General features: G+C 42.8%; 4 protein-coding genes and 1 non-coding gene across 9 annotated transcripts; 3 read left to right on the top strand and 2 right to left on the bottom strand.

Moving 5' to 3' along the window:
• Positions 1 to 23,452: 23,452 nt before the first annotated feature.
• Positions 23,453 to 74,074, bottom strand: CHEK2 (checkpoint kinase 2). Of its 2 annotated transcripts, none has more exons than XM_028124749.1 (15): positions 73,993 to 74,074; positions 71,073 to 71,397; positions 50,628 to 50,752; positions 50,361 to 50,508; positions 47,724 to 47,814; positions 41,848 to 41,956; positions 39,696 to 39,749; positions 35,972 to 36,033; positions 34,185 to 34,284; positions 32,090 to 32,176; positions 30,938 to 31,101; positions 30,628 to 30,743; positions 29,536 to 29,621; positions 25,132 to 25,212; positions 23,453 to 24,318 (listed from the first exon to the last, which is right to left on the bottom strand). In XM_028124749.1, the coding sequence occupies exons 2-15, from the start codon at positions 71,389 to 71,391 to the stop codon at positions 24,229 to 24,231; spliced, it is 1,632 nt and encodes a 543-aa protein (XP_027980550.1). In that variant the 5' UTR covers positions 71,392 to 71,397; positions 73,993 to 74,074; the 3' UTR covers positions 23,453 to 24,228. The 2 variants fall into 2 exon arrangements, with proteins under 2 accessions (XP_027980550.1, XP_027980551.1); XM_028124750.2 differs by having other exon boundaries at positions 74,006 to 74,027.
• A 185-nt stretch (positions 74,075 to 74,259) lies between these two features.
• On the top strand, positions 74,260 to 86,242 carry HSCB (HscB mitochondrial iron-sulfur cluster cochaperone). 4 transcript variants are annotated; one of them, XM_088019748.1, is made up of 7 exons: positions 74,260 to 74,547; positions 75,814 to 75,910; positions 76,259 to 76,348; positions 76,954 to 77,098; positions 80,607 to 80,654; positions 83,461 to 83,535; positions 86,089 to 86,242. In XM_088019748.1, the coding sequence occupies exons 1-7, from the start codon at positions 74,312 to 74,314 to the stop codon at positions 86,178 to 86,180; spliced, it is 783 nt and encodes a 260-aa protein (XP_087875874.1). In that variant the 5' UTR covers positions 74,260 to 74,311; the 3' UTR covers positions 86,181 to 86,242. The 4 variants fall into 4 exon arrangements, with proteins under 4 accessions (XP_087875874.1, XP_027980371.1, XP_027980372.1 ...); XM_028124570.2 differs by lacking the exon at positions 83,461 to 83,535; XM_028124571.2 differs by lacking the exons at positions 80,607 to 80,654; positions 83,461 to 83,535.
• A 25,067-nt stretch (positions 86,243 to 111,309) lies between these two features.
• On the top strand, positions 111,310 to 122,823 carry CCDC117 (coiled-coil domain containing 117). The gene is made up of 5 exons (XM_028124758.2): positions 111,310 to 111,604; positions 112,256 to 112,306; positions 116,682 to 116,906; positions 117,345 to 117,482; positions 119,861 to 122,823. Exons 1-5 carry the CDS (start codon positions 111,423 to 111,425, stop codon positions 120,096 to 120,098), a joined length of 834 nt encoding a protein of 277 aa, XP_027980559.2. The 5' UTR covers positions 111,310 to 111,422; the 3' UTR covers positions 120,099 to 122,823.
• LOC114225251 (U6 spliceosomal RNA) lies at positions 115,074 to 115,179 on the top strand. Its single transcript, XR_003612523.1, has one exon. It is a non-coding gene; the product is annotated as a U6 spliceosomal RNA (small nuclear RNA).
• A 3,942-nt stretch (positions 122,824 to 126,765) lies between the features above and the next one.
• On the bottom strand, positions 126,766 to 132,751 carry XBP1 (X-box binding protein 1). Its single transcript, XM_028124748.2, is given in 6 exon segments — positions 126,766 to 127,912; positions 128,220 to 128,327; positions 128,330 to 128,365; positions 130,231 to 130,365; positions 131,427 to 131,523; positions 132,453 to 132,751. Coding segments are annotated over 6 exon segments (1,173 nt in total). The 5' UTR covers positions 132,692 to 132,751; the 3' UTR covers positions 126,766 to 127,354.
• Positions 132,752 to 133,671: the final 920 nt, after the last annotated feature.

Here is a 133,671-nt window from a genome sequence, read left to right as displayed (position 1 = left end):
TGCTTCTCCCTCTGCCTGCCACTTGTGCTCTCTTGCTTGTGCTCTCTTCTCTCTCTCTCTGACAAATAAATGAATAAAATCTTTAAAAAAATTTTTTTAATCTCTAAATTTTTATGTCTCTTAGTTAATGTGAGAGTCTGATCAAAAGGAATGAAATGTTAAAAAAAAAAAAAAAGGAACAAGAGACCCAAAGTGGAGTTCACTTGCCCTATGACAGCAAACCAAAAATTAATATCTAACCTAATTGCAGTTTCAGCCTCTCTCAGGGATGTAACCTTTACAACTCAATCTGGAATTACCTGATCAGCACTAGTGAGGTAATTTGCATGACAGGCTCCCACCCTTCCCCCAAAGGAAGGTGACCTTGCCTGAAACAATCCACTCTGTTAGAAACTTCCTTTTTCTGCCCCCCTTCTGCCTACAGAAGCACTCCATTCTGTACAGCTCTCCAGAACTCTTAACTACTTGCTAGAGGGAATGCTACTCCATTCAAGAATCATTAAGTAAAGCCAATTACATCTTCACATCTACTCAGTTGAATTTTAACAAATATAAATCTGATATTAATAACTGTGTTTCTAGGGCGCCTGGGTGGCTCAGTTGGTTAAGCGACTGCCTTCGGCTCGGGTCATGATCCCGGAGTCCCGGGATCGAGTCCCACATCGGGCTCCCTGCTCAGTAAGGGAGCCTGCTTCTCCCTCTGACCCTCCCCCCTCTCATGTACTCTCTCTCTCTCATTCTCTCTCTCTCAAATAAATAAATCTTTAAAAAAAAAATAACTGTGTTTCTATACTGTTCTATTCACTTAAGATTATAAATAAGTCAATACCATTTTATTAGGTTAACAGCCAACTCACTTCTTTTTAAGACTAATGTGAAAAATAGTTTGGCTTGTTTACTCATAACAACAGATAATCAAAATACACAGGTCAAAATTAATTATTAAAATTTCAAATTCAACCAAGTCACAAATACATGCAACTTAAACATTTAACATGTAAGCATAAATAATTTGTCATGCCATTAAATTTTAAGGGCATTTTTCAGCAATTATGACAATAAAAATTCCTGAGGTTATCACTTATTTCTGAAATTACTGGTACTTTCATGCTCTTCTTTTTTGATAGGCATTTTGTGAGAGGTGAAGTAATGCATAAGAACCGCTAAACGACCTTGTTCCTGTTACAATATCCATTTTTGTAAAGGTAAAATCATGACTCTCATACAAATATGAAATGAACACACATCAAAGACTACTTAACTCATTAATTAATGAGTAATCCCGTAAAATATTACAATCAATTCAGAGGAGAATTCAAAATATCCCACATGTATTGGCAATCAGAAATGCTGAAATGAATTTCTAAATAGATACAAACTGGCCTTTTAAGGGGAGGAAGAAGTGAAATCAATTGTCCCTCCACCTGGAAATAATCATTGGCATATCTATGAAAAAGAATAATTTGGATTTCCAGCAGTGAACAGAGCTATAAAGTACTTCAAAGACAATGAAAGGTGCAAACTTCATAGAATCAGATAACCCAGAAGGATACAACACATTCCAGACAATCTAGTTTTCCATTGAAGGCACCCACTGTTTTTCCAAATCCATTTCAAGTCTTTCACATTTTTCCAGACAGTCCCAAAGTGAAGTACACTAGAATCAAGGAAAAGAAACAATCTTTTATTGAAATAAGTAAGATCAAAAGAAGACTGCCATGAGATAATTTGAAGGAAGGGGTGCTAACAAACACTCCAGAACTAGAATTCATAATTAATGAAAATATAATTCTCCATGTATTCAGCATCAATCAGAGAAAGAAACCTAGCTCAAAGAACAGAAGGACAGGACTCTAGACTTCAGTCACCAGTACTCTCACAAAGCCATGTATCTTAAACCAATATAAGCGTCATGGTTGGCAGGAAAGGTACTTGATCACTTTGATGGGATGTGGGCCAGGAGTGAACGGCCAAGAAAGAATTCTTGAGACAAGGTGGGCGGCGGGGGGGGGCACACACCTGAATGGCTCAGTCTTGGCTCGGTTCATTATCCCAGGGCCCTGGAATCGAGCCCCACATCAGGCTCCTCCCTCAGTGGGGAGCCTGCTTCTCCCTCTCCCTCCGCCTGCCACTTCCCTTGCTTATTCTATCAAATAAATAAATAAAATCTCTAAAAAAAAAAGGCACGGGGATAGGACCCATGGGCAGAAAGAGCTGCACTGTGATTGTGAGGAGTGATATTTATATTTATATTTATATTTTTTTAAGCAGGCTCCATGCCCAGGGCAGAGCCCAACACGGAGCTCAAACTCAGGACCCTGAGATCAAAACCTGAGCTGAGATCAAGAGTTAGACTCTCAACCGACTGAGCCATCCAGGTGCCCCAATTATATACTTTAAAAGTGGGGTTGGTAGGGCGCCTGGGTGGCTCAGTTGGTTAAGCGACTGCCTTCGGCTCAGGTCATGATCCTGGAGTCCCGGGATCGAGTCCCACATCGGGCTCCCTGCTCAGCGGGGAGTCTGCTTCTCCCTCTGACCCTCTTCCCTCTCATGCTATCTCTCATTCTCTCTCTCTCAAATAAATAAATAAAATCTTTAAAAAAAAAATAAAAGCGGGGTTGGGTAGGCATAAAGGAAATTTCTAAAGGGATGTTCATAGGTTAAAGAAGGCTTACAGGATCCTGCAGGTCTGCCTATTGTCAAGCTAGGGTTGTTTTTTGCCTCCAGCAAAGCATTAATATTAAAGCTGTTGTGAATTCTTTGAGGAATGTCATACTTTACCTGTCTCAGGTATTTGTCAATGGGTTGCAAATTGTAAGGAAATTTAATTTTATCTACATTTCTTTTGAATTTGTTCTCATCAACCTGACTAGTGTTCTGGTTAAGGTGTAACCCCTCTTCTCACCTCCATCTTTTTAAAGTTAATTTCCAGGGGTGCCTGGGTGGCTCAGTCGTTAAGCATCTGCCTTTGGCTCAGGTCACGATCCCAGAGTGCTGGGATCAAGCCCCACACCGGGCTCCCTGCTCTGCGGGAAGCCTGCTTCTCCCTCTCCCACTCCCCCTGCTTTGAGTTCCCTCTCTCGCTGTGTCTCTCTGTGTCAAATAAAATCTTTAAATAAATAAATAAATAGTTAATTTTCAGAATTTGAAATCACTTTAACAAGCTCTAGATCAGGGCTCAGCAAACTTCAGCTGCCTCTCTTTGGAAATAAAGTATTATTGGAACACAGCCACACCCATTTATTTAAACACTGTCTTAAGGCTGTTTTTGTGTTACAGTGGCAAAATTTAGTAGTTAGAACAAAGACTGCACTGCCCATAAAGCCTAAAATATTTACTATCAGGCCCTTTGTAGAAAAAGTTTGCCAACCTCTGATCTAAATCAATCACTGCCAATACTTTCTAATCTCTGGACTCCTTTGAAGCACCAAAACCTTTTTCTGAATTCCTAATTGTACATTTTAAGACAGCTAATTGAGAAAATACAAATAGCAAAGGCTACTCTGAATTCAGTATTGCCTTTAAATACATGTACATTTTATGAATCTAACAGTATCTATACAAATCTGAAAAAAAAAGCATGTATGAACAAGTTATTTTTTTTACTTCGTCTACAGGTGTACATGTGATCTGGACCACGGACCTCCCTTGTATAGCAGAGGTGCAGGGGTACAGGAGCATCTGGCTTCAGGGATCCCAAACAGACCAGGTTTGGCCACTTGCATCTGACAAAATCCAAAGGCAGAGCGATGAGCAGTGGTGAAACAAGAAAAGAATTTATTTCAGTGAGGACAACACCAGCAAAACAGGAGACTAGCGTCTCAAAGACTGTCTCCAAAGTGCCAAAAATACTTCCAGGTTTATATAAGGAAAATGTGGAACAAAGGTTGGTGGGTCTGTGCAGGGAGGCAGTGAAGGTCAAGTCGATCATTGTCATGGAGTCAATCAGGCAGGGTCTTCCTGGCTCAGGGGTAGTTTCCTTTCCCCTCAGGGTCTTTTTCCTGAGTTAAGAGATAAGCTGGAAAGGAGAACTTATCAGTTAGAAAGTTTGAGGTCAAAATGGAGGTAGTTAAAGTCCTCTTCCATTTTGTCCACAAAACAGTAGGAAGCAGTGATCTGGTAGAAGCCACGGGCCTGGGACTCCAGACCCCTAAGGAGGGGCATTAGCTGGCTGGAATTAGTGGTCTCTGAAGAAAGTTTGATGAAACCAGTCCTCAAATGTTAGAAAAACTGCAAACAGAATCCAGCAACTACTGCAGGAAGGTACTACTGCTGCCAGGATGAAGAAGGGTTGTTAGGGTGGTACTCACAGGAACAGCAGAGAGAAAGGCCACAGGAAGCCAAGAAGAAAGAACAAGTCCCTCCCAGTCCCTCCAGCCTTTACTGCCCCCAATCTGCCAGCTACTGGGAGCAGCAGGCAGACAGGTGGCTTGCAGAGTCCCAGCTCCTGGGATCACAAAGCAGAAGAAACAAGATAGATGTGGAGCTAAAAGATAACTGGCAAAATACTTCCTGTTCTAAGGTCACATAAACTGTTTAAAATAATGTACAACTTTGTGCAGGGCATCAAAATCAGTATTAATCTGGAGCGCCTGGGTGGCTCAGTCGTTAAGCATCTGCCTTCAGCTCAGGTCGTGATCCCGGGGTCCTGGGATCAAGCCCCGCATCCGGGTCCCTGCTCAGCGGCAAGTCGGCTTCTCGAACTCTGCCTCTATGATCTCTCTCACCTTTGCTCTCTCTCTCAAATAAATAAAATCTTTAAAAAAAAAAATCAATCTGCATCTTCCACTTAATGATCTCCTACTACCCTGAGGAGTAAAAGTAATGATAGTAATTATCAGTAACTATCAGATAGTAATAACAACAATAACAAAAACCACACCTAACACTGATTTAGCATTTACTATATGTCTGGAACTGTTTTAAATAGCATATATGTATTAATTCATTTAATCCTTACAAAAGCCCCGTGAAGTAAGCAATGGTAATATTCTCACTTTATAGATGCCAGGATAAGGTACAGATCCTATGCTTTTGACCAATACATATGCTACAATGCCATGATACACAACTTTCTCTAAATTTAAGGCAACCTTTGAAGCACAACACTGCTTGAACACAACTTGCTTATATGCTTTTTTAAAGTTCATATCTGGATTTGTAGCTAGATAGAGTATCATTTTCTCATATGTGGAATATTTTTCAAGACTCTCTGCTGAGAACATCCAACCTGGCAACAAACTCCTGGTACCCCAAGCAATGAAGGATAAAATGGGCAGAAAATTAAGCAATGGAATAATCTTACACACTGCAAAATAAAACCACTACCTTCACTATTGTCACACTCAGAAATCAAAAGTAAGTTAATTCATGATAGATATGTATAAATTATTATTTCTATAGACTGAAGCTCAAAAATATCCTGGGGTGAGAATATAAAATAAAGAGTCCCTTATCTTTGAAACTAAATACATGTCAGGCACCTGGGTGGCTCAGCCAGTTAAGCATCCCTCTTCAGCTCAGGTCATGATCCCAGGGGTGCTAGGATCGAGCCCCACACCAGGCTCCCTGCTGAGCAAGGAGTCTGTTTGTCCCTCTGCCCCTCCCTGTCTGTGCTCTCTCTCTCAAATAAATAAGTAAAATTTAAAAAAACTAAATACATATCCTACATACAAACCTTGTACAAATGTAAATTGAATAAAATATTTTTTACTTTCACGGCGTCCAGGTGGCTCAGTCATTAAGCGTCTGCCTTCGGCTCAGGTCATGATCCCAGGGTCGTGGGATCGAGTCCTGCACTGGGCTCCCTGCTCAGTGAGCCTGCTTCTCCCTCTCCCTCTGCCTGCCACTCCCCCTGCTGTGCTCTCTCTCTCTATTAAATAAATAAAATCTTTAAAAATAATAATATATTTTTTTTTACTTTCTTGCAGTACTGTTAAACATAATTATATGTGTTTTTAGTGTCATGACTGAGGATTCAGGATTAGGAAAAGCCAATTTTAAAATACTGCTGCATCTAAAGTCACTATGTACAAAAAGTAATAAAATACTACACAAGAAACAAAATTTGGGGCTCCTGGGAGGCTTAGTAGGTTGGGCGTCCGACTCTTGGTTTCAGCTCAGGTAGTGATCTGTGGGTCCTGGAATTGAGCCCTGTGTTGGGCTCCTCACTCAATGGGAGTCTGCTTGTCTTCCTCTCCCTTTGCCCGTCTTCCTCTCCCTCTGCCTCTCCCCCTGCTCACGCACTCAAGCTCTCTCTCAAATAAATTTTTAAAAAATTTTAGCCAAATCAATACAAACTTCACAACTCCCTCTGTAAAATCAATCAAAATGCTGTGACAATGGTAGGAAAACAAGCACATTTGAAAACATTTTAACTAGGAAACACATGAATTAATTTCAGCTCTTCCAACTTCAACAAGAAATAAATATGTACTCCAGAGTAGAAGAGTAATCATGTGTCTGTATACCCGCTATCTTGTTTACCTACCTCATAAAGGGTAAAAATAAGTCTTTAAATTAAAAATCTTCTCCAAGTAGCCTTGAGTTCACAAATAGACATGACTTAAAACATAGCAGTGTAAAATGTCTCCAGACATTCAACTGTGTCAACTCTATTTCAAGAATAGTAAGCTCAAAATTATTATTTATTTAAAGTAAATACATACATTTTAGCCTCACAGGAAATTCAAGTGAAGAAGACGCCAATGAAGAATTTCTAGAGTCTGTTTTTTAACAACAAAAAAACATTTCAGGAAATTGTTTCACAAACCTAGCCTCAGGCTAAAATTCTGAATCAACAAATGATTTACAGTATTAATATGCTTTGTCTTTATTTAACAACTTTTAATTTGCACTATAAAGACTGATTCCTCCTTAACAGCAAAAAAGGAAGATATAAGCAGTGATTTTCTCCTGGTTGCTTAACACATTATATAGTCTGACCCCTCATTTAGACTTTCCCGCACCACCCCAGGGCTGGGGGAGCATGGGCCCATTCCTGCATGTGGTCATCACCAGTCTGTCTTCTCACGCTTGACTATTGTCTGTTCTCTCCGACTTATTTCCCCCCCACGACTGATGGCCCCTCACCCCACTGAGATGGTCATGTGAGAGGAGGAGTTTTTTTCCCCAGGAAATAGGGGCAATTGCCTTTTCCCCAGGGAATGTGTCCAACAGCTCTTGGTCAAAGCACTGTTTCCATAAACTATCTCTGGGGCACTCTAGGGCCCCCTCCCTCAGCACACTTCTGGGGAAAATGGCACTATAGTAACTCATGAGGATTTTACTTAGCAACAATAAATGGAGACAACCTAATAAAAAAACAAACAACACATCTATATCTTTGGGATAAATGCCTAGTAGCGCAATTGCTGGGTGGTAGTGAAAATAAGGGGCACATGCACCCCAATGTTCATAGCAGCATGTCCACAACAGCCAAACTGTGGAAGGAGCCGAGATGCCCTTCAACAGATGAATGGATAAAGAAGATATGGTCCATATATACAATGGAATATCACTCAGCCATTAGAAAGGATGAATACCCACCATTTGCATCAACATGGATGGAACTGGAGGGGATTATGCTAAGTGAAGTAAGTCAAGTAGCGGAAGGCAATTATCTTACTCATATTTCACTCATTCACTCATATGTGGAACATAAGGAATAGTGTGGAGGACAACAGGGGAGGGGAGGGAAATCTGAAGAGGGAGAAATCAGAGAGGGAGATGAACCATGAGAGACTGTGGACCCCAGAAAATGAACTGAGGGTCTCAGAAGGGAGGGGGGTGGGGGCGTAACACGGTGATGGGTATTAAGGAAGGCATGTGTTGTGACGTGCACTGGGTGTTATACACAACTAATGAATCACTGAACACTCATCAAAAACTAATGATGTACTATACAGTGGCTAAGTGAATAAAAAAAAAAAAAAGAGGGCGCCTGGGTGGCTCAGTCGTTAAGCGTCTGCCTTCAGCTCAGGTCATGATCCCGGGGTCCTGGGATCGAACCCCACTTCGGGCTCCCTGCTCAGTGGGGAGCCTGCTTCTCCATCTCCCTCTGCCTGCTACTCTGCCTGCTTGTACACTCTCTCTGTCAAAATAAATAAAATCTTAAAAAAAAAAAAACTGTAAACCAAAAAACAAGCTGTGATTTTATTTTACAATTCTTATTTCAGAGATATATACAAAATTAGAATCATTCCTTTACTATTCTAAAAATTGTGGTTTTTATATAGCCTCATTTCACTTAATACTTTTCTTCATTATCTGGTTTAATTCCCATGCTTCATTCAAGGAACATTTATGTCAGTTACTATATTATTAGTTTATTTATTTTTTTAAAGATTTTATTTATTTATTTGACAGAGACACAGGGAGAGAGGAAACACAAGCAGGGGGAGTGGGAGAGGGAGAAGCAGGCTTCCCACCAAGCAGGGAGCCTGATGCGGGACTCAATCCCAGGACCCTGAGATCGTGACCTGAGCGAAAGGCAGCACTTAAACATCTGAGCCACCCAGGTGCCCCCCTATATTATTAGTTTAATAACAGTTTTGTAACCTCAAATACTTAAAAAATTAAACCATTTACATTGTAGTTAATTTTAACTTTTGACTGATAAAAAGTTACTAGAAAATAAAATTCAAGAATAAACATAGTATCAAATACTCATCCCTTTGTTCTATCATTATAGACTTAAATTCCAGAATACTGTGCCAACATAACCTTAAACCTCACAGTAAAAACTAGGTTTTAACAAGATGTTCAAGAGAATTGCCTATATTACTGTCTTGCAATAAATCTAACATTCAGTAGCAAAAGATAGTTATAATTGATCACTCTTTGCTTAATGATCTTTCAAATCAAAGACCCAACTAGAACAATGTTTAAGAACATAGACTCTAGAGCAAGAATGCTAACTCACAGTCCAGGATAACTCAACTTCCTAGCCGTGTGATCTTGACCAAATTACTTAATAACCTCACTGTACCTCAGTTTCCTCATGTGTAAAATGGGAATAACAACAGTACCTAATTCATGAGGTAGTTATGAGGACTAAATTAGTTAATATACAAAAAGGACTTAGAACAGTGTCTGACACCTAGTAAGCACAATACATTAGCTATAATAATCTGAAACCAATAGACCCTTATACTATGGAAGGAACACTGCCTCCATACAACTACTCTACAATTTACATGGTTCTTCCAAATATGCCTAATGGAAATTTTATTTTTTTTAAGATTTTTTATTTATTTATTTGAGAGAGAGAGTGCACGAGCAGTGGAGAGGGGCAGAGGGAAAGGGAGAGGCAGATTCCCTGCTAAGCAGGGAGGCCGATGCAGGACTCGATCCCAGGACCCTGGGATCACGACCTGAGCCAAAGGCAGATGCTTAACCGACTGAGCCACCCAGGAGCCCTGGAAATGTTATTTTTTTAATATAATTGGAATTTATGGCCAATTTCCTGAACAATTTTTATAGATGGTTTTCATAAATCTTTGTGGAGATTAGGAAGCTCTTGAATTTAACAAGAGCATTATTTGACAGAACAACTTTCAAAAAATGATGTTAATACATAAGCTAAAACCATAAGGATCCAAGACAGCACTCAGTACAAAAACATTACACGCAGAACAAAAGGAATTGTGGCACTGTTTTTAGTACTGTCTCAGGAAATTGTGCAATCTGCTGTATTACATTTTTCCTACCGATAAGAAACTACACACAAGGCTAAATGTCTAATAAAGGTGCCCGAATTCCAAAATCACTTTAGTAACATGCAAATTCCTGAGAGAACACACCCAGATGTGTAACCAGTTAACTCCAAAATAAAAGGTACTATCCCAACCCAAGTGCTTAGCCTTATTAAATATATATATATACTCCCCAATATCAAATTACACTAACAAAGTATCAGGAAACTAAGCTTCTAGTCTCAGAGGACAGGTCACCAGGAAAGTCTTATGGAGTTGACAGTTTCCTCTGTTCTACAACTTGGCACAGTAATCTTATAAGCACATGAGAGTCAATGTGTTTGCATTAAAAATGCTTACACTTACACTTAAAAATGTCATTTACAGGCCAGATTCTTTCAAAGAAAGTTCAGACATACATCCCAACATGATCATGTGACATTTAATTCACAGAAACTTTCTCATCCCTCTTAATTTCAGAGTGTTTTCTACATAAATGCTTAGTGAACATTTTATTTTAGATAATGTAAAGACAGATTCTACAAATCTCAACTATTTCTCAAAATACATCTAATTATTGCAAAGTGTTAATAATTTAAATCAAAATAATGAGAATAGATGGATTTATTATTAGATTCAACTTTTCCATATGCCTGAAACTATTTATACATATACACTCTATTTTAACTATTACCTTTGGATTTAGTTTGTCACTCCATAAGACAGCTTTAGATGACAAGTATAATCCTGCTCATTTTACCATGTATCAGTGAAAACAAAAATGGGAAAGGGGCAAATAAAGACTATAGGAGAATACCTTTGTTTTTTCTTTAATGGCATTTTAAAAGATTAAACTTTTTTTTTTAAGAAGTCTCCATGCCCAAAATGGGGTCTTAACTCACAACCCCGAGATCAAGAGTTGCATGCTCCACCAACTGAGCAAGCCAGATGCCCCTTTTCTTTTTATTTTCTACTTGATTTTTTTATACCTATAGTGAGATATATTTCACATACCATAAAATTCATCCTTTTAAAGTGTGCAGCTCAGTGGTTTTTTATTTATTCACAGTTTTATAACCATTACCACAATTCTAATATTTCTATCACTCCCAAAAGAAGCCCCATACCCATTAACAGTCATTCCCCACTCCTCCTCCCCAAGTCCCTGGCAAATACTAATCCACTTACTGTCTCTATGGATTTGCCTATCCTGAACATTTCATATAAATGGAATCATACGTGAACTTTTGTGAACTTTTGTGACTGGCTTCTTTCACTCAAAATGCTTTCAAGGTTCATCTGTACCGTATGATGTGTTGATACTTCTTCCTTTCAAATGGCTGAATGATATTCCACTATACGAATACACCACATTTTATCAACAGTTAGTTGATACACTTACGGGTTGTTTCCATGTTGGGGCTATTATGAATAATGCTGCCATGAACATTAATGTACAAGTTTTTGTGTGGACAAATGCTTTCATTTCTCTTGGATATACACGTAGGAGTAGAATTACTGTGCCATATGGCCAGTTCATGTTCAGCATTCTGAAGAAATGTCAAAGTGTTTTCCTAAATGGCTGTACATTTTACATTCTCACCAGCAATGTGTGAGGACTCCAATTTCTCCACATCCTTATCAACACTTATTATCTTTTTTACTTTTAAGCCATCCTAGCAGGTGTCAAGTGGTATCTCATTGTGGTTTTGATTTGCATTTTCCTGAGGACTAATACCTTTTCATGTGTTTATTGGTCATTTGTACATATTCTTTGAGAAATGTCTATTCAAATACTTTGTCCATTTTTTAATTATTTTTTATCGTGAGTTGTTAGAGTTCTTTATATATTCTTGACACAACTCCATTATCAGATCATGATTTTCAAATATTTTCTTCCATTATGTGGTATTTCTTCACTTTTTTTTTTAAACAAGGAAGCCATAAGTGTATAAACCATTTATTAAAAGATAAGGCCTACAGATTTATTTCTTCTTGGACATAGTCACAGTGCAGCCACATTGGCCTGTGGTCTTGGTGTGCTGGCCTGGGACACAAAGTCCCCAGAAGGGACATAGCCCTCCGTGGGCTCAAATCTTCTTCATCCTAAGTCTTCATGAAATTTGTTGTCCAGACCATTGGCCAGGACCTAGCTGTATTTTCTATCCTTCACATTATTTTCTATGTTCCAGAACCAGTCTGGGATCTTATACTGGTGTGGATTCTGCATAATGGTGATCACACATTCCACCTCACCCTCAAGGAGCTCTCCAGACCCCTTGGTGAGGTCGATGTCTGCTTTCCTCAATACCACATATCTTTGCCCCACACCCTTAATTGCAGTGATGGCAAAGGCTATTTTCCACCGCCCATCAATATTGGTGTTGAGTACTGGAATTCTCAGGGATCACTAAAAACATGGCAGTGATTCTAGTGGCAGCATGCAGGCCTCCTTTAGAAGACCTCTTTTCACTTTCTTGATGCTGTCCTTTGACACACAAAAGTGTTTAATTTTAATTAAGTCCAATTTATCTATTTTCTTTTGTTACTTGTGTTTTTGGTATTATATTTAAGAAATCACTACCTATGGGGCACCTGCCTGGCTCATTAGGTAGAACATGCAACTCTTGATCTCTGGGTCATGACCTCAAGCCCCATGTTGGGCATAGAAATTACTTTCAAAGAAATAAAATAGGGCTGCCTGGGTGGCTTAGTTGGTTAAGGGTCTGCCTTCAGCTCAGGTCATGATTTCAGGGTCCTGGGATCAAGCCCCATGTCGAGCTCCCTGCTCAGCGGGGAGTCTGCTTCTGCCCCTCTCCCTGCTCCTTCTCTCTCTCACTCACTCTCTCTCAAACGAATAAAATCTTTAAAGAAATAAATAAAATAAAAATCACTGCCTAATCCAAAGTCACAAAGATTTCCTCCCATGTTTTCTAAAAGTGTTTTATTGCTCTTGCTCTTATGTTTGGGTCTTTGAAGCATTTTGCATTCATTTTTGTGTATGGTGTGAGGTAGGGGTTCAAAATCATTCTTTTGCATGTGGAAATCTAGTTGTCCAGCACCATTTGTTTTTTTGTTTTTGTTTTTGTTTTTGTTGGTTTTTTTTTTAAGATTTTATTTATTTGAGAGAGAGAGCAAGAGAGCACAAGCAGGGGGAACAGTAGAGGGAGAGGGAGAAGCAGGCTCCCCGCCAAGCAGGGAGCCCAATGTGGGGCTCAATCCTAGGACCCTGAGATCATGACCTGAGCCAAAGGCAGACGCTTAACCATCTGAGCGACCCAGGCACCCTGTCCAGCACCATTTGTTGAAAAGACCATTCTTTCGGGGCGCCTGGGTGGCTCAGTTGGTTAAGCAACTGCCTTCGGCTCAGGTCATGATCCTGGAGTCCCAGGATCGAGTCCCACATCAGGCTTCCTGCTCAGCAGGGAGTCTGCTTCTCCCTCTGACCCTCTTCCCTCTCGTGCTTTCTATCTCTCATTCTCTCTCTCAAATAAATAAATAAAATCTTTAAAAAAAAAAAAAGAAAAAAGAAAAGACCATTCTTCCCCCACTGAGTGGTCTTCACACCATTGTTGAGAATCAACTGACCATAAATGTGAGGTTTATTTCTGGACTCTCAATTCCATTGATCTATGTGATTCTTATGCCAGTACCACACTGACTTGAATACTGTAGTTTTATAGATTTTAAAATTGGAAAGTATGGGTGCCGGTGGCACAGTTGGTTGGGCAGCCAACTCTTGGTTTCAGCTCAGGTCGTGTTCTCAGGGTTATGGAATCAAGCCCTGCATTGGGCTCTGCACTCAGCATAGAATCTACATAAGACTCTCCCTCTCCTTTTGCCCCTCTCCCCTGCTCGCATGCACGTGTACACTCTCCCTCTCTCAAATAAATATTTTTTTTTTAATTGGGAAGTGTGAGTCTTCTAAGTTTGTTCTTCTTTGTCAAGATTGTCTTGGCTATTCTGGGTACCCTATACCTCCACATGGATTTTAGGATCACCTTGTAGATTTCTACAAAAAAGGCAGATGGGATTTTTATAGGGAATGCACTTAATCTGTACATCACTTGGGGAAATATTGCCATCTTAATACTGTTAAGTCTTCTGGTCCATGAACATGGGATATCAAAATTAGACTTACTCTTATTTTAAAATTACATTCCTTAAACTGCTCAGTCCAACTGCTAAAACAAAATAACCAAAAAAAAAAAAAAAACCCCAAAAAACAAAAAACAAAAAACCTTCAACCCCAAAGAACAGAATCCATTCCAGCTTTACTCGATGCTGGAGTTCAATCACAAAAGAAAGAAAAGTGATCAGTTACACAGAGATCCCAAAAATATTTTTTAGAATGTTTGCCCTTTAAACCTAACCATTATCCTCTTCTCCCCTCCCATTTTCACTTTCTACTTATTTGGCCTATTACTTTCCAATACATATTTTTCTTTTAGTCTATTCTATCATTACTTTCCCCTCTTCATCTTTCAAAAACTATTTTTTCTTGTGTCTAATCTAAAAATGAGCACTAATGACTTTCTATATGCATGATTTGGCAAATATAACTATCAAGGTTAATTTGACTTTTCCTTTTATGATAACTAACACTAGAGAATAATCTTAGTAATTCTCATCTTCATCAAAGTGATATTCTTTATGCAATTCTACAAGTGCAATGAATATTAATAATAAATTTTCCCTACCAATTGCTGACCCAAGTCTACAGTAAGTTGAACCACTACCATGGCAATTTTTGAACTTCCACTACGGCAAACTTAGCCAGTGATAGCATGGAAATGCCAAATGGATAATCATGGAATGGGAAGCCACATACAATAATATGCCTTCCCTTATTTAACAGTCAGAGCTAACCTATTTTTTACTCTTGCAAAATTACAACACAAAGTCAGGTTTGCTGTGTTATTTGGACCATCTACTATTTCTTAGCAATCCTGTTCTTCATCCACAAAATAGTACCACATCCTCATTACAAATCATCAATTATTTGTCAACTAGAATTTCAACAAATCACATTTCAGATTGCTACAAGTTACTTTTACACTATTAATCATTTAAAATAATGCATGTCAGGGGCACCTGGCTGGCTCAGTCAGTAGAGCATGTGACTCTTGATCTCAGGTCCGTGAGTTCAAGCCCCACACAGGGCACAGAGCTTACTTAATTTAAAAAAAAAAAAAAAAATCCCACTAAAATAATAAATGTTCTTCAGATTGAAATATCCTCTCCTAGAGACGAGAGAGAGAGAGAGAAAGTGGAGGAGGCAACAGAGGGAGAGAGAGAATCTCCAGCAGACTCCACACTAAGTGTGGATCCTGACATGGGGCTCCATTTCAGGACCCTGAGATCATGACTGGAGCCAAAATTAAGAGCCAGACACTTAACTGACTGAGCCATCCAGGCGCCCCACACTTTTATTATTTTTAATAATACTTACAAATGCATTGTCGAATACCTATGTAGTAGCCTAGATTTAGCAGACCTTCACAATTGTGTGGTGTGAGAGACTCTTTCACTATTCCTCAAGCACTCACAGGGATGTCTTAGATCACAGAAAAGTAAGAGAGACAGGAAGAGGTTTGAGGTTTTTGCTTGTGGCTTTTCTTTGTTGGTTTTGGGTTTGGGGGAGGGTGGGTCTGTCTATGCTTTGGGGTTTGTTTGTTTGCAGGGTTTTTTTTATTTTGTTTGTTTGGGTTTGGTGTTTTGTTTGCTTTTTGTTTTTTGGCCTGCTTTTAAATGGAGTTATATAGCAGAAGAAGATAAACAACAAATATCAAATCCCCACCACATGTAAGGCATTGTTCTTAATATCTATCAACATTTTCTTTAACAGTTCTTTGGGATGGGGATTACTCCTCCATTATACATACAGGAACACTGAGATGTATAACAGTGAGGAATTGTCAAAACTCTTACAACAAGTAGAAGAGCCAAAACCTAGAAACTTGAACAGACTACCACTAAATGATGAGATTAAAAAGATTTATCCAAAACTCAACTATATTTCTTCTACAGACTAGCAATGAACCAGTGATAAACAATGACAATATGAAATTAAAAAAAACAGTTCCATGTAGAGTAGCATCACGTAAAATAAAATACTTAGGAATAAATTTTTGAAAGAAGTGCAAGACTTGGACCTGAAAACTACAAAACACCATTGAAAGGACAGATTAAACACAATCTCTATAAAAATCCCAGCTAACTTTTGGCAAAAATTTAAAAACTGATCCTAAAATCCATATGTAAGGGACTGAGAAAAGCCAAAACAGCCTTGAAAAAAAACAAAGTTACAAATACATTTAATTTCAAAACCTATTACAGAGCTACTATAATCAAATAGTTTTGTACTGGCATAAGGACAGACAATAGAATAGAATTGAGAGTCCAAAAGTAAAACCTAACATATAGTCAGCTGGGTTTCAATAGGGTGCAAAGACCATTCAATGGGATAAAAACAATCCATTCAATATATAGTGCTGGGACAAATGGATCACCACATGCAAAAGAATGAATTGGTCACTACCATACACCACACACAAAAATTAACTCAAAATGGATCAAAAACCTAAATATAAGGGCTAAAGACAGAAAATTCTTAGAAGAAAGCATAGGGGTAAATCTTCATGACCTTGAATTTTGCAATGGATTCTTAGCTATGACACCAAAAGCATGAACAACAAAAGATAAAACAGATAAACTGGACTTCATCACAATTAAAACTTTTTTTTTTTTTTGCAACAAAGTACATTATCAAAAAAGTGAAAGACAACATACAGGAGAAAATATTTGTGAATCAAATATCTGACTAGGGTTTAGTATCCAGAATATTTAAATAACTCCTACAACTCAATATAAGACAAATAATTTAAAAATGGACCCAAAAAATGGACAAAGGATTTTAACAGACATTTTCCAAATAGCCAATAAGCACCAAAAAATATCCCCAACATCATTAGTCATCAAGGAAATGTAAGTCAAAATTGCAATGAGATACCATTTTATACCTATTAGGATGGCTAAAGTTAAAAAAAAAAAAAAGACAATAACAAGTATTGGCAAGGATGTAGAGAAACTGGAACCCTCATAATTTGCTGGTGGAAATGTAAAACAATGTAGTACCTTAGGAACAGTCTGTCAGCTCCACAAAAGGTTAGAAAAGAGTTACCATATGACCCAGCAATTAGGATATACCCAAGAGAAATTAAAACATAACATCCACACTAAAACTTATACATAAACATTCACAGCAGCATTATTCATTATAACCAAACAGTGGAAAAAACCTACATGTCTATCAAGGGATAAATAAATAAACAAGTGGCACCTGGGTGGCTCAGTTGGTTAAGCACATGACCGCAGCTCAGGTCATGATCTTAGCTCAGGTCATGATCTTGGGGTCCTAGGGTCAAGCCCTGCATTGGACTCCTCACTCAGGGTGGGGGGCTTCTACTTGTCCCTCTGCCCCTCCTCATGCTCCTATTCCATCTCTCTCTTTCTCTCCCTCTCTCAAATAAATAAAATCTTTTTTAAAAAATGGATAAACAAAATGTAGTATATCCATTCAATGGAATACTACCCAGTAAGAAAAAGGAATGAAGTACTTATACATGCTACAACATGGATGAACCTTTAAAAATCATTGGTCTAAGTGAGAAGCCAGACTACATATTGTAAGATTACATCATGTGAAATGTCCAGAATAGCGAAATTTGTACAGACAGAAAGTAGGTTATTGCCAGCAGGTGGGAGAAAAGTGAACAAGGAATGTTCATGTGTATGGGATTTCTTTGAAATATGATGAGCAGATAATGGTGGTGTTGGACATATAGTGAATATTCACTACAAACCATGAAACCGTACATCGAAACAGTTGATTTTACGGTAGGTGAATTATACCTCAAAAAAGCTGGGTTTGTTTTGTTTTCTTTTTAAGACACTTAAAAAAAAGTGATGGGGAATGTAATATACTACACAGTGACTATGGTTAATAATACTGAATTGTATATTTGAAAGTTGTTAAGAGAGTAGATCTTAAAAGTTTTTATAAGAAAAGAAATTGTAATTATGTGTGATGACGGATGTTAACTAGATTTATTGCTGTGATCATTTTGCAATATATACAAATATTACATCATTATGTCCTAGATCTGAAACTAATGTTATATGTCAATGGTATCTCAATTAAAAAAAAAGAATTTTTAAAAAATCCAAATAAACTGCAAAAATGACACACAGAATAAAACATCTAATTTTTCTATTTTTCTTCAGATGCAATCTCAACTTCTAAAGTCTTGTCTTTCTAAATATTTATATTTTTTCTACTCAAAAAATACAGAAATGAAATCAACTCTTGAAATTCAAAAAACATGAAAAAAACAGCCCCTGAAATATCAAATAACTTTCAAACAATTCTATTTTAGCACTGACTCTGAACTAAACATAAATCTCAATTTCAAAATATTACATAAAAACTACAAATACTCAGGTCTAAGCAAATTGCCAACTTTTCTGAATAAACAGTAATTCAGATTTGCTTTGATAAAATGTAAATATTTACCTGCCTGGAAGGAAAAAAATCCTATAAGCCTAGTGTTCCCAAATGATGAAGAAAAGAAGCATGCATTTTTAATTCAGGTTTTGTTTTAGAATTAATTTTAACCTAGCTAGGGTATACATAGTTGATGGTTTATACTAAGCAATGTATACTCTGATTTTGCCTAGAACATACTGAAAACATGGCAATATAAACACTCACAGAAGTTGGGACCAGAGTAAACAATCACATTTTACAGTCTCACAGAGATATTAATCTCAAAAGCTCCTGAAAATGTCTCAAGAGCTCCTATTTTGGAAACTCTCTAAGTTATTCAGTCTTCTTACAAATACTGAATGACCATCTACCATGTGCCAAGCACTACGCCTGGTACCAGGATGCCATGGTGAACTATAAACAGAACAGGTCCCTGATCGCTGGAAGCTTACTCTAAAATAGTGCCTGCCGAATCCGCCTGATCATAACAACTTGAGAGTTTGTTAAAAATTCAAAATCTGGTCCTCTGCCTTGGAGAGTTTGAGTCTGTGGCCTGGGAAGAGCTGTGACGCCGGCATTTTTATCAAGCTACAGATTATTCCTATGCCTGGGCAGTTTGGGGAGCCAAATCCTCAGGGCCATCCCATCTCATCCTCTGAGAGCCACACCTCCAAAGTCCATTTTGCTCAGCATCCTTCACCCTGACCGATACCCCAAAGACACTACGAAGCTGGGGTGGATGTCAAGCATTCCAAAATCACTGTGCTGAGACACCGCCAGACTTGGTTCCTTCCAGGGACCCACAGCTTACTCCCTGTGATTCCACCTGGGGCTGTCTGCACCTGAGTCTCTCAGGGCGGCACCGACACCTGCCTCCAAGCAGCTGCCATCTACCTCTCCCGTGGGCCCTGGGCCGGGGCAGCCGCCGCCCCGCAAAGGCGAAGGCAACAGTGGAGACCTGGTGCTCATTAGGCGCCGACTGTATACCGCCGCCCCCCCACCCCCCCGCCACCGCGCGCGCGCACACATACTCTATCCGAAACCCAGCCGGGCTGGCGGCGGACCGAATCCCCCCGCAGAGCAGCGCGAGGCAGGACATCTCGAACCCGGACGGTGGGGCGGGTTCCGCCTCGCGGCCGCTCGTCAGCTTCCAAGGCCCGGCCCGGCTCGCACCGACGGAGTTTCACAAAGAAAGTCTCCCGGCCCGCGCCCCTCACGCACTCACCGGCGCCGGCGCCGGCGGCGACTCGGGCTCCCGCCGCCTACGGCTCCGTGCCGGAGTCGGCCCCGGTGCTGGCTCGGGCGCCGGCGGCGGCGACTGCTCCATCCCCGCGGGGCCCGGGCCGCGTCCGCCTCGAGCTAACGGTCCCGCCAGCTAAGCGCGCGCGCCGGATCCGCGCGCCATGTTCCCGCCGTACCGCGCGCCGCCGCGACAACCCACACCACCCCCCCCCACAGCCGCGCACGCGCGCACTCGCCGCACCAGCTCCCCGCGCGCCTCCGCGGGTCCCCCCAACCGCGCAAGCGCGCACTCGCCGCGCCCCTTCCCCGTGCGCCCCGCCTCGCGCCCTCCAGAGCCGGCCGCTGTTCCCGGCGTCGCGCCCACCCCCTCCGCACCCGTCCGGCCTGGCTGGAGCGCTCGCCGTTCTGGACTTGGCGCCGCCGCCTGCCGCACTGCGGACGACCCCCGGGCTGGCCCCTAGGCAACTGCCCCGCGTTGCCCCATATACTTCACAGGTCACGTCGGCCTTGCGGCGAGGGTCTGAGCGAGGAGGGAATTACCCCCAAAAAGTGCCGGGGGAAGAACGCTACTAAGGTGATGAGATCCCCGTCATGGAAGTGTGCAAGCACGTGTGCGAGAGTAAGTGGCACAGTGAATGCCCATGTCCCTGGGACAGCCAGACTCAGTGGAGAACCTGAGGTCGAGTCCCACATCTCCACTAACCTTTGCGTGATTAAGGTCAGGTCTCTGGGGGCCTGTTTCTCCTTAATCAGGAAGGCCGATAACCAAGGCGTGTTGGGAGGACTCAAAACAATCAGGATGGTGTCAGCACAGCTCCTAGTACTTACTGAATGGTTATCAGGTGACAAGACCAAAGTAGTATTGTGTACTCGTTAAAACCAAGGGCTCTAGAGAAGAGAAATCTCAGTTCAAATCTGGCCTCCACCTCTTGCACACTGGGAAACCATTAATAGGTCACTTGACTGAAGCAGAAAGCCTTGATTTCTAAATCAGCAAATGAGAGAGTGGCAGTAATACTTCACAGGGTTGAGGTGAGCTCTCAGATGATGCACGTCCCTCCTTGAGCAAGCCTGGCAGCACACTTTCCAGGCTTCGCTGGTATAATTCTGGCCCTTTCCTTCCAAGACTCCTAAAAGCTTAAAGAAAGGGGCTCTGCTCCCAAACTCTGTGGTATAATTAGCTGGGAGGGGCTCACTCAACCTTGGGGCTGTAGGGACTGTTACTTCCCACATCTTCGCTTTCCATTCTTTGCCCCAAACCTCTCTGAAAACCCTAAAGTTGGCAGAAAAACAACAGCAGCAAATGTTTTTCCCTACTAGAAAAAAAAATCTCCAAGGATCTCTTGGAGTTTGTAAATGGTTGAATTTATTAATTTGGCCTTTTCCAGATACTAGTGACAGTAGTAATAATAATTCAACCAGGAGTAAAAAAGAAACAAATTGCCAAGTCTCGGGGTGGTAGCTCACTTCAGGCATATAGCTGGATCCAGGTGCTCAATGACCCAAATCTTCAATCTCTTTCAGCTCCCTTCTCTCTTCGATGACCTCTCATGCAGGCTCTCCAGTGTCCCAGGCAGCACCTAGCTCATATCTGACCAGGAAAACAGGAGCTGTTTGACAATAATTCCAGCCAGTCTCAGGGCTGACTTTCATTGCAATTTTTTAGGTCCGAAGTCCCTACTTGAGCCAATCACAGCAAGATTGGCCAAACCTGGCTATACTGAGCCCCTCTAGAAAGGAGATGGGGCCAGGGTGAGTGGGAGGAGGGATACCTCCCCCAGAAAAAGTGATGCAGTTATCACAAGAGGCATCAGATGAGGACAGGCACAAATAAAAGGTGTCCACTGCACCTATCTAGGCATGCAGCAGGTCAACCATGGAACAATATGCCTGTTCTACAGAAGGGAGTGGCAGTTACTTCAGGCACTGGGAAATGCCCCTCTACCTCTGCTCCCACCATCCACCTAGTCCTGACATTTCCCAAGTGTTAGGTCAAAGGCATCTCAATTATCTGCCCATCTTGTGTGTGCCCCCGCCACCCCAGAAACTGATTATATTACGTCCCTGCTCAAGAATTTTCCATGGCACCCTCTGGCTACTTATGTGTGATCCTCACGCCTTTAAGGATGGAAGCCAACATTGACAGACCCCTTATCACACACCAAGCACTTTAAATGACCTTCCCCCATTCAATCCTCACAAACACCATATGAGGCTGCTACTCTTACTGCACGCACTTTATAGATAGGGACATAAAAGTTCAGCAATTTCAAAGCCAAAGTCAGGAAGTACAGAGTGCTCAGATTGACACAGTATTGTTTTTACCCCTAATGTTGCCATCCCAGCTCCATTTGCTCATTTTTTCAAAGTCCTGGGCCCACCTCCAGGTAGGAAGCTAGTGGGAGGAGCTCCACCAGGGAAGGAACCCCTTGTACCCCTTCAGCTTCATAGTCAGGGGGCAGGCAGACATTTAGCATTACCAACTCCCCCTTTCCTCCATAACTTCATGGGATAAGGGAAAAGAATTGCCTCAAAAGAAAACTGGAGTGAGGTCAGTAAGAAGTGGATGCTGGGTGGCCCCAAATAAGCAGCTGACATTTTGTATTAGTTTCCTATGGCCTCTATTGCCACAAATTGGGTGGCTTAACACAAACTTGTTCCTATAGTTTTGTAGGTCAGAAGTCTGAAATCATTTCCACTAGTGAAAGTGAAGGAGTAAAGGACTGGTCCCTTCAGGAGAGACTGAGGGGGAGAATCCATTTCCTTGCCTTTTTTCAGCTTCTCATGGCCGCCTGTATCCCTTGGCTTGTGGCCCCTTCTTCCCTCTTCAAAGCGGCTCACTCCATTCTCTTCTAACTGACTGCTTCTGTGTGTGTCCCTCTCAAAGAAACTGTGATGACATGCCTGTCCCAGAACGCCACCCAGAAGAGACAGGATAATCTTCCCATCTCAGGATCCTTAATCATATCTGCAAAGTCTCTTTTGCCATGTAAAGGAACTATTCATATTCTGGGGATGAGGATGAGGTCATCTTTCGGAGCCATTATTCTATCTACTATGGTCGGTATAATCAGAAGGAGCGAATATAAAGTGCTCTGGAAACAGAGAAGGGCTGGCTGGCTCTGCCCCAAGAGGGGAAAAATAGCCTTAAGAAACCACAGCCTTCACATTAAATATTCAAATGAGCTAAAAAACCCATCTAACTTGGCAATCTCCACCTCATTCTTTTAAATATGCAAACCACTTAAATCCCCATCTAGCCCCCCCAAGCCCCTGCACGCGCGCACGTGCGCACACACACACACACGGCCAGCCAAGCTTCAGAATGCTTGCACACCCTTCTAATGGAAATTGCCAACCACCACCCAACTGCCCACGGCAACAGCTGTGTACCCCGACGCCCTGGCTGGCTCATCAGTGGCATCAGAACCAAGGCATTCAGCTCATGGCATGACCAGTAAGCTATAATGTGGCCTACTATCAACCAGCCAAAGATAGAAGCAAAATCAGTGGGTCAGAAAGAGACAAGAGGAACCAAGCATTACAGCTGCCTGGGTTCCTGATGGATCCCAGGCCCAGACATCCATAACCGTGAAACAAATCCCCTTTATCATGAAGTAACCTAAATGAGCTTCTGTTCCTTGCCACCAACGTGTCCCAACTTACACAGATCATGGGGCTGTACCCTCTCACAATAATTGAACACACTGGCATTCAGGATTTAGATTATCAGTCTCTTGTGAGTTTTGTCAGTATGAGTCAGCATTTCCGAGTCTGACTGTATATGAGCCTGAGAAGATGAGGAATATTAGAGTCAGAAAGACCTGGGTTGGTTGGGTCCCACCTCTGCCACTTGCTGTGTGACACTGGACAAGTCAACTTACTCCTTCATCCTGGGTTCCTCACCTACAACATTAGCGCAGTCAGAGGACTTATACCATAGCATCACTGTGAGGACTGGACAAGATCAGCCAAGAGAAGGGCTTTATTCAGGGCTTCCTTGGTTGTCATTGGCTCAACATGAAATGCCCACATGCCTCATTTGCATTTCCAAAATCCAAACAGCTTTAAAACCTGAGAGTCATCCATAACTCCTTTGACAGAAAAGTGACCTGCACTGACAGGCACTTATAGTCTTCTCTAACCCTTTTATTGTGAATATTTGCTGCTAAAGTATTTAAGTGCTTAGTTATAGGACTGTACTAGGTGTTACAAATAATAGAGTTGATGTGCCATGTATCCTTCCCAAAACCAGGAAAATTTCAAATTCCACAACTGTTTTGGTCCCATGGTTTCAGCGACAATGGACCTGTACCTTTACACAGGTGAGGTGAGAATTTAAAACTGGCCTGTGGTATATGGTACCAAGGTACCTCCCATCTCATGAGGACTTTGGTGACTAGCCAGTCTCTATAAACTCCACCCCAATCTCCAACTTTCTCAAGGGTCTTTCAAATTTGTATGCAGCTTGCCCAGGCTGAGACCAGGGATACCCACCTGGTTCCAGCCAATGCAGAGCACCAGACAAAAAGCACAAAACTGCAAATACACAAAAAAGGTGTGCAGCTAAAGAGCTCATCACCAAACAGAAGCCAAAGCCCAGGTTCCACTAGGTTTGGAATTGTGTATTGATGATCGTGAAAAAGCAACTGTCCCCACAATTAAAATAAACTATAAAAAACAGATTTAAAGAAAATGGCAGCAGGTTCAAGAAGGCAGGTTTCTTTCATGTTCAACCAAAGTTCACGACACAGCAGCACACACAGCCAGACGCTTTGTGGTGTCAGCATCCTCTGCTTCCCCTTCAAGAAGCCGCTTTTGACTTGTGGAAGGCTGAAAGTAAAAAGGGAGAAATGTTCAAAGAAAACCACTGGCTTTAAGATTATCAAAGTGTCCCACTACACTTCCAGTACACTTGGAGCATTGATGTGAAACTTCTAGTACCACGAATTAGGAGTCGTCCCCCTTGACATCTGAACCCCCACCACACCTGCCCAGAACTCAGACCTGTTTACTGAATGGACATTTCTCTCCCTTGTGGCTTCTGACCACTTGATGGACACTGAAAGTAAGCAGCATAACCACCCTCCCTCCTCTCTGTACTCTCCTCCTAAATTATGAAGTTTAAAGGGACTACAATACCTCTTGCTGGGAGCCCCAAATCTTGCTCTTTTGTGGGAAGACCATCTTTTTTGTCTTTGTTTTCCCATTCATAAAATTTCGAGGGGACAGTGGGAAGGGGAGTATTATTCATCAAAAGAAGGCAGGATAGGAATGAACAGATATTAACTAATCCTAACAAAGAATCTTGGAGGAATAAAATTATAATCAATAATCAACCACTTGTCCAGATTATATATTTTCAACAAGTTTAAATCTGAAATTCTAATATAGTCTTCCAATTTTGCCTTACAGGAGACCTCTTAAATGACAATCCCTGACTATGCTTCTTTAATGCATTAAACATACTCTTCTTATTAAATCTTCTAAGGGTGCTAGAGCAGATCGAGCTGAAACAAAATATCTACCACATTATTCCAAAAAAATATTAAGCAATTGCTACTAAAGAGACCTTTCAAACTCATTCTCCTTGCTCATGAGCTCTTTAACACTTAGCCTACATTTAACGACCATCATCTGTAATACCTGGGCCGGCACTTGGTGTAGAGCCGTTGACTTATTTTCTTCACAAAGTAAATTCTGAAATTTTCTCTTCATGTCCTCATCCTGTGAAAAAGTGAAAAAAAGAACCTAAGTAGACTGTGTCTGAAGGAAAGAAAGCTCCTAAAAAGACAGGGCTGGGTTGCCCCTGGAAAGACAAAAATGGGTAGGGACACCCAGTCTGTCCACCAAAAGGCAGGGTCTTGCTGAAGCTCCAGGAGGTAATGGGCGATGCGCTCCTCAGCTCTGCCTTAGTCTAATCAGCAGTCAATGCTCAGTTGACACTGGCTAAATCAAACCCACATGCCTTCAGTGGGTCACAGAGAACCACAGACCTTAGCAGTCAAGAGACTTTCAGAACCAGCATCCCAGATCCTGAGAAAGGGTAATCAGGAAGCCAGAGGCTGGGACTGGCTCAGTCCCCTGAGAGCAGACTCCATGAAGCTCCCCAGATCTTTCCAGGAGGTGTCCCCTGCCCATGCCAACACTAAGACCATTTACTAGGGCCACCCTAACAAAGCAACCCAGCACCCCAGAAAATTCTCCCAGCAAGTACTACACAAGTCACCAGAAGGACTTGAAGCCCACAATATCCCAGAGCTAATGAGAAAGGAAGACAGATGAATAGACCACAGCATTACAGGTGTTTTGTGCACAAGACACAAGACACAAGACAAAACTCCCTAGGTGTGCTAGGGAGAAGCACACCTTCTCCCTAGAGGGAGAAGGGTGAGGGGAGGGTGCATGTGCACAGAGAGAACTCCTGCCCAGATGTCTATGAGGGTAATTCCCACCTCTGTGAATGTTACTTCTGCAGGTTCAAGGATTTCCATCTGGGAATCCTGAAAAGTAACCTGGTGCAGCTCTCCCCACCTTCAGAAAGGTGAAACATCCATGACTAGGATGGGACCAGCTGGAAGCCCAGCTCAGCCACTCAAAAGTAGCGTGTGCACAAGACAGACCCACAGCTGCCTGATTCCAAAGCCCCATGTAGCTTTCCACCCAACCTCCTCCCACTCCCCTCCCATTCCTCCCATTAAGCCAAGAGCACCACAGTAGGTGGGGCCAGAGGGCATAGGAGTGAAGGCTGCCAATATTCAGCAGTTTGGTATGTATAGAAAAATTACAGTGCTTGAGAATTAACTCACCTGTTCTATATCTAGTGGCTGAATCACCTGTTTCCAACACAGTTTACTACATCCCTCAGCGTAGCGCCCCACTGCCCATTCTGAGAGCACCACGTTCATCTGGATTCTGCTCCACCATCTCCCTTAGGATCTCACTTCCTACACTATGCCACTCTCAAAATTCCTTCCCCTCTTTCCTCCTATTCCTGCTCACAACCTCCACCGGGAATGCCCTCCTTCCTATCCTGCCCATCCATCTCACCCACCTTTCTCATTCAGTGAACAAATACTTCCTGATCGGCCTTAGGTGCCAGGCATTGTAAAAGGCAAAGGGGCCTCCATATAGAGGGACTCAATCAACAATAAAAATGCGGTCCCCCTTTGGGACTAAACTGTGTCCACCTCCGCCCCAAAATTCAAATGTTGAAATAGTAACCCCCAATGACTATTTGGAGACAGGGCTTTTAAAGAGGCAATTAAGTACAAATGAGACTATTAAGGTGGGGTTCCAATCCAGTATGACTCATGTCCTCAGAAGAAGAGAAAGAGACACCAGGGATGTGAGCACAGAGAAAAGACCATGTGAGGACAGAGAGAAGTCAGCGATCTGGAAGGCAAGGAAAGACACCTCAGGAGAAACCAAATGTGCCAACACCTTGAAATCGGGTCTTCTAGCCTCCCGGACTGTGAGGAAATAAATTTCTGTTGTTTAAGCCAACCCGTCTGGAGTATTTTGTTATAGCAGCTCTAGCAAACTAATACACCCACGTCGTCCCCAGGCCACTCAGCCTTTAGAAGCTCTTCATACTGTGTGAACCCGTGAATACCTGAAGCCCAAGAACCGTGGCCCTATCTCATTCTGAGGATCCCCCCTATACTCTACACCTTCCCCTACTGCCGCATGTATCCCACTGCCCTGTTGTGACTACGGTCGGGGTTGTACCCTCCCGGAATGTCAGCTCCCCAAGGCAAGGACTTATCTTACTCTTCTTCGTAACCCTGGTACCTAAGTGTTGACACATGAGCTCATTAACTGTCCTCTGAAAGAATGAAAGCACAAAGAAATGAAAGCACACAGCAACATGCCATATGGCAGTTCTTTAAGACAGCCACACAGAACTGCCCACAAGCCTATTTAGGCCTATTTAAAACAAGTCATCAGGAAGCCTGGGTGCTGCAGTTGGTAAAGCGTCTGACTCTTTGATTTTGGCTCAGGTCATGATCTCAGGGTCGTAAGATCGAGTGCCGCATCAGGCTCCACGCTCAGCACGGAGTCTGCTTGTCCCTCTCTAGCTGCTCCTGCCCCACTCACGCTCTCTCTCTCTCTCTCAAATAATAAAATATTTTAAAAAAAGATAAATTAAAAAATAAAACAAGTCATCAATTAGCAATAATATGGAAAAAGGAGCTCATTGTATACCACAGGTAGCAATGTGTATCTGCAAACAACCTTCCTCAGAGATGTCTACAGTCTACTCAAATTTTTAAACTGTAAAATGCCTCAAAGGCAAGCAGGAAGGAGTTCTCCGTTTCAGAAAGTGAATATGAGGCCAAAGAGAAGATGTTATAGGAGTGTCAGAGAATGACATAAAGGATGGTCCCCAAACTGAACACTGTTAAGAGCAAAAGAGACTGGAACTCACATTCCAAACACTCAGTCCAGGGCCAGACCCACAAAGCCATTTGGCTTCTTCAAAACACTGAAATCCCCCAAAATAAAACCTAAGCTATCACTAGCAGATGATTAACATGGGCAGTGTCTGCATTCTCATCCTCACGGTGCTCATTCCACCTTTTGCAGCAAAAACAAAATGTGGACAAGAGTATTCCAGTGAGACCCCTGTGGCAGGGCTGAACCTCACCTTTTCCTCAGTTGTAAGTTTTCTTCTGAGACAAACAGAACAAGAAAAATAGGTTACGCATGTTCATAAACTGCAGGCGGCTACAAACCCCGTTCCCTGGCCTAACTGGCAAGCTCCATTTTTCTTTCCCCCAAGACTAGCACAGCTCCTCTACGTCCACATCTGGCCCCAAGAGTTTCCCTATTAGGGCACATAAAAACAGCCAAGAGGCATGTTTTTCTTTTTCATCAAAATTAAATCCCCACATGCAAAGGCACCCTTGTTTCCAAATTCCTTTTCTCCAGGGTCCTGCTGTTTCAAATCCGTGTGGTCTATTAAGTGCTAAATCATCTGACAGATTTCTTTTGGGGGGAGACTGCTGTTTCCAGGGCAATAACCCAAACAAATATATCTACTTTTTTTTTTCTTTTAAGGATTTGTTGTTCTCAACCTGAGCTGGCCTGAGCATAACTGTTAGGTATGGAGGGCTGGAAGACAGAAGAATAGGGACAGTCTTCCCAGAGTCCCAGAAGCACAGTACTGAGACTGGACGGCCCGGATGAGTTTCTGGGCTAGTAATCCCCAGAGTACTTGAGCCTCTGGCTCAAGCTAGTGGGTTAAGTTCCCCATCCCCACAGGAAACAGACCAAATGGAAATTAACAAAAAGGGGTATGGCTGTGCGGAGTGGAACGGCACTTAACAGAAGGCCTGACATCCATCAGAAAACCTGCCCCATGCTGTGGCTAGTTCTAAAACCAAAGATCAGTCCAGCAAAGCCACAAAGGACTTCCAAGTCTGGCAGCTAGAATGAGGTCAGGGTATAATCCAACAATAGCCACAATGCCCTGGCAGGGACACGCAGGCAACAGAGACTTGAAAGGTGCACTAATGGCATCTTTACTCACCAAGAGTAAGTGGGGCCCTGTATGCCCAATCACTTAGGCTTAAGAAATAACCAGATTCTCCCCCAGAGAAGCTGCCCTCCTCCTTCTCCTTCCCCGGCTCCCCTGATTTAAGGCTGAAGACAGCTGGGATGCAGCCCATCCCACCTGGTTGAGGGACGAGGCTAGCACAGGTGGGGGTGGCGGTGGAGGTTCCGAGCTAGAACCACTTCTCAAAGTACCACGGCCGAACTGCAGACTCAGGGAACCCAAGTGGAACTAGGACAGGCCATAAAGTGAGCTGTGTTGGGATCCCAGGAGCCACAAGTTAAGCTGAAAAGGTTGTACCCAAAGACACACCTACACTCATGAACCATATACACACAGAAACATACCCGACACACCTAAGCTCATTCTAAAGCAGGTGCATTAAACAGTCTCAACAAAGCTAACATGTTTCCAACTTCTTCCTTCATCCCTCAGGCACAGCTAAGAGCTGCCTGTATAGTTTATGCCAGCAAGCACTGTCCCATACCCACCTGAAGCCACGGGTGTCTTAAAGCTTCTTCTGTCGTAAAACGCACCTTTGGATCCACTATCAACAACTTCTTGACAAGGTCCAGAGCTAAAACAATGATAATCAAATATCAAATCATAGTGGAAAGGGTGATACATTAAGTCAGCAAAATTAAAGTATGCCAGAATGACAGGCCAACATCCAGAAAGAGAGAGGGGCTAAGGTCATTGCAAGTCAGCAGGTGGGGGGGGGCAAGGACCCCCTCCACCCCAGTCCTTCTCACTCTCTGTCTTCAGAGCTCTCGGAGAACACCAGGAAAGACCACAATGCCCCCCATCTCCTTTTGCTCACACATCACCACCTCTTCAACGCTCCCTGTTCCCCATCTCATTGCTGGACTCAAGTTCAAACTAATTAAATCTGAACTTCTACCTAGTTCTAGGATGCTCAGGATGCTCGGCCAAGGCCCTCGAGACCCACGCATTGACAGAGTTTCCCAGCCAGCAACAGGCTCCTTGGAACTGCAGCCTTGGCAGAAAGAAAGCTTGACAGCAAGCAACAAGTGGAGGCTGGCTTTTATATTGCAACAGTATTATTCCTTCGACATTCTAGGGTTTAACAGAACGGTCTATGTTATATGACCTGACAGTTTTCCTTTTGAGAAGTATCGTTATACTTTTAAACTCTAAAACACAAAGAAATTACTTTAGCTCTTACATGCTCACCCAAAGGAGACTTTGTAACTGAAAAGTTACCTATTATTTTGTATACTTACTAGGTACCGGACACTTGCTTAGATTACAATTACCCTCACAAAAACCCTTTAAGGTAGGGGTCTACTGTACCCCCTTTACATATAAAGGAAAGGGTAACTTAGACAGGTTCAATAACTTGCCTAAGGTCACAAAGCTAGGAGCAGCAGACCCAAAAAATGAGCCTTGGTCAGCCTGGTTCTGGAGCCTATGTTCTTAACTTCCTTTGCCCCTCAAAAGGTGCAAAACAAACAACAGAAAGTAAGAACAGGAGGAATGTAACAGAACGCAAAAAGAAATTTCCACCACAGCATACACACGTTTTAGCAAACCAGAAATTCTTAACCCTTTCATATCCATACCCTTTTCTGAGACCTCTGCCCAGACTTCAGAAATGAAATTGAATTTTCCACTGGTGATCTGATCCTTCAAAGACACTTGAGTCTTATGCTCAGAGAAAGGTGGATACCCACTAAGGCTTAATGTTGGTAGAGAGAGAAAGGAAAAGAAATCAAATTATATTCTCAGTGGCATTCAGACATAACAGATTATTCTTTAAATCAATGATCAAAAAAAGTCACCCAATGTAAACACAAGCTCTCTACCTGGACACATTTCTGACTTCACCTAATTATCTCCAACCAGACTCTGAAGCAATGAAACTTTTCTTACCAGATAAAAAGAATCACTCCTAAACTCCAGCAATCCACAGCTCGGTTATATCCAGCAGTCCCAAAGGAATTAAGAACCTCAGGAGCCAGGTAGGTGGGAGTCCCACATAAGGTTCTCATTAGAGAGGTCTCCCCTAAAATCTTAGACTGCCCAAAATCAGTAATCTAAAATTAAGGACAAAAGGGAATCATTTTTAATGGTATCATAAAATAAAAAGATTAACATAGTCGGGGCGCCTGGGTGGCTCAGTCGTTAAGCGTCTGCCTTCAGCTCAGGTCATGATCCCAACCAGGGTCCTGGGATCGAGCCCCGCATCAGGCTCCCTGCTCCGCCAGAAGCCTGCTTCTCCCTCTGCCACTCCCCTGCTTGTGTTCCCTCTCTTGCTGTGTCTCTCTCTGTCAAATAAATAAAATCTTAAAAAAGAAAAAAAAAAGATTAACATAGTCTTGCGAGTCCTAAAAGGCATGCAGGCTAGATCAGTTCCTATCCTAGATGGTTCATGCCTGCTGTTAATCTGGAATCTATAACTTTAACACTGCAAGTTAAATTTCATTTTGCTTAAATTAAAATTTCCAGGCCAAGGAAGCTCAAGGTTTCCTCTCCAACTTATCTGTGGTTCTCCTTAACCTTACAAAAGGTTTATAACCCTTATCTAACCCAGACTCTATGGTCCTAATTAGTTATCCAGAGTTTTTCTTAGACCCTAGTTTCTCAACCAATCTCAACACTGGAATATTTGAGGAGCTTGGAAAAAATACTCATACCCGAGTGCCACCTTCAGCAAATTCTGAGATGCAGTCTGGGTGTCATGATTTTTTTTTTTTTTTTTTTAAATCAATAGATTCTACAGTGAAGCCAGGCTTGGGAAGCACATTGCCTTAGAAAGCAGGGGAAGAAAGGGGATGGGATTCTCTCATCCATCTAGACCCCTCCTTCCTCTCTGAACAAAAGTGGCTTGTATACAATGAAGCTCAATAAATGCTCATTAGAATCTGGATCAGAGCAATACTGCCTGATCACTAAAATAACTGCTAATAGCAGAAAGGTCAAATTCTCTACCTTTTTATGCTCCCACTTTTTACTTGATGAATTTTATAAGTTTATGAACAGAAATCTACTGGAGTGGCCACATACAGAACATAAATTTCTTACCTTTATAAGACAGTCCTCTTTTTGAGATGAGAGTAGAACATTCTCTGGCTTTAAGTCCCGATGTATAATACCATTTTCGTGAAGGTACTACACAGAAAGGGAGGCACGACCCTTGGATTTATGGAGTAGGTGAGTAAAGACACACACACACACACACACACACACACACACACACACACACACACACACACACACCCCTTATACCTGGGTGAAACCGTAAGCCAGGTTACTCACAACCACATTCCCCCAAATCATATCCCCCAAATCATAGAAAACTACTGGGTAAAGGGCTTAACGTTTACAAATTTTTCTTTCTTTTTTTTTTAAGATTTTATTTATTCATTTGAGAGAGTGAGCAAGTGAGAGAGAGCACAAGCAGGGGGCGGGGAGGAGGGAGAAGGAGCAGAGTCCCTGCTCCCACGCAGACTCCCACGCAGGGCTCAATCCCAGAACCCTGGGACTGTGACCTGAGCTGAAGGCAGGCGCTTAACCAACTGAGCTACCCAGGTGCCCCACAAATTTGTTTTCAGGAAAATCCTTAGGGGCGCCTGGCTGGCTCAGTCAGTAAAGCATTCGACTCTTGATCTCAGGGTTGTGAGTTCGAACCCCACGTTGGTGTGATTACTTAAATCTTGAAAGAAAAAGATTAAAATGCCACTTATGACAATAGACCATTTATTTCACTCTTCAAAATAATAAACACCTTCACACTGCCAAAAATATAAGATGTCAATTTCAATAGTAAATATGTAAATGGGTGGGCACCTGGGTGGCTCAGTCAGTTAAGTGTCTGTCTTCTGCTCGGGTCATGATCCCAGGGTCCTGGGATTGAGTCCTGCATCAGGTTCCTTGCTCAGAGGGGGTCTGCTTCTCCCTCTGACCGCTCCCCCCCTCCACTCATGCTCATGCTCTCTCTCTCCCTCTTTCTCTCTCTCTCTCACAAAATTAAAAAAAAAAAGAAAATGTAAATGGGTGATATAAGTATTCTGAGACCTTATTAAAGTAAACCATAAAAGTTCCATCAAAATAATGTATTTGGTTATTCTTTTCCTGAGAATATTTTTTAAAGGCCTCTGTAAAGTACCTAATTGTAAATTATGTTTAAATACCCAGAGTTCACGTATTCCTCAACACAGAAACTGAGTTCATCTTCACAATCTCTATGTCTGAAATGCAATGTTGATGTCTCTCTGTGTGTTCACCATTTTTATACACCAAGTCATTTCTTTGGGAAAAAAATTCCCACATCCACTGATCTGCACTCAACTCATCAGGAGAGAATAAATCATTAAGAGGGTAAAGCACTGGTTAGGGGCTAATGGACTTCAATTCCTCTGGATGCCCCTCTGGGCTGGGAGCAAAAAATTCCTCCAAAACACTGTCAACAGGAGAAAGACCTGTCAAAGCCCCCAGGGAGGGCAAACCCAGGTGAACCAGCCCCAGGAAAATCTCCCTCAACCCCCACTCAACAGGGGAGCTGCTTCCAAATCACTCAGTTTCCTGCATGGAGTAGGTCTTCAAGGGAAGAAATCTTGGCGGGGATTCGCCACAGCTAAATTTGGTTTGAAAAGGTGATGTTCGGAAGCAGGCAGTGTGCGACCCAACCAGATGCTCCTCGGAAGAGAGAAGGCGGCGCCCACCTGCCGCCGCAGTTCAGAGGATGCTGCACCTAAGGGGCCACCTGTCACTGTGCGGCAGGGGGAGCAATCCGTCTGTCACAACCACCCCGCCTTGCCAGCCTTCCTCTCCCACCTGCCGCAACCCCCAGCCAGTAAGGGGGGGGGGGCTTTCTACAAGGTTCAAGCCCAAGTAGAGATCAGTACCCCTCCAGATAGACCTCCAAGTTAAAGAGAAGACAAGTGGGGCCCTGTTTATTTCTGTAACTCCCCCTCTTACTGTCCCTTAAGCTTCCCGGCAAGAGCTTTCCTGGCTGAGTCAAAGGCGGGAGAGGGGTGTTTTTGCCAAGAACAGAACATCACAAGCACAGACAGACTCTGTGCCCTCCGGGTTTTATGCACCATCCCTCACTTTCTGCCTGACTTCGGGAGTAATTCACCCACAAGCAGGGCGTCAAAGGAACCGAGGGAACCCTTACCTGTACAGCCAGGAGCATCTGGTAAAAATAGAGTTTGCATGTAGCTTCTTTCAGGCGCTTATTCCCCACCACCCTGTCAAAGAGCTCTCCTCCTTCCATCCTGAAAGACACAGGCAAAGCAGGGGGCTTGGACGGAAGACAATAACACCAACAAGACACACTGTTTCAGACAAGCAAAGAGTGGCCTTTTTTATTCACTCTTGAGGACTCCCGTTTCTAAGGGCAGTGAGGTAGAAAGTCTCCTCTTCACAGTTAAGAGGTCCTCACTGGAAACGAAGGAACAGGGAAAAGACGGAAGGAGTGAGCAGTGGGCACCGGACACACTTGGGAGCTTTTACGAATCTGACTCAGTGGACCGGAGGGGTGCCCACAGGGTTACATTTTTATCACACACCCCAGGAGATTCTGTGGCTGGGCAAGAGCAGCAAGCAGAAACCCGCAACCACGCAAGTGGGGTCTGAACCCCAGTTCCCTCACATCCCAGCTGTGGGACTTTGGGCAAGTTATGTCACCTCTTTGAGCTTGTTTCTGCCTCTTAAAAAATTGGGATAACCCCCCCCTCACCTTGATGGCTGTTGTAAAAATTAAGAGATAATTAATGTAGGTAAGGCAGTTGGCACAATGTGGTTGCTTGGCAGGGTTATTCAATCCCTCTGAACTTCAGTTTCCTTTTCTGTAAAGTGGGGCTAAACACAGTAACCCATCAGTAACTTGTAAGTCACCTGGATGACTGTCATGAAGGGTGAAGGAGTCAATCCATGTGAAGTGCTGAGAGCAGGAATTGGCCCATAGTGAGTACTTCATTAGTCTCAGTGACTGTTATTGTATTATTATTGAACTGTTTTAAGTAGCTCCAAACAGCAACAGATAAACCCTTAAGCATCCCAAGGGTCATCCAATCTTTCCTAGTACTATGATTGAGGCTGTTTACTATAAAATCTTAGTGGCCGACCTGCTTAGGCACTGTGTGCCACTCAGGAGCAAAGCCCCGCCTGACAACAGCCGCTCCCAGAAACACTACATGTATGTAGGAATGAGCCTCAAGACAGGCCTCTGCCAGGGATGAGGCAGGAAATTGTTTGGGCCACACCACAGAAGACAGGACTTTGTGGTTACTGAAATAGACCAGCAAGTAAACCAGCAACAAAAAGATAATCAGGCGCCACCCAGGACTGCGATCCAGAGCAGAGAGATCCACCCAGGCACGTTTCAGAATAATTAATATCCACCTGAGTTTGAGCAACACAGTTGCTCAAGCAACAGTTTTTGTTTTTGTTTTTTTTTGTTTTTTTTTTTCCCCATAACGGAGGTGCGGAAGTACACGACTTTAATAACTGACAGATATAATACAGTAAAACAGGGTAAGGTGGGGATGGAAGGGACAGAGGGGCACGGAGTGTGCCGGGGGCTCTGCGGGGCACTCTCCATCCCTCACGGTATTTAATCTTTATGACTCTGCGCATGGGGGTATCATTATTACCACCCCCACAACACAAGGAAAATAAGACTCGGAGACACGAAGTCAACTAACTCACAGGGAGTTACCTGCAGAGCGGGATTCAAACTCAGGCCTCAGACCCAGGGTCTGGAACCTCTAAGCCACGTGCCTTTGGAAACACTCGAGGAATTTTAGGATCGACACTAACCCCACATGCACACTTTGCAAGCCCCACCACCACATACATATGATGAGGGTCCCCAGGATGAGAAAAATGCACGCCAGTCTTAGATTCTTTGGTGGTTTATAAGCAATTAAATAGAGACAAATAGAAAAGTTTACTACTTACAATTCCAAAACAATATAATAATCTTCAGCATCAAAAAAGTCTTTAATCTTGATGATACAAGGCTAAGAGGGAAAAGAAGAAAAGTAGTGAGAGGCTCCCAAGAGGAAAATCAGGAGAACTCGGGCATTTGGTCCCCTGCCTCAAGACACTTTGAAGTTCGTATTGCAGAAAAGGCAGAACAGCACTGAGCTGGCTCCTTAGTAAGAACATGCAAGAAACCCTCCATCCCACCAAGTTGGTGAGGGAGGGTTCATGATTCACACACCAAGGATGGCACCATGGAAGGAAGGCCAGTCTCTTCCCAGCATTCCTCCTTACTGTCCCAGAACACAGGTACTGAAGGACACCTAAGGAACCTGAAGAGCCTAACACTTGTGTGCATCCTCCTCTCTAGACCACAAAACACCCCGCCTGCCCTAGATTCCCTGTGTTCTTTACCAATGTCACACTTGGCTCGCCACCCTCCTGCCTGGTGATCCAGCCTCTGGGCACACCTGTCCTCTAGCATCAGGCCCCCAGTTCAAACGTCACGCTCGGAATGCACCCACAGTCCCCTGCATTGGTTCTCATCTGTGCTGCCTCACGCTACATCTTCAATGCCTGTCTCCCCACAGACTGTGAGCTCCAGGAGGGCAGAAAAAGGAAACTAACACCCACCATGGGTCTCCCTCTATCAGGCACTTCATGGGTCAAGTCTTAGTTATCTTTCTAGAACCAACACTCAGCAGAGAAGCCAGCAAACAGGAGACGTTCATATGCTGCCCAGATTAATACAAACAACAGCAATAATAGAAACACCACCCACTGAGGGTAGACTCTGCCAGCCCCACTTTGTTTTGCTTTTAAAGATTTTATTTATTTATTTGACAGAGAGAGAGAGCATGAGCAAGGGGAGTGGCAGGCAGAGGGAAAGGGAGAGCAGTCTCCTCGCTGAGCAGGGAGCCCGATGTAGGGCTCAATCCCAGAACCTTGGGATCATGACCTGAGCCGAAGGCAGATGCTTAACCGACTGAGCCACCCAGGCAGCCCTGCCAGCCCCATTTTGGTCATGGCATACATAATCATGGGAGTAAGGCTGAGAGCAAACCAGCTCCACCACTCCTTACCTATGATCATAGTATGTACTTGCTCTGCGTGACCATTTGTTATTGTCACAATAATGAAGACACTGGATATGTATAGCAGTGTTATATTAAGAGGAAAAGAGAACTAAAATCCTCATACACTGTAACAGGAGGGCAACGGCTATCTAAAAGTGATAAACCAGGAGACAGCAGTTTATGCATATTATATAGAAACATGGAGATAACATTGGTTTAAAAAAAAAAACAGATGAAAGAGTTCTAAAATGTTTGTGGCGGAGGATTAGGGGGCTGCAGAGTTACAGTCCGTGTATAAACCTTTGAGCAAGATTTGACTCTCTAGCTTCTACACGTGATTAAAGGAGAAGCAGAAGAAAAGACACACACGGAAAAGGAACAGGAGATCAGAGGAACAAATGAGAGCCACTTGGTTCTGCCTGGCTTCATTCGGCAGGGCTGGGCCCACCTGGAAACAGAAAGGTCTGGGAGCTGGTGCAGCATGAGGAGGTGCCCAGCAGTCAAAAGCCTGTAGGCGCCGCTTCCTCTAGGCACCACCACCTCTAGGGTCATTCATTGGCTGCAGCATCGTAGCTGAAGGTGTCTCTCGTGAACCAGAAGCTACTATCCTACACTCTCCACTTAGACCATACAGGGAAGAGTTTAGGGAATGACAGATGACTGTCATTTCCCAAGCATGTTCTCCACACAGAGAGCTTGGTGAGCACATCTCATCGAATTCCTATACTGACCTTTAAGGTAGGTATCCTTATTGTTTCCACTGCACAGATGAGCAAACAAAGGCTCCGAAAAGTAAAATGACCTTCTCAGAGCCAGGAGGTAAGAGAGATGGGACTGGGAACCCAGGTCTGTCTCCCCACTAGGCTGAAACCATAGGAGGGGAGGGACAGCCAATCCATCTGTGCTCACCACCGCCTGGGCCTTAGAAGACAGGCTGGCACAGTAAGTGTCTGACGACTGATTGGATCAATGCCTGGCTCCAAGCACCAGGCTCTGCTGGGCTATCAGGCTCTACTCATTATCCCCCAAATGCACTCATGAGCCCATATTTAATTTCCAAGAGCTTTCCACATGCCCTTGTAAACTGCCAAGAAATCTTGCAATTTCTTTCTAAATTGCCGGAGATCTTTTTGGAGGGTTCTAAATTCCTCTCGACTGCAGTGGACATTGGATTTGTGTAAATGTTATGTTTGGGGATCCTCTGACATCAGGAAAAATTCCCTGAGGATCTGAAGTGTTTATTTTACAAGTACATTTGAAGCAACCCCACCCCAGAAAATTAGAGGGCTCCTCTCTTTAACAAGAGATTCCAGATCCCTTGGGGAAAAAAAGGCTAATTCAGGGAAGAAGAGGAAGTTGCAAGGGAATTAGAAGAACACCAAGCCAGGATGCTGGTTACTCAGATTCTCCTGGGTTCAAGACCCAACCACTGGGTTCTAACTATTGTGTTGATGGCAGTGATCCTGCTCTTAATTTCTATTAGTTGTTTGGAGAATCTGAGGAGGTGAGAGAAGGCAGAAGAAAATCTTTTCATTGCTTGGAGGTTAAGAACCAGAATAAGATCCAGGCGCCTGGGTGGCTCAGCTGGTTAAGCATCCTACTCTTGATTTTGGCCCAGGTCATGATCTCAGGGCTGTGGATCAAATGCCAGCAACAGGCTCCTCAATGGGCATGGAGCCTGCTTAAGATTCTCTCTTACCCTCTCCCCTCTGCCCCTACCCCCTCTCAAAAAAAAAAAAAAAAAAGAACCAGAATAAGATCGTCCTTAGCTAGAGAGACTGGAAGTCTAACTGCAAGTTTCAATTCCAGTGCCAACCTAGCTCATGACTTCAAGGGGGTTCATGAATTAATGAAGAAACAGAAAAAACAATAAAAAGGAAGATGGGATCAGTCCACAACTCTAACTTCTCTTCTCACTTCTTAAAAGACAGACTCGGGGCGCCTGGGTGGCTCAGTCGTTAAGCGTCTGCCTTTGGCTCAGGTCATGATCCCAGGGTCCTGGGATCGAGCCTCGCATCGGGCTCCCTGCTCCTCGGGAGTCTGCTTCTCCCTCTCCCACTCCCCCTGCTGTGTTCCCTCTCTCGCTGTGTGTCTCTTTCTCTGTGTCAAATAAATAAATAAATAATCTTAAACAAAAAAAAGACAGACTCACTTTCCAGTGAGAAAAAGTCATCATTGGACAAAAGACAGGAACTATTTATACCCACTGAGATAAATCGAAATCAGCACCATCAAAAGGTATTGAGGTACTGAAACTTCAGGTATAACTAAACCAAATTAGCATTGTCTTCCCAAACATAAGCAGTTGATCAAATCCCTATAAGATAAAATACTTAGGAAATTTACGTGTTTTGGTCAAAAACTCACTCAGTGGAAATATCACAGTTATTTAAACATGAAATCTTTATACAGTATTGTCCTCTCAAAATTTCACAGTAAAGCTCTTTCCAGCTAAATACATACACCCACGCATGTGTACCCACACATAAACACACACAATACACACACACACAATTAAGGAACCCAAGTTAATACTAGCTTTATTAAACTGAAATACTTTGTACTCCCCCCATATTTTGAGAGAAATGGATTTAAGTAAGGTCATATTTTATAGCAATACTTACATGATTTAGTTTTTTCAAAATATGTATTTCTGTTTTAACATCGGGAACTGGATCCTTTGATAAATAAAAAAAAACATTAAAGTCTGTTAATAACAGTCAATATTTAAAAAATGTTTACTTACAACTTAGTTGAGTAAAAGCTGCATGAGTTCCACACACCCAGCCCAGCCCTACCCATACAGATAATTCAAGGCTTAGAGGTCAAAGAACTAAATCAGTTACCTAAAAATCACCCTGCGAAGTGCTTGGCAAATAGTAAGCATTCAGTAAACGAACAGGCCCTATGCCAACCTCTTTATGTAAAAGAGTCATCTTACAGAAGTCTCATAATCCTGAAGTGAACTGGGTTCTATAATTATCCCCATTTCACAAATGGAGTAACTGAGGCACAGAGAAAGGAAGCCACTTGTTCCAGTTCTCACAGCCAGAAACAAGTGTGCTTCCACCATTCTCACACTTACCTGGTAAGCTCTGTCTCTCTCTTTTTTTTTTAAGTTTTTATTGGAATTCCAGTTAGTTAACATACAATGTAATATTGGTTGTAAGCTCTGTCTGTCTGGCTGTGGAACTGTTTATACTCATAAAAATGATACAATAAACAAACCACAGACAAGAGGTATTCAATTAAATTGTAAAAGGAAAATGTCAAGCCAAATTTCTAATAATGAAGCAGACACAGGTTCCAATTTGCTGCAGGCTGACATATTTACTGAGACACCAAAGAGAGGAAGCATCAGGGGACTGGAACTGCTCTCCGTTGCAATTCCAAAAGGATGAAATCGACTTACTCAGCCTCATGGGCTACACCCTCCAAAGTGAAGAGGATATAGAATTACATATTTATGTAAAATGGACTTCAGCTAAGAAACCCAGATGTTTAATTTTAAAAGCCTGCCTCTTCCTGTAAGCTGTTAAACTCATTACCAAGAAAGGCCGTACTCTGCTGATAGAGAGGTCTTAAAGAGTCCAATCTGATTTGAAAGATGAAATTAAGAAGTACAATTTTGCTCCAAGTCATTAAGAATCTGGTAGGTATTTTCTTCCCCCTCAAAACGGGAAACAAATCCAGAATCACAGGGGAAAAGGATCCACCACAAAGTGAACACAGAAAGGAAACTGCTCTTGCCATGTGAGAATGGCATTGTCCTTGGGGCCCGGGTGGGGGATGGGGAATAGATCTTTAAAGAACGTTAAAGTATAATGGCCAGAAACAGCTGGCCACAAAGGAAAAGGTGATCAGAGACCTCACTTTACATTACTTTGTAGGGTCCTGTGTTGGAAGACCAATACATTTCACCAATGCAGTAAATGTGTATTAGAGAAAATGTGATATAATGAATAGCTACTATACAGAGACTGTTAAATAATTAAGATTTTTAAAAATCTATAGATGCTAAGATATTCACTGTTTCATTATCGGGAAGGGCAAAGAACTAGAAATTATTCCAAATGATCAAAGAGAGGAATGGGTGAATAAATATAAAGTCTTTTTCATGAAAAAGAGGCTCGATCATCACAAAACATCTATTAGGGGAAAGTTTATGCATTAATGCGTATGGGGAAAAGCAGAATACAAAATTGTATATACAATATGATTTCAACCAACTAAAAATGCAAATCTGTATGAACAAGGACCACAAGGAAAAACAAAACTAGAAACAGCTGTGGAGTTACAGTGGTGGGGATATGGCTGGGTTTTTTCTCCCCAATTCCCTTTCACATACTGTAAAAACTAGTAACAACTTGGGGAGGCGAGGAGAAAACACTTCCTGCTAGGTGTATTATTACGTTGGAACCAAGCTATTGATAAGTACATTCTAGGTTAGTTGAATATACTCAAAAAACAGGGGGGTGGGGGTGGCACAGAGGGAGAGAGAGACTCTTAAGCAGGTCCATGACCAGTGCAGACCCAACAAACACAGGTCTTGATCTCATGACCCTGAGATCATGACCTGAGCCAAAATCAAGAGTCAGATGCTTAACTGACTGAGCCACCCAGGAGCCCCAATACTCAAAATTTTTCAATGTTGTTTAATACAAATTCACATATGTGAACAGTGAATTCTCCCTGACACTGAAAATCACCACTCAAATTATCTGGGGACATTAGGAAGTGTTAAAAACAGCTGAGCATCCACAAACAGGTACTTACTGCATCTCTCTCAGAGCCAATAGCAAACTTCCTTTTGCTGATGATTTTTATGGCTACTTTCTTACATGTTTTCCTCTCAAAAGCTAGCTTCACCTCACCACAGGCACCACTGCAGAGAGAAATATAAAATGATCGATTATCAGAATGATTTTAATCATGAGACCCATCACTTCTGAGCTGGCCTCAACTATTACATATTAAACACGATCCACACACTTCTTCCATTGTCCCTGTTTTCAGACAACACAGTGAAACCTCACCAAAGTTAAAATGTCAAGGGCATAAGTGAATGTGGACCACCCAACAGCACTGAGTCAGCTCCAAATTCCACTTTTTGAGCTGAGAGATACAGACTTGTCTTACTGGCACCCCAGAGTGTGAAATTCTCAGAAAGACACTAAGAACAAATAGAGAAATTATTTATCCTAGAGTCAGGGAAACATCAAGTAGAACAAAGCCCTAGACAAAAATGAGTGACTAACACAAGTTATAGTAAATAGCATCTGCAAATGAATTACTTTCATTGATACGGTCTGTCTTATTCAAAAGAACTACAGAAGCAGTTGATGCCATGAATTTCACCCTAAATAAAATCACAATACCTAAAAAAAAAAAAGTATTACGCAACTAACCTGCTTGCAGCAAAACTCTTGAAGATTTGCAGTTAATTGGGACACTCTAAGGAGGAGTAATAATACCCAGTATACCACCCAAAATACAGATAACCTGATGGGCTCTGTTCTCCAAAGCTTGGGTCAACTGAAGGTAAAGGCTACTCAAGTATCAATCACTCATTACATGCCCGAAGTAGACTGTTAACTATTGTGACTTTGGAATGGGATGATGGATTTGCCAAGACATTTTTTTTAATTGCATAATGTGTATCTACATAACAAAATTTACCATTGTAATCATTTTAAAATGTACAATTCAGTGGCATTAAGTACATCCTCAATGTCTGGACCCTTCACCCCTGTCTAGTTGCAGAATTTTTTCATCAGCCCAAATGGAAACCCCATCCCCATTCTATGCTGCAACCAGCCGCTGGCAACCACTCATCCACTTTGTCTCAATGGATTTGCCTATTCTGAATATCTCTTATCAATGAAATCACACAACATGTGGCCCTTTGTGTCTGGCTTCTTTCACTTACCATGTTCTCAAGGTTCAGCCATGCTGTAGCATGGATCAGTATTTCATTCTTTTTTATAGCTAAGTAACATTCCATTGTGGGACACCTGGATGGCTCAGTTGGTTAAGTGTCTGCCTTGGGCTAAGTTCATGATCCCAGGGTCCTAGGATTGAGTCCCACATTGGGCTCCTTACAGAGTGGGGAGTCTGCTTCTCCCTCTGCCTGCTGCTTCCCCCTGCTTATATTCTCTGACAAATAAAATCTTTTTTTTTTTTTTAAGATTTTTATTTATTTATTTAACAGAGATAGAGAGCACAAGTAGGCAGAGCGGCAGACAGAGGGAGAGGGAGAAGCAGGCTCTCCGCCGAGCAGGGAGCCCGATGTGGGGCTCGATCCCAGAACCCTGGGATCATGACCCGAGCCGAAGGCAGCTGCTTAACCGACTGCGCCACCCAGGCACCCTGACAAATAAAATCTTTAGAAAAATAAAAATATAAGTAATATCCCATTATACAGATATATCTGTTTATCTATTTACTTGTTGATGGAAATTTGGGTTGTTTCCGCCTTCTGGTTATTATGAATAGAGCTGAAATGAACATTCATGCATAAGTTTTTATTTGAATATCTGTTTTCAACTTGGGGGGGTTATATACCTACAAGAGGAAATTGCTGGGCCATATGATAATTCTATGCTTAACTTTTTGATAAACCAATCAACTATTTCCCACAGTGGCTACACCATTTTACATTCATTCCCATCAGTAGTACATAGAGTTTCCAATTTCTCTGCATCCTCACGAACACTTGTTACTTTCTATTTCTTTATTATGGCCACCCTAGTGGCTGCAAAGTAGTATCTCATTGTGGTTTTCATTTGCACTTCCCTAATGACTAATGATGCTGAGCATCTTCTCATGTGGTTGTTGGTCATTTGTATATCTTCTTTCAAGAAGTCTATTTAAATCCTTTGCCCAGGGGCGCCTGGGTGGCTCAGATGGTTAAGGGTCTGCCTACAGCTCAGGTCATGATCCCAGGGTCCTGGGATCGGAGCCCTGCATCGGGCTCTCTGCTCAGCGGGGAATCTACTTCTCCCCCTCTCTCTGCTTCTCCCCCTGCTAATGCTCTCTCTCTCTCTCTCTGTGTCTCGAATGAATAAAAAAATAATAAATAAATAAATCCTTCGCCCATTTGTAAATTGGATAGTTTTTCCTTTTGTTGTTCTTTACTCTGAATACTAGATCCTTATCAGATATACTATTTGCAAGTATTTTCTCTCTGTGAGTTGTGTTTCACTCCCTTGATAGTATCTAAATGCACTAAAGTTTTTAAATTTGATGAAGTCTAATTTATCCATTTTTTTCCCTTTTGTTGCTTGTACTTCTGGTACCATATTTAAGAAACCAGTGCCAAATACAAGGTCATGAAGAGTTATCCCTGTTTCCTTCTTACAGTTTAATAGCTTTGTCTCTTAAAATTAGTTTTTTCCCTTTTTTTAAGATTTTATTTATTTATTCGAGAGCGTGAGAGAGAGAGAAAGTACAAGACGGGGAAGGGCCCGAGGGAAAAGCAGACTGCCTGCTCAGCAGGGAGTCTGATGGTGGGGCTCCATCCTGCGACTCTGGGACTCCGGGATCATGACCTGAGCCAAAGGCAGACGCTTAACCGACTGAACCACCCAGGAGCCCCTAGTTTTTTCCTTTTAATTTTTGTATATAGTGTGAGATAACAGTCCATATAACTATTATTTTTTTAAATCTGCTCAAAACACTTTCCAGTTCCCCTTCTGATAAAGTCACTTTTGCCTGAGAAATCTTCCCTGAGTCGATGTAGCTCTAGTGGAGTATCTATAATAGTACCATAGGGTGGACATGTAACTAAAATTGAGCCAGTCAAGGTTCTCCCTGGAATCAAATGCTGATTCTGGGAGAGAAACAGTTCTACCTGTGGTGGTTTCTAGAAGGAAGAAGATATGAGTGTAGGGCTCCTGGAAGCCATCTTTCCTGCCACACAGAGAAAGCAAATCTATAGGCAACCAATAGTAGCTGAATCAACAGATGGAGTCAGAGCCCTGGCAACACTGTAGGAGCCCTTAAATCCAGCCACAGGTAAAGCCACACAGATAATCAGAACTCAAAGAGTGAAATAAAGCCCTAAAGGCCACCTGGTCCAGTCATACCTGAAATCATCTGTGCCCGTTAAGAGAGTCAGTAAGTTTCTTTTCTTTTCTGACTCATGTGAGTTAAGATTCTGTCACCTGCTAAAAGTTACAGGATTTTCCCTTAGAAAAAATAAGAGTCCTATATATTTCTTAAGGGTGGGCACAAATTTGGCTATAAATTTCCAAGCACCAATGCAAATACGAAAACATAGTGAGTTACTGAATTTAACATCCATAAACTAAAATATTTTCCATAGATGGTCATAAAGAGTACATTGTGTTTGATTCTATGTGGCAGGAATATAGGCGATTATTTCCTTTTATTAATTTCTACTTTCATGTTTCCAAAAATGTTAAAGGCCTCTGGGGTGGGAGAGGGGTGGGAGATTGAAGAACATGATGCAATGTGGTAAAGGTGTCCCTAAGGAAATGGTTCTCAGGGCGCCTGGCTGGCTCAGTTGGGAGGGCATGTGACTCTTGATCTTGGGGTCATGAGTTCGAGCCCCATATCGGGTATACAGATTACTTAAATAAATAAAACGTAAAAACCTAAGGAAGTGGTTCTCAAAGTAGGATTAAGCAACCCCTAAGGGACCTCAAGATGCTTGCAGGGTGTCCACAAAGCCTAAACTATTTGCAGAATAATACTAAGACATTATGTGCCTTTTTCATTCTCATTCTCTCATGAGCATACAGTTTTCCAGAGGCTTTATGGCATGTGATATAACAGACCGAACAAAGAAGCAAATATCAGGATCTAGCCATTTTCTAGTAAAGGAGATATCAAAGACTTTTAAAATGTGAAACAATGCCTCTCTTCTCATTAATCTTTATTTAAATAATTATTTTGTTGGGTGCCTAAGTGTCTCAGTTGGTTAAGCAACTGCCTTCGGCTCAGGTCATGATCCCAGGGTCCTGGGATTGGGCCCCACATCCAGCTTCCTGCTCAGTGGGGAGCCTACTTCTCCCTCTTCTGCTCCCCCTGCTTGTGCACGCTATCAAATAAATAAATAAAATCTTTAAAAAAATTATTTTGCGGGGCACCTGGGTGGCTCAGTCGTTAAGCGTCTGCCTTCGGCCCAGGTCATGATCCTAGGGTCCTGGGATTGAGCCCCACATCAGGCTCCCTGCTCCTCGGGAAGCCTGCTTCTCCCTCTCCCACTCCCCCTGCTTGTGTGCCCTCTCTCGCTATGTCTCTGTCAAATAAATAAATAAAATCTTTAAAAAAAATTATTTTGCACTCAAAACATTATTTATCTTTTTTTTTTTAAGATTTTTTTTATTTGAGAGCGAGGGAGAGAATGAGCAGGAAGGGCAGAGGGAGAGAACCCCAAGCAGACTCCCGCTGAGTGGGGAGTCCGATGGGGGTGGGGGTGGGGGGGGACTCAATCCCACAACCCTGAGATCATGACCTGGGCCAAAATCAAGAGTTGGACACTAACGAACTGAGCCACCCAGATGCCCCAGAAACATTATTTATTTTAACATAAGTGAGTTTTTCAATGCATTAACAAATATTATTAATGTCTGCATTTGAATTTCTAATACAGTTAATATCAATAGATTTAAGCCATGTGAACAAAAGCTCTTTGGCATCCTCAGTAATTTTTAAGAGTATAAGGGCTCCTGGAGTACCCGGGTGGCTCAGTTAAGTGTCTGACTTCAGCTCAGGTCATGATCTCCAGGTCCTAGATTGAGCCCTGCATGGGGCTCCCCACTCAGCAGGATGTCTGCTTCTCCCACTCCCTCTGCCCCTCCCCCTGCTCATGTTCTCTCTCTCTCTCAAATAAATAAGATCTTTTAAGGAAGGTTGTAAGGGGTCCTGAAACCAAACATCTTGAGAACTTTGCCCTGATTCAATGATCAGTTTCATTTCACTTCCCAAGATGTCACAAATTCTGAAGGGGGCATAAATGTAGTCAATGTTTCTTTTTTGGAAGGTAATAAAAATGTTCTAGGGGAACCTGAGTGGCTCAGTCGTTAAGCGTCTGCCTTAGGCTCAGGTGATGATCCCAGGAGAACCCCGCATTAGGCTCCCTGCTCTGCGGGAAGCCTGCTTCTCCCTCTCCCCTTCCCCCTGCTTGTGTTCCCTCTCGCTGTGTCTCTGTCAAATAAATAAATAAATAAATAAGTTCTAGGGCGCCTGGGTGGCTCAGTTGGTTAAGCGACTGCCTTTGGCTCAGGTCATCTTCCTGGAGTCCCGCATCGGGCTCCCTGCTCAGCAGGGAGTTTGCTTCTCCCTCTGACCTTCTTCCCTCTCATGCTCTCTCTCTACCATTCTCTCTCTCTCTCTCAATAAATAAATAAAACTCTTTATAAAAAAAAGTTCTAAAATTGGTTGTGGTAAAGGTTTCACAACTCTGTGAATATATTAAAAATCATTAAATTATACACTTCATATGGGTGAATTGTATGGTATGAGAACTTTTTTAAATTAATTTATCAAATAAATCAGTAACACACCTAACAAGTTCCCTACAAATATGAAGTTAACGAATGTTATAAAACCAGGAACAAGAAACTAATCAATGACAAATGTTTAGAAAAAAATGAATGGCAATTTTCATAATAAAAAAAATTTACCTTCCGAGAGTTTTTGACATGATGTATTGGTCTCTTAATTCCTTAGGATAAATTGACTGATCATCTACAGTCAGATCAAAAAATACAAAAACTAAAGGAAAAAGGGCAGAAATAAGTCTCATTAATTTATTCAATAAAGAGAAGATAAGTGGTCCTAAAGTTTAGTAAGCATATGTGATATAGACAATTATTTTTAATTATACTTAACACCTAACTCTAAAGGAATTACGTAGCCAGGCTAATAATAATTTCATAGTATTATGAAACTGTATTTCATTCATATATTATGAAGCCCATGGAAAATGACAGTCAGATCTCATTCTTCCATAAAAATACACAGCATCATCTTACTATAGTGCAGAAAATCCATATATACATGCTAGTCTTATTCCTTTGCCTCAGAATTATTTATCACTTGCAACTAATATAAAATACCCATGCAAGATTAGTCCTTGCCTGAGCAGGAAAAAAAAAAAAAAAAAAAATACCTACGCAGATCAGCATATGCCCAAAACCAAACAGCAATTAGTATGAGCCTAGAAAAAAATGTTCTAGGCAAATAAACATCCCAATAAAATTAGACCACAGGTCATCATACTAAAAGATAAGTATTATCTTCTCTTTGCCATTTATATACCTCTACATGTCTGGCATTCTACAGTGCAAACCATCTTGAACCTACTTGGAAAGTTAAATAAATAGCATTTTCCCAAAAATCCCCTTATTTCTTAATTATTTGGGCTATATAAAAAAAAAAAATAACCCCATTCATTTAAAAATTTAACTATCCATGTAGGCCAAGGCTGCAATCAATTATCAAAATTTCAATTCCACAAAATGAATGGTATATTTGCAATTGCCTGTATCAACCTGAAAGAGTGAAATTTGTTGAGACCCTTCAGTTTCTCATATTTCAGGCAACAGGTTTCAACCTCCCTGGAGTAACCCAGAGTTCCAGTCTCTGGCACAAATCTGAGCCACCTGAGTGTGCTTCATTCCAGGCTGGTCCACATGAGACAGAAACCTGTGGAGTGAATGAAATCTGCCAGCAAATCAAGATAAAACTGTTTCTCTATGCTTGTAGATACTTATGAACCTAGATGTTCCAGTGGCATCTGAGTTATCTGGGAATTTGAGGGGCCCTTGAGAGCTATTTCTCACAGATGTCAAGGTCTACTTCAAAGGCTGCAAACTCAGTTGCCCACAGAAGCCAAGGTCACGTACACAGGGAAGGCTGGGTTGAGTGTTAGACAACGTGGAGCAGTGAGGACTTAAATGGGCAAACATACCACGCATCTTAAAAAAGGCAGGCTCTACCGAGCACTGGCAAATCCTCCACGTATGGGATTATAGGATTGGTGTGGCCAGACAGTCCACCCTTTCAAAACAATCTGGATTTTCATGTTAAAGTACAAACAGCAAATGCCTAATAAAATGCCAATAAACCAAATGCAATCTGCAGAGGGACAACCTGACCTATTTCAATTCTGGCCACCTTTAGCCCATACAACACTTTGGTTCAGAGAAGAAAAGGTGCCCCTTGGATAGACCAACGAGCAAAAGGTGGCAAATGAGCTTGTCAAGTAAGACGGGCCAAATTTCAGCAACTGGCTGTCACCTCCACCAGGGGCTCTCAAACAGCAAAACCCTATGCAGCTGCCTTGACTATAATTATCAGACAGAAAACAAAATAGCAACAGGGAAAACTATCATAAAATGTGCTTTAGGATGCCTAGGACAGCCATCATTCCCAGATGCCAGTCTGAAGACTGACTGTATGAGAATCACCTAAGCAAGATTTTTTATATCCCTGGACTCCTAGACCGGGGGCTATGACACAGCACCTGGGGGCATCTGTATTTTTAAGGCGTTACACATGCACACATACATCCTTCCCATTCAAATCTCACATAGTTTTGTAAAGTTCTGTGGGTTTTTTTTTTCTTTTCAATCAAAGAAACAAGAGTATTCCTCTTGTCCAAGGATTTAAAATCACTGTGAGATTACATTTAACTCTAGAGGTTGTCTTTATTCTTTCTGTGCTGAATAACAATTGTTTGTTTTAGATGTGATTTTGGTAAAGTTTTAGGAGTGGCTGCTTATAAAATGTTGCCTGATGACAATAAACATCAACACTTTGAGGATAATCACGTGGTATTTAAGGTAGAAGCTTTTAAACTGAGATTCTGCCTGAAAAACCCTAAGGCCTGGCAGGTAAGCGAAGTCCAATTGATACTTGCAGCAATTAAGGAATAGCAGGTATGAAAGGGAAGAATGAGAAAGGAAAAGCGAAGAAGGAAGGAGGGAGGGAGAAGAATTCATGGCCTAAAACAACTCACTGACCCCGAAGATTGATGTGGTATAAACTGCATCAGTGAATGAAGAACCATCTTAAGCAATATCATTCCTTTGACAACACACAGCCGTAAACAAAACTAATCCAACTAATCAAAGCTTGGAAAATCTACCTTGATAGAAATTGTTCATTTAAAAATGCACCTAGGGCTGCATTGGATCCTGAATACTAACCTTCTTACTTTATTTATCCAAACCATACTCTGCCAAGGGCACAATGTCAATTTTCCCTTCATAGGAGAGGAAAAAAACGATCCAGTAACCAGAAGATAGTAATGTTACCTTTATTACTCCATACTGAAAGTGCAATTTCAGAATTGTTATTCAAAGGAAGGCGTCTTCCTTTCCCTACCAGCTCTCTATTTACAAAGGTTCCATTCCCACTGTGATCTTCTATGTATGCGATGTAAGAGTTTTTAGGACCCATTTCCTAAAATAGAGAACATTTTATTTCAAAGTTTTAACAGTGGGGAGTTACAGTGCTAAGATATCTCAGGGTGGTGACGACATTACCGGTTCTCCCAAATAAACAGATTATTTGTCACCTACTCTGAAAATCCGAAAGTGCTTCTTGCTATAAGTCCGGTATTTATCCGTTCTTTTCAGCAGTGGCTCATCAAAGCAGTATTCACAGCTTCGATCTCTCCCAAACCAGTAGTTGTCATTAACACACTCTGTAACACAAAAGTACACACCAGAGTGCTGTGGAATTTCATGCATCAAACATCTTTAAAAATTGCTTATAAAATCTAACTGCAGGAAAATAACCTAAGAAAGCAATCAAGCTTCAAGCTATCTTTATCAGAATTTTATAGGAGTAAAAACAAGGGAGGAGAAAAAAACAATTTTCCAACGAGTTTAGTAAATTGTGGTTTATACATAACTATGAAATAATAAAGTCATTAAAAGTTCTCAAGCAATTATTAATGATTTGAAAAAACAGTTATAATCTAATAACTTCCTATTACCCTCTTGAGGCTTCCCATCATACTTAGTACAAAATGTGCACTCTTTCCCATGGCAGGACAGATGCTCAGGATCTAGCCCCTGCTTCCCTCCCAGCATCACCTTGTACTGCTCCCCTTGATCACTCTACCCAGTCCCACTGGCACCTTCCACTGCCCCAAATATTCCGGGTTCAACCCCCCTGGTGGCCTTTGCATTCTCTGTTCCCAGCAACTTGAACAGCCATCTTGCCTTTATGTCTGGATTTAAATTATCATCTTCCACTCAGCTTTCCGTATAAGCAGACTCGGTAATTACCTCATCACCCATTATCATAATGATATCCTGCTTTGTTGCCCACTAAGAATGGACCATAACTGGAAGTTATCTTTATTATTTACATATTGTCTCCCTGCACTCCCCTGTTACAACAAACTCCAGGAGGCCAGCCTTGGGTGTCCTGTGTTATATAGTTCCAGCACTGAGGACATGAATATAGTGGGCAAGTAGAATGTTGAGAGAAAGACAGAACAGGCAAAATATTACCAATTCATTATGACAAAGTAGTAATTTCTGTAATATATCTTAAGTTACTACAAAATAAAAAAAAGACAAACAATCCAGTAAAAACTGGGTAAAGGATACGAAGAGACAATTTACAAGAGAAGTAAATACAAACAGCTCAAACATAAGAAAAAATGGACAAGGTAACTCAATACAAGAAATTTTAAAAACAAGAACCGCCTGGCTGGCTCAGTTGGCAGAGCATGCAACTCTTGATCTCGGAGTTGTGAGTTCAAGCCCCACGCTGGTTGTTGAGATTACCTAAAAATAAAATCTTTTAAAAAGTGAAATAAAAGAAATGCATAGCATGTATACATTTAAAAAAAAAAAGAAGAAGAAGAAACTTTAAAAGACAGTAATACAGGGGCACCGGGGTGGCTCAGTTGGTTAAGCATCTGCCTTCGGCTCAGGTCATAATCCCAGGGTGCTGGAATTGAGCCCCATGTCGGGCTCCCTGCTCAGCGAGGGTCTGCTTTTCTCTCTCTCTCTGCCCCTCCCACCTGTTTGTGCACTCTCTCTCAAATAAATAAATAAAATCCTAAAAAAAAATAATAATAACATTAAGATTTCATGTTTCAACTATCAGATTAACCAAAATCAAAGAGGGGGTGCCTGGGTGGCACAGTCGGTTGGGCCTCCAACTCTTGGTTTCAGCTCAGGTTGTAGTCTTGGGGTTGTGAGATCAAGTCCCACATCAGGCTTCCGTGCTCAGCATGGAATCTGCTTCAGATTCTCTCTCCCTCTATCTCTGTCTCTCCTGCTCATGCTCTCTCTCTCTCTCTCAAATGGATAAATAAATCTTAAAAAAAAAAAAAATCAGAGTTACATATTGTAATACTGTGTTGGCATGAAGAAACTGTTACTCTTACTTGTACATTGCCAGTGAGAATGTAATTTATACACCAAATATAATTTGGAGTCTAGGGAAGATAATTTGGCAAGATGCATCAAAGTTACATTTGCAACCACTTCACCCTGATGAAGATGGCTATAATTAAAAAAAAAAAGAAAATAATAAGTATTGGCAAGGATGCAAGGAAATCAGTACCCTCACAAACTGCTGGTGGGAATGTAAAATGATACAGCTACCGTGGAAAAGTTTGTCATTCCTCAAAAAGTTAAACATCAGGGCGCTTGGGTGGCTCAGGTCATGATCCCGGAGTCTCCAGATCGAGTCCTGTGCCGGGCTCCCCGCCCAGCGGGGGGGTCTGCTTCTCCCTCTGACCCCCTCCCTTCTCATGGCCCCTCTCTCTCTCTCAAATAAATAAAATCTTAAAAAAAAAAAAAAAAGTTAAACACAGAACTGCCTTATGACTCAGCATGTCCAATCCTCACTAGATACTCAAAAGAACTGAAAACAGGTACCCTAAACAAAATCTTGTACGCAAGTGTTCATACCCGCACTATTCACAATAACCAAATGAAAGAAACAACCCAAATGTCTCTTGCTGGATGGATAAACAAATTGTGGCAGTTACATATAATGGAATATATAATGGATATAAGATCAAGAGTTGCATGCCCTACTGACTGAACCAGCCAGGTGCCCCTATAATGGAATACTATTCAGCCAAAAAATAAATAAGTAAATGCTACAACTCATACATACCACAATATGGAGAAACCTTGAAAACATTAGAAGAAACCAGATACAAAAAACCATAAATTATATTACATTTATATGAAATGTCCAGAACAGTTAAATCCATAGAAATGAAATACGGATTGCTGATTGCCAGGGGCAGGAAGAAGAATGGGAAGTAAATGCTTAATGGGTAGAGGATTTTATTTTGGAGTAACGGAAATGTTTCAGAACTAGAAAAAGGTAGTGAAGCCACTGAACTGTTCACTTTCAAATAGTTAATTTTATGTTATGTGCATTTCACCTCATTTTTTTTAAATTTTTTTTAAGATTTTATTTATTTATTTGACAGAGAAAGTACAAGTAGGCAGAGAGGCAGGCGGAGGGAGAGGGAGAAGCAGGCTCTCCGCTGAGCAGGGAGCCCGACGCAGGGCTCAATCCCAGGACCCTGGGATCATGACCTGAGCCGAAGGCAGTCGCCTAAACGACTGAGCCACCCAGGCGCCCCTCACCTCAATTTTTAAAAAATTATATAGACACACATATTGGCCCAGAAATTCCACTTCTAGTAATTTATTCTATGGATAGAAACATATGTATTATGAAAGGACATAAGAACAAAGGTAAAAAGGTTATTTACTAGGGCGCCTGGGTGGCTCAGTTGGTTAAGCAACTGCCTTCGGCTCAGGTCATGATCCTGGAGTCCCGGGATCGAGTCCCGCATCGGGCTCCCTGCTCGGCGAGGGGCCTGCTTCTCCCTCTAACCCTCCCCACTCTCATGTACTCTCTCTCTCTCTCTCATTCTCACTCTCTCAAAATAAATAAATAAATCTTTAAAAAAAAAAAGGTTATTTACTATAGCATTATTCTTAGAGCAAAAACTAACAAACATCGTAAATGTCCATTAGTAAGGGGTTAATTCAAAAAAACCTTATATATCGGGGCGCCTGGATGGCTCAGCCGGTTAAGCGTCCAACTCTTGATTTTGGCTTAGGTCTTGGTCTCCAGGTAGTGGGATCGAGCCCCATGTCAGGCTCCCTACTCAGTGGGGAGTCTGCTTCTCTCCCTCTGCCCCTTCCCCCACCCGCAAGCGAGCATGAGCTCTCTCTCTCAAATAAATCATTAAAAAAAATCTTACATGGCTATAAAAAGGAATAAGGACCTTTACATTCCGACAGAAGGATGTCTAAGACACATTGCTAAGTATAAAAAGCCAGTTGAAAGCAATATGTTGTGAATCACAATACAAAAAAATAAAGGGAGGGGCGCCTGGCTGGTTAAGCAAACAACTCTTGGTTTTGGCTCAGGTCCTGATCTCAGGCTCCATGCTCAGTGCAAAGTCTACTTGAGATTCTCTCTCCCTCTCCCTCTGCGCGTCTCACTCATGCTCTCTCTGTCTCTCTCTAGCTAAAATAAATCAATCTTTAAAAAAAAGAAAAAAGAAAAAAAGTGAAAAGAATATATAGACACTATATACAATATGATTACAAAGTAAAGCCATGCCTACTCTATGACCCAGCAATTCAAATCAGACTCTACCCCCCAGAGACATCTGCCAATTGACCAAGGAGACAACTCCAAGTATGTTCACTGAGCCTTGCTTGCAGGCGCAAAAACTGGAAACAGTAAGTGTCTGTTAACAGGGGAAGGAATTAATGAACCATGGTATTTCTACTAGAGACCTGGAACTTCTGCAGCAGCTGGAAAAAGGAAGGGCACAGAGAGTTCATCAGGGCACTAACAGTCCAGGGATGGTAGACAGAGAGTGTAAGAAACAGCCAACTACGGAAAAGCCTGCTCTGACCTTTGCTCATCAGGAGAGCCCCCAAGCAGACGTGTAGAGGATGGCAAGGAGAGCAAGGTAGGAGGCAAGGGGACCAGAAGGTCTCAGGCAATTAGTGGGGTATGAACCCAGGAAGGATGGGTCCATCTTCCCAAAAAAGAAAGAAATGCAGGTGAGAGTATGTGAGGAGAGCAACAGATACATTGGTTTTGGCAAGAGAATTGAAAATTCAGGAAAGTCATTTTCTTTTGCTAGGGATTCCAGATGTCTTTGAAGTTCAAACTCACTGTCCTCCCTCCTTCTATATCACAGACAAAAAATTAAACCCATCTGGGAAAAGTTAACCCAACTCTCCCTTTGATCCCCATTCAATCCTGACCTTAGCCTATCTTCCTCACCTTTGCTCTAACGTTTCCCCCCATTGTACAGATAAGGATGGTGAGGCTCAGAGAAGTAGCATCACTTGCCTGATACAGTTAGACAGGGACAGACCTAGGACTTGAACCCATGTCTTTCTAACTACAAAACCCACACCCTTCTCCAGGTCCAGCCACAAACCTAAACTTTCACCCTTACTTTCTTCCTACTCAAGCATTTTTTTTAAAGATTTTATTTAATTATTTGAGAGAGAGCATGAGTGGGGGGAGGGGCAGAGGACCAGGAAGAAGCAACAGACTCCTAACACCGGACTCGATCCCTGGACCCCAGGATATGACCTGAGCCTAAGGCAGATGCTTAACCGACGAAGCCACCCAGGCACCCCTACTCAAGCATTTTTTTTTTATTTAAAGATTTTATTTATTTATTTGAGATAGAGAGCATGAGAGGAGGGAGAATCAGAGGGAGAAGCAGGCTTCCCCCTGAGCAGGGAGCCCGATGTGGGACGCGATCCCAGGACTCCAGGATCATGACCTGAGCCGAAGGCAGTCGCTTAACGAACTGAGCCACCCAGGCGCTCTCAGGCATTTTTAATCTCTCTCTCTACCAGTTCCTCTCACACTCATCTCAAACAGGAACAAACCTCCCTTAGGCTCCAGTCCCATTCTGTTTGCTAACTAATTTTATCACCCTCCTAACACCACATCGTTTCTCAATGGCAAGTAAAGAACATAGGTTTAAAGTCTGCAAAGCTGTAGGTTCAAATCCTGCTCTTCCAACTCTAGGCTTTATGACTGTGGACAAGTTTATCAATCAATTGATTCTGTAAAAGGTAAGAATAAAAATACTCTCATAGGATTATTTTGTAATAATCTGTAAAATGGAGGTCAGAATAAAAATACTTTCATAGGATTATTTTGAAATTTAAATAAGAGAGTCCCAATGCTCCACCCAACAAAAAGAAAATACACATTCTTCTAAAATGCATATAAAACATACTCTCCAAGATAGAACATAAGCTAGGAGCGAGAAAGCCCCTCAGTGAATGTAAAAGTGCACAAATCATACAAAGTATGTTCTCCAACAACAATGTACTGAAGTTAGGAACTCAAAAACAAAGAAATATAGTAAATTCCCATTTAAATGGAAATTAAACACCACACTCCTAAAAAACCAAAGGGACAAAGAAAAAAACTGGTAAGAAAAATTAGAAAATACTTTGAAATGAATGAAATGAAAAAAAAAAAAAAAAACTAAAACTTATGGGATTCAGCCTGAGCATTACTTAAGGAAATTTACAGCTGTAAAAGTATAAGTGACAAATTTTTGGTCAGGGCACCTGGGTGCCTCAGTTGGTTGGGCGGCTGCCTTAGGCTCAGGTCATGATCCCGGAGTCCCGGGATTGAGTCCCGCATCAGGCTCCCTGCTCGGCAGGGAATCTGCTTCTCCCTCTGACCCTACCCCCTCTTGTGCTCTCTCTCTCTCTCTCTGTGTCAAATAAATAAATAAAATCTTTTAAAAAAAATTTTTTTGGTCAATTACCCAACTTTCTTAAAACACTGGAAAAGAGAAGCAAATAAAATCTAAAACAAGCTGAGGGAAAAGATAAAAGTCAGAGCAGAAACAAATGAAATGGAGAACAGAAAGATAAGAAAATCAATCAAATCAAAAGCTGGTTCTATTTTTTTTTTTTTATGATTTTGTTTTTAAGTAATCTCTACACCCAACATGGGGCTTGAACTCACAACCCAAAGATCAAGAGTCACAGGCTCAAAAAAGAGAGTCACGGGCGCCTGGGTGGCTCAGTTGGTTAAGCGACTGCCTTAGGCTCAGGTCATGATCCTGGAGTCTTGGGATCCAGTCCCGCATCGGGCTCCCTGCTCAGAGGGGAGTCTGCTTCTCCCTCTGACCCTCTTCCCTCTCGTGCTATCTCTTATTCTCTCTCTCAAATAAATAAATAAAATCTTTAAAAAAAAAAAAAGTCACATGCTCTACTGACTGAGCCACCAGGCACCCTAGAAAGCTGGTTTTGAAAAGATCAACAAATTGATAAAAAAAAAAAAAATAGCTGGATAGACTGACAAAGGGAGTGTCAAAGAGGAGCAATTACTACTAACCTTACAGAAAGAAAAAGAATTTTAAAAAGAGTACTGTGGGGGCACCTGGGTGGCTCAGTCAGTTAAGCATCCAACTCCTGATTTCAGCTCAGGTCATCATTTCAGGGTCCTGGGATCTACCCTGGCATCAGGCTCCTTGCTCAGCAGGGAGCCTGCTTCTCCCTCTCCCGCTCCCCCTGCTCATGCTCTCTCTCTCTCTCTCTGTGTGTCAAATAAATAAATAAAACCTTAAAAAAAAATGAAAGACCTATGTAAATGTTCACGGATTGGAATACTACTGTAAACATGGCAAAATGCACAAACTGCTGATTTACACAATCCCTGTCAAAATCCCAGCTGCCTTCTTTGCAGAAATTAACAAGCTCAAACTAAAATTCTTATGGAAATACACAGACCCAGAATAGCCAAAAATCATCTTGAAAATGAAGTACAAAGTTAGAGGACTTACATTCTGCAATTTCAAAACTTACTCCAAAGTTACCATCAAGACAGTATAGTACTCCCATTAAGGACAGACATATAGATGAATAGAGAAGAATGAAGAGACCAAAAATAAATCACATTTACAGTCAATTCATTTTCAAAAAGGGTGCCAAAACAATTCACTGGGAAAAGAACAGTCTTTTCAACAAAAGGCACTAGGACAAGAAGATATCCACATTCAAAATAATAGAGTTGAGGGGCGCCTGGGTGGCTCAGTCAGTTGGGCGTCTGCCTTCGGCTCAGGTCATAATCCCGGGGTCCTGGGACTGAGCCCCACATCAGGCTCCCTGTTCACCGGGGAGCCTGCTTCTCCCTCTACCTCTGTCCCTCCCTCCCTACTCCTGCGAGTGCTCACGTGCTCGCTCTCTCTCTCTCTCTCTCTCTCTCGCTGTCTCTCAAGTAAATAGTCTTTAAAAACAAAAAAACAAAAACCAAAAAAAACCCCAAAAACAAAAACAATAGAGTTAAAAACCTTACCTCATGCCCTATACAAAAATCAACTCAAACAGATCAAAGGCTAATAGTAATAGGAACCAGAACTATAAAACTCTGAGAAAAAAGAACAGTAATGACAGCTTTGCAATCTTGGGTTAAACAATGCTTTCTTAGATATAACATGAAAAGCACAAATGACAAGGGTGCCTAGGTGGCTTAGTCAGTGAAGCATCTCCTTCCTCTCAGGTAATGATTCCAGGGTCCTGAGATCGAGCCCCAAGTCAGGCTCGGCAGCGAGTCTGCTTCTCCTCTTCCTCTACTCCTCCCTTCTGCTCATGCTCTCTCTCTCTCAAGTAAATAAATAAAATCTTTAAAAATAAATAAAAACACAAGAAAAAATAGAGAAATCGGACATAAAGTTTAAAATTATTGTGTCAAACAAAATCATCAAGAAAGTGAAAAAGAGGGGCCCCGGGTGGCTCAATCAGTTAAGTATCTGCCTTCGGCTCAGGTCATGATCTCAGGTTCCTGGGATCCAGCCCTGCACCAGGCTCCCTGCTCAGCAGGAAGTCTATTTCTCCCTCTCCCTCTGTCCCTACCCCCCCCTTTGTACTCGCACTCTCTTAACAATAAATAAAATCTTAAAAAAAAAAAAAAAGGTTAAAAAGAACTCAAAGAATGGAAATAATATTGCAAAACATATATCTGATAGGGGATTTATATCTAAAATATATAAAGAATGCAAATCAATAACAAAAAGACAATCCAATTAAAAAATATCAAAGGTGGGGCACCTGGGTGGCTCAATCGTTGGGCATCTGCCTTCGGCTCAGGTCATGGTCCCGGGGTCCTGGGATCAAGCCCCACATCAGGCTCCCCGCTCCAGGGGAAGCCTGCTTCTCCCTCTCCCACTCCCCCTGCTTGTGTTCCCTCTCTTGCTGTGTCTCTCTCTGTCAAATAAATAAAAATCTTTAAAAAAAAAAAAAATCACGGGCACCTGGGTGGCTCAGTTGGTTAAGCGACTGCCTTCGGCTCAGGTCATGATCCTGGAGTCCCAGGATCGAGTCCCACATCGGGCTCCCTGCTCAGCAGGGAGTCTGCTTCTCCCTCGGACCCTCCCGCCTCTCATGCTCTCTCTCTCTCTCAACTAAATAAATAAAATCTTAAAAAAAAAAAAAAATCAAAGGCTCTTGAATAGACATTTCCTCAAAGAAGATACAAAAATGGCCAATAAACACATAAAAAAGTGTTCAATTATCATTAGCTATCAGGAAAATGCAAATAAAAACCACAATGAGATATAATTTCACATCTACCAGGATGACTATCATTAAAAAGACACATACAAGTCATGGAGAAATTGGAACCTTCATATATTGATGGTGGGAATATAGAACGGTGTAGCTGCTGTGGAAAGTTTAGTGGTTCCTTAAAATATTAAACACAGAGACTTCCATGGAATAGCAGTAAGAAAAGTAAGAAGCGCAAAGGCAGTAAAATTAAGTATATCTATAAAAATCAGTCAAGGGATTCGTAAAATAAAAGGATGTAAAGGTATGACACCATATACCTAAAATGTGGTAGGAAAAAGACTAAAAGAATGGGATCAAACTTAAGCAACCATCAATTTTACATAGACTGCTAGATTAGTAAGATGTTATATACAAACCTAATGGTAACCACAAATCATTGTGGTTGTGTCAAATAAATAAATAAAACTAAAACTATTACTGGTTATAGTAATAGTTATCCAAATAACAAAGACGTAAGAATCCATTTTATTTCTAAAGACAGAAAGGAAACCACAAGAAGAGCAAGAAAAAATGGAACACAAGAGAACTACAAAAACAACCGTAAAAACCATAAAATAATAAAAAGGAAGTATATAATAATAGAAGCTTACCTCAAGAAGCAAGAAAAATCTCCTATAAACAATATAACCTCACACCCAAAGGAGCTAGAAAAAGAAAACAAATGAAGCCTAAAACAAGTAAAAAATGGCAATAAGTACATACCTACCAATAATTACTTAGAATGCAAATGGAGTTAACAATCAAAAGACATTATCTGATAAAATGGATAAAAAAGAAGACCCATCTATATTCTGCCTACAACAAACTCATTTCAGACCTCAAGACACATGCAGATAGAAAGTGAATGGATGGAGGGTTGCTGGGTGGCTCAATCGGTTCAGCGTCCGACTCTTTTTTTTTTTTAAGAGTTTATTTATTTGACATAGAGACAGCGAGAGAGGGAACACAAGCAGAGGGAGTGGGAGAGGGAGAAGCAGACTCCCCACTGACCAGGGAGCCCGATGCGGGGCTCGATCCCAGGACCCCGGGATCATGACCTGAGCCGAAAGCAGACGCTTAACCATCTGAGCCACCCAGGCGCTCTGTGTCCAACCCTTGACTCAGGTCAAGATCTGAGGATTGTGAGATCAAGCCCCATGTTGCCCTGAGCTCATACTTATACTCTCACTCTCTCTCTCCCCCAGCTGTCTCTCTCGCAAATAAATAAATAAAATCTTAAAAAAAAAAAGATATAACAATTCTAAATATTTATACACTGAACATGGGAGCACCCAAATACATAAAGCAGCTAAAAACAAACATAAAGGAAGTAATCAATAGTCATACTTAACAGTACACACTTACATCGATGGAAAGATCATTCCAAACAGAAAATCAACAAGAATAGCTTTTTTGGGGGGCACCTGGGTGGCTCAGTTGTTAAGCATCTGCCTTCGGCTCAGGTCATGATCCCAGGGTCCTGGGATCGAACCCCGCATCGGGCTCCCTGCTCAGCGGGAGGCCTGCTTCTCCCTCTCCTACTCCTCCTGCTTGTGTTCCCTCTCTCTCTCTGTCTCTCTCTGTCAAATAAATAAAATCTAGCTTTCTTTTTTTAATTTATTTATTTGTCAGAGAGAGAGAAAAAGAGAGCACAAGTAGGGGAAGCAGCAGGCAGAGAGAGATGCAGGCTCCCCCACTGAGCAAGGAGCCCAATGCAGGACTCGATCCCAGGACCCTGGGATCATGACCTAAGCCGAAGGCAGATGCTTAACCAACTGAGCCACCCAGGCGCCCCAAAGAATAGCTTTGAATGACACACTGGGCTACATGGATTTAACAGATGTATTCAGAACATTCCATCCTATGCAGCAAAAGCAGACTTAAGAGTTGGAAATACAGCAATACAGGCTGACCTCAAGAAGCAAGAAAAATCCAAACAATATAACCTTACACCTAAAGGAGCTAGAAAAGAAACAAATGAGGCCTAAAGCCAGGAGAAGGAAGGAAATAATAAAGATTAGAATAGAAATAAATGACATAAAAACTAAAAAAACAATAGAACAGATCAAGGAAACCAAGGGCTGGTTCTTTGAAAAACTAAGTAAAAAATGGGGCACCTGGGTGGCTCAGTTGGTTAAGCATCCGACTCTTGATTTCAGCTCAGGTCATGATCTCAGGTTTTGTGAGATCAAGCTCTGTGTCAGGTTCCATGCTGGGCTTGGAGCCTGCTTAAAACTCTCTCTCCCTCTCCCTCTACCCCTCCCCACCCCTGTCCCTCTCTAAAAAAAAGAAAACAAAATAAAATTGGTAAACCTGTAGCCAGATTTATCCAAAAGAAGAAAAAGGATACAAATAAATAAAATCATAAATGAGAGAAGAGAAATAACAACAAATACCATGGAAATACAAACAATTATAAGAGAATACTATGAAACACTGTACATCAACAAAATGGACAACCTAGAAGAAATGGATAAATTCATAGAAACATATAAATTACCAAAACTGAAGCAAGAAGAAATAAAAAGCTTGAACAGCCCAATAATCAGTGGAGAAATTGAATCAGTAATCAAAAATCTCCTAATAAACAAAAGTCCAAGACGAGATGGTTTCACAGGCCAACTTCTACCAAACATTTAAAGAAGGATTAGTATCTATTCTTCTCAAACTATTCCAAAAAACTGAAAAGGAAGGAAAGCCTCTAAATTCATTCTATGAGGTCAACATTACCCCGATACCAAAACCGGAAAAACACCACAAAAACAGAATTACAAGCCAATACCCCTGATGAATATAAATGTAAAAATCCTCAACAAAATACTAGCAAACCGAATCCAACAATACATTGAAATAATCACTCACCACGATCAAGTGCGATTTATTCCTGGGATGCAAGGGTGGCTCAATATTCGCAAATCAAGCAAGGTGATGCATCACATGAATAAAAGAAAGGATAAGAACCATACGATCATTTCAATAGATGCAAAAAAGCATGTGACGAAGTACATCTATTCATGATAAAAACCCTCAACAAAATAGGTTTGGGGCACCTGGGTGGCTCAGTTGTTAAGCATCTGCCTTCGGCTCAGGTCATGATCCCAGGGTCCTGCTCCCTGGGCCTCCCATCGGGCTCCCTGCTCCATGGGAAGCCTGCTTCTCCCTCTACCAGTCCCCCTGCTTGTGTTCCCTCTCTCACTATGTCTCTCTCTGTCAAATAAATAAAAAAAATCTTAAAAAAAAAAAATAGGTTTAGAAGGAACATACCTCAAAATAATAAAGGTCATACATGAAAACCCACAGCTAATATCATCCTAAATGGGCAAAAACTGAAAGCTTTTCCTCTACGGTCAGGAACAAGACAGGAATGTCCACTCTCACCACTTCTATTCAACATAGTATTGGAAGTCCTAGCCACAGCAATCAGACAGCAAAAAGAAATAAAAGGCATCCAGGGACGCCTGGGTGGCTCAGTCAGTTAAGTGTTGCCTTAAGCTCAGGTCATGATCCCAGGGTCCTGGGATGGAGTCCTGCATCGGGCTCCTTCCTCAGCGGGGTCTCCCTCTGCCTACCATTCTCCCTGCTTGTACTTGCATTCTGTCTCTCTCTCCCTCTCCCTCTTGACAAATAGATAAATAAAATCTTTAAAAAAGAAATAGATGGGTATTAAAGAGGGCACGTTCTGCATGGAGAACTGGGTGTTATGCACAAACAATGAATCATGGAACACTACATCAAAAACTAATGATGTAATGTATGGTGATTAACAAAACAATAAAAAATTTTTAAAGAAAAGAAATAAAAGGCATCCAAACTGGCAGGGAAGAAGTAAAACGTTTACTATTTCCAGGTGACATGATACTATATATAGAAAATCCAAAAAAACTAAATGATAAATTCAATAGTCACAGGATACATGATCAATGTACAGAAATCTGTTACATTTCTACACAAAAACTGAAGTAGCAAAGAAATTAAGGAATCAATCTCATTTACAATTGCACCAAAAACAAGAAGATACCTAGGAATAAACCTAACCAAAGAGGTTAAAGACCTATACTCTGCAAACTATGGAACACTGATGAAAGAAAATGAAGATGACACAAAGAAATGGAAAGACATTCCATGCTTATGGATTGGAAGGGCAAATATTGTTAAAATGTCTATACTACCCAAAGCAATCTACACCTTTAATGCAATCCCTATCAAAATACCAACAGCAGGGCGCCTGGGTGGCTCAGTTGGTTGAGCGACTGCCTTCGGCTCAGGTCATGATCCTGGAGTCCCAGGATCGAGTCCCGCATCAGGCTCCCTGCTCGGCGGGGAGTCTGCTTCTCCCTCTGACCCTCCCCCCTCTCATGCTCTCTCTCTCAAATAAATAAATAAATAAAATCTTTAAAAAAAAAAAAAATACCAACAGCAGTTTTCCCAGAGCTAGAACAAACAATCCTAAAAGTTGCATTCAACTACAAAAGACCCTGAAGAGCCAAAGCCATCTTAAATAATAAAAGCAAAGCTGGAGGCATCACAACAATGAAAAAAACCAACAAACCAAAAACGGACTCTTAACTACAGAACAAACTGATGGTGACCAGAGGAGAGGTGAGTGGGCGAATGAGTGAAATAGGTGATGAGGATTAGGGTACATTTATCCTTATAAGCACTGGGTAAGGTATACAATAGCTGAATCACTTTATTGTACACCTGAAACTAATATAACACTATGTTAACTATACTGAAATTAAAGTAATTTTTTAACATAGAATTACCATATTATCCAGCAATTCCATTCCTAGATATAAACAAAAAAAATTGAAAATAGGTACTCAAGCAGACACTTGTATGCAAATATTCATAGCATTAGTCACAATAGCCAAAACACAGAAATAATCCAAATGTCCATCAACAGAAGAATGGATAAACAAAATGTGATATATACATTCAGTGAAATACTACTATTCAACCATAAAAAAATAAAATTAATAATATAATACAAAATGATTGAACTTTAAAAATATTATGCTAAGAGGTGCCTGGGTGACTCAGTCAGTTAAGCATCTGCCTTCAGTTCATGTCCTGGGATTGAGCCCCACATTGGGCTCCCTGCTCAGCAGGGCATCTGCTTCTCCCTCTCCCTTCTTCTCTCTCTCTCTCACTCACACTCTCTCTCAAATAAATAAGTAAAATCTTTTTAAAAGTAAAATAAATAAGGGGCGCCTGGGTGGTTCAGTCATTAAGCGTCTGCCTTTGGCTCAGGTCATGATCCCAGGATCCTGGAATCGAATCCCACGTCAGGCTCCGGGCTCAGCGGGAAGCCTACTTCTCCCTCTCCCATTCCCCCAGCTTGTGTTCCCTCTCTCGCTGTCTCTCTGTCAAAAAACAAATTTAAAAAATCTTTAAAAAATAAATAAAATAAAATAAATAAGATAAATTATGCTAAGTCAAAGAAGCCAGACAGAAAAGCACAAATATTACAATTCCATTTATATAAAGTATCTAGAGTAGATAAATTCATAGACACAAAAAGTAGGTTAGAAATTACCAGAGGAATTCAATGGGGAAAAGACAGTTTCTTCAATAAATAGTGTTGGGAGAACTAGATAACCATATGTAGAAGAATGAAATTGGACTATCTTACACCATTCACAAAAATTAACTTGAAATGGATTAAAGACTTAAAAAGAACTGAAACTATTAACTCCTAGAAGAAAACACAGGGGAAAAGCTCCTTGACATGGATCTTAGGACAATTTTTTGGATATGACACCCAAAGTACAAGCAACAGGGACACCTGGGTGGCTCAGTCAGTAGGGCATCAGATTCTTGATCTCAGGGTCATGAGTTCAAGCCCCACATTGGCCATGGAGCCTACTTAAAAAAAAAGCAACAGAAGCAAAAATTAATAAGGGGGATTATGTCACACTAAAAAGCTTCTGTGTAGCAAAAGAAACCATCAACAAAATGAGAAGGCAATCTAAGAATTGGAAGAAAATATTTGCAAATCATGTATCTGAGAAGGGGTCAATACCCAAAATATAGAAAAATTCTCACAACTCAAGAGCAAAATGTAAACAATCTAAGAAATGGGCGGAGGAACTGAAGAGACATTTTTCTAAAGAAGACATCCAAATGGGGTGACTGGGTGGCTCAGTTGGTTAAGCGTCTGCCTTCGACTTGGGTCATGATCCCAGAGTCCTGGGATCGCGCCCCACGTTGGGGGGGGAAAAATCCCTGCTCAGCGGGGAGTCTGCTTCTCCCTCTCCCCCTACTCCTTCCCCTGCTTGTGTACTTGCTCTCACTCTCAAATAAATAAATAAAATCTTTAAAAATAAATACATAAATAAAAACAAAAGTGACAAAAGAAAAAAAAGAGAAATTGGACATAATTAAAGTTTAAAATTACTGTGTCAAACAACATCATCAAGAAAGTGAAAAAGAGGGGCGCCTGGGTGGCTCAGTCGTTAAGCGTCTGCCTTCAGCTCAAGTCATGATCCCAGGGTCCTGGGATGGAGCGCCACATCAGGCTCCCTGCTCAGCGGGAAGCCTGCTTCTCCCTCTCCCTCTCCCCCTGCTTCTGTTCCCTCTCTCGCTGTGTCTCTCTCTGTCAAATGAATAAATAAAATCTTTAAATTAAAAAAAAAGTGAAAAAGAGGGGCGGCTCGGTGGCTTAGCTGGTTAAGCATCTGCCTTCCGTTCAGGTCATGTCCCGGGATTGAGCCCCACCACTAGGCTACCTGCTCAGTGGGGAGTCTGCTTCTCCCTCTGCCCCTCCCGCTGCTTGTGCTCTCTCGCACAAGCTTTATCTCTTACAAAAATAAATAAAACCTTAAAAAAAAAAAAGGGCGAGATTTGCTAAGTGTTGGCCAGGAAGTGGAGTAAAAGGTACCCTGGTGCACTGCTGGCAGGAATGTAAATTGGTGTAGCCATTATGGAATGCAGAATGGAGATTCCTCCAAAAATTAAAAACAGAATTGCCGTATGATCCAGCAATTCCACTTCTGGGTATTTATCCAAAGATAACAAAACACTAACTTGAAAAGATATATGTACCCCCATGTTCACTGCATAACTGTTTACAATAGCCAACACACAGAAGTAACCTAAATGTCCAACAACGGATGGACAAAGAAAATATGGAATATGTATATATATATATATATATATGTATTTGTATATATACACACACACTCTCTCTCAATGGAATATATTCAGCCATTAAAAAAAAAAAACATGAAATCTTGCCATTATGACAATACAGATGGAGAAGGCATTATAAATGAAATAAGTCAAGAAAAGACAAATAGTGTATAATTTCACTTATATGTCTTATATGTGGAATCTAAAAAACCTAAACTCGGGACGCCTGGGTGGCTCAATGGGCTAAGCAGCTGCCTTCGGCTCAGGTCATGATCCCAGGGTCCTGGGATCGAGTCCAGCATTGGGCTCCCTGCTCAGCCGGGAGTCTGCTTCTCCCTCTGCCTGCCATGCCCCCTGCCTGTGTGCACACTCTCTCTCTCTCTCTCTCTCTGTCTGGCAAATAAACAGTCTTTTTTTAAAAATTAATTAATTAATTTAAAAAATAATAAAAAGGGGCGCCTGGGTGGCTCAGTCGTTAAGCGTCTGCCTTCAGCTTGGGTCATGATCCCAGGGTCCTGGGATCAAGCCCCGCATCGGGCTCCCTGCTCTGTGGAAAGCCTGCTTCTCCCTCTCCCTCTCCCCCTGCTTCTGTTCGCTCTCTCGCTGTGTCTCTCTCTGTCAAATAAACAAGTAAAATCTTTAAAAAATAATAAAAAAATAAATAAAAATAAAAAATAAAAAACCTAAACTCATATAAATAGAGAGTGATGGTTATCAGGGCCTGAGAGTGGGAAAATGGGGAGATGTTTGTTATAGGGTGCAAACTTCCAAGTACAAGAAAATAAGTTCTGGTGACCTAACATACAGTGTGGTGATTTTAGTTAGTAATACTGTATCAGGTACTTGAAAGCTGCTAAGAGCATAGATCTTAAATGTTCTTTTTTTTAATACTTTTTTTTAAAGGTTTTATTTTTATTTATTTGCCAGAGAAAGAGCACAAGCAGGGGGAGTGGCAGGCAGGAGAGAGAGAAGCAGACTCTCCACTGAGCAAGGAGCCCAATGTGGTGCTCAATCCCAGGACCCTGGGATCATGACCTGAGCCAAAGGCAGACGCTTAACCAACTGAGACACCCAAGTACCCCTTAAATGTTCTCACCACAAAAAAGAAATGGTAATTATGGGATGTGATGAGTGTTAATTAACACTATGGTAGTAATCATTTTGCAATATATAACTGTATCAAATTAATACACTATACACCTTAAATTTATAGTGCTGTATGTCGATTATATATAAAGCTTGGGTGGGGGGCAGGGAGAGGACAATTACCAGAGGAAAAATTTTAATAGATAATGGAGATAGTTGCACAACATTTTGTAAATGTAGTTAATGCCACTGAACTTAATGGTTTACTTAATGGTTACAGTGACAAAACTTTTTGTTATATAGATTTTCCCACAATAAAAATAAGTAAACATGGGGCGCCTAGCTGGCTCAGTCAGTAGAGCATGCAACTCTTGACCTCAGGGTCATGAGTTCAAATCCCACAAAGGGCACACAGCTTACTTAAAGAAATGAGGGGCACCTGGCTGGCTCAGTCAGAAGAGAGTGCAACTCGATCTTGGGGTCGTGAGTTTGAGCCTCATGTGGAGTACAGAGATCATTTAAATAAATAAAACTTTAAACAATAAGTAAACACTTAAAGAATACTCAAAAATACATTTTTTTAAAGATTTTAAGTAATCTCTACATCCAATGTGGGGCTCAAACCCACAATCCCAAGATCAAAAGTTGCATGCTCTACCAATGGAGCCAGTCAGGCACCCCAGGAATACATTTTTTAAAATGCCAAGACTTATATACTGAAAATGACAAAACATCACTGAAAGAAACTGAAGAATACCTAAATAAATGGAAAGACATCCCATGTTCATGGATCAGAAGACTTAGTATTATTAACATGTCAAAACTCGGGGTGCCTGGGTGGCTCAGTCAGTTGGGCATCCTACTCTTGGTTTCAGCTCAGGTCGTGATCTCAGGGTTATGGGATCAAGCCCCACGTTGGGCTCCATGGTCAGTGCAGAGTTTGGTTGTCCCTCTCCCTCTGATCCTCCCCCACGCGCTCTTTTATTTTACTTTTTTTATTTTATTATATTTATTATAAATAAATCTTAAAAAAAAAAGATATCAATACTCCCCAAACTGATCTATAGATTCAACGTAATCCCTAATAAAATCCAAGCTGCCTTCTTTTCAGGAACTGATAAGCTCATCCTAAAATTCATAAGGAAATGTAAGGGACTCAGAATAGTCAAAACAATCTTGAAAAAGAGGAACAAATCAGGACTCACACTCTGGATTTCAAAACTCACTACAAAGCTACAGCAATCAAGATTTTGTGTTACTTGCATAAAAGGACAGACACACAGACCAAGAGAATGGAATTTAAAAGTCTAGAAATAAACCCTCGGGGCGCCTGGGTGGCTCAGTTGTTAAGCGTCTGCCTTCGGCTCGGGTCATGGTCCCAGGGTCCCAGGATCTAGCCCCGCATCGGGCTCGCCGCTTGGCGGGAAGCCTACTTCTCCCTCTCCCACTCCCCCTGCTTGTGTGCCCTCTCTTGCTGTGTCTCTCTGTCAAATAAATAAAATCTTTAAGAAAAAAAAAGGAAAAAGAAATGAACCCTCACATTTATGGCCAAATGATTTTTGACAAGGGTGCCAAGACCATTCAACAGAGAAAGAAGAGTCTCTTCAGGGGGCACCTGGGTGACTCAGTCGGTTAAGTGTCTGCCTGCAGCTCAGGTCATGGTCCCAAGGGTCCTGGGGTTGAGCCCTGAATTGGGTTCCCCGCTCGGCAGTGAGTCTGTTCCTGCCTCTCTCCCTCTGCCTCCTCCCTCATGCTCTCTCAAATAAATAAAATCTTTAATAAAAAAAAAAGTCTCTTCAAGAAAGTGCTCACCTAGGATATTCACATACAAAAGAATGAATTGGGACCCCTACCTCATACCATATACAAAAAGCAACACAAAACAATCAATGTAAGGGCTAAACCTATAAAACATTTAGAAAAAAACAGGTGTGAGGGCGCCTGGGTGGCTCAGTTGGTTAAGCAACTGCCTTTGGCTCAGGTCATGATCCTGGAGTCCTGAGATCAAGTCCCACATCGGGCTCCCTGCTCAGCAGGGAGTCTGCTTCTCCCTCTGACCCTCTTCCCTCTCGTGCTCTCTATCTCTCATTCTCTCTCTCTCAAATAAATAAAATCTTTAAAAAAAAAATGATAAATTATTAAAAAAAAACAAACAGGTGTGAATCAGTAATAATAACAGATCCTATTTATTGAGCATTATCCACTTTCAAAGTGATGCAGCCCACTTCACCCTTTCTCACCATATCTGTTTCCTGTTCACCATATATAAGCCCTAAGCCTATCTTAAAACAATGGTTTAAGTGAGTAAAAAATAGCTTCAAATACTTCTTTTTTTAAGAGAATTTAAGATTTTATTTATTTGACAGAGAGATAGTGAGAGCAGGAACACAAGCAGAGGGAGCAGGAGAGGGAGAAGCAGGCTTCCCGCCAAGCAGGGAGCCAGATGTGGGGCTCGATCCCAGGACCCTGGGATCATGACCTGAGCTAAAGGCAGACATTTAACGACTGCGCCACCCAGGCGCCCCTCAAATATTTACTTCTAAATTTAAATTCGTACCTATGAAAATTCCTATATTATTTCTCCACTTTTTACAGTTTCTTTTTCGGGTCATCAAAGTTGGACATGAAATAAAGAGTGAGTGATAAGGTACATATAATACATTAGTCATTCATTTTTTTAATATCAAAACGCTATTTCAAACATACCTATAGCAAAGCCTTTCTCCTGGAATCAGGACGTGTCATAGAGGATGAATGTATTTAAATTGCAAGGCTGGCTATTTTGAGATAATAAATAACAGTCAACAAATAACCTTCCCTATTCTGAAACTAAAATGGATGTTCTAAAGCTGCTACAGCAGGGATTAAGTGGTGGTTTCTATGATTAGTCCATTAACTGTTTGCAAGTTTGCATGTATCAGCATTTTCCTAGGGAAAGGATCTACTGCTCTCTTCAGATGCTCCCATGGACAGAACATTACAGATGCCCAATTAATATTTGTTGGAAGAATAAATGAAGGGGGATCCACAGCAGGTAAGAGTCAGTAAACTCCCCAAAACTGCTTCTTTCGTTCCATCTTTCATCACCTTCAAACTCCAGAATGAATCCAGAAGTGTCTTAAGCTTTCTGCTACAAGAGCTTCCTCTATTTTTGTGAACAATTATAATTTTACATGATGTAACAAAGGGTCTTACCAAGATTGGGGAATCCATCCTGAAGGGCCCATAACCGAGCCCAAGGGGCAGGGACAGGCTCCTCGGGTTCCTGGTCCTCAGGAATAGAACAGAGTTCCTGGGTGGACACTGTGTCTAAGGAGTTCAGTGTCCCCGAGCTGGAGTGAGAGGACTGGCTGGATGTGGGTGCTGTGCTGGTGGAGCTGGACGTGACTGGAGAGTGTGAGGAGCTGTGTGTCTGGGAGGAGGTGCCTTGAGACTGCGAGAAGCCACCTTGGGACTGGGGACAGGAGCCACTGCCATGGGACTGCTGACGCTCCCCATCCGTCTCTCGAGACATCACGACCTCAAAAATAAGAGTCCAATAATAAGGTTATGTTTCAAGAAACAAGACTTGTAAGACTTGAAGTTTAAGAGTGAAGAATGGGCAGGGGCGCCTGGGTGGCTCAGTTGGTTAAGCGTCCGACTCTTGATTTCAGCTCGGGTCATGATCTCAGGGTCATTAAGATGAGGCCTGTGGCATCCCGATCTGTGCTAGGTGTGGAGCCTGCTTGAGATTCTCTCTCTCCCTCTCCCTCTGCCCCTTCACTCCACCCACCTCCCCCCAACTCCTCCCCCCACCCCCGCAAGAGGGCAATCTCTCTCTCCTAAAAAATAAAAATAAAAAAGTAAAGAATAAGCATATTTACATCAGGAAAACAAAAAAATCCAGAGCAAGCATGTTCTGCAAAAGTTAAAATTCTAAGTCTAGATTGATCTATAGTTCCTCTGGGTTGAGTTTTTCATCATATCACTTTCACCGGATCAGTTTTTTGTATGACAGCCACAAACCACAGGAAAAAGAAAGAAAAAAATTCTACAAAGGTTATAAATAAGTTAAAAGAAATGAACTAATCTGGGGGTGGGAAGGAAGACTTCATAACAGCTTACATTCATCTAATTTTTTAAAAATTAGAAATGTGGGGCTCCTGGGTGGCTTGGTTAAGCACCTGCCTTCAGCTTGGGTCATGATCCCGGGGTTCTGGGACTGAACCCCATGTCGAGCTCCCTGCTCCGTGGGGAGTCTGCTTCTCCCTCTCCCTCTGCCTGCTGCTCCCCCTGCTTGTGCTTGCTCGTGCTCTCTATCAAATAAATACATAAATAAAATAAAATAAAACTTAGAAATGAGGGGTGCCTGGGTGGCTAGGTCAGTTAAGCGTCTGCCTTCGGCTCAGCACTCTCGCTCTGTTGCTCTCCCTGTTTGCTCTCTGTCAAATACAGAAATAAATAAAATCTTAAAAAAAATTAAAATTAGAAATGAAACTTAAAAGGTATTCATTAATACAATCAACACTACACTTAAATTTCATGTTTTAGAAGAAAGGGAAAGGGTCATGTGGCTTGGGATAGAAGATGGGCAAAGAAACTATAAACTAATTCACTGCACCACACCAGGGGTGACCATTTACATAAAATGTCACAGATACCCCTCCTCCCCCAAGCCTGCCCCAGGACGGTGAAGACCACATCCTGTTTGTTCACTCTAGATTCCCTGACTCCTAACTAAGGGCCAGGCTATTAATGAAGCAGAACACAAAGAAGACTGCTCTAAACAACTCCACCTAGCCCTTTGTGATGCTGAGTAAGTATAAGGGCTCACCTTTCATCCTAAATGGCCCTCCAGCCCAACAGAATCCTACAGAAACAACTGAGTCACAGGAGACCATAACAGGTTCCCACCCTCACTTTATAGAGTTAATTTGATAGACAGTTAAACTCTGACAACAGAAACTACAGGAAAGTCAAAGTAACTGTCAATCCCTAACTTTAAATCCCTAACATGATTTTTTATAAGAGTGGGGAGGGGAGTGCATTCTCCCTTCTCTCCAGATACACATACTCAGGCTCTTCCTCCAGGAGAACACAGTAAACATTACTCACACTGACTGTATTTATATAGCTTTCCAGATACAAAGATCCTGATGACTTTTTCTTAAACCACACCAGGGAGGTGATGCCGGAGCTGAGTGTGCCACTCCAGGACCTGCAGCTCTAATACTACATTAGTCAAGGCTGCAACCTCTAATAGCTTTCTGAGCAACACTTCTCCACCCTGACAATGGACAAAAGACTGTCAAGAAGTGGCTGCTATCCTCGTTTATTGTTAAGGGTCCAGCAGACTGAAACCACATTAGCCTCAACCACGAGGAGGATAAAGTATATGAAAAGATTAGAGGCAGTCAAAACCACGATTTTAGGGCAAACAAGTCTGGAGTCAGATGCCTGAGTCAAATCTTTGCATGACCTTCAGGTAGACCACCACCTCATTAAATAGATCTTGAGGATTAAATGAGATGATACATGAACGTTCCTCCCCCAGTAATGCTTGATAATTGGGAGAACAGAATTCCAGTCCCAAAGAATCCGACAGCCGGAAAGGGTTTTACAAGTGAAACACAATTTTTTTTTCAAACAGAGAAACTGAGTCCCCAGGTGGACTGGTGCCCTCCTACCCTCTCCTCGCCACCCACCCCACACACTTAGGGACACTGGCAGGGCACCCTCCTACACAGGTCAGTGTCTCCAGTTTCTGCAGCGCCTAGCTGCTAAAATTGGTTCTCAATAGGTTTTTTTAAGAAATTGAATCTAAAATATGGTAATAATTACTAACATTCATTAACTATTTACAAACCAACTTCCCTCTGATTTTGAAGAGCACAATTTTGTCCTTTCTTACACTGCACATCTGGGCCAGTTTCAGCTTGTAAGTAACAGGGGAAGTGAACTTCACCTCGAAGTTCATCTACACAGGAAGACAGTCACCCACGCACTCCTCTCCTCCCCCCGACCGAGGTTAAAAACCACACAAAGTGAAAATTCGGGAGATTCCGCGCGCACTAAGACCCTGGGGACGGGAATCGAACCCCCAAACACCCAAGAGAAGTTCTCCACTATGACTCACCGCGTGCGCCCACCTGGAGCCAAACGCTCACAGCAGCCGCAGCCAGCGGAGTGGCGCTAACTAAGCACATACAAACTCCACCCTCAGCCAATTAAAACACCCCTGCGTCGCCGCCGGACCAATGAAGAGCGGCGGATGTGGCCGTCCACACGTACCTCAATGTTTGCTGGGAGTTGTAGTTTAAAATAAGGAGCGGGACACTCAGAATCCAGGATCCCGCCCGGTCAGCTCTCCAGCCAATCAGCAGCACTAGTCTGGTCGGCCGCTCTCTCCGGGTTTCCCCCCCACCGGTGACCGCGGCGAGATAGGCTGCAGCCAGATGTGGGGCGGGAGAACGGGCGCCTTGCTCCGGGTGTGGGGGCTGTGGCCGGCAGGGGTCCTCGGAAGGAGACCGCTAAGCTGCAATGCTGCGTCTCTGGCGGGAAGCAATTCCCCCCAGTGTTGGAACTGCGGCGGCCCAGGGGGCCCCATGCGGGGACACGAGTTCTTCTGCCCACAGTGCCGCGCGCTGCAGCCACCTGACCCCACTCGAGATTACTTCAGCCTCATGGACTGGTATGGGAGGCAGTTTCGGGAAACACGCGGCGGCGAGAGAGACGTCAGAGGCTCAGGAGATAGGGGGTAGGGCCTCTAGTGTTTGGGAAGGAGAAGGAGGGACCGGTTAGATCGGTGGGCGGAGAGAAATCGGGGTGGGGCTTGGAAGCACGGAGGGTGGGATTGCGGCCAGTGAGAGGAAATTGAGGGGCGAGCCTGAGATAGGGCCTCTGAGGAATGGAGACGAGAAAGGTGGGGGGACTGGAGGGGTGGGGAAGGAATTTAGGGGAAATTGAAGGCGGGAGGCTTCTGTAGAGGGAGACCTGAGGGGTGGGACCTGAGAGAAGTTGAGGGGCGGGGCCTGAGGGAAGTGTACTGGAGGGGCTGCAGAAAGACTTGAGGATAGGGTCAGAATGGTTAAAGTTGGGTTGAGACTTTTAAGGCGTACTGAGGTATTATCCAAAATAAGGGAGTAAAGGAGCTTCCCGGCTTGTGAACACGTGGAGATGGGAGAGTAGTGCTCCTGGAGAGGGCTTGGAAGCTCCCCTGCCCTTTCCCCCATGCTTGTTTTCCATGTGGTTGTTCCTGAGTTACATCCTTTTATAATAAAATAAATCTAGAAAGAAAAACAAAATAGGGTGTAAAAGCACTGGAAAACTTAATATTGTGGCCTGAGTCTAAGGGAAAAATAAGAACTGGAGGGAGAGAGTCAGAAAAGTGGTTGTTTTTCCTGTTTTCCTCCGAACGTGGAGCTTGGAGAGGTGATGAAATTTGGGCAGAACTAAACTGTTAAGACAGGGCAGGCTCCGGGAAGGTAAAGTGAAAGGAACTGGGTTAAAATAGAGAGACAAAGATGAAAGGACCTGGGCCTTCGAAAGACAGAGTGGGATTCAGGAATGGTCCTTCCCCTTAACTCTGAGATGGGCCCCTACCAGTCACTCTGCACTTAGGATGTGCTGCAGTGACACTATCCTTTAAGTTCTGAAAGCATGCCAAACTTGCTTGCACCTCAGGGCCTTTGCATGTTCCCTCTGCCTCTTGGTGACCTTTTTTCTGATCTTTGATTATTTTTCATCATCATTCAGGTCTCAGCTCAAATGTCATCTCTTTGTCCACCACATGTACCATTTTCCCTGACCCTGTTCTCTTTTCCTTCACAGCACTTTTTGAAGTTATCTCTCTCTACGTGTATATCGCCTTTACCCCCATGAGAACAGGAACCAGGCCCATAGTATACAAATCTATAAATATTTGGTGCATGACTTTTATCTCCCAATTTCCTTACAGCAACCGTGCCTTCAGAGTTGACACAGCAAAGCTCCACACTAGGTACCAGGAACTACAGCGTCTTGTCCACCCTGATTTCTTCAGCCAGAGGTCTCAGGTAGCCTGTTGGCCACCCCTAATCATACCCAAACATTAGTGTACATGGGGTGGGTGGCAGTGGCCTTGTGGTGATGTGGTTATCAGAGACAGAGCTAAACAACCAGCTCCACCCTAGGGCAGCCTGACCCCAGCTGGCAGACCCTGAACCTGCCCTGCACTCACAGCTTTTACCTGACTTCCCAGAAGAATTAGAATCCATTCGTGAAAATAAAGACATCTCATCCCACACCACTTCTACTTGGGAGACTTCCTTACTTGTCTGCCCATCAGTATTTTATGAAACAGTTTGTGAATGTAATGTGGCTGATTTGGATGGTAATGAAATTATCTTCATCTCCACTAACAGACTGAAAAGGACTTCTCGGAAAAGCATTCAACCCTGGTGAATGATGCCTATAAGACCCTTCTGGCTCCCCTGAGCAGGGGACTATACCTTGTAAGGTGATTTCCCAACCCTCTATGCGTGACTACATGCTATTCATTGGGCTATGGGACAGCTGCTCCCCTGTATTCACCAGAAGAGTGCTTGAGACCTGAACTAGTCTAGGGACCCAAAGATAATTTGCCTCAATGATACTGCATGAGAATAGTTTTCTCTGAGTATTTGTAAATCTTACTTGCCTGAGTGCCTTATTTTTTTACCGTTTGGTAGCATTTAGGGAAGAGTATTTTGGGGGTTTTGGTGGGGGAGGGAAGAGTTTAGCACCTTAGAGTTTTAGGATTTAATAGAGCCTTTACAAATATCTAGTTCAGTCTCCCAAGTGGAGGAACAACTGCCCTCGGGTCACACAGTTCCAGGTAGCAGAGAGGAATCCCGTCCCAGCACTCCTGTCTCTGTCCAACTTCCCCATACCCTGCCTTCACATTTTCACTATTAAGACAGTTCAAGGTTAAAAAAAAAAAAAAAAAGACAGTTCAAGGTTTGTTTGTTTGTTTGTTTGTTTATAAATCGTATTCTGTTCTATTCTGTGAGTAGGATTTATGACTCTGGCCACAGTCTCTTCAACCAACCTTACTTCTTTCTGCTTTATGTCCCAATAGCTAAAGCTCCATGGACTAGAGATTCCTGAAGGGACAGATGATGAAATGGACAGGCAATTCCTCATGGAAATAATGGAAATCAATGAAAAACTTGCAGAAGCTCAAAGTGAAGCTGCCATGAAAGAGACTGAATCTATTGTCAGAGGTAAAAGATAAAATACCACTGAATGCATTTTATTGCTGTTACGAGTACATGTCCAAGGTTAGGTGAAAATGAATATAAAGACTACATCTAGGTCATCATAATGATTCAGGGAGTATTTTTTTTCTTGGTTATACTGAAACCAATTTTGTCTGGAGGTTAAACTTGCAACATCTCTTAACTTTCCAGAAGGCAGCCTTAAACCAAGAATGTAATAATATTTTGCAGATTGCACTCCTCCTTCCTACCCATGACATCATTAGATGCTATTAACATCTCTGACAAGAATAATTAGACCTTAGAAGTTCATGGAAATGCCCAAGGTCACATTGCAGAGCAAAGACTGAAAAACTGACTTCTAATCGCATATTACTTTGTTTTCCACTTTATTTCACACTGATTCAGGCAGGGTTCTCCAGAGAGACAGAACCAATAGTATATATGTATATATGGAGAGAGAGAGAGAGAGGAACCTATTTTAAGGAATTGGCTCCAGAATTGTGAGGGCTAACAAGTCCAAAATATGTCAGGCAGACCAGGAGGCTGGAAACTCAAGCAGGACTTCTATGCCTACATTATCCAAGCTAATCTTTACTTAAAGTCAACTGGTTGTAAATCACATCTACAAAATACCTTCACAGCAATATCTAGACTAGCGTTTGACCAAACATTTGGGCACCATAGCCCAACAAAGCTGACACATAAAATTAACCATGCCATGTAGAAGAAGGTCCAAGTTCTCACTCCAATTGTATGCACATATGTACTTTCACAAAAATTTGTGGCATGCCTGCTGTGAATCAAGCGTTATGCAAGACACCAGTGAACGAGAAAGACCCGTGTCTTCATGGAGTTTATATATTCCAACTCAGTGTGTCCAAAATGGAATTCATGAGCCTCTCCCCTCCCTCCTTAAAAAAAAAAACCAACCTATTCCTCTGCTGATGTTCCCTAAGTGAAAGACACCATCCAGCTGCACAAGTCCAAAACACTGAGGAGGCGTTCTTAACAACTTATCCTCCCTTACCCCCATAGATAGTCATCACCAAATCTTGAAATGCTGACCTTCTAAATATGTCCCAAATCTGTCTGCACTGCCAGCACCCTGTTCCAAACTACCATTCTTTCTCACCTGGACAACTGCAGTAGCTCCAGACTGGTCTAGCTATACTTCAATCGAATATATTCCTATACTGTCACTTATGAGATCTTTTGAAACCCAAATCTAATCATATTACCCTGGGTTATGCTTTAAAACTTTATGTGGCTTCCCACTGCTCTCAGGTTAAAGACCAAAGTCTTTAGTAAAGCATACAAGGCCCTGTATGGTCTGACCTCTGCTTCCTCCCATGTGCCCCTCCACTCTAGCCACACAGGACATTTCTAGTTCTTCATCTGTACCAGGCACCTTTCTACCCTGGGGCCTTTGCACATGCTGTTCTGCTTAAAACTCTCTTCTCCTCCTTCCTCTAGTGAACTCTTCCTCTTCCAGATCTGGGGGTAATCATCACTTCCTCAGAGAACCTCTTTATCTGTACCTTTTGGCAGTGGATACCTCTCCCTTATAGGACTAATCACAGTTATAACCTTACTGTTCTACATGAGATTATTTGACCAATGTCAGCCTCTCTCCCTCCTTAGAGTAGAAGTTCTGCAGAGGCAGAAATTGTTTCTGCTTTTTGGTCCCCTCATATCCTCAGCCCAGGTACATGATGTATATAACATGGGCTCAGTAAATATTAATTGAGTGAATAAATAATGAAAAAAGAAGCTAAAATCAATAAAATGGCGGGGGGGGGTCTATCAGTTAAGGATGTATCAACAGCCTTTCGGCTGGTTGGTGTTGGAAGACCTCAAGGCTTACAGTCACAAACCCCCTCTGCACAGTTTTGGAAGGCAGAGGAACATGACACTCTGCTGTGAGGGGGTCTTGGGTGCAGTGTCAACACTGCCATTGACTTTACATGTGACCTTGAACAAGCAGTTTCACCCCTCTGAGCCTCAGTTTGCTCATCTGTAAAATGGAGATAACATTAGTGCTGGTTGTTGCAAGGATTAAATTAAATCAAATAAAACATGTAAAACACATAACAGTGCCTGGCCCATAGCAGGTGCTCAGTCACTGGTGGGGGTTATTCTAGCCCTATAGTGAATGTCTGGTTTCAAACAGGTCACTGACCTTCATTTAGATTAATTCCTAAGTTTCCTCCCCTACAAGCATGTGCTAAGGCCCAAAGTAAGCAAATATTCAAGGGCATAGAGCTAGTTAGATCTGGGCAGAACTCCTGAGCCCCTAGACTCCTAGTCCAGTGTTCTTTTGTCAACACCACGTTGCTAGTTTCCCACAGCTGTCTAGGAGTCTGGAGACTTGAAGTCTGCTCCCAGCTCCTCCACTCAACCAACCATATGACTAGGGCCATCTCCCAATACCTGTAACTGCCTATGAAAGAGATATAACATATTTGAAAGTGCTTTGAAAGCAGGCACCATATAAGCGATTGATACTTTTTATATCTGGAAAACGCACTTATAGTGAATTTCTTTTTTTTTTTTTTTAAGATTTTATTTATTTATTTGAGAGAGAGAGAAACAGCATGAGAGGGGAGAGGGTCAGAGGGAGAAGCAGGCTCCCCACCGAGCAGGGAGCCCGATGCGGGACTTGATCCCAGGACCCCGGGATCATGACCTGAGCCGAAGGCAGTCGGCCAACCGAGCCACCCAGGCGAATTTCTTCATTTCCTAATGAGGACACGGTAGAAACACCAGGTGGCTGAAACACCAGGTGGCTGCTCCTTTACCTTATCTGGCATCTCCTCTCTTATGGTACAATATGATCTAAGTGTTTCATTTTCCTGGGAGGCTGTATAATTTGCAAGTGGTTGTTTGAAACACTGTAATGCCCTGCCCATAGGCAATCCCAGTTTGCTAATTTTCTCCTACCTGAAATCTGGAAAATTCAGACTACTTGGTGGAGACAATCAAAGCATTTCCTTGTCCTGTCCTTTTTTTTTTTTAATGATTGTATAGCCATTTTACAAGCCTTAGCGATTGCCCCTCAGACCTTTCAGAGGTAGAAAAACATAATGTGAGTAGGGTCAGCTACACTAAACGGGAGCTCCTGGGGAGCCTGGGTGGCTCAGTTGGTTGAATGTCTGACTCTTGGTTTCAGCTCAGGTCATGATCTCAGGGTTGTGGGATTGAGCCTCGATTAGGGCTCTGTGCTTAATGGGGAGTCTGCTTGAGATTCTCTCTCTCACCCTCTGCCCCTTCCCCACACACATGTGTGTACCCTCTCTTTCTCTCTCTCTCTCTCAAATAAAGATAAATAAATCTAAAACAAAACAAAACACAGGAGCTGCCATCATGGGGCATGTGGACACAGGGCTTTATGAGGCCTTACCCTGGAATCTAAGCTCCCTGTCATATTGTGTTGAAACCAGCTACCAAGTGTTATCTTCACATCATTAGTCTATATAAATAGAAAAATTAAGATAGTGATTTTCTCTTTCAGCTAAACAGAAAGAATTGACTGACAGTGTGAGCAGAGCTTTTGAACAAGGTACTTTCTTCATGTCTTAAGTTTCTTAAATGTGGAAAGAAACTGTAAGCACTGAGGTATAACCATCAATTCAATAAACAGCTATTTTATACCCATCCTATGATAAGTACATGGGGAGCTATAAAATATAGGCAAGTGGACATTTCTCCCTTCAAGGATTCACAGCCTTGCTAGAGAAATAAGCTGTGTGCCAAAAACTGATATGCCAGTGAAAGAGCAGACGAAAGTGCTTCTGTTCCTCTTCAGCAAGTAGGAGAAGTTAAGGTACGGGATGTAGGCTGAAGCCAACACAGGCAGATCCTGAGGGCAAGGCTGCACACCCCTTTCCTCTGCAAAGCCCAGAAGGAGAAGCCCACAGCAGAGCTGTGCCCAAATTTCAAAATAGCAATGTTCATCCTGGTCCCCATTGCTCCTGGCTTTCAGCTCAAAGAGATTCAGTCTATTTCTGGCTATTTTGAAGTAAAAACAGTCTTTCTCTCCATCCCAGACTTGTGCCACCCCTTAAATAAAGGAATAATGGCCCTTTGGCTGAAGGATCATTTGACTGCAGGAAGCCGAAGGCCACTCAAGCTAGCCCAGATAAAAAAGGTTATTATAAGGAATTAGGACTATGTGCCCAGATCCAAAGAGAAAGTCCCTGTGATGATTATAGTATACAGTGTTATATGAGCTCTTCTGGGGCAAAGCCTGAGAACCAGAATGCAGTCTGAAACCAAAACTGCAGTCCTGGACTCGATGCCTCTGGCAGTTTCATTGCATCCTCTTCTCCTCACTATAAACCAGTTCCATTCTCGTCCTCATTAGCATACAGTGCTCCAAAATGGCCTTCCCCACTGGTGACTCCTTAGTTCGCCTAGGTCCATTACCTTATAAGAGCAAGGACTTTGACCATCTGACTAGAGTCCCCTAGGCACCAACTCTAGATTCCCGAGACGGGAGTTTGGTTGGCCCAGCTTGAACCAGATGTCCACTGAAGTCCAGTCAGCTAGTGCTGAGGGGACAGGCTTATACAGTGTGCCATCCAGTTTGCAAGGACTGTAGAAGTCTATTCTGACACACAGGCAGAGGAAGGGTCTTTAAAAATACGTTAGGGAAATACAGGTTAACAGCCTGATATGGCTGCCTGAAATCCATGAACCCAACCCACTGACGATTCAGGTGTTCCACCAGGGCTCACCCACATCTCCTACTGCACTTTTGTAGATTTTTTTTTTGTAGATTTTGAGAAGAATAAATAATATTTAAGTACAATTTAAGGAATAAAAACAGAAGAAACACTCATGTCCCCACCACCCAGCTTAAGAAATAGAACATGCAAAGAAGATATACAAATAGTCTATGGAAAGATGTGCAACATCACTAATCATTAGGCAAATGAAAATCAAAACCACAACGAAATACTGATTAAGATGGCTAGTATTAGAAAACTCAGAAAATAACAAGTATTGGTGAGGGTCTGGAGAAGTTGAAACCATTGTGCACTGTTGGCGGGGATGTAAAATAGTGCAGCCACTATGGAAAGCATTATGGTATTTCCTCAAGGAATTAAAAATAGGATCACCATAAGATCTAGCAATTCCACTTCTAAGAATATACCTGAAGAATTGACAGCAGGGACTCTGAAGAGATGCTTGTACGCTGTCAAAGGTAAAGCTAGATACTACTTAAAGTGGTAAGGATAGATTTTAATCAGTAATAACTATTGCAATAGGGAAGAGTCTGGTGTGAACTGAACTCCCGATTGATACAAAGGTTACTGGGCATTTTAAAGAAAGAATGAAGGGCACCTGGGTGGCTCAGTTGGTTAAGCATCTGCCTTCAGCTCAGGTCATGATCCCAGGGTTCTGTGATTGAGCTCGGCATTGGGCTCCCTGCTCACTGGGGAGTCTGCTCCTTCCTCTCCCTTCTGCCCCACCCCACCCCCGCCCCCCGCTCATGGTCTCGCTCTCTCTCTCTCTCAAATAAATAAATAAAATATTTAAAAAAAAAAATAAAGGGAGAATGAGGGAGTAGGGAGGAGAATGAGCATCGTCTCAGTAGAGTCTGGGAAATGAAAAATTACAAAAAAGGGAAGGTGGTAGTTTCATGTGAAACCAATCTGGTTTTGCTAACTGGGGCTTATTAAAGTTAGGCTTCTACCCTCCCTCAGACACTGGGAGACAGGGGTCCTATCTTCTGGTGTTAGCTGCAACAAACAGTAAGAAAGAAACAGGAAGAAGAGACATTCTTCTTTCCTCTGAACAATGTAAGTCCATTTCTCATTCGATCGCCCTTTGTTTATTAAGGACTAGCTGAGCCATCTGTTGAGACTTGGTAGAAGAGGATATTTGCTGGATGACGTGAGCAATCAGGCATTTAATGAGGAGCATCTCTATGAAAACAAAAAGAAAACAAAGGCTAATGGTGGGAACAGAGTATAAACCCAGTTTGTGAGTCCAGAGGGCGGGCAGTCACTTGAGAAGACACTGAACTCTTTTTTTTTTTTTTTAAGATTTTATTTATTTATTTGAGAGAGAATGAGAGATAGAGAGCACGAGAGGGAAGAGGGTCAGAGGGAGAAGCAGACTCCCTGCCGAGCAGGGAGCCCGACGCGGGACTCGATCCCAGGACTCCAGGATCATGACCTGAGCCGAAGGCAGTCGCTTAACCAACTGAGCCACCCAGGCACCCAAGACACTGAACTCTTAAGCATCTTTACATGGTGGTGTGAGGACAGCAGTGGCAATCCGATAGATTTCTTATTTTATAGTTTGACTGTTGGTAGTGATGGCATAGACGTCAACGTCACAGCCATGGCTTTACCCAGAGCAGAGCATGGGAGACACAGGAGTTCTGGTGGACCTTTGGGGTAGCCCAAGTGGCAGCAAGTCCAGGCACAAAGGTTGCCCACACGTGATTTGTAGGGATGAGTTCTTTGATGCTTATATCAAGTTGTCTGGCCTTAGCTTTCAGGGCATTTTCAGATCCTGGAGGAAAGGGCGACCACAAGAGAACCTGAGTCCCAAAAAGGATTAGGTTTTAGTTCTTAGTGATGCCAAATCAGGAGGGAAGGAGAAAAATGGGAAACGGCACTTTGGAGAGTTATAGCCAGATATTCAAGGAGAATTAAGAATTTGCTAAGGGAGGGCGCCTGGGTGGCTCAGATGGTTAAGCGTCTGCCTTCAGCTCAGGTCATGATCCCAGGGTCCTGGGATCGAGTCCCGCATCGGGCTCCCTGCTGCTTGGGAGCCTGCTTCTCCCTCTGCCTCTCTCTCTCTCTGTCTCTCATGAATAAATAAATAGAATCTTTAAAAAAAAGAATTTGCTAAGGGCTAAAAACAAAAGAAGGGGGAAAAAAAGAATTTGCTAAGGGCTGACAAAATGTGTAAGATGGCAAGATCCAGTTTGGTTTACAGGAAGATAATAAAACCTCAAGATAGATTCCAGGTGTGATATACTTTTCCATTGTCATAAAATTTCTATCTACAGTCAACCCCCTTTTTAATCAAAGGTTATCAAGGTAGAATAGTTTTGTTTACAAAATAACTTTAGTTGCATTAAAGTTGGCCTAATTATCCACATGAATGCAACAAGAATAGTAATCAACAATACAGACCTTTTTAAGTAATTGATTTTTTATTTTTATTTTTTTAAAGTTTTTATTTATTTATTTGAGAGAGAGAATGAGAGAGAGCGAGCACATGAGAGGGGGGAGGGTCAGAGGGAGAAGCGGGCTCGCGGAACTCGATCCTGGGACCCCAGGATCACGACCTGAGCCGAAGGCAGTCGCTTAACCGAGCCCCCCAGGCGCCCCTTAAGTAACTGATTTTTTTATTTTTTTAAGATTTTATTTATTTATTTGACAGAGACAGAGATAGCGAGAGTAGGAACACAAGCAGGGGGAGTGGGAGAGGGAGAAGCAGGCTTCCCGCTGAGCAGGGAGCCCGATGCGGGGCTCGATCCCAGCACCCTGGGATCATGACCTGAGCCAAAGGCAGACGCTTAACGACTGAGCCACCCAGGTGCCCCAATAGTGAATGTTTTAACACTTTATCTTATTTAGAAATTATTTATATATTTAATAAAGATCTATTATTTAACTTAGCTTACCATGACTCTAAGGTTCCAAGTTGCCAAAAAGATTTTGGAAATGATTTTTAGGCAGCATATTATAAAACATAATTATCATTATAAATAAAGTTTGTCAGGGGCACCTAGGTGGCTCAGTCGGTTAAGCATTTGCCTTCAACTCAGGTCATAATCCTAGGGTCCTGGGATCACGCCCCACATCGGGCTCCCTCCTCAGCAGGGAGCCTGCTTCTCCCTCTCCTCCCTTCTCATTCTCTCTCTCTCCCTATCTCTGTCTCTCTTTCAAATAAATAAAATCTTTAAAAAGAATAAAATAAAATAAATTCAATTAATTTAAATTCAGTTAATTAACATGTAATGTATTATTTGTATCAGGGGTACGGGTCTGTGATTCATCAGTCTTATATAATACCCAGTGCTGATTACAACATATACCCTCCCTAATGTCCATCACCCAGTTACCCCATTCCCCCTCAGTTTGTTTCCTAAGATTAAGAGTCTCTTATGGTTTGTCTCCCTCTCCGATTTCGTCTTGTTTCATTTTTTCCTCTCTCCCCTATGATCCTCTGCCTTGTTTCTCAGATTCCGCATATCAGTGAGATCATATGATAATTGTCTTTTTCTGATTGACTTATTTCGCTTAGCATAATACCCTCTAGTTCTATCCACGTCATTGCAAATGGCAAGATTTCATTTTTTTTTTGATGGCTAGGTACTATTCCATTTATATATATATATACATATACATATACACACCACATCTTCTTTATCCATTCATCTGTCGATGGACATCTCAGCTCTTTCCATAGTTTGGCTATTGCGGACATTGCTGCTACAAACATTGGGGTGCAGGTGACCCTTTGGATCACTACATTTGTATCTTTGGGGTAAAACCCCATAGTGCAATTGCTGGGTCATAGGGAGGATACAACTCTTTTAAGGGATTTTTATAAATTAACTTGGTAATATCATCGGGAGTTAGGGAAATATACATATCAGACACATAAATATACAGACAGATGCAAATACAGATCTCACAGGGGTTTTTTTGTTTTTTGTTTTTTTTTAAGATTTTATTTATTTGGCAGAGAGAGACACAGAGAGAGAGGGAACACAAGCAGGGGGAGTGGGAAAGGGAGAAGCAGGCTTCCTGTGGAGCAGGGAGCCCGACACGGGGCTTGATCCCAGGACCCTGGGATCATGACCTGAGCCAAAGGCAGACGCTTAACGACTGAGCCATCCAGGCGCCCCTCACAGTTTTCATTTTAAAACTTTATCTGTGATTCAGACTGGCTACCTTGGTCAATAGAGTTAGTTTTATTCTTGCTGAAATGAAACCTCACCTTAACATCTCTGTTTATTTCAGATGATTTGGAAAAAGCCAAGGAAATTTTAACAAAGATGAGATACTTTTCAAATATAGAAGAAAAGATCAAGTTAAAGAAGATTCCCCTCTAATGATTACTAGTTTAAAACTTTCCAAAAAAAAAGTTTCAAAAATAAAGTTCTTGTATATTTCTTTTCTGGCTTCTGTTAATTGAGACTAGAAATGCATTCACCGCTTTTACCATCTTAGTTAAACCTGTGGCTCAGGCATTAATGGATGGCAAAGTTTATCATGCGGGAGGAAACAGTGTAGCCAAAGCTTGGGTGGTGGTCAGTTCTTTGTGTGATACTTGATACAGCATGCTCCCCATCTAGGCAGGTAAAAGAACTAGGGATGGGGCCAACTTGAGGCTCTGGAGAAATGGTTGGCAAACTTTTACTGCAAAGGGCCAGATAGTAAATGCTTTAGGCTTTGTGGCCCATACTGCCTCTGTTATAACTGCTCAACTCTGTCATGATAGCATTTTGTTTACAAAACAGGCAGTGAGTTAGATTTGACCCAGAGATTCCCAACCTCTGCCCTAGAACCATATCTTTCTAATGGCCAGCCCTTCACTAGTGCCCTTGTTAGTATAGTCTTCAGAGCATTCAGTTTAGTAACCATGCAAAGTTGCCTAAGGATTCTTAGGCCTACATTTAAAAATGTAGATAATATTATCAAGAGTTAGTCTGGTGGGGCCATGATGGGTGTAGAGATTACCAAAAAAAAGAAAAAAGAAAAAGAAATTCCAAGAAATAACAACTCTTGGAGAGCATTGCTTGTTTACAATTGAAAAATCAGAGTTGTGAACCAAGGTTCAACTCCTAGAGCTTAAAATTGCAGCCCCTTTGCGTCCTCCCTCATCCTTGTCTAAGAATTTATATCTTGTGAATCCTGATCCTATTCTACTGAGTTTGTTAATATTTTAGGATTTATGGATCCTCTGAAGGCAAATTAATCACAGCAGCTGTCTGGTTTAATGGTATTTAGGAATATCAGTACAATCACCAGCCCTCTTATATTTTACAAGGAGAATGAGTTACTTCTCTAAAAACACACAAGGAGTCTTTAAGTGAACAATTACAATGCAAGCAAATGTCCTAATTAAATTGGGTGCCTCTGCAAAGAAACGAGATGAAAGTAGTGTTTGAAATAGTTCTGCAGACAATCTTCATTCCTTCTTCAGAACGATGATCAGGGACCAAAACAATCTGACCATAAAAAGAAATCAGATAAACATTTTTGGAGGAACTTCAAAGAAACTTTTCCCTTACCTGCTGCCATCAGCTAGAAAGGCCACTAGGCCTCCCAGCTAACTACTTCTGATTTAGGGGATAAATAAAAAAGACTTTAAGTCAGTGTAATTACTTTTGTTTTTTCTTTTTTGTTTTTCCTTCACTCTTCCAAATTCTTTCCCCTTTAGGGTAAAAGTCCAAGTTTAGTGGGACTTCTAAATCCAGGAACCCTTGCAAGTGTTCCCTGTCAAAGCCCTATGGGGAGGTAGGCTTCTAGCCATCTGGAAAATTAGCAGCCCTATTTGGACTAAAGTTTTTTGGTTTTCCTTTTTTTTTTTTTAAGTTTATTTAAGTAATCTCTACACCCAATGTGACGCTGGAACTCATGACCCCGAGATCAAGAGTTGCATGCTCTTCCGAATGAGCCAGCCAGGCACCCCTGAATTAAAGTTTCTTTCTTTTTTTTTTTTTTTAAGATTTTATTTATTTGTCAGAGAGAGAGAGAGTGTGCACAAGCAGGGGTGTAGTGGCAGGGAGAGGGAGAAGCAGGCTCCTGCTTAGCAGAGAGCACTGATATGGGGCTCAATCCCAGGACCCTGGGATCACGACCTGAGCCGAAGGCAGATGCTTAACCAACTGAGCCACCCAGGCATCCCTGAATTAAAGTTTCTGACCAAGTGAAGCAAATTGAGCCCTCACCTCCCTCCCCACATCGTTCCCAATATAGAAAAAATTTATCAGAACAAGTAAGAGGTTTTGACTAATTTGTGGTTATTTCTTCTCAGACTCTGTTGTCAGGCCCAATATTACGGATTGGATGTGTCTCCCCCCACCCCCCCAGAAAATTCATATGGTGAAGCCCTAACCCCCAGTGTGGCTATATTTGGAGATGGTGCCTCTAAGGAATTAAGGTTAAATGAGGTCGTATAAGATTCCCATCAGACAGGATTCGTGTCTCTATGAGAAAAGACACCAGGGAGCTCCCTCACTTGCTCCCTACACTCATGTACAAGGGAAGAATAACTTTTTTTTTTTTAAGATTTTATTTATTTGTCAGAGCACAGAGAGTGGCAGGCAGAGGGAGAATCAGGCGAGGAGCCTGCTTCAGGACTCGATCCCAGGACTCTGGGATCATGACCTGAGCCAAAGGCAGATGCTCAACCGACTGAGCCACCCAGGCATCCCACAAGGGAAAAAGATCTTGTAAGAAAGCCAGAGGGAAGGCAACCAGAAAGTGACTTCTCACCAGAAACTGAAACTGACCATGCTGGCACCTTGATCTTGGATTTCCGGCCTCCAGACCGTGAGAAAATTGACTTCTGTTAAGTCACCCAGTCCGCAGTATTTTATTATGGGGGCCTAACCTGAGTGATACACCTGGATTTGAATCCCAGCTCTGCCACCTATGTGTGTGAGGCCACAATTATGCCAAGCTTCATTTCCTCATCTTTAACATGGTGATAATAGAATGTATTTCACAGGGCTGTTGTAAGGATCAAATGAAATAAATTAAGCAAATTGCTTAGCCCAACACATAGCACATAGTAAGCACTCAAATGTGATTTTTAAAATTATAATGACTACTTTTGGGGCACCTGGGTGGCTCAGTCGTTAAGCGTCTGCCTTCGGCTCAGGTAATGATCTCAGGGTCCTGGGATCAAACCCTGCATCGGGCTCCCTGCTCGGCAGGAAGCCTGCTTCTCCCTCTCCTGCTCCCCCTGCTTGTGTTCCCTCTCTCGCTGTGTCTCTCTCTGTCAAATAAATAAAATCTTTAAAAAATAATTTTTTTAAATAAAATTATAATGACTACTTTTATTATTTTTACTTTGGCAACAAAGTCATGTCTTTCACTGCAGAGTCAACATTACCCATTCAGCAGAGTTTCAAGCACCTACTCTGTGTAAGCGAATGTTCAGCCCTGGGAGAGATGCACAGAACAGTTAGATGCATTCTATTTGGGGAGAGGGATTTTATACCAATAATCAAAACAATAATAAAAGTTCCCATTTACTCGGGAGATGGGCTGGCTCAGTCGGTGGAGCCTGTCACTCTTGCTCTCAGGGTCATGAGTTTAAGCCCCACAGTGGGTGTAGAGATTACTTAAAAAAAAAAAAAAAATCAGGAAAAAAAAGTTCCCATTTGCTCCCTAGTTACTATGTGTAGTACTTTACATGAATCCACCAAATTAAACCCAATTTAACTCACTTTACAGATGAAGAAACAAGCTCCCAGAAGATAAGAGTCAAGAGCTAGGATTCAAACACAGGTCTACCTAAGCCTATGCTCCTAGGGAGGCTGAACCTACCAAATTAAGTATCAGCCAAGAAGATTAAACAATTTGTAACCAGGGGCCATTTACCAGGGCATGCATCTTGCCAGAGGCAGGACTTGATCCAAGTCCCTGTTTCCAAGGCTTGCACATACTGCTTCACTGGGCATAGGGAGGGATCGCTCCCAGGTATAGTAACCACGTAAGAAGGTTTCAGGGGAGAGGGGGAGTAGAATCCAGAGAAGCAGAGAGAAGCTGTGTCAGGTGTCCCCAAGACCCACCCCAGATGCAATGACTCCCTAGGAAATCTCACAGGACTTGGTATATCATCCTACTCATGGTATGATGTATTACAGTGAAAGGATATAAAGGTAACTCAAGAAAGGGAAAAGGCACATGCGATGAAGTCCAATGGCAACCAGGTACAAGGTCTTAGGAGTCCTCTCCCAGGGAGTCACACAGGGCATGCTTCATTCCCCCTCTGGGACAAGCTGTGACAATCTGTGTGAAAATGTCATCTGTAAGGGAGGCTCATTAGAGACTCAGTACCCAGACTATTTCTTGGGCACTGGTCACATGAGTTCTCTGCCTAGCGTCTGCCACAATTCCAGACTCCCAGAAGGAAAACAGGTATTCAGCATAAACTACATTGTTTCTGCAAACAATTTAGGCACAGTGGGCCAGTCTTATCAATTCTGGGAATAAGTAAACTCTCCCCAAATCCAAATTCCCAGCCAAGGGCCAAGCTTGTCTGCAGGCTTTTCTAAGGATATGCAATCTCAGGACTGCTAGGTTAACTTGTTCCTGCACAGAAGCCAAGGGAAGTTCCCATTATAGCAGGGGGAATTATATAACAATCTATAACCAGAAAGGAAGGCACCCCCATTGCTGACAGGCTTTTTCCTGTCTCTGGCTGCCACCAGGGAAAGAGAAAGATGCTGCTTTGCTGAGTCAAGATAGCAGTCATGCCCCCTAGCGCGTTCAATAGCAGGTGACAAATGCCTGCAGCAGACTTGGATGCAAAGCTTATACTGTGACTAACAATTTCTTTGGTTCTGTCACTTTTTTGTGACACGTTGAATATATCAGAGGTGGCCAGATGAAAAAATACAACACACCATTTTTTCATTTCCAGGGGTTGCTGTCAAGAGGCAAAAGAATCATCAGAAACATACCACCAGACTTCCAAGGGTTAAGGGCTTCAGGCAGGAAACAAACACATGGATGATGGTGGTGGGGGTGATGTATTGGGGAGGGGTGAGGTCTTCAAGGAAATGGAGTAGGTACCCCATCTCAAAGCTGGGGAGGAAACACTACTAGACTCTGGTAATAGTTGCCATGGAGACTGTGTTGACAGTCTCATGATTTTTTCAAGAGAGAGGTTGGAGGGGCGCCTGGGTGGCTCAGTCGTTGGGCATCTGCCTTCAGCTCAGGTCATGATCTGAGTGTCCTGGGATCGAGCCCCACATCGGGCTCCCTGCTCTGTGGGAAGCCTGCTTCTCCCTCTCCTGCTCCCCCTGCTTGTGTTCCCTCTCTTGCTGTCTCTGTCAAATAAATAAATAAAATCTTTAAAAAAAAAAAAGAGAGAGAGAGAGAGAGGTTGGAATTGAGATTCCCTGCCCCAAGCAAGAAACACCTAACTCAGCTGGGGTAAGGGAAGGTACAGAATAGGCTTTACAGAGGAGGTGATGTGAGAGCAGTATAGTGTTAAAAAAAAAAAATGAGCACTCACCCAGTGGACTAAGGAAAGAAGAAATCAGGTTACAAATTATATTTGTGATACTACAGATTTCGCACAATCATACAGAACTGGGTTTCCCATCTAATGCTTCCTCTTACTCACTGTGTGACCTTGAGCAGTTTAGTGTCTGAGTTTCAGTCTTCTTATCTGTAAAACAGGGATGGCCATAGCACCACCCTCAACAATGAGGACATATAAATGGGACATGAGGAGTGAAGAGTATATAAAGTAGTGCACACGCAGTACTTAGCCCAGAGCCTGCCACTGCACTCAGCAACTATTAATAGAAGCACAGAAGGAGATGGGAGCTGAGAGGAAGGGCCCTTGGCCTCAACCTGGGGTTAGGGGCAGAATCATGGATGCTTCCTGAAGGCATTTGGCATTTTCAGATAGATAAGCAGGAGACAGCGGCATGCAAGTGAAGAAGAATCCTATTGCACTGGAAGTGGGAGAGTGACAGAGATGAGATTGAGAGAGAGGCAGCCAGGTCAGGAGGAACAATACAGTTGACCCTTGAGCAACACAGGTTTCAGCTGTAAGGGTCCACTTATGCATGGATATTTTTCGATACAGTTCAGTATGGTAAATGGATTTTCTCTTCCACATGATTTTCTTAATAACATTTTCTTCCCTCTAGCTTACTTGACTCTAAGAATACAGTGTATAATACATATAGCATGCAAAATATGTATCAATCAACTGTTAATGTTATTGGTAAGGCCTCTGGTCAACAGTTGGCTATTAGTAAAGTTTTTGGAAAGTCAGGAGTTGTATGTGGATTTTCTTTCTTTCTTTCCTCCTGTCCTCCTTTCTTTCTTTTTTCCTTTCTTTCTTTCTTTCTTAGATTTTATTTATTTGAGAGAGAGAGAGTGAGAGAGAGCAAAAGCAGGGAGGAGAGGGAGAAGCAGGCTCCCCACGAGCAGGGAGCCTGATGCGGGGCTGGATCCCATTACCCTGGGATCATGACCTGAGCTGAAGGCACCAACCCCTATGTGGTTGAAAATCCATTGGGGCACCTGGGTCGCTCAGTCAGTTAAGTGTCTGCCTTCAGCTCGGGCCATGATCCCGGGGTTCTGGGATGGATCCCTGCATCGAGCCCTGCATCGAGCCCCACATCAAGCCCTTCATCAGGCTCCTTGCTCAGCAGGGAGCCTGCTTCTCCCTCTCCCTCTGCCACCCCCTCCCTTAGCTTGTGCTCTCTCTCTATCAATAAATAAAATATATTTTTAAATGGTTAAAATGGTAAATTCCGTGTAATGTATATTTTTTAAAATATTTTATTTTTAAGTAATCACTATACTCAATGTGGGGCTTAAACTTACAACCCTGGAGCTACATGCTCTACTGACTGAGCCAGCCAGGTGCTCCATGTAATATATATTTTACCACAATAAGAAAAAAGAAAGAAAGAAAATGTGGTCCTAACTGCCAATGATATTTAAGCGTTGGCTCAGGAGCCATCATTTCTCTCCCTGCTGTTTTTATATGTATGTGTGCTTTCATCATTATGGTATTTTATATTCTGTCTGGCTTCCTTGGTTTCAGATTCTCAGAGAAGTAGAGGAAAGCTCACTATAACCCCTATATATCTCTTATTCACAATAGTTACCAACCCCTGCTAGTATATGTTAGGAAAAAAAGGCACACACCACTAGAACCTCCCAGCATACGTTAGAAAAAAGAATGGCACACACCACTAGCAGGCTAGGTGGTTTGTGCTACAACATGAACCTAAGCCAACTTGCTCATACATAGCTGTTGGGTTCCTTTTGGTAGGTGTCAGAAACCACCAAGAATACTGGGTAGGTCAAAGTTAGCTACTCGACCATAACCTTGCTACCAGGACATTTTTGTCATCTCAAAAAGGAATCTTGTACCAGTAGGAATCCTCTTATCTTCCCCTTCTCCCCACCTCTTGCTCTAGGCCAATATTAACCTGTAGATTTGCCTAGTCTGGACATTTCTTACAAACAGAACCATACAATAAATGGTCTTTTGTAACTGGCTTCTTTCCCTTAGCATCAATGTACACATTTTTGGGGGCGCCTGGGTGGCTCAGTTGGTTGGGTGACTGCCTTCGGCTCGGGTCATGATCCCAGGGTCCTGGGATTGAGCCCCACATCAGGCTCCCTGCTCCGCGGGGAGGCTGCTTCTCCCTCTCCCTCTGCCGTTCCCCCTGCTTGTGCTCTCTCTGTCAAATAAATAAATAAGGGCGCCTGGGTGGCTCAGCTGGTTAAGCGACTGCCTTCGGCTCGGGTCATGATCCTGGAGTCCTGGGATCGAGGAGCCTGCTTCTCCCTCTGACGCTCCCCCCTCTCATGTACTCTCTCTCTCTCTCATTCTCACTCTCTCAAAATAAATAAATCTTTTTTTTTCTCATTAAACTTTTGTTTTAATGGGTCTCAAAATTCTGTGACAGATTTTTGGTCAAGTTGTTTCCATTAAAAATTACTGATTTTAAAAACTAATAACTTAAAACTGCCACACACACACACAAAAAACATGGTCCACAAAACATTCTCCTTTCCTTCTGAAGGTTTTACGATGCATTGTCATCATTAACCAGTCTTTTACTATTAAACTTAAATGGCCAATTGACACAAACAGTTCTGAGATCATTCTTCCACCACTGATTAAGACTGGGGTGGCAGGTATTGGGGATAATATTCATTTAGCCTTCTGAGCTTTCTGGGCAGACTTGGTGACCTTGCCAGCTCCAGCTGCCTTCTTGTCCACTGCTTTGATGACACCCACAGCAACCGTCTGTCTCATGTCACGAACAGCAAAACGGCCCAGAGGAGGATAGTCAGAGAAGCTCTCAACACACATAGGCTTGCCAGGAACCATATCAACAATGGCAGCATTACCAGATTTCAAGAACTTGGGACCATCTTCCAGCTTTTTTCCAGATCGACGATCTATTTTATCCTTCAGCTCAGCAAACTTGCAAGCAATGTGAGCCGTGTGACAATCCAGCACAGGTGCATATCCAGCACTGATTTGGCCTGGATGGTTCAGGATAATCACCTGAGCCATGAAGCCAGCTGCTTCCATTGGTGGGTCATTTTTGCTGTCACCAGCCACATTGCCACGACGAACATCTTTGACAGATACGTTCTTGACATTGAAGCCCACATTGTCCCCAGGAAGAGCCTCACTCAAAGCTTCATGGTGCATTTCAACAGACTTTACTTCAGTTGTAACATTGACTGGAGCAAAGGTGACCACCATCCCAGGTTTAAGAACACCAGTCTCGACTCGGCCCCCAGGGACAGTACCAATACCACCAATTTTGTAGACATCCTGGAGAGGCAGACGCAAGGGCTTGTCAGTTGGACGAGTTGGTGGCAGGATGCAATCCAGAGCTTCAAGCAGTGTGGTTCCACCGGCATTCCCATCTTTACGGGTGACTTTCCATCCCTTGAACCAAGGCATGTTAGCACTTGGCTCCAGCATGTTGTCACCGTTCCAACCAGAAATTGGCACAAATGCTACTGTGTCGGGGTTGTAGCCAATTTTCTTAATGTAGGTGCTGACTTCCTTAATGATTTCCTCGTATCTCTTCTGGCTGTAGGGTGGCTCAGTGGAATCCATCTTGTTAACACCAACAATTAGTTGTTTTACACCCAGTGTGTAAGCCAGAAGGGCATGCTCACGGGTCTGCCCATTCTTGGAGATACCGGCTTCAAATTCACCAACACCAGCAGCAACAATCAGGACAGCACAGTCAGCCTGAGATGTGCCTGTAATCATATTTTTTATAAAGTCTCTGTGTCCTGGGGCATCAATGATGGTCACGTAATACTTGCTGGTCTCGAATTTCCACAGGGAGGTATCAATGGTGATAGCACGTTCACGGTCAGCTTTCAGTTTATCCAAGACCCAGGCATACTTGAAGGAGCCCTTTCCCATCTCAGCAGCCTCCTTCTCAAATTTTTCAATAGTTCTTTTGTTGATCCCACCACATTTGTAGATCAGATGACCAGTAGTGGTAGACTTGCCCGAATCTACGTGTCCAATGACGACGATGTTGATGTGAGTCTTTTCCTTTCCCATTTTGGTTTAGGTTGAGCAGTGGTTTTCACGACACCTGTGTTCTGGCGGCAAACCCATTGCGAAAAAGAATAAATCTTTTTTTTTTAAGATTTTATTTATTTATTTGAGAGAGAGAGAGAATGAGAGACAGAAAGCACGAGAGGGAAGAGGGTCAGAGGGAGAAGCAGACTCCCCGCTGAGCAGGGAGCCCGATGCGGGACTCCACCCCGGGACTCCAGGATCATGACCTGAGCCGAAGGCAGTTACTTAACCAACTGAGCACCCAGGCGCCCTAAATAAATAAATCTTAAAAAAAAAAAGAACACAGAAAGGCTGTAACTTTAAAAAAATAAATAAAAATCTTAAAAAAAATCTTTAAATAAATAAATGTATGTATGTACACATTTTTGTGTGGACATATATTTTCATTTTTCTTGGATCTATGCCTAGAAGTAGAATTGCTGGGTCATATGGTAACTATATGTTTAATCTATTGATAAACTGCCAAACTGTTTTCCAAAGTGGTTGTACTATCGCCAGTCTTACCACAATATATAAAGTTTCCAATTTCTCCATATCTTTGTCAACGCCTGCTACTGTCTTTTTAATTTAGCCATTCTAGTAGGTGGCAAAGTGCTACCTCACTGTAGTCTTGCTTTTTTTTTTTTTTTTTTTTTGAGCTGGAGGAGAGAGAGTGCAAGCAGGCAAGGAGGGGAGGGGCAAATGGAGAGGGAGAGAAAGTCTTAAGCAGGCTCCACGCCCAGCACAGAGCCCAATCTCATAACATCCAGAGATGGTGACCAGTGTCCAAATCAAGAGTCAGGTGCTTAACCAACTGAGCCACCTGGGAACCCCCTCACTGTAGTTTTGATTTACATTTCTGACTAATGATGTTGAGCATATTATCCCTTACGTACTAGCCATTTATAAATCTTTTTTGAAGTAATGTCTATTCTCATCCTTTGCCCTTTTATTTTATTTTAAAGATTTTATTTTATTTTATTTTTAAGATTTTATTTATTTGACAGAGAGAGACACAGCGAGAGAGGGAACACAAGCAGGGAGAGTGGGAGAGGGAGAAGCAGGCTTCCCGCGGAGCAGGGAGCCTGATGCAGGGCTCGATCCCAGGACCCTGGGCTCATGACCTGAGCCGAAGGCAGACGCTTAACCAACTGAGCCACCCAGGTGCCCTAAAGATTTTATTTCTCTATTTGCCAGAGACAGCGAGAGAGGGAACACAAGCAGGGGGAGTGGAAGAGGGAGAAGCAGACTCCCCGCCGAGCCAGAAGCCCGATGCGAGGCTTGATCCCAGCACCCCAGGACCATGACCCGAGCTGAAGGCAGACGCTCAATGACTGAGCCACCCAGGTGCCCCATCATCCTTTGCCCTTTTATTTTTTTTTAAGATTTTATTTATTTATTTGAGAGAGAGAGAATGAGAGATAGAGAGCATGAGAGGGAAGAGGGTCAGAGGGAGAAGCAGACTCCCTGCTGAGCAGGGAGCCCGATGTGGGACTCAATCCCGGGACTCCAGGATCATGACCTGAGCCGAAGGCAGTCGCTTAACCAACTGAGCCACCCAGGTGCCCGATCCTTTGCCCTTTTAAAAACTGGGTTCTCTTTTTATTATTGAGTTAATTTTTCACCTACCGTGATACAATTCCCTTATTGGATATATGATTTGCAAATATTTTCTCCTATTTTGTGAGTTACCTTTTCACTTTCTTGATGATGTCCTTTGAACTACGAAAGTGTTTAATGCTGATGAGGTCAACTTCTCTTTTGTTACTTATGCTTTTGGTGTTGCAGTTAAGAAACCATTACCTAACCCAAGGTTACAAATATGTACCTCTGCATTTTCTTCTAAGAGCTTTATATTTTTAGCTCCTACATTTATGTCAGTAATCCATTTTGAGTTCATTTTTCTATATGGTGTTAGGCAGGGATCTAACCTCATTCTTTTGCATGTGGCTATCCAATTATCCCAACATCATTATTGAAAAGTTTGTTCTTTCCCCCATTGAATTTTCTTGGCATCCTTGTTGAGAATCAGCTGATCATAAATGTAAGGGTATATTTCTGAATTCTTAATTCTATTCCATTGATCTACACATCTATCCTCATGTCAGTAGGACACCGTTTTGGAATTGAAAAGTGTGTTGAGAAGCTGGAGCTAGCATACTGAATTAAGAATATGCAGATTATGACCTGGTGAGTGAGGGAACACAAGCCACCCACAGAGGATCAGCAGGTAGCTTTCTCATCATCTGAGTTCCCACTTTGGGGAAGTAAAAACCACAGGGTTGTTGTGATTGAAGGCACAGCTTCAAAACACACACACAAAGGGAGTACAGTCACAGGATTTATTACTTACAGATCCCAAAAGTGGGGTGGCAGGTGAGAAGGGGATGGGATGTAGGGAGAGGTGGCCAACACAATGAGCTGGAGGCAGGGCAGTTTTCTGTCCCAGGCCATGAGTGAGCAGGAGATAGAGAACAGGTAGCAAGCATCTATTATTTATAAGGTGGTTGAGGTAGAGAGCACTAACTTTTCATGGGCTTAACTCTACATGGGTTATTTGTGTTTTGTTTTTTTTTAAGATTTTATTTATTTATCTGACAGATAGAGACACGGCAAGAGAGGAAACACAAGCAGGGGGAGTGGGAGAGGGAGAAGCAGGCCTCCTGTGGAGCAGGGAGCCCGATGCAGCGCTCGATCCCAGGACCCCGGGATCATGACCTGAGCCAAAGGCAGACGCTTAACGACTGAGCCACCCAGGCGCCCCTGCATGGTTATTTTGAAAGGTGACCTGGGAAAAGCAAAGTCCTAAATTCAAGTCCTTATTTAAATGTCCAGACTCTGGATGCGAACAGGACTATCATGCTGTAAAATGCCTATGTGGCAACTCAGAAAAACGAAAGTTGTTTTTCTCATCACAGCAAGTTTGAGTCCATCAACTTCATTCTCCTTCTCCTTCTTCTTCTTTTTGTTAAGCTGGGCATGGAGCCTAATGTGGGTCTCGAAGTCACAACAGTGAGATCAAGACCTGAGCCATGATAGAGTCAGACACTTAACCAACTGAGCACCCAGATGGCCCTCATTCTTCTTTTTTAAGATTCTGTAGCGGGCACCTGGGTGGTTCAGTTGGTTAAGCAACTGCCTTCGCCTCAGGTCATGATCCTGGAGTCCCGGGATCGAGTCCCACATCGGGCTCCCTGCTGAGCAGGGAGTCTGCTTCTCCCTCTGACCCTCTTTCCTCTCGTGCTTTCTATCTTTCATTCTCTCTCTCAAATAAATGAATAAAATCTTTAAAAAAAGAAAACAATATCTTTTAAAAAAAAAAGATTCTGTAGCTATTCTGACACCAGTGTAAAATTTCAATGTAATTCTGACACTAACCACCCACAGTTAGTGTGAGACTCCATAGATTTAAAAGCACAGGTTTAAGTCCAACAAGACTGCCCTTATTTCAGATGTCAGCCTCAAGTGGGGTCCTCAGGCCTTCCATACTTATGACAGGCAGGCTATGAATTCAAGAGGTTCCCATGACCCCTCTTAGAATCAATAATTCAGGGGCGCCTGGGTGGCTTAGTTGGTTAAGCGACTGCCTTCAGCTCAGGTCATGATCCTGCAGTCGCGGGATCAAGTCCCGCATTGGGCTCCCTGCTCGGCGGGGAGTCTGCTTCTCCTTCTGACCCTCTTCCCTCTCGTGCTCTCTCTCTCTCATTCTCTCTCTCTCAAATAAATAAATAAAATCTTTAAAAAAAAAGAATCAATAATTCACTAGAATGATTCATATAACTCAAAAGAAATTTCTATTTGTGACTACAGTTGTATGAAAGATACAAATGAAGAGACACATAGTTCAAGATCTGGGAGGGTCCTGAACAGAGAGCTTCTCTAAGACCTCTCCCTATGGAATCAGGGCATGTCAACCTCCCAGGCACATCAATGTGCTCAACAACGAGGAAGCTCTACTGAGCTTTGGTGTCCAGAGTTTTTATTGGGGTTTTATTATATAAATATCATTGATTAAATATTGGCCATGTGGTTGAATTCCACCGGCAGCCTCCCTCCCATTGCTGATGGCTGGGCTGGCTCAAAGTCCCCATCTTCTAATCACATAGTTGGTCTTTCCAGTGACCAGCCCCATCTGGAGTCATCTCATTCATTAGCATAAACTCAGGAGTGATCCAAGATGCTCAAGAATAACAAAGACACACTTATTGTTCAGGAGATTCCAAGGATTTACAGTATCCCTCCAGGGGCATCTGGGTGGCTCGGTCCATTAAGTGTCTGACTTCGGCTCAGGTCATGATCTCGGGGTCCTGGGATTGAGCAAGCCCTGCATCAGGCTCCCCACTCAGCAGGGAGTCTACTTCTCCCTCTCCCTCTGCCCCTCCCCCCACTTGTTCTCTCTCTCTCTCTCTCTTTCTCAAATAAATAAATAAAATCTTTAAAATATATATATATATAGGGTGCCTGGGTGGCTCAGTTGGTTAAGCAACTGCCTTCAGCTCAGGTCATGATCGGAATCCTGAGACTGAGTCCCACATTGGGCTCCCTGCTCAGTGGGGAGTCTGCTTCTCCCTCTGACCCTCTTCCCTCTCATGCTCTCTATCTCTCATTCTCTCTCTCAAATAAATAAAATCTTTAAAAAAATAAAATAAAATAAAATAATAAAATATATATATATAAGAAAAACTGTAGACCACATCACAGGGTTATGCAGGCAAAACATCTCTGGGTAAAACTTTATTAATAAACCCAAGGGGTTTTTTTTGTTGTTGTTTGTTTTCTAAAGTTTATTTATTTATTTATTTGACAGAGAGAGGCAAAAGTAGGCAGAGCGGCAGGCAGAGGAGAGGGAGAAGCAGACTCCCTGCTGAGCAGAAAGCCCAATGCAGGGCTCGATCCCAGGACCCTGGGATCATGACCTGAGCTGAAGGCGGATGCTCAACTGAGCCATCCAGACGCCCCTGTTTGTTTGTTTTTAAAACACATGTGAGAACTGTGAAAAACAAGTTAAATGAATAGCTAAGAATGTGTACAGGAGCCCCTCTATTGTTCTTCAGGACAATATGGAAACAAGAGAGGTGCCTCACTGCTCAAACCAGTTGCCTATTTATTCTGCCCTAGTCATGGGCACCAAGGAAACCAAGGAAATTTGTGGGCATTCTCAATGACATTAACCCCAAAGAGCTTTGTGAAAATCCTTAATTTCGTGTTTTCAAGCCTACTCTTGGCAGAATACATTTCATAAGGTACTTCAAGAATTTAACATAAGAGCACTTGTCATTACCTCCCCTCTTCCGGATCCAAAAGTACCACAAACATTTAATATACTAGAAACACCTGTTTGGATGCAAAAGATGGCAATTATTACTAGAGAGAAGGACAAATGTATGCAAAAATCTGGAGGTGAGTAAGAGGAGCTGAGAGAAATTCAATAGGAAACAGAAGAAAAGGGGCGCCTGGGTGGCTCAGTCGTTAAGAGTCTGCCTTCAGCTCAGGTCATGATCCCAGGGTCCTGGGATCAAGCCCTGCATCAGGCTCCCTGCTCAGCCGGGAGCCTGCTTCTCCCTCTTCCACTCCCCCTGCTTGTGTTCCCTCTCTCGCTGTGTCTCTCTCTGTCAAATAAATAAATAAATAATCTTAAAAAAAAGAAAGAAAGAAAAAAAACAGAAGAAAATCCAAACTGCTGGATGCAGACATCAGGTGGGGAGTGGGAAGAGATGAAGCTGGAAGGTAGGAAAGGGAGGGATCCTGAAGGAACTGGAGCCTGGTAAGGAGGCTAAACCTCCACACCCAAGAGCAATAGGGAGTCATGGAAGGGTTTAAAGCAGGGGAGCAACACATCAGGATGGCATGTTGGACAAATATCTCTGTCTATGCCATTGTTAACAGGCTGGAGGAGCAAGAGTTGAGTAGGGTGACTAGCTAGGAGATTCCAGCAAGCAAGAGATCATGGAGGGATGCCTGGGTGGCTCAGTTGGTTAAGCGTCTGCCTTCAGTCCAGGTCATGATCCCAGGGTCCTGGGATCGAGTCCCACATCAGGCTCCTTGCTCAGCAGGGAGCCTGCTTCTTCCTCTGCCTGGTTGTGTTCTCTCTCTGTCTCACAAATAAAATCTTTAAAAAAAAAGAGAGAGATCATGGAGCCTATGGGGTCATAGTGATACTGATATCCCCAGTTTTCAGCCAAGTCCTACTTGCTTACGTGAGGAAGCTGCCACACACTGGGACTGTGCTTATCAAACAGGTGATAATATCTGCCATGTCCCTTCTCTTCTGCTCTAGGCTTCCTTGTTGATATTGACCTGAGAAGCCACGTGTAGATGCCTCCGCACCACTATCAGTGCTCCCCATGACCATGCCAATGTCCAGATGACCCAGTTAGTCAACTAATAATTAACAAGAAAAAAAGAAGACAGGGGACCTAGACTAAAGGAGACTCAAGACACAAGGAAACCTAATGCACTGTTGAATTGTGATGCCATCAAACCAACTATAAAAAAACTAGGGACATTTGGGAAAATGTGATTACTGATTAGGTGATTTTATTTATTTTTTTTTTTTAAGATTTTATTTATTTGACAGAGAGAGACACAGCAAGAGAAGGAGTACAAGCAGAGGGAGTGGGAGAGGGAGAAGCAGGCTCCCCATTGAGCAGAGAGCCCAATGTGGGACTCAATCCCAGGACCGTGGGATCATGACCTGAGCTGAAGGCAGACGCCTAACGACTGAGCCACCCAGGCACCCCTGATTAGGTGATTTTAAAAAATTACTGGGATGCCTGGGTGGCTTAGTCGGTTAAGCGTCTACCTTCAGCTCAGGTCGTGATCCCAGGGTCCTGGGTTTGAACACCGCATCGGGCTCCCTGTTCAGCAGGGAGTCTGCGTCTACCTCTCCCTCTGCCTGCCGCTCCCCCTGCTTGTGCTCTCTCCCTCTCTCTCTGACAAATAAATAAATAAAATCTTTTTAAAAAATTCTTACTTTTGGGGACACCTGTTAGCGTCTGCCTTTGGCTCAGGTCATGATCCCAGGGTCCTGGGATGGAGTTCCACATCTGGCTCCTTGCTCAGCAGGGAGTCTGCTTCTCCCTCTCCTGCTCCCCCTGTTTGTGCTCTCTCTCTCTCTGACAAATAAATAAATAAAATCTTTAAAAAAATTATTAATTTTGTTAGATGTGATAATAGCATTGTGGAGTTTTTTTTTTTTTTAAGTATTTGTTAGAGATAAACACCAAATCATTCACAGATAAAATATGATTCTGGGATTTGCTTTAAAGTAATCATGAAAAATTCCCATGACCTAACAGTATTTCCTATTTACATATTATAGCTCTTTATTATCCTCATATGCAGTTTTTTCATACCTGTCACCATCATATCTCAATACTTTTATGATCTAAACATTTACGAACAAATGCTGCTTTTGAGAAGGTGCCACACGTTTGGAATGTTAGTGGTACCATCTGACTGTGCAGTTTTTACTCCATCCTTGATAAGAGAGGGTGCTGTCATTTTTTTTTAAAGATTTTTATTTATTTAAGAGAGAGAGAGTGAGAGAGAGCATGAGAGGAGAGAGGGTCAGAGGGAGAAGCAGACGCCCTGCTGAGCAGGGAGCCCGATGTGGGACTTGATCCTGGGACTCCAGGATCATGACCTGAGCTGAAGGCAGTCGCTTAACCAACTGAGCCACCCAGGCGCCCCGGTGCTGTCATTTTTAAGTAGGAGCATTAATTCCCTAGGGATTGTGATGGTCAATTTTATGTGTCAACTTGACTAGGCTAAATGATGGCCAGATAGCTGGTAAAAGGTTGTTTCTGAATATGTCTGTGAAGGTGTTTCCAGAAGAGATTTGCATTTGATAGGTGAACTGAGTAAAGCAGATGGCCTTCCAAAGTGAGTGGGCATCATGCAATCCATTGAGGACCAAAAGTGAACAAAAAGGCAGAGGAAGGGTGAATTGCTCTTTCTCTCTGCTCCGGCTTCGACATCCATCTCCTTCTGCCCTTGAACAAAAAAATGCTCCTGGTTCTCAGGCTTTCAGACTCAGTGGAGAGCTACACCATCAACCCCTTAATTCACAGGCCGTCAGACCCAGCTGAATTACATCACCAACTTTCAGGGTTCTCCAGCTCGCAAACAGAAGTGGTTTGGGACTTCTTAGTCTCCATAAACGTGTGATTCAGTTCCCATAATAGATTTCCTCTTACGTATATATCTTATTGGTTCTGTTTTTTGGGAGAACCTTGACTAATAGAGGAATCTTCCCTCCTATATGCATTCTGTGGGTGCTCAGCAGCAAAGAATGTTTCCATTTGCTTATGGAAAGCAGTGATAGTGATCCTGGCTTTGGAATCAGCCAAATCTAAAACCATCAATACAAACTGTGAGACCTTGAGACACTTCCCTCACCTCTCTGAATCTTAGCTTCTTATCCTGCAAAGTGGTGCTATTGACACCATAATACAGAGTTGTGGTGATGCTGACAAAAAGTAGCACACTTAGCACAGTGTCTGGTATAGTAAATGCTCAGTAAATGCTTGCTGCTAGTGTTAATTGCTTCTCTTGGTCTTTTGTCTTCTTTAACCTTGTGTCTGAGTCTGGTCAGGCTTTATATAACAAATACTATAAATAACAGAAATTTGTTTCTCATGGTTCCGGAGACTGAGAAATCTGAGATTAGTGCCAGCAGATTCTGTGTCTGGTGACAACCTTCAAAATAAAAAGTGCCAAGTCCACCCCAAGTCCCTCTTTTCCTGTTGAGTCTGCAATTGACTGTGAATGCTAGGGCATGAGAGCTCTCCCTGCCAAAACCTCCCAACTCCATTTTTTATGATTTCCCATTACTGATTTTCACACAACCCACTTCCTAGTTCAAAGATGCCCATCTTTTCGCCTGGTGTCCTCATCTGGTGGAAGGGGCAAGGGCGTTGTCTTGAGTCTTTCATAAGGGCATTAATCCCATTCGTGAAGGCTCCACCCTCCCATAGACCCTAATCCCTATCACATAGGCCCCACCTTCTAATAACCATTACAATAAGGATTAGGATTTCAACAAAAGAATTTGGTGGGGGGTGGGGGTAGAGGGAATAACACAAATACTCATTCTTTGCACTTGTCGTGTTGAATGTGTTTGTTTCAAAAGCATTTATCTGGGGCACCTGGCTGGCTCAGTCAATAAAGCATACAACTTTTAAACTCAGGGTTGTGAGTTCAAGCCTCATGCTGGGTGGAGGGATTACTTAAAGATAAAAAAATCTTAAGAAAAAAACAAAAAGAGGGGCACCTGACTGGCTCAGTTGGAGGAGCATCTGGTTCTTGATCTCAGGGTCGTGAGTTCAAGCCCCATGTTGGGTGGAGAGATTAGTTAAAAAATAAAATCTTTATTTATTTATTTTCTTAATTTATTTATTTGACAGAGAGAGGGAGAGATCACAAGTAGGCAGACAGGCAGGCAGGCAGGCAGGCAGGCAGGCAGAGGGAGAGGGAGAAGCAGGCTTCCCGCGGAGCAGGGAGCCCGATGCGGGGCTCAATCCCAGGAGCCTGGGCTCATGACCTGAGCCGAAGGCAGACACTTAACTGACTGAGCCATCCAGGTGCCCCAAATCTTTATTATTTTTAAAAAAGATTTATTTATTTGTTTAAGAGAGAGAGAGAGAGCCTGAGCACGGGAAGGAGCAGAGAGAGAGGGAGGAACAGAGGAAGAGAGAGAAGCAGACTGCCCACTGAGCAGGGAGCCCGACGTGGGGCTCTATCCTAGGACCCTGAGATCACAATCCTAGTGGAGGGCAGACGCTTAACTGACTGAGCCACCCAGGCGCCCCTCTTGCTAAATTCTATTAATCGATGGCAATTAATTAGGTAGACAAATTATTTATCGTCTCTAAGCTTTAGTTTTATCATCTTTATATAGAATAATACATATACATGTGGTGCAGTTATGAGAGTAAAATGTGAAAATGAGGAGATTTGTATATGTTATATGATGTTTTGGAATATAGGTGAGGTTTGGTTGGGTGAGGCCTGGAGCTGACGGCCAAGAAAAAAATTCTTAAAAAAAAAAAAAAGAATTCTTGAGACGTCTTTGGTGCAAAATGATGGTTTCATTAAAGCATGGGGACAGGACCCGTGGGCAGAAGGAGCTGAAGCACCGGGGTTGTGAGGGGCGCCTGATTATATATTTGGGAGGTGGGGGTAAGGAAAATGGGAGGTTTTCAAAAGAATTTCTGTATGCTAGAAAGGACCTACAAGATATTGGAGGCCTTGCCATAGTCAAGTTAAGGTGGTTTTCCCTTTTCCAGTTAAGGTTGTTTTTTCCTTCTAGCAAAGCATTAACTTTAAGACAGTTGGGAGTTTCCTTCTGGAAGTTAGGTTATTGATAAGAATGCTTTTTTTCTTGTAAATCACTAAGACATTTTGTAAACTGAGGGAGACTCTTGTCTACAGGACTATAATTTCTATAAGTTAACCATTTGTTTTTCCTTTCCCTTAGTTTTGGGCAGCCAGGAGTGCCTGAGGAATGTCATACAGATCCCACGGGGCGGGGGGGAGGGGGGGCGGTGCTGCAGGGTGTCAGCTTGTGCTTTCTCCTCAGCTTGCCTTCTGCCCCTTCCTCATTATACACTAGCACACAGATGTGTATGTGCACATGTTACCGAATGACCTATCATAGCCACTAACTCAGAAAATGAACAGGTGAGCCTTGGCATGCTGCCTAGCCAACTGCTTCATCCCGGGAAATCCCATGGGGGCTGGACAAATCAAAAGCATAGCTCCTGGTTGGCTTGCCAACACTGTTGCTAAACAAACTCAGATAAACTCATAACAGGTGAAGCCTTATCACTCAAAGACAAGAGTTGGGATAGGAGGGAGAAATTTATTTGGGGGTAGGTGGCCGACAAAAGCCTTAACAACTGACCTCTCTCCCTGCAAGACGGATACCTAGAGTTTTATAGCAAGAGCTTCAGGCAGACAGCGAGTGATCATGGCTGGGGTTTGGGGCATTCTGCCCACCATCGAGGGCACAGAAGAGGATGTATGGGGTGTGGCCTTCTAGGCATTCTGTTGCTATACGGGCTTTTCTGGACTGGCAATTGGAATGTTGTAAATTGTCAATGCCTCAAGAAAGTGCAATGAGAAATAACTGTTGGGGTCTATAATTGCACAAGACAGCTCACGTGTGCCCACACATACACACACAAATAAGAAAAAAGACTAGAAGTGATGAGGGAGCGGAAGGCAAGCTGAGCACAAAGCACAAGCTGACACCTTGCAACTACCCCCCTGCCCCTCTATCTGGGGATCGTCAATTAAATCTTTTTCAATTTTAATGTATATGTGTATATAAGGTAGTATTCAATGAATACTTGAAAAATGTACAAATTGTTGATCCATACCTGTGCATGAGCTGTATTCTTCACAGCAACAGAGCTCAGTTAAATGCAACTGCAAGTAGGTTACTATAAGGTGTTTAAGATAAAATTTCTTCTAGTCGGTTTTTCTCTAATATAAGTGCCTGTTTGACTTTACCTGTTACTCTTGTTAAATAAAGTTTGTATGTTGCATTTATATAAAAAAAAAATGGGTGGGATCTCTTCCAGGAAACTCCCAACTATCTTAATGTTAATGCTTTGCTCCAGAGAAAAACAACCTTAGCTTGACAACAGCCAGTCCTCCAGCATCCCAAGGGTCTTCTTTAGCATAGTTAAGTCCATTTGGACACCTCCTTAAATCCTTACCTCCCCCCAGACCCGCCCCAATGCCCAAGTATATAACCAGCCATTCCTCACAACCCCAGTGCTGCGGCTCTTTCTTCCCATGGGTCTCATCTGTGTGCTTAAGATCACTTTTTTTTTTTTAAGATTTCATTTCTTTATTTGACAGAGAGAAAGAGCACAAGCAGGGGGTAGTGAGTGGCAGGCAGAGGCAGAGAGGGAAGCAGGCTCCTCGCTGAGCAGGGAGCCCGATGCGGAACTCGATCCTAGGACCCTGGGATCATGACCTGAGCCAAAGGCAGCGGCTTAACCAACTGAGCCACCCAGGCGCCCTGAAGATCACCTTTTTTGCACTGAAGACATCTCAAGAATTCTTTCTTGGCCGTTGGCTTCGAACATCACCAACATTCTGCAACTACATCAAGAAGGATATTCATATAATGGAGCTTCCTGTGGGATGGTATGAAGGCTTTTTTTTTTTTTTTTGCTTCTGTGTACTTTTATCACCACCTGCAATCATTTTCTACTAGACTGTGTTAGTTTTATAGCCAAAAAATATTGTTGTTTTTAAAAAGATAACAGATAAGATTAGCCACCAGTTGAACTGAGTCAGGAGGGTATTGTCTAAAGGTCTTTATGTCTGGGGGCACCTGGGTGGCTCTGTTAAGCATCTACCTTCGGCTCAGGTCATGATCCCAGGGCTCTGGGATTGAGCCCCACATCGGGCTCCCTGCTCAGTGGGGAGCCTGCTTCCCCCTCTCCAGCTTTGCCTGTCTCTCCCCCTACTTGTGCTCTCTCTCTCTCTGTCAAATAAATAAAATCTTTTTAAAAAAATGTCTATGTCTGACCCAGCAGTTGCCTGAGAGGTTAACTGGAAGTCACCTAGAGGCAAGCCTAGACTGTTAACTGAAAAGAAGAAATGCTCTGGGTGGCCACCATCAAATTCTGTACCTGCTCTTCTCAGGTTTCTGTAGGAGACAATGCATAATAATCCTCAGTCTTTTGCTTTGCTGCCAGGGTCTGAAGCCAAAAGGAGTCAGTCTCTCTGAGACACACTCTACTGAGGTTTTCCCTTATTCCTCCAAAGCACTTTCTGCCAGGAAATTCAATGGGATGGAGGAAAGCCTAGCAGTTTAGGACAAGATCTAGAGTCTCAGACCTGCAACTGAACCCCTTCACTTATAAATAAGGGAGCTGGGGATGAAACTTGCCTCAATCTTCTTACGAGTAAAATGGGGGGGATAAGAAAAGCATCCAATTCATGTGAGGAATACTTAATTTGGGTAAAGAGCACCTGCAAATAGGCAGTATTTAATAGATTATTAATTCTAGGGCACCTGGGTGGCTCCATCAGTTTAGCGCCTTTGGCTCAGGTCATGATCCCAGGGTCCTGAGATGGAGCCCCACATCAGGTTCCCTGCTCAGGGGGGAGTCTGCTTCTCCCTCTCCATCTGCCCCTCCCCCCTGTTCGAGCTTGCTCTCTCCCCTCCCAAAATAAATAAAATCTTTTAATAAATAAATAAATCTAGTACATTGCCTGATAAGGGATATACAACTAGTACAGAATTGTGAACTACAGAATGAATTTGGATAGGTATTCAAGAAATACAATTAGGTGGAAAGGTGTTTCAGAATGATGTAGAGTCTGATAACTGTAAGGGCCGATGGCAGGCTGCCACAAGACAGGCCACTTTTGCATGAACATTATTTTGAGTTAAAAGCAATTAAAACCCAGCAGATTCAAGAAAAGTTCTTTACCACCCCCTCAACTGCCTGCTTTACCAGGAACACAGCCATTAACAGATTCCTCTTTACCTAAGAAACTTAGTAATAAGGCAACCTTTGTTTTCCAAAAACATCTCTCACTTTCCTTCTAATGGTCTTCCTCTTTGTATTCTTGATCCCAACCTCTCTCCTTAGCTCATGTAAGCCTCTTGTTGATCATGTTTGGAATTTCTTTTGTCTATGTGGATTTCCTGTATGCACAAAATTAAATTTGATTTTCTCTTGTAAATCTGTCTCACGTCAATTTGATTCTCAGTCCAGCTGGAGGGACTTGAAGGAAAGAGGAAAATTATTCCTGACACTCCCTTTTCATAAATATATATTTAAATTTATATGTGTATATAACATCATCTGGAAGGATATTTTTTTTTCAGGGGAATAATGAGGTGGCCATTTGTAGAAATGATCCAGGAGACTATCTTTTATATTGAAGTAAGTAGGGTGTTACCTTATGGAGGCAAAACTGGATTGTAAATGCCACTAAGAAAACTTAAATCTGATCCGTTATATTACATTAGTTAGAAGAGGTTCATTCATTTTTTTCTTAGACCATAATGAGGGCAGTGAAAAAGGGAGAAAGATGAAGAGAATATAGAAGCATTTCACAAGTAAAGCCCATAGGATTTGCTGACTGATTACGTATGGAGGTGAATGAAAAAGAGGCATCAATAATGATGCTTAGGTTTTTGGTTAGAAAGAGAAAAGCATCTTCTGACGACTAGCCTGGTATTAGCTATCAGATAGGCTTTGGTGTCTTCCTGTTAAACAATTTCACAGAATATCAACATCAGACAAGGACTGAGACAGGGACTTCGATGGATCAAGATAAAAACAAGATCACTTCATAATCATGTCTGAACACAGATAAAAAGTGAACATGGTGCAAACCACAAAATTGTCCAAACATCCCCCTGGCTAATATGAAGGGCTTTGCTTCCTTACCAATTATAGGTTTAGCTTCCCTTTATTCTTCCTACCTTCTAGAAAAGATCAACTAAGTTACCCAGTCATAGAATTATCCCTCCTTCCTGACAGTATTAATTCCAGAACAAAGCCCTGCTTTCTTGAACCTTCCCCAAAATCACCTAAGACAGTCCCAAGTCCTATAAGAAGCTTTTTCTAATACCTCCTGAGACACCTCCTCACTATAAGCACTCAGTAAATCCTTGTTCAATTATAGGTGTGTTTTTGGTGGGTTTTGGCTAAAGGGCATTGACTTTGGTATAAGCAACCAGACTGGATGATAGTGTCATTCTCTGGGATGGGAAAAATGGTGATACAGGAAAGTGTTGGGGTTCGGAGCCAATGTGGGCAGAAAGAGCTGTACTGGGGTCATGAGGAGTGGCCGATTATATACTTTCAAATTGGAAGGGGGTTAGGGATAGCGAAAGTCTCTAAGGAATTTTGGAAGCAAGTTTTCCAGGACCTTGAGGGGGCTAGCTATTGTTAGGAAAAGGTCATTTATCACTTTCTAATAAAACCTTAGTCATGAGATCCTTTAGATGTATATCGATGGGTCATGCTTGGAGGATGATTGCTAACATGTATCTTGGGGGGTAAAGATAAAGGAAGTTTCCAAAGGAATTTCGATATGTTAAAGTAGCCTTTCAGGATCCTGGAGGTCAGGCTAATGTCCAGCTAAGATTGCCTTTTCCCCCTAGGAAAGTATTAACATTGAGGCAGCTCTGAGTTCCTAGAGGAATGTCACTCTACCTGTTTCAAGGACTTGTCAATGGACTGTAATTAGTAAGGGAATTTAATTTTTCTTTTGCCTTTATTTCCCACATCATTTGGGGTGGACCAACTGTGCTAGCCCCTCTGGCAAGAAAGTCTCTGGAGCTAGACCGAGGCTGGAAGACTTGCCAGTACCGCTCACAGCAGTCAGGTTTTTACAGAGCCTCCAACTTGTTCCCCCTAAGGCAACACCAACTTCATTTATATTAAAACATGTTAAGAATTAATGGCTGATGTTTAATGATTATGTGTTATGTGCCAAGCACTGTTCTAAGAGATCTAGTTTTGTTTGTTTTCTAAAGTAGGATCTATGCCCACCGTGGAGCTTGAACTCACCAACCCCCCTGCCTAGATCAAGAGTTGCATGCTCTACTGAGCCAGCCAGGTGCCTCAGAATCCACATGTTTTAATTCATTTACTTCTCCCATCAATCATAAGAAGATAGGTATTATTATTACCAGGTTTTACTGTTGAGAAAACTGAGGTACAGACGTGTGCGGATTGGAACTTACTTCACATTCAAGGCTCCAGAGGCATCCTCCGGCAGCAGCCGACTAAGCTAAGGCAGCCATGTTAGTTGTAGTCCGCTGGAACTGCAACTCCCGGCATCCCTCGCGGTAGCAGCTCTCTACACACAACAAATCCCGGCGTGCCCCTGGGCGGCCCGGGGTGGAGGGTTCTAGAAGGCGTGACGTGGGGTCGAGAGCGGGCTCAGAGGCGGGCACCTCTCAGCAGTCGCTGTGGCCGCAGCTGCCGGGCCTGGGGACGCGGGCGGCCGGGGCCGCGGGCGCAGCCTCCTCGTCTCCCCGGCCATGGCCGCTCTCGGCCGGCCCTTCAGCGGCCTCCCGCTGAGCGGCGGCCCGGATTTCCTGCAGCCGCCGCCGGCCTTCTCCGGCCGGGCCTTCCCGCCGGCAGCGGACGGCGCCGAGCTGGCTCCGCGGCCGGGACTCCGCGCCGCCCCGAGCAGCCCCGGCGGGAGCGCGGCGCGCGGACGGTGAGGAGCCCGGCGGGCGCGGGGCGGGCGGGCGCGCAGCTCGGGCTCGTTAACCCTCCTCACGACCCTCCGTGGGGGGCTTCTGAGCTCCCAGATAGCAGACGAGAAACTGATCCCGGGGACGTTAACTGTAAGTCGCCCGGGGCCGCACAGCCCGGGAATCCGGGTCTGACCTCGGCCGGCCTGCTACTCCGAGAAGTGAGGAGACTTTGCCGAGCTCGCCCAGGTCGGGCCGGGATTGGAACCCAGGCCGATCGGAGCCTGGCCGTCCCCTCGGCGCGGCCGCCGGTGCTCACTTCGGTGCCTCGCGGACACTCGGTTTCTCATCCGCAAAGTGGGACAGAAATGGGTCCTGCTGGTGAGATCGTGGAAGTAAAGTGCTTAGCACAGTGCCTGCCCCAGATACGTTTTCCCTGCGTCGGTCCCCCCAAATTTATTTCCCACTCCCTTGACAAGTTGAGATTTCAACTTCTAGTTCTGTCGGGACCACCCAACCTGAGCGACCTTGGGATCTGTATATCCAGTCCCAGGCGGCAAGGAAAGGGAGAGCCGGTGCTCGTGGGATGGGCGAGATTATTGGGAAAGGGAGAGTGGATGCCGAAAGCACAGCCTCAGTGAATTTCTCAATTGACTGTTTTTTTTCCCCACCAGTGTTTCAGTTCGCTGTAAAAAGAAACACAAGCGAGAGGAGGAGGATGATGAGTAAGTTTCAGGTGCCATTTATTCACTTTATGGTCACTTAACCTGTTTCCTATCCTCGACTACTTATTTTAAGTGAAAAGGTGAAACATTAAGTATCTCTGCAAGGAGGCACAAGGAACTGGTAACGGTGGTTGCCTATTAGGGAAAGTAACTGGGTAACTGGCATGTCAGAGGGAAACTTTTCTCTCTCTAATCCTTAGTAACGTTTGAATTTTCATCCGTGTGAATATTATTACATGTACAAAGTAAAAGGATTTCAAGTGTGGGAAAGGATACACATTGTACAGTCTTAAGAGTGCATACTCCCCTTTTCTCCCTGTTACCTGTTTCTCCTTTGGAAGATAATCTAAAAACTTTATAACTGTATATACCTCTGGTTTTCTATATTATATAAGAAGGTAACTCTTCACATTGTGCAACACATTGATCTTTTCATTTTATTCTCCGGTATCTTGTTGTGTATGGGCGCATAGGGTTTTACCTAATTTCTTCTGCAACATTGAGTAGAATAGTATTGTAAGGCCTAGGTATAGGTCATTAACCAGTCTCCTGTTGACCGATTTCTAAGTTAGGTCTAGTCTTTTGCTTTTACTGTGGATTAAATCTACCATGTCTGTTCTTTTTAAAGTTCCTTGTGTATATTTGCAAGTAGGTTAATGGATTCCTAGATGGTGAATTGCATGCATTTTAAATTTAACAGTGGAAATGCCTGTTTCTCCGTCTCCTCACCAGAACTGTATTTTCAAACTTTTTCACTTCACTCATAGGTTTAAATATTATATCTCATAGACAGGCAGTCTCATAGAAAAATGAGTGAGAGAATCCCAAAGAGAGGATATCCAAATGACCAACAAATGAAAGGTGTTCATTCGACCTTATCAGTCTTCAGGGAAATGCCTAGTAAAGCCTCAGTGAGATATGTTACTTTACCACCAGATACTGGAGCATCAATAACTGCAGTACTATGGATGAGAATGTAAATCGGTACAAGCACTTTGGGAAATAGTTTGGCGTTATCTAGTAAGTTAAAGACATACATACCCTGTTACCCAACAGTTCCCCTCTTGAGTGTGTACACGCTTGCAACAAGAGACGCATACAAGAAAGTTCATAGCATCCTTGTTCATAATAGCCCAAAACTAGAAACAACCTATATGTCCCTCGGTAATAAAATGGATAAAGTAAATTATAAATTCATACAGTGGAGTTCTATTCAGCAAAAAGGGGAAAAAGGAATGTATGACATCTATCAACATGGCTATGTCTTGAGAATAATATGAGCAAAAGAAACATCCGAAGAATATATACAGTACTATAACATAGTGTTTACCTGTAGGGAGAAGGAAATAGAGTACCATTTTGGGATGTTGACAGTGGTCTGCATCTTGAATGTTATTTTAATGGATGCTTGTTTTCTAATTATTCATTGAATTGTATGAACATAGGATCTTATAGTTAAAATTAGATCATTTTTGGTTTTTAAGACCACTGTTTTATATTTTGTAAATTAAAGTTAATTTGAACATCTTTCCATTTAATCCATTTGTGTTTGTGTGATTTGTTCCTGTTTCTGCACATTTTCTGTTGGCTTATTGATCTTTCTCATGTTCATCTATAAGAAATCTTTACTTAAAGAAATCAGTACTTTTATTATGGGTGTTAATGTTTCCCCAAATTTGTCATTCGTCTTTTAACTTTGTATATGTTTTACTTGTTTGTTTTTTGGCCAGCAGAAACTGGATTTTCTAACCTTGCTGATGCATATGCTAAATAGCTTTGAAAGTTGCCTTACCTTAAAAACCACCAGACCAGACAATGTTTATATTCGTTATTGCCTTGGGATTGTTGCAGATATGGATCTCTTTGCTTTTGTCTTTTGGAGTACACTGTAAGAGATAATTGAATAGGGATGCCTGGGTGGCTCCGTCTGTTGAGCATGTGACTCCTGGTTTTGGCTCAGGTCCTTATCTCAGGGTCATGAGATCGAGTCCAGCGTCTTCATGTGCAGAGGAGAGTCAGCTTCACTCCCTTTGCTCCTCCCCCTGCTTGCTTGCTCTCTTCCCAAAATAAATGAATTAAAAAAAAAAAAGATAATTGAATAAAGAGTTCCAGGGTGAAAAGTTTGAAGCGTAAAATCTGTTGGCTTAAAAATTTAACCGCCTTTGGGGTCCTTGGCTGGCTCAGTCTGTAGAGCATGGGATCCTTGATCTGGGGTGGGGGCAGTTGTGAATTCAAGCCCCACACTGGGTGTAGAGCTGACTGGAAAAAAAAGAAAAGGCTAGCTGCCTTTAATTTAGATTAAAGGAGAAATTGAGGCCCTGAGAATGAGGAACTTGACATTTGAATATCTAATGCCCAGAAGTGTGCTGCCTACCTGCCACTTCATAGCTCTTATCTGTACTTTGAAATCTTTTATATCATATTTTTTTGGAAACTTAATTATCGTTGATCTCTAATTATTTGCAAAATGGACCTACAGGCGTGAAATAATATAGGCCAAATCATGTTGGAGGTCAGAGATCAGAACCCAGCTTTTACACTCAGCTGCATTTCATAATTGAATTATTGGATGTGCTAGGAAATTACCTGTCCCCTCTAGATTTATTCTGCTTTTTCTTAGCTGGTTTTATGTATATAGTTTTTCTCCTGCTTTCCAAAACACCACACCCTAAAACTATCCAAATATTACAGAAATATGTGATGTATAGCTGGACATTCTTAATATTTTCTTATCAATTAAAACCAGTTATAAACTAAACGTATTCTTGTGTTTACTCTGGCAGCACATAGGCTAAAATTGGACTGATACACAGAAGATTAGCAGGGCCCTGTGCAAGGATAATATGCAAATTTGTGAGGGGTTCCATATATTTAGATGATAGCTACAGTTGTATAGCATAAGATGGAGCGTTGTAGAAATCACTGTGTTGTACACCTGAAACTAATGTAACACTGCATGTCAACTACACTCAGAAAAGGGCTGCCTGGGTGGCTTAGTTGGTTAAGCGTCTGCCTTCGGCTCAGGTCATGATCCCAGGGTCCTGGGATTGAGTCCCACACTGGGCTTCCTGCTCACTGGGGAGTCTGCTTCTCCCTCTCATGTGCCTGCGCCCTCTCGCTCTCTCTCTCTCTCTCTCTCAAATAAATAAATAAAATCTTAAAAAAAAAACTATACTCAAAAAAGACCTCAAAAAATTAAAGATTTAAAAAAATTATTTGTTGATTCCAGTAGAAGTCTAGGTTCAGGAGAGCATCATTATTTGTCAGATTTTATATTGCCAGAGACTTTAATGTTGATTTTTTTTTTGTAGTCTTAACATGAATAGAAATTTGTTTGTAAAATACATACCACTTCCTTTGACCTTCAGTTTAGAGACTCGTAAGCTGTGGTAGCCATTAATGATTTTTTTGACTTTTTTTTTAAGTTGCAGAGCTGTGTTTGTTTTTGAGGTTACACTTGCTGATGCCCAAGCAATAGAGTACATCTGGTCTAAGTACTTAAATAGAATAGGACCAGCTTCAGACAGTTTTCAACTAAACTGGGCACATTGCAGTGTATGCAAATACTAGTTCATGGTAAGAGCTTGAATGGTTGAACTTCCCTAAGAAGGCCATAAGTTTCAGTGAAAATGACGTAGAGCTAGGACTTTGGAGCTCTGGCTTCTGGTACCTAACATGCAGCTCTACCTTATGTGACACTTAGGAGGAGGCACTTTAGCTTTTCGAGGTCTTAGTTTCCAAATCTGCAAAACAAAAAAATTGATGAACTCGAAGAGCTCTATGTAATATAAATTTTTCTAGGAAGTGAAAATGGTTTATGTTACAAGGTGGGAGAAAAATGTACACCCTTATTAGTAAGGGACTCAGAGCCAAATGACAGTCTTCTGACATTTCAGAGAGGACCAAGAAATAAGCAGTATCCTCTGCAACCTGTAGTACTTGGAACAGACCTGATGAAGCATTTATCTTTTGCCCTAAGGGAAGATGTCTGTCGACCACCTCCCCATATGGAGCAAGCAGAATTAAGACAAAATATGGCTGGTGCTGAACTGCTGCTTGTGGTTTTGGTTTCTTTACTTTCCACTTGACCTATCCAGAGCCAAATAAATAGGAATGACTTGAAGTTCCCACACTGAACACTAATCTGAAAAGGCACAATCTTGCAGGTGCCGTCTAATTTGGTAGAGAGCAGAAGAAAACATCTCAAGGAAGCTCTCAGAATGACAAAAGAAAAGCATGATTTTCCATCTTGTAGTCACACACTGTCAAAAATCAGAGGTTTTTTTTATTTTTTTTACATAAGAGTTTGGTTAGAGAAAGGGATGATAAACATTTCATTTATATGACTGAATTTTCATTGAATTTTTTTTTCCAGTTGTCCGGTAAGAAAGAAAAGGCTAACTGAAGCAGGGCTCTGTGCTGGTCCTAATGACTGGATTCTTTGTGCACATCAGGCTATAGAGAGTCATGGAGTAAATCCGTGCACTAGTGGCCTCACTGCACCTGGCATGTTAGATGTTATTTGTGAAGAAATGGATCAGACAACCGGAGAACCACAGTGTGAAGTTGCCCGAAGGAGGCTTCAAGAAATCGAGGACAGGTAAATGAGTATTATATATCGTTGGCTTATTGCGGATCCCATGTGACATCTCTACTCTTTGAAGCTAGTCTAACTCATCATTTGGTAGTAACAGTGATCTTCAGCCTCTCAGTCTATGAAAAATACGAGAACTCAAAGTTGACACATTAAATGTCAAACTCTTCTCATAGAACTGTGCTAAATATTTTCACCTACTGTCTGAATATTAATTTTTTGGTTTATGGGAGTTTTCAGGGACACATTCTTCAAATATGATTGCATCTGTTGACTGAAACATTGAGTAACTCTTCTGTGTGTACTTTTTTCACTCAGAACCTCATATTTTACTTGATCTTTCTCTGTAGCACCTGCTGCTTTTATTTTGTTTTTAAATTTTGTCCAATTACTAGAATAAATAATAGCTTGACTAACTTTTCCTTCTCTGCTGTCTTTATTTAGGATAATTGATGAAGATGAAGAAGTGGAAGCTGACAGAAATATTAACCATCTCCCCAGTCTTGTTCTTTCTGATACCATGAAAACAGGTTTGAAGAGGGAATTTGATGAAGTCTTTACAAAGAAAATGATTGAGTCCATGTAAGTGTTGGTTCCTGGTTTCCATTTATTTATTTTTAAAAAATTTATTTTTTAGAGACAGAGCGCACAGGTGGGCAGCGGGGCTGGGGGACAGAGGGAGATGGAGAAGCAGACTCTGTGCTGAGCACAGGGCCTGATGTGGGGCTCGATCCCAGGACCTGAGCTGAAATCAAGAGTTGGGTGATGAACCAACTGCGAAACCCAGTGTCCCCAGACACAGCGCATCCTATGCTAGTCATCTCTCCATCCCCTGATCACCAGCGAAATGAAAGCACAGTGGGTTTTGTATTTAGTTCAGGTTGGATACAGACCTTTATCCTAGTTCACTGGGATTGAGCAAAATGCTGTGCAAGAAGTTTGAAGTGTGCAGGAGTGGCTGCCTTACCTTCTTAACCCCCAATTCTTTGGAAGTCCTGAAATGCACTATTGTCTAATAATTGGGGTTGGGAGGATTGGCAAGAGAGCCCTTTCTCCCAAATTCTTGTCATAGGATATAGGAACCACTTTTCAAAAGCTCTCGTTTACTGGCCTGTCAGTTATCCAGGAACACCACTGAGACCTAGAAAACAAACCAAAAGAAATCTCCCAGTAGTCAAAATAGTTACCACCAAGGCTACACTCTTATCTCATAGTGGATAGCCCCTCAGGGCTTTAGCTCTAAGCCATTTTGCTCTTAAGTTAAGCCTAGTTTAATGAGCTCAGTTACCTGGTTTCCTAGATCATCGGAGTAGAAACACAGGAACAGCAAGTGAGAACAAACTCACAGTAGTGAGTGTGACGGTATAGTGTGTGAGGACGAGAGGAAACTAGAAAGCAAACATCAGCCTAAAAAACGCAGCAGCCTGGGGCTATTAACACAAGAACTAATGAGAGCCCTGTAATTCTTACAGTCCTTGAGCTCACATGACCTGAAGCAGTCATTATCCATGTGTAAAATAGTAGTCAGGTTATAAAGTGCTATTTAGGTCTTACCTAGAAAAGACTATATAGGTAGATTGGATACTCAGTGAGGGTAGGTGTCAGGTATCTGAAAAAGTCTCTGAGGAGACCAGCCCCAGTGATGCCAGGTGGATGAAGAATTACTGCGTTTGGCCACAGTGGGTTCAGCTGATGGTAGATCACAGAAGTTTTGCATTAGCCCCCTAGCTTGGACTTATAATTAACTACCCAGCTCTGAGGGTGGGTAAATAGTTTAGCCAAGAGTAAGCAGGCCATGTTGTCCTATAGCCTAAAAAATAGCACTTTCTGCCTTTTTTTTTTTTTAAAGATTTTGTTTATTTATTTGACAGACAGCAAGAGAGGGAACACAAGCAGGGAGAGTGGGAGAGGGAGAAGCAGGCCTCTTGCAGAGCAGGGAGCCTGACGCAGGGCTCGATCCCAGGACCCTGGGATCACGACCCAAGCCGAAGGCAGACACTTTAACAACTGAGCCACCCAGGTGCCCCGCACTTTCTGCTCTTGGTAGTTTTTCAGAAGCCAGCATTTGGGGGTACTCTTCATTGTGGTTTATTTTGTCTAACTTGCCTTTGGGTCCCAGAAACTATCAAGCCACCATTGGATGGAGGAGGACTGAGGGCAGGCAGGCATTGGGGCCCTAATCTTTTGGACTTGACTGCAAAAAGCATTCTGCTTTGTAGCTGTACTAAGCAGAAGGCATACGGAGACACTTGTAATGTATTTGGTCAGTATTTCATTTTCATTTATAAAGGTTTAGTACAAGGTAGTAGCCCATACCTACTAATATTAACCGCAATTTAAGAAATTTCTAACACTAAATCAAGGGCCTCTATTTTTTACATTGGATGTTTTTAATTGCTTTTATTTTAAAGATCTTGAGTAATCTCTACACTCAACATGGGGCTCGAACTTAGAACCCCAAGATCAAGAGTGGCGTGCTCTACTGACTGAGCCAGTCAGGCCCCCCTGTATTACTTTTAACCACAGCATCAGTACAACTAGTTGGTTTGGTTGAATCTATGTGCAGAACAGGGGCACCTAAATGGCTCAGTCTGTTAAGCATCCGACTCTTGATTTCAGCTCTGGTCATGATTTCAGGGTCCTGGAATCGAGCCTTGTGGCCTGCTCCATGCTCATTGGGGAGTCTGCTTGGGATTCTCGCTCTCTTTCTCTCCCTCTGCTCTTCCCCCTCCCCTCATGTGTGCGCATGCGTGTTCTCTCTCAGTCTCAAAATATGGGTAGAACTGTAAAATTGTATGTATTTGAGGTGACCTTTCTAAAGATCTATTTAGATCACATAAATCTGTTTTGATGCCATCAGTTCTTAATTCTAGGTATTTGGTAGCAAACGTTAGCTTTTCGACATGTATCTTTTTCCGTATCCTAAAATTTTTTATAAAAATCTGTATTTTATGTCTTAGGAGCCGTCCTTCCATGGAGCTCGTGCTCTGGAAACCTCTCCCTGAACTCCTTTCTGATAAGCCAAAGCCGTCATCTAATGCTAAGAACTACACAGGAGAGAGCCAAACTAAGCATGCCGCTGCTGGCACTGCCTTCCCTGGGAGAACTGAACTGTTCTTGGAACCTCGGCAAACAGGGATGCCTGTTTACAATAGTTTGGAGACAGCTGCTTGCACAGAAGAAGAGATGGAACTCTAGAAACCAGTTTCTATGCTAAAAGTTGTCAAATTTTAGAAGGCTCATGTGTTTAGTCGTGAGCCTACTTGTATTTGTATAGTATAGGGACTTGAAAGTTTTATGAAACGGGTGTAATAATATCTCCACCTGTGATTTGGGGTGGGACTCTCATTTTGGGTAGCCATTTCGTGAATCCAACTTTTTGCCAAGGAAGCTTGTCTCAAAGGTAAAGTTTTCCACGGGGCTTATTAAGGAAATGGAAATTACAGCCCGCAAAGGCAAGTATGGAAGCTGTGTGTCTAAGGGTGACTTAAGTCATCTGTCACATTGTCTAAACCATTCAGATAGTTGGCAAATATTCAGACACTTGAATTTGAAACAATGCATTAAGAAAGAAGGATGCTCCTACTGTGACACTATCCTGACAGCCAAGTCAGAACTGCGTCTGTAGATTGGAGCTCGTTTCAGTGGTGACTACATATGATTGGGAAGAGGAGGGAGGAAAGCAGTAGCGTAGACTATTGCTAAGATTTAACAGAGGCTCTGAAGCTTGTATATTGTCAAATCTGTGTAGCTGCATTGATTAAATAGCTGGTAGCATTGTGGCTCACTTCTTAGCCTCTGAAAATGCAATGAAAATACAAAGAAAAGGTTTTTCCTTCAAGGCTTTTTTGCCTTGTGCTACTGTTGCTCCTTGGTTTCCCTTGCATAATTGATAAGCCCAGTTATTCAGGAATGTTTACAAATTAATTAACTTTGAGCGATTGTTAAAAAGTGATTGTGAGGTAACCCATGTGCAAATTGGCTATGGGAGAAGCCTCCCTTAAGTAATCCCAAGAACTGCCAAGTCTGCGAAGCCCAGCATTGATAGGTATTTTTTTAAAAAGGTTGTACCTATATTAGCAAGTTGAGTATTTTTAGTGTTAATGTAGAAAACAATGACGATAATTAACTGAAAACCTCTGGGTAAGTGACACTGAGAGTTACTGAACTAGCCACTTTGCCTGGTGCTTTAGCTGTTGCGCAGTCAACCTCAGAGTTAGTAGAGAATAGCTTCCTGCTAGCAGGACATCTTCATCTTGAGGAACTAAACCAGGCTCAAGGTGCCCTTTGGGGATAACCAGGATTGAAGTTTTAATTTCTCAGGAAGGGCTCTTCTGTGTGGCAAGGACTCAGTAGTGCGTATGCCGCGTAAAATAACACTTCCTTTAGTGCTACTGAATATCCACTCTAACTTATTACATGAGTATAATAGTGTAATACTGGCCCTTACATCACACAACAGGAGACCACCCCAGTTCTTTTTGTTTTGTTTTCTGGGTTTCTTCCCCCTTTGTAGGAACCAGATACCTTGTGTAGGAAAAAAAAAAATGGCTTATGCCAAGTAGAGGTGACTTTGTAGAAACCAGCTCCCAGGCATTTTCGAAACCCATGCTGAAATCCCTCCCCTTGTTACAGATGGCGTAGAAGTAACAAGTCTGTTAATTGGACTGTTTTCTTCCCTTGCCTGTTGTTCCTGCTTTCTCTATTTCTGTCTGGATAGTCAGGAAAAAATTTAATGTTTAATATTTAAACAATATTTAATATCTACACAGTAAAATTATTCAAACTTCAAACCAGTATTAAAACCAGTTGGAAACCAGCTAATAGTTTCTTAATCTCAGATTTAGAGATGAATGTAAACTGTATTCTGTTGAAATGTGCAAGTGTTTGATTCATGCCATTTGAAGAATTCCTGCCTTTAGGTCATTATTTAATGGGACCAACTTACAGTTTGTAGCCTTAAAGAAATCGCCGTGCTAAAGAAAGTTTGTTCTGGTATAACTCAAAAACATGAAGTGAATGCCCAGAATTTAGAGTTAGTCCCAGTGTTAGGGCGGAAGGGGAGGTGACAACTTTCCAAAGAAGGACCCAAAACACATTAAGATTGTCTTCGGTAGGAATTGTGGGCCAGGCTTCTGATCAAAGGTCTGTATGAGGAAAAGGAGGAAGAGCTCCAAAACGGCTCTGATACCACTGGTAAAATATAGGAGAGAATGAAGAGTCTGTTAATTAAAATCCAAACAACTTGTTTCAGGAGTCAGATTATCTGACATGATTAATTATTTCTGCAGGAAAATGGATGTTTAATGCTCCTTTTTAAACTTTATCTTTTTTGCATATGTTTGTACAGAAATTTTCTTCATCCTTGTGGTGCTTATTCATCTGAGCCATCCCCACAGTCTCCATGCCTCTGCTTTGTTTTTCTTCTGTAGTGTAAGGCTTTTGCTTTTGCCTTAGGTTTCCTTAGGGAATCAGTAGGTCTTTTCATTTTGTACAGCTTTTGAAGCATGGATCAAACATTGGCTTACTATGCTAATGTGTGAAGAGAAAAATTATCTAAAGCAGGTGAGCTTTAATGAACAAATGTATATTTTCTCTGAGTTTGAGTAAGATGTGTGGGTTTTTTTTAATATAAAGTCCAGTTCTCACAAATATTAGTCATAAAAAAAGCAGAAACAAAAACAAAACCTGCTACTCATCTTTGAAACGGTGCAAATGTAAAATTTAGGAAAATAGGGGCTAGAACCATGAGAAGAATGCTTATTATAAGCAGGTTCATTAATTATTTTGGATTTGAAACTTTAATAGTGACAATGGTTCAGTACTAGGAAGGTTCTGGAAGATGCTGTCAATTTTACTTTAAAATGAGAATCTGATGTTTCTGTATTTTATTGTTTTCAATAAAACTTCTTAAGTGTTTTGACTTCTTGGGGTATTTGTATTCCTCACATGAGTAAAATCAGCTACCTCTGCTTTCCTCTAAATTGTATTTATTTATTTTTAAGATTTTATTTATTTGACAGAGACAGCGAGAGAGGGAACACAAGCAGGGGGGAGTTGGGAGAGGGAGGAGGAGGCTTACCGGGGAGCAGGGAGCCCAGTGCGGGGCTCGATCCCAGGACCCTGGGATCATGACCTGAGCCGAAGGCAGATGTCCAACAACTGAGCCACGTGGGCGCCCCTCTAAATTGTATTTAAAGCAGCATCCATGGGTGCCTGGATGGCTTAGTCGGTTGAGCATCTGCCTTTGGCTCAGGTCATGATCCTGGAGTCCAGGGATCAAACCCCGCGTTGCATCGGGCTTCCCTGCTCATTGGGGAGTCTGCTTCTCTCTCTGCCCCTCTCTTTCTCAAGAAATAAAAAATCTTAGAAAAAGCAGCATTCGGGTGCCTGGGTGGCTCAGTTTGTTAAGCGACTGCATTCAGCTCAGGTCGTGATCCTGGAGTCCTGGAGTCCCGGAATCGGTCCCACGTTGGGCTCCCTGCTCGGTGGGGAGTCTGCTTCTCTCTCTCCCCCCCCCCCCCGCCATGCTCTCTTCATTCTCTCTCAAATAAATCCTAAAAAAAAAAAACATATCAGTGAGGGACTTAAATTTATCTTGAGAAGATGATTATGTTGGGTTAAAGTTAAGCTGTGTAAATGAATTCACTGTTTCCAAAACAGGCAGACTGTTTTGCTGTTCTAAAACCCACAGAATGCTTACCACTCAATTTGCTGCTGTCAGTCAACAGCATTATTTGGCAGTGGTGATGGATTGCCACTGTTCAGATGACAGTAATGACAGTCTTCAAAAATGTTTATAGAGTTGGAAATGGTATATAGAGTTCACAGTATTTTTTTTTAAAGGTTTAGGACCTCTAGAACAAAAGGGAAATTCCATAATGTTATGTGTTCATTTAAGAGTTGACAGGTCACTGGGTGGCAGTATTGCCTGCATATTTACAACCTTGGCTGGATGTGGGTCCCTGATTTGTGGGCAGGTGGAGTTAAGTTTGGGTTGCAATTACAGAAAACTCAGGACATTGTTTTTCACCAAAATTTGGAAATCACCTAAAAGCTACCTAATTTCTTTATTTTACAGATTTGGAAAATAAAACCTAAGTAGATAGTGACAATTTCGTATTGCAATCGAACTTAACCAGCTTCAATGTTCTTCCTACTTGACCAGTGGTTTTATAGTGTTTTCATAGAACACCTAAAGTGTCATTTATTTATTTAAAGATTTTATTTATTTATTTGACAGGGAACACAAGCAGCGGGGGTGGGAGAGGGAGAAGCAGGCTTCCCGCTGAGCAGGGAGCCCAATGCGGGACTCGATCCCAGGACCCCAGGATCATGACCTGAGCCTAAGGCAGATTCTTTTTTTTTTTTTTTTTTTTTAAGATTTTATTTATTTATTTGAGAGAGAGAGAGAATGAGAGATAGAAAGCACGAGAGGGAAGAGGGTCAGAGGGAGAAGCAGACTCCCTGCTGAGCAGGAAGCCCGATGTGGGACTCGATCCCAGGACTCCAGGATCATGACCTGAGCTGAAGGCAGTCGCTTAACCAACTGAGCCACCCAGGCGCCCCCTAAGGCAGATTCTTAACCGACTGAGCCACCCAGGTGCCCTAAAGTGTCATTTAGATTTCATTGAAATAACCCACAACAAAGTATGGTTCAGTCAGTGTAACATTAAACTCCTTGAGAAAATACAGCTTTGTGTATATCCATTTGGTCCAGATACTCTGCCAGTGTCAGTTTTGATACGAATTGAATGCATTTAGACTACAGCTCAAGCAAGACCAGGGTTTGTCTTTCAACAACTGATGAGTAGGTAAACAAGCCAGTTTTCCTGTCCTTTAATGAATTTGAGAAGTCACGACATAAAGATTTCATTCTTAGGATATTAGAATTTAACTGATGCCATAAAATATTCCTGGAGTAGGCAGCATTACCTTTTGTCTACAGTTCTGTCCTGCTGTGTTTGCTCCAGGATATACCTAGTAGAAGCAAGGAAGCACACACAGATTGGTGTTAACAAGGGCTAGGGAAATGGTGTGCAGACATTCGTCACCTGATTGATTAATGGACAACCCTCTGCATTTAATAGAAATCTTGCTTTGGTTTTGCAGGAAAAGGTCTTTATTTCTGACCAGTTTGTTTCAAAAAGATGTCCTTAAATACCAGGTGTTTTCTCAAGGCTGGGCAGTGTTTAGTCATTTTCACCATCTGTGCAGGAAATGAAAACCCCAGTGACCGACACAGGTTATATACGTCCTGTGTGTTATCCCTGTTAGCACAGCTGCCTCTTTCATGTGATGTCATTGAATGTAAATTATTTGCGCCTCAATCTCCAGATGCTTCCGCTATTACGGAGAGTGGCTAAAATGCATCTGTGATTGCATTTGCTTAGACAAGCCCTAGATTCCCATCACTTAAGTTTTCAGTTACAGAAAATCAGGTGATCAGATTTTTAATCATGGGGACAACTGGAAGCTGTCTATATATTTACAATATAGAAGCAGCCGAGGGGTGCCTGGCTGGCTTAGAAGACCGTGAGACTCTTGATCTCAGGTTGTGAGTTTGAGCCCCACGTTGGGTGGAGAGATTATGAAGAAAATTTTTTTTAAAAAAAGGAGAAAGAAACTGAGCCTAAGTAAGCTTGCATTGCCAAGAACTAGAATTGAGCTCTGGCTTCAGTGACCAAGGATTTTAGGCTGTGTAGTGGATGTGCCCAGTCACACCAAGCATTCCCTTGTACTTGGCTGAAAGTAGAGCCTGCTTTGTCTTGCTGCTCAGGAGTTTTTGAATCCTACCTTTTGTCTATAATCATTCATTCCAACCTCTGTAGTGGTAGTCGTAATACTGGCATAGGATCCTGGTATATGTGAAGTGTTTTCTATAAATGAGGGAAGTTCTTCAGTATCTTCTAAGAAGATTCCCAAGGAGAAGATGCACATGGAGGATGATAAGGTTATCATTTCTATAGTTTTGGGGTAATATTGATGTGTCAGATTTTTTCTTGAACAAGTTCATTCTTCTGTGAAACACGTTCTAGAGGATACATAATTCTGTAAGATTAAACTCTCTCCAAAGTGGATTATGGGAAGAGCTAACTTTTGAGTGCTTGGGATGGTGCCTGATAAGTGTACGTATGCCAAGAGCTTATAATGCATCATCTCTTTGAATCTTCTAGCAACCTTTAAAGAGGTTGATTATTATGCCCCTGTACAGGTGAGGAAGTGATATTACATGTCCAGGGTTACCTGGCAAACCAGTGGCAGAGTTAAACCCAGGGAGTCTGAGTCTAGAAAATGTTCTTAATCCCTATAATAATGGCAAGAGAATCTTGATATTTAATGGTATGTCCTTCTCTTAACATAAAATGGTATGGCAAAATAATGGTTAAGTGTTCTAGCTCTGCTATTTACTAGTCTGTGGTATTGGCCAGTTAGGCTAAAGAAACTCTCAGAAATATAGTAACTGCTTGGGGCACCTGGGTGGCTCAGTCGTTAAGTGTCTGCCTTCAGCTCAGGTCATGATCCCGGGGTCCTGGGATCGAGCCCCGCATCGGGCTCCCTGCTCAGCAGGAAGCCTGCTTCTCCCTCTCCCACTGCCCCCGCTTGTGTTCCCTCTCTTGCTGTGTCTCTCTCTCATATAAATACATAAAATCTTAAAAAAAGGAGGGGGGTTAAAAAATATATATATATAGTAACTGCTCAAAGAGTAGATTATATCATTTATGGCAGCCAGAAACTGAAGCAGGCAGTAACGAAGGGGGAAAAACCTTTAAAAAGTGGCACGCTCACTGAAGCTGGACAAGTCACTATCATGGCAAACAGTGAAACACCTAGAGAGAAAACAGTTACCAAAGAACAAAGACACTGCATTGCACTTTTTAATTGCACAGGTAGTCTTAAATAAATGGAGAAAGCACCTTCCAAAAGTTACACTAGCAGGGAAAGATTCCATCAAGCATTTACATAGTAAATTTCCATAGTTTTACAAAAGATTCTTGATCTTTACTTCAACTGTACATGAAGGAAAGGAGCCCCCTCAGGTAGGTGTTCTCTGCTTGCAGAAGCAAACTAAAGGACCTAAAATTGGAGGTAAGCCTGGGATGCCAAGAAGAGGGAAAAGAAATGTTAAAGGGCCACTCACAAATTCCATGTCTAAGACGCTTGTCCAATGACCTTTACGTAAGAATTTTAGGACAAACTACTGCCTTTAAGATAAGGGTACAACCTCAAAAGCTGTAATTCTGGACTATAGTAATATATCTGAGTACCTTGGACTGCTGGATGACAAAAGACAATACTTGGGGTGACCTATACGGTTTGAACAAATACTTTAGAGTAATTCCCTAGGACTGTACGCCCTCTACTTTGGCTTTTTTAAATGAAGCGCAGGCTTCTCTGCTATCTTCCAGGCAGTATAATGGTCAAGGAAAAGGGTAACAGCACTGGATCATTCCTTAGACACTAATCAGCTGGGGAAAGAGTTCATTGGCAAAAGTGTCCTCCCAAGAATGGTCTACACCAAGCAGAGAGGACATGTCGCTGAAGGGAGAAGGGGAGCCCTCATATCCACAGTCACTATAAGCATCGAGTAGACAGGAAGATGGCTTCAGGCAGTGGCTGGATGAAAGTGGATCTGAGGTGCCCAGCTCTGGAATGAAGTCATCTTCTACAAGTTCTTCCTTCACTGAGACAGTGAATTCAGGGCGATCTTTCTCTGAGGGGCTGAAAGGTGCTTCCTCAATTTTCACTACCACATTAGCTTGGCTCTCTGTCTCAGAGGGTATCTCTAAGACTAGGGGCTTGGTATATATGTGGTCAAACCGAATCAGTTCATTAATGGCTTCCAGCTTGGCTGATGACGTCCCCAGTGATGGAGAAGGGGAGGCTGGTAAGGAATTGGGTCCTTCTGGGTGTACTTCTGGGAGCTGCTCCAGGCTGGGAGACTCTGGGGAAGGACATCTGAAGAACATGACTGGATCCAAGTTGAACAGAATGCCCAACAGGATATCAGACTGCAAGAGGCAAAAATTAAATGGAATCCAACCATCAGAATGTACTGAGAATTTACCTGGAATACGTAATATTAGGTCCCACAATGTAAATTAATCACAATAGGATAACCACCGAGACCCACAGACCCATTTATCTACACCTCACTCTATGTCCTAAATCACTTGGAAATAAGGAAGCAGTCGATGTTCACCTGTAACCCAGCCAAAACTAACTTCTGCTCTCCTCTGTCTGGCTGGGAATGTCAGACATCAAACAGATAGAATTAACTAGTTATACAGCTCTTCACTAAATCCCAAAAACCCCTACCTCAGAGTCTGAAGAGTCAACGCTGTCAGAATCCATGGGGAGATGTTCTGGAGGGGTGACAACTGGGCCTGCACCTGCTGCAGAGGTGCACGTAGTCTGAGTGCTGCGGACTCAGCAGACCCGGTCACTGGCCTCGCTCCATTCCCCTGGGAAGAAAGACCAATGTCAATAAACAGCTCAAACTGCAGAGTCCTCAAGGAAATGCTCACCTGGCAGCTGCGATTCTCAACTTTCCAGAAAGCTAGAAAACTATGCTTTAGAGCTGAAATCTTTCCCTTACCTTTGTTATTTCCATTTAATTGAGTCCTCCCAAGAGAGAGGAGAAAAGAGAGGGAAGACTAACTTCTGTCATTTTCTATGCAACAAAAACGCCCCAAAGGTTGAGGAAGGACTGATATATTTTTTTTTTAAGATTTATTTATTTGAGAGAGAGAGAATGAGATAGAGAGAGAGCACAAGAGGGAAGAGGGTCAGAGGGAGAAGCAGACTCCCTGCTGAGCAGGAAGCCCGATGCGGGACTCGATCCCGGGACTCCAGGATCATGACCTGAGCCGAAGGCAGTCGCTTAACCAACTGAGCCACCCAGGCGCCCCAGGACTGATATATTCTTAAATAGTATCTTCAATGATGTTCTCCATAATAATGTTTTGTTTTTTTAAGCCTGGGTGGCTCAGTCGCTTAACCATCTGCCTTTAGCTCAGGTCATGATCTCAGGGTCTTGGGACTGAGGCCCACATCAGGCTCCCTGCTCAATGGGGAGTCTGCTCCCCCCCTCCCTCTGCCCCTCCACTTGTGCTCACATGTGCACTCGCTCTCAAATAAATAAAATCTCAAAAAAAAAATTTTTATCTAAGTAATCTCTGCACCCAAAGTGGGGCTTAAACTCACAACCCTGAGATTGACAGTCTCATGCTCCAGCAACTGAGCCAGCCAGGCACCCCTCCATAATAATATTTTTTTAATTTTATTTATTTGAGAGAGAGTGAGAGAGAGCACGAGTGGGGAGGAGAGGGAGAAACAGGTTCCCCACGAGCAAGGAGCCTGATGCAGGGCTCAATCCCAGGACCGTGAGATCATAACCTGAGCCGAAGGCAGACGCTTAATGGACTGAGCCACCCAGGTGCCCCCCTAATAATCTTGACTAATAAAGTTCCATAGTGAAGTTCAGGCCCCAATCTTTTTGGACAGTAATTTTTTAAGTTTGTTCTGAACATTAGCTTCACAGAGTAGAAGTGCCCTACTGTCAATCTCAGACCACTTAAGTGCTGTCAATAAAAAATTCACCATGTCTGTGCATTAAAACCCATAATCACCTTCTATCAGAGGGGTGTCACTATCACAATAAATCCTGTCCCTACTCATTCATATTCATCAAAGAACTACTACAGTTTTAGGAGCATTTAGTTAGATTGGACTGGTTCTTTTTCTGATTTTTTTTTTTTTTTTAAGATTTTATTTATTCATGAGGGATAGAGAGAGAAGAGAGGCAGAGGGAGAAGCAGGCTCCCAAGGAGCAGGGAGCCCAATGCGGAACTCGATCCCAGGACCCTGGGATCATGACCTGAGCCGAAGGCAGACACTTAACGATCTGAGCCACCCAGGCACCCTCTTTTTTTTTTAAGATTTTATTTATTCATTCAAGACACAGAGATAGAGAGAGAGAGCACGAGCAGGGGGAGAGGCAGAGGGAGAAGCAGGCTCCCTGCTGAGCCAGGAGCCAGACGCGGGGCTCGATCCCAGGACCCTGGGATCATGACCCAAGCCAAAGGCAGACACTTAACCATCTGAGCCACCCAGGCGCCCCTTTTTCTGGTTCTCCTTAACACTGACATGGTCCATCTTGTTGGCTATCGATACTTGTTAGTACTTGCTCTTAGCTGTGTAACTTACTTTAATTATTAGGATTTAGTACTATTCACTACACAGTTGAAAAACCAGTAAGTGCCATTAAGGGGTCATGTCACTTAGAAGCACTTCTCACACAGGGCATCAGATAAATGAGATGACCTACCTTGGTCTGGGTCTCAGCCTCCTCTTCAGTAACCAGGGCATCCATCCCCAAGCGCTGTCTTAACTCCTGGTTCTCAACTACAAGGCCATGGGTTTTCTCTCGCAAAAGCTGATTTTCTAGCAAAAGTTTTTGGTTCTGGAAGTAAGTTCAAGAAGAAGCTATTGAAACAACCAGTTCTTTCACTTAAGAATCTAGCTGATAAGTTTCACTACAGTTCTACAGTTGGTTTCCTTTCCTTCTCCTAGACCTTTTTTTTTTTTTTTTAAGATCTTGTTTATTTATTTGACAGAGAGAGACACAGCGAGAGAGGGAACACAAGCAGGGGGAGTGGGAGAGGGAGAAGCAGGCTTCCTGCCGAGCAGGGAGCCCGATGTGGGACTCAATCCCAGGACCCTGGGATCATGACCTGAGCCAAAGGCAGACGCTTAACGACTGAGCCACCCAGGTGCCCGTTACCTCCTAGACCTTTTGAAAAATTCTGCTTATATAGTTGGTTCACAGTAGGTATTCAAAGGAAAGGTCATAGTTATGAAAAACAATTGCCATGCTGTGGGGTCACAAATAACAATGCTTCCAACTACTAATATAGACCTCAGCAAAGGGTGACTTGTGGCTTTAATTTAGATAGGATGGCAAAAAAAAAAAATTCCTATCTTGAACTAGCAGGTTGTAATAGAAGTAATGGTGGACCATAAAATCAAAATATGTTGTGTGTGTGTGTGTATAAATATAGATATATATGAAATCCTTATGTATTTAAGATGTGTAGCTGGCAACAATTTAAGATTAGGTAGTTAAGTGGGCCCTAGAAGGGTAAGGGAACCGTTAGTGGACTTTTGGCCAAGCCAGGAAGGGTCTCAGATTTAAGCAATGATTTTCTACCTGCTTTTACAAATTTCTTAGTACTAACTTGATAAACGTTGTAATGTTGTAATTCACCAACTCTGAGATAGACCTAGCACCAAATGCCAGAGGGTCAACCACTTCTGCTCTCATCAAGTTTCACCACCTAATCACTTAACTACCTATCTACCCTAATTTAGATTCGTTTAACTTTTTTTTAGCTTAACTTTTAATTAACTGTTCAGTTGTATTCTAAAGAGAAAGGAACAACTTGAGATGGGCAGCAAACAACAGAACATTCACCAAGGAAGGATATACAAGAAATATAAGAGTTTGACCTTAAGTATTTTTACCTCTTCCTCCAAATCTACCACTTGCTGTTCCAGCTCACTCATTCGAGCTTTCTTTCGGTCTCTGGCAGTCTGGGCTGCGACTCTGTTTTTCAGTTTCCTGAGAAAAGGGACATACATACACTAAGTCATCTCAAACCTTATTTATATCTTTATTTGAGAACTTGGCCAGCTGGTGCTTTCCTTTTCATTTACAGTATAAGGTGGACTAAGGTAAAATACACTCCAGGCTCCTCCCCTCAATAAAACAAAACAAAAAATAGAGCCTTTCCTGGATCTGGCTTGAAGAACTGCCTCATTCTCTCCCATATTGCGTCATCCACACCCCCGTCGCATCCCGGCCACAGCAAGGACGCTGGACACAAATACTACTCATCTTGCATCATAAGAGATTTCCTCCTCCCATTTTTATTCCCCCCGTAGAACTCAAATAAAGAAGAGGCCGATGACTTTCGCCCTGGCTGACATCCTGGGCAGTCCCCGGAAGGCTGGGCCCGGCGTCTGCTCAAGGAGGCACTTAAATCACAAAAGGCACCATGATCACAAAAGAACTAACATTTACGAGAACTGGGTACTAGGCGTTTCTCACTCAATCTTTCCAACGACCTCATGAATAGATACCATTTTTAAGGGCGCGGAGACTAAGTTTGACTAGTGAGCCTTACGGAGCTCACAGCCCTCTCGACAACTGTCATTTCGGCTCCATGACCCTCCAAAAAAAGTAGGTCAATCGAGTCCACGCCACTGCCCAAATTCAGAAAAGCTGAATGACAGGTCTATGGTCACAGAGCAAGAGGGCCTGGAACCCAAGTGCGCGAACACTCAGCTCTACGCATCTCTAATGAGACAGAAAAGAAGGGGGATTAACAAAGGCCCGGGCAACCCGGGACTCCGACTTCCTGCCCCGCCCCGCGCCACGCTGGCACCCCACCCGCCAGGCCCAGGGCGCCCGATCAGCGCCCGGCTTCGGATCCGGGTCCCAGCCCCTCGCCTTTCGCCCTCAGGGTCCGCGCCCCGACCCTCGCCCACCTCCGCAGCGCCTTCTCCTCGGGGCTCAGGTGCGTGAGGCGCTGTCGCTTGCGCGCCTGGGGTGGGCCCCCGCTCGCCACCTCCGGGCTGGCCCCTCGTTGGCCCGGCACCATGAGTGGCAGAGCCCGGCCGGCCGGGGCTCCGGTGGCGGCGGCGGCGGTGGCGGCGGGCTTGCCGGACAAAAGCAGCACTTTGGGGGCCCCGGCGGCCGAGGTCTGCGCGGGTGCCACCACCACCATGGCCCGAGAGGGTCTACGCCAGACCGCGCCGCCGCCGTCCACCGGGCCGGCCCCACCGCACCCAGCCTTTCTACGGTCGTGGCCCTCCGTGATTGGCCAGCGCCGCGTGACGCGTGGCCGCTCTCGGAGCCCATTGGTCCGGCGGGCCCGGAGGGGGCGGGGCCGGGGCGTCCAGCGTGGGGGCCGGGGCGTCCACCGTGGCTGCTGCGGTCCGGGGCTGGAGTGGGCGGGCGGTGGTGGGGGGAGACCCGCGGGATCCCGGGCTGGGGGCCCTGGAGGGCCTGGGCACTGCTCGGCTCCTCAAGAAGGGTCCGGAACCCGGCGGAGTTTCCTCCTCGGACAGATTTTACCCCATAGGCTGACGCATTTCCGAACGACTGAGTCTAATCCCAAACGAAGAGATTTCCAGACTGATGACTTTTTACCGAGACTGACAGATGGTTGTCACCTCTGCCTGACCACATTTTCTCTCGTGCGCCACATCGGGCCCCGAGCGGAGTGGAAAGTCGAGAGAGAGAGCGAGAGAGCGAGCAAGCCAGTCGGGCCTTGGATGAGAAAAAAGCCTGCAAAGAAATTCCGCGAAATAAGAGCTTTTAGGAAGTGAAATCGCAGGGTTGTGATCTCCGAGTGTTAGGAATACATGTAATGTAATTTCAAGTTGCATTTCTAAATTGTCTGCTACGAGCATACTTTTTTCATTTCACGTGTTAAAACGAGGGTCCCGGGGTCTACCCTCAGCCCCCTGGCACGCGGGGCAGTTCGAGGCTCCTGCCCCGGCAGCTTGGGAGCAATTTAGGCACATGGATATTAGAATGGAGCAATCCGATGAGCCCCCCGCCCCCCTTCGCCTGTTCACCTTATTTGAAGCCAATTACAAAATGTGGAATTCCCTAGAATCACAAAGTGATACTTTCTTTAACAAGTAGTTAGGGCTTCTTCTGTGCTTAAGTTCCAGGGACGCAAAGATTAGGAAAACTCCT

This window comes from Eumetopias jubatus, unplaced genomic scaffold (genome assembly GCF_037043125.1).
Source record: "Eumetopias jubatus isolate StellerSeaLion01/CBP00866 unplaced genomic scaffold, mEumJub1_p1.0 scaffold_16, whole genome shotgun sequence".
NCBI lineage: Eukaryota > Metazoa > Chordata > Mammalia > Carnivora > Otariidae > Eumetopias > Eumetopias jubatus.
This window is presented reverse-complemented; position numbering and strand designations above follow the sequence as displayed.

What these genes read in the sequence shown, in the direction of transcription:
- CHEK2 (XM_028124749.1), bottom strand. Translation starts at nt 71,391, where the DNA reads ATGTCTCGAGAGACGGATGGGGAGCGTCAGCAGTCCCATGGCAGTGGC. An exon ending in AGATGCTCCTGGCTGTACAG is followed by an intron (nt 32,177 to 34,184) that starts GTAAGGGTTCCC and finishes CTTTCTGTGTAG; the next exon opens with TACCTTCACGAAAATGGTAT. An exon ending in GGCAGAGGTCTCAGAAAAGG is followed by an intron (nt 29,622 to 30,627) that starts GTATGGATATGA and finishes TCATTGTTTTAG; the next exon opens with CTCTGGACCTTGTCAAGAAG.
- HSCB (XM_088019748.1), top strand. Translation starts at nt 74,312, where the DNA reads ATGTGGGGCGGGAGAACGGGCGCCTTGCTCCGGGTGTGGGGGCTGTGG. An exon ending in TCTTCAGCCAGAGGTCTCAG is followed by an intron (nt 75,911 to 76,258) that starts GTAGCCTGTTGG and finishes CTCCACTAACAG; the next exon opens with ACTGAAAAGGACTTCTCGGA. An exon ending in GAGCAGAGCTTTTGAACAAG is followed by an intron (nt 80,655 to 83,460) that starts GTACTTTCTTCA and finishes GGCTTTACCCAG; the next exon opens with AGCAGAGCATGGGAGACACA.
- CCDC117 (XM_028124758.2), top strand. Translation starts at nt 111,423, where the DNA reads ATGGCCGCTCTCGGCCGGCCCTTCAGCGGCCTCCCGCTGAGCGGCGGC. An exon ending in GGGAGCGCGGCGCGCGGACG is followed by an intron (nt 111,605 to 112,255) that starts GTGAGGAGCCCG and finishes TTTCCCCACCAG; the next exon opens with TGTTTCAGTTCGCTGTAAAA. An exon ending in AAGAAAATGATTGAGTCCAT is followed by an intron (nt 117,483 to 119,860) that starts GTAAGTGTTGGT and finishes TTTATGTCTTAG; the next exon opens with GAGCCGTCCTTCCATGGAGC.